Source organism: Pseudonaja textilis, chromosome Z (genome assembly GCF_049901715.1).
Source record: "Pseudonaja textilis isolate UNSWEBS1 chromosome Z, rPseTex1.2, whole genome shotgun sequence".
In the NCBI taxonomy this organism is placed as follows: Eukaryota; Metazoa; Chordata; class Lepidosauria; order Squamata; family Elapidae; genus Pseudonaja; species Pseudonaja textilis.
Genome location: NC_142008.1, coordinates 44,883,326 through 45,005,690, shown reverse-complemented (window position 1 = coordinate 45,005,690; position 122,365 = coordinate 44,883,326). Strand labels below are relative to the sequence as shown.

Here is a 122,365-nt window from a genome sequence, read left to right as displayed (position 1 = left end):
ATGGATATGGTCTGGATCCAAATAAGTTAGACCAGGGTAGAAAATGTTGGAAGAAATATCCTCTGGGTTCAGTTCCAAGTGGGAAGAAAGACACTGGAAACATGGTGATTGCTTGGAAAGATGGTTTCATGGGGGACAGGACCACATGGGCTGGAGATCCTGGGTGAAAAGGGAAGAGATGCTGAGACTGCCTGGGTTTTATGCCCTCTGTTGGGCTATGAATTTGAGCTTGTGTTCTGATTCGTGGCTATGCAGGGTTAACTTTGTAGGTTGTCTTTTGAGTCCCAGGCTTGGTTGACTCTTGCTGGGTGATAATGTAATGAAAGGACTTTGGGTAATTCCTATTATGGCTCTGCCTGAAAGAGGTAGATCTTTGTTATGTAGAAGACTGGCCCAGGTCTTAATGCCTCATTAACAAAGGAGTGAGACTGAGTTTCTACCTCTCTGAGTTTGTATTTCTCTTTTAGGGGAAATATTCTGCCTTTTTAGTATATCCTAAAATATTTCATTTTCCTAGGAGACGGATGGGTTTTAACTTCCAACAAAAGAAATATCATCTGCAGAAGTATTTAATGTCTCCGAAACTTTATATAGTTAAGTAACATTTAGATGAAAAAAGTTCCTTGTTATAAATAATAACATATAGCATTAAGCTTAAAACAAACCCTTATTTTATAGCAAATAGTCTGAAATATTTTGCAATTGTTTATTAATGCTACATTAGTTTTGAATTAAAATTTACTTTATGTTTGACACTGAATTTTAGGAATGATAGCTAATATTATACAAACTTTTTATCTTTCCAAGGTTTAAAGTTTAACCTGTGTTAATAATCTCTGGTATAAACAGCACTGTACCTAAATAATATAAAACCACTTTCATTTTATCATGCAATGATAAAACAATATAAGAAAGGAACATCATTTGGGGGCGGGGGGGCTACTTACTGATCACCACCATCTCTTATTAAACAATATACCAATATAATAAAATATTTCTTGATATTGCATAAGCATCCAAAATCATGTTAAATATAATAAAAGTATTAAACTTGCATTATGCCATTCCCATTTATATCTAACTCTATACTTTGTGTTGGTAATGTTGGAAATATTAGTAATGGACAGTTTTGCATATAAAAAAATGCTTTTGAACCAATACCTTTACTTGTTCATAAATGATCTTGGGTTAGGAAAATGCAGCGAGTGGACAGTGTAAGCAGGTAAGAATTTTTCAAGGTAGTAAAAAACCGAGAGATTTATTTCAATTGCATCAACAGTCAAACAAATGGCAAATATTGTTTAAATATATTGTACATTTCAGACTTAGAACAATCCCTGCCTAATTTTTTATGAATAGTGAGCTGTCTGAAATTAATGAAGAAAAAGTAAAGATGTTACCACAGTATGCACCAAGGCAAATCCAACATTAGAAATAATTAAGAAAGGGATTACAAATAAAACTGATAAGAGTGAAAAATGTCCTTTTACAAATCTAAAGATGTTGGCATCTGAAATTCTTGTAGTTATGCTTGCCATATTGGGTGTGAAAAAGGGTATAATACAATAGAACTGAAAAAGTGTAAGCAAGGCCAAGTGCACTTAAACTCCTTATACTACAAATACTAGTGTAGGCCAAAATAGGGAAAAGACAACTAAGCAAAACATAGTTGAGGTAAATAAAGTCACACTGGGAATGGAAAAAGTGGACTCATCTCAGAATACTGGTCATCAGGTCATCTAATGACTGCAGTGAAGAAAGAAAATACTTCTTGTGGTATATAAGTAATTCGTAAAATTTATTATTGCGAAATGTGATTGTAATCACTTCAAGGAAATTAAATATATCAAACTCTGTTCCTTTTTGAGGCTTACCTTAGGATTTAAGCTGGCTGACTTAAATACTAGCTGAAAAAAAGATGATTAGGGTATTTCTCCATTTTGTAAGCATTTTCATAGGCATTGCGTTGGCCATTATGTTTAATCAAATCAAATCAAACATTTACTGTCAATGCACAACATGTGTACAATTAAATTGAAATGGTGCAGCCCCTCCACTTTTTAGCTAAAGTGGGCATTATCTGATCCACGTGGGTTCTTAACGAACTTTTTGTGTGATTGCAAAATATTATTTTTAGAACATTAAATAGTGTCATTCTTTCAATTAAATTAAGTATGTTGTCATCTCTCTATCATAGTATCGTTGCAGGATGACTTACTTTACTGACATGAAATATTTGCAGTAGAAATACAATGATGCAATTTGTTATCTTCACTAATTATTCACATAACCATTTTATTTTTAACAATGTTCCTTTTCTGAACGTTCTTCATCACCTTACAGTTCCTCCTCAGATCAGGCTCAGTTAGAAAGCTAAATCCAGCATGTTTACCTTCTCGTCTTCCTCACTAGCCCTGGATGCTTGATGGATGTTTTTTTCACTAGAGGAAACCAACTAATCCCTGAATCTTCCTTTGTACCTGCAAATGTCAGAACAGCAAGACTGACTAACCTAACTAATGACGCGGAATTGTGATCGGCTATGGAGGCTGAGTAAATTTGTGTTGCCTCATAGACCGAAGGAATGAATATTAAGCTTTGTCTGCATATGCATTTGTTTCCAAGGTTTACTCTGTATTCAGCCAAGTAGAATGCAGATTGTTCTCACCAATTATTTTGCAATTTTTCTTGTTTGATTTGTTTGTGGAGGGATCTGAATGAAGTAAAACTAGTCTGAGCAAAGCTTTCATTCTTTCAGCTTATCAATTAGTGATTAATATTTGAAGAGTCCAACTGGAAAATAGCTAATATCTTAATTTTTCTGAGAAAAGTCCAGACTCCAGTCTTCCTATTAGCATAGCCTTCCTTTTAAATCTCAGAGTTATTTGTATGCCATTAATGCCAAAATATTTCTAAATTTACAATAAGATACCTTATTCTTAGAAGTTATTTTATTTGCATATATAAACTGGTACTTATTATTTGCTTCATAACAAGAAAATGGTAGTTATGTGGTTAACATAATTACATTTCTAGAGTCTGTCTATTACTATTTACCCGCTCTTTGCCTGGTAACAAGATAGGATGATGTTTCTTGTTATTTGCTACAATCCTAAGATTCTGCTGAACATAATTGTCAATTGCCAGATTTGGTCCCTTTTCTTAAACATAGTGGTGAGGCCTGATTAATATTAATCTGTGTGTGAGAGGGTGGTCTCTAAATTTGATAAATACATTAAAAACTGACAGTTTAAACTTTTTAGCAATTAATAATCAGAATGTGAATATCATTAATTTGGTTTGCAAAAATACATACAAAAATATATAAAAATGCATTCATAGAATATTCCACTTCTATATACAGTTTTGGAATAGTGAAGTCACAGACTAAATAGTAAAATGTAAACTTACAATATTAAGGAATATAAACGCAGGGCGAGTTTAAAGAATTTGGAAGTTCAGTACAACATCAGGTTAAGAACCTTCTTACCAGGGGTGAGCTTCAAATTTTTAGCCAGGGGCTCTTTGCCCTTATGACTGCCTAGGTGGGTGTGGCTGGGTGGTCATATGACTAGGTGGGTGTGGCTGGGTGGTCATATGACTAGGTGGGTGTGGCCAACTCAACACCACTCTCACCCAGTCACATGATCCCCCCAACCATGCCTACCCGGGTTGTTGCTCCTGGTGTTTTCTGTGGAAAATAGGTCTCTCTCTTTCTCCCCCCTCCCTCCCTCTCATTTCTGTTTTTCTCTTTTTCCACCCCCTCTCCGTCTTTCTTTTTCTTTCTTCCTTCTCTCTCATTTATTTCTCTCTCAATCTCTCCCTCCAACTCTCGAGGTGGAGCTCTCGCCTCACAATCAGGAGGCTGTGAGTTCGATCGCAGGTAGAGGCTAGTATTTGCTCCTGCTTGAGCAGGGGGTTGGACTAGACGACCTCCAAGGTCCCTTCCAACTCTGTTATTCTATGTTTCTGTGGCCCTCTCCCCCTTCTCTCTCTCTCTCATTTGTTTCTCTCTTCATCTCTCTTATTCCCTCCCTCCATTATTTTATAATTTCTCTCGCCTCAGCCGACATGAATGGGACCGTGGCTGGTGCTGAACTGCCCACAAAGCACGCGGAATCGTGGAAAGCAGCCGGTCGCGGGCAATACATTTGCGACTGGCTGCTTTTTGCGATTCCACGTCCTTCATGGGCAGCTCAGTGCCAGCCACGTCCCCTTTGTGTTAGCTCAGGAAGTAGGAGCAACTGCCGCCGTTACCAAATGCAATAAGGGAAGAGCTCTGGCTCTCCGCAGCTTGGCCGACTACTCACGTGAGCACGCAGTGGTGGCAGCAGGAGGAGTCGTCACCGTTGCTGCCGCTGTGATCCCGGCCCAGGAGGGTATCCTGCTTGTGTGTGCGCGCTCACACACACGAAAGAGAGAGAGAGAGAAGGGGAGAATTCTCTTTTCCCTCTCTTATTTCTCTCCTCCCCCCCTTGCGTAGTGGGAGGCAAGGGCTGCCTTGAGTGCAAATGTGGCGCTAAGGGCAAGTACAGGGTCGCTTCACTCCTGCGCTAAGGCTCCGGCGATCCTGGAGTGGAATCTTAGCTAGGAAATAGCCCGAGCCCCTGCGAGCCCCCACTAGCCCACCCCTGCTTCTTAGCTGTGTATTGTATTAACATTGCTGATTGATTCTGTAACAATAGATGTTAAAAGGTCATAAAGTGGGGTAAAATTGACAACAATTATCTTGCTCAGCAATATAAATTTTGGACTCATTTCGTAGTCATTAGTTGAGGATGACCTATATGTGAATTACACTGTATATACACAGTAGCTGAAAATAAATCTTCTTAATCCAAATAACTGAATAAAAGTCATCACGGATTGATGCATTATTAATTCAATACCAAACATATTTATGTTTAGCCAAAGTATTTTTGTCAAGTTTTTATTTATATATAAGTATTTTGAATACAGTATATTGTCCGGGCATTTCATTTTACAAAGGAAGAAAAAAAACAACAACCCAGATTTACTGATAGTTATAATACTTAATAATTACAACATATTTATAATTATATTAACTTATTTATGATCATATTAATTATACTGGCATACATATATATGAATGACATTCATATTTTACTTACAGATAACAATGATAATCTAATTTCTACCTCTTATCTCTTGATAAAGCCTATACCATGTTGAATAGTACTCTGTATCTCCTCTATCTTTTATTTTCAATATCAATCTATCTACCTTTGCTTCGTCCAATATTTTCCAAATTATATTTTCATCTAGTGGTGTCTTCTCATTTTTCCAATGTTGTGCAAATACAATTCTTGCTACTGTCAATATATGTAGCATTAAGTATATAGTCCCTTTATCATAGCTTTCTGATATTATAACTAACAAAAATATTTCTGGCTTTAAATCTATATGCTGCTTTATTATCTTTTCCAACCATGTATGTATTTTCATCCAACATTTTCTTGCTTTTATACATGTCTACCATATATGATAATACATATGATAATAGATCTCTGGAATCTGGTTACATTTCCAAAATTTGGTGGACCTGTTGTTAACATTTTTGCTAATCTTCTTGGTGGCAAGTGCCACCGGTGAAACATTTCATAAAGATTTTCCTTATTTGCAGTAGCCATTGTCAGTTTGTAATTTCTATCCCAAAGTTTTTGCCATTTATCTAGTTCTATAGTATAGTCAAAAAATTTTGCCCAAACTATCATTGTTTCTTTTACTTGTTCACCTTCCATTTTAAAGCTTAGTAGGAAATTATATAATTTTCTTATCAGTTTTTCATGTGTGACTAATAATATCAAGTGTTGGTTTAGCCAAAGTATTAATATGTCTAAAAAAATTATATTTCTCCAAACTGACCCAATAGAACAGAATTAGAATTGCAATTCACTAAACTCTTGCTAACATTGCTGAGTTCTATTTTTAAAAATTAACAAAGATTTCAAAGATTTAGACTCCTTAAAAAAAAAGGCATGCCAACTTCTAAACAAGTTAGCAGAAATCAGATTTGACAATAAGTTCTACAACATATCATTTATATTCATTTATAAACATAAGTAGCATCACAGCTCAAATAGAGTAGGATTAGTATTATTAAGTAATGTAAGATATTTTACTAAGGCAATCATTTCATTAATATATTTACAAATTATATTTGTATTTTTAGTTGTGTTCAAAATTCACTGATTTGACTGTTCTCCAGATGTGGATCTACACATTCCAGAAGAAAAATGGAAATTTCTCATATATTCTCATAAATTCTAGGAGACAGTAGTTCAGTTTTGTATGTCCCTATTTTTTTTCCTGAAAATCCAAATGAAGACATATTGCCAATTGAATTAAATAAAAGTCAAGCTGTGACAAGTTTAAAAGCTATTTGTCTTGTCAACTGATACTTGGTCTTCATTGTTGTGTAATGTAAAACAGTTCAGGAGAAAAATGCTTTACCAACAAGATCTGCACAACATAGTCAATTTCATTCCCTTTGATTTGGCAATCTGGAAATTTATCACTAACTTCAAATATAAGCATACTTATCAAAGGTGATTTAACACTTTACATTTCACTGCATGTTGTTACTATGCTTGGAAATGTAAATGAAACATATGAAACAGATGGACATGGTTACTATTACATTAGATCAAAATGTACTTTGTTTTTGAATTATAGCATGTGTGAACTCGGCCATTACATTTTGCAAGCCATGGCTTGCAGGCCTTGTAAAAGTACTGATCAACATAAGTACTAAGTTTGATGTTTGGAGAGGATTTTGTTTTTATGTACACAATAGATACTTTTCAAGACAAGAAAATTACAAGAAAACTCTACCTCATAAAAATAAAGATTGCTGTTTTCAGCAGTTTGAACTGGGAGAATATTCTGGGATTCATGATTATTGGGTACTTTTGTGGCTTGCTATATTGCCAGTATATCAAGAATAGTAACTTAAACAAATGAGGGATAAAAGTTTTATCTTAACATTAGCTAGTTATTTGAATTATTTTGGAAGTTGTTATACACTGAAAAAAACTGATCCATTGTATACTACCAAATTTTAAGTTATAATTTATTTTTATTATATAAAGTTGAACCTTAACTGATGAGAATAATCAGGTAGAAGGATCTCTGCATTGACTAAAAATTGGGCATGTCCGTCATGCTGTTCAGCTCTTCACTAAAATATTTTGATTGTATTAATTTTATCAGGCATTCAACAAGATTAAAATTTTTGATTCATTAGAAATACTTAATGAAAGCTTGGGCAGCTTATACATGTCAGCGTAGCAACACTGGCTAGTGTTTTCTGCATAAAAGAAAAAATGATTTTTTAATAATGAAGAATGTAGGAAAATATATTTTAAACAGAATGTCAGGCAGACTATACAGTTGGATATATCTTTTTCTCCCATTGTGCAGTTTTTAATAATTTTATTTGTCTTGGATGCGAAACATTTTTCCTCTAAATATAAACTTCCTTAGTTTTCAAGCAATGGAAATGTTTCCTAAATTGGTGCAACTGAATTGTTTTGCATTTTCATAAAATAAGAATACAGTCTGTTACCCAATCAATAAAGACCCAATCAATTTAGTATAAAAGGATAATTTCCCAGTATTATTTTACTTTAATACTAGTGGAATCCAGCATGGCAAATTAATAAATTCTAGAAGCTATAGATTCATGTTTATTATAACTGTCAGATCAAGATGTATTTTTGTATGTTATAAAAATATAAACTATATAAAACTTGTAATCCTGAAAATATAATTGAACCTAGAATACATAATTTTGTACAATGTGAAATCCTAATTTGCATTAAAGGCTTTTCTATCAAAACCTAAATTGTAGGTTTGCTGAAGAAAAAGAAAACCTTACAAGGAATAGATTGGTAGAAAAGTGTAATGTTTGATTAGAGTATTTGTGCAGTTGTATGCTTTAATTTATAAACTACCTATCTCAGCATGCATAAAGGCAGTAGAGCTTAGAAATAAGATATTTGCTCAACTCCTTTATAACAATGAGATTTGTTTTTCTATGTAACCAAGTAATTTGCTGCTTTTGTGTTATGTTGGGACAGCTAGAAAGTACAGGATGGTCTCTGTACAAGCTATGCTTTTTAGGTATTGTTTAATAACTGTTCATTTTGTTCTCCATTCAAATAAATGGAAAAGCTCAGCTCTTTCTCATTTCTCAGTAGAATATGGTTTTTAGATTTGTTTGGAATTAGGTGAACAATTTTATCTGGAAATAATGGCAGTTATGTGACTGAGCTCAGGGAAGGCCCCTACATATGAAGCTACTTAACAAAAAAACTTGCAATAAAAGTAGTCCTTGACTTAACAGTTCATTTAATGTCTGTTCAGTTACAACGGCCCTGAAAAAAGCTTACCATTTTTTCACTTACAACCATTAAAGCATCCCCATGATCACGTGATCAAATTCAGATGCTTACCAACTGACTCATATTTATAGTTGCTGTGTCCTGGGTCATCCTTCTGGCAAAGTCAATGGGGAAGCTAGATTCACTTAATGATATTACCGGCTGCAGTGGTTGACTTAAGTGTGGCAAGAAAGATCATAAAATGCGATGAATTTAACTTAACAAATGTCTTGCTCAATAACAGAAATGTTGGGCTCAATTATGGCCATAAGTTGAGGACTACCTGTATTTAAAGGGATTCACCGTTTTCTGATTGCAACGATGACTATGAAAGTCTAAACAGGAATTATTGGTTTAGGAACAAGTAATCATTCAGTCTTATTTTAAACATGGCTCATTATGAAACTTTTGACTAACCATTTTTTACATTGACTTACAACTAACAAAATAGTATGCCAACATAGCATATCCAATCATTTTATTTCCTGAAAATGTATCACAATTAATATAAATTATGATTACAAAATAGAGTCCAACCTCTAATAAATTTATATAAATCTTCATTAAATCACTTTTGGAATAATTTTAAACTAAATTCCAATTTGGTATTTGCTTAAATAGCATTTCTTTTCCAGTTCTGGTACAGATTTTATTTTTAACTTTTTTTTTTTTCAAAATTTAGAATCAAAATAATTTGGATTATTAAGATAAATACAAGTGAGTTTCTGCTGCATATTCTAGTCACATGTTTATAGATGAGAAGCTGCACTGAGAATCCTTTAATTCAACTTTTTATACCCATTTCTTCTCAATGACCACACAAAACAACGGAAATGTAAAACCACTGGATGGCTTTTTATTATGATAAATTTAAAATAAAAAGGATCAGCGATAACGATGAAGCTGCAAAGTGTTATGTCGTCTCCAGGCAGCACGGCGTGATCCACCAATAGTGTGATGGAACTTGTGGCCCTTGCCAAGGCCACGGCTCTTCCTGCCAGCAGAGGTCAGCCCACGCATCTCTCTGTGTTTGTGAACTGGTTTGGTGATCCATTGGGTATCTGGATTGCGCCTGATTGCTTTGTGGAATGGATCAATCAGAATGACCTCGAAGAATTTGTATGTGGAATCCTCACCCACCCAGTAAGAATTCAGCACTCTCAGAGCTCCACAGTGTCGGCCAGCACGCTCCTAGAAAATGAAATAGTTTAAATATGTATCTATACCTATATGTTATGCAAATGAAATCAGATTGAGAAACATGATGGAAAAGAAATAAGAGTATATAATCACTAAAGTATATACAAGTAATTTAATATTCCCTTTCTTTACATGTAAGTATTTCATTTTCGTCAGTGGCCATTCTCATATTTTCCCCAGCTCTGGATATTTGGCTCCACAAATATTGCTTTGAATAGTTGCTTTACTCAGATATTAGCTATTTGCACTAGTAAACTATTATTCCCAATCAATGCTGCTCAAATGTAAGCCTCCTGCAAACATTCATTTGGCTTGATGTATAATTTTCTGTTTTCTGTATAATTCAAAACACATTGGTTTCCCCATGAGCCAGTACTCTGCATTACCAGCACTCTTTTCTGTATGAAAATTTTCATGAATATACCATGAAAAGTAGTAACATTTGAGTGGCAAAAGTGGAGTTTCTATGTGAGCTATATAGCATTTGAATTTAACTATGTCTCCCAAAAAAATAAGATAATCCTTAAAATCTAATTCATTCCACCAAGAATTAAATCAGTTTGTAATCTTATTTCCAATTGTTTCTGTACTGCTCTATAGATCCAGTTATATTTACACAGAAATAATGTCCTCATGTAAGTGAAGATTATACAGTTACTTAACATAGCATTGTTTATAAATAAAATACACATTCCATCTAATAATAGAAACACTACAGGATCACTATTACTTGGTGAGGAATATTTTCATTAAACTTATTAGTTTAATACATGTTGGACAAAATTATATTGTAATATTACCATAGTGTAATTTATAATTTTATAATCTATTATGCTATAATAAAATGTCTGAAGGTTCTTCTCAAGATTTCCTTACTTCTGCTACGGATTGCAGACTCCGGGCAAATTTTAACTGGTTCACACCATGATGCACAGGCTTTCCATAAGTAGCACCCTTAGGAACTGGACGTTTACGACCACCACGACGAACTCGGATGCGATAGATGACATAACCTACAACAGAAACAAATAGCATTTAACTACTATCATGTCACTCCTAGTCTTTTTGTTTAATGAATATAAGGACTGGGGTGTGTGTGACATGATAGCAGTGTTCCGATATCTCAGGGGTTGCCATAGAGAGGCAGTAAAGCTATTCTCCAAAGCATCCAAGGGCAGGACAAGAAGCAATGGGTGGAAGCTAATCAAGTAAAGAAGCAACCTAGAACTAAGGACAGTTAAAACAATGTAGAACTTGCCTCCAGAAGCTCTGAATGCTTCAACACTGGAAATTCTTAAGAGATTGGACAACCATTTGTCTGAAATTGTATCAGGTTTCCTGCCTAAGCAAAGGGTTGGACCTGAAGACCTCCAAGGTCCCTTCCAACTATTCTATTCTATTCTATTCTATTCTATTCTATTCTATTCTATTCTATTCTATTCTATAACTTCTGTCCAAGCTACCTGGCTATTCTGTATTTTTGATCCACATACGCCCATTTTGTTAAACTGAGATGATTTACAGCAACAAAAAATGGCAATTAGATTCACATAATATGGACAAAGAGAATTGTTAAGATTTGCTACCTTATGTAAGAATTGTTTCTATCAAATTGACTTGTCAGATGTTTTCTGCAGTTTATCCTCTTTGGGCGTATAGCTACGTTCCAGTTAACTAATAATAATAATTCCTATAGTGAGCAGTATATCAGATCAGTTTTTTTCTCCATACATGTAATAAGCATGCAATCAAACATACAAAAAAACCTTTTAAAATATTCCTATTACCTTGCTTAGCTTTATATCCCAGCCTGCGGGCTTTGTCTGGTCTGGTTGGACGAGGAGCTCGATGAAGTGCCGATAACTGACGATATTGCCAGCAACGGACACGCAGAAGGAAACGCATCACATCAGATTGCTTCTTTCTCCATAGTTCTTGGATATACTTGTAGGCACCCATTATGACTTACCTAGTAAAGAAAATGCAGAATTATGTTACATCATTTTTCTTTTAATAACAGGTATATAAAAGGGATTCTTTTAAAAGGCTCTCCAGTATATGAAAATAAACTCCCTAAAACTGACAATAAGTAAATCCATTAAAATATGCCATTATTCAGGCTTCTTTTTTTCTGCTAATGTGCCAGTAAGAAGGCACATACTCATAAAAGCAATTTTAACTTCAGTCTCACACGTTTCACAAAGGGCATGTCATAACTTTTGCTTCCTTCAATCAGCTTCTGAAACCAGATGACCATGATACAATTATTGCTTACTATATATACACCATACACCCCAAAATATGCGTGAATATATGTGCTTCATATTCAGAAGTATGTTTTTATCAATTTTAGGTAGTATTTTTTCCTTAAATTTTACAGGTTTTAACTTTAGTCAAAAATATAGGTTGTTCCTTTGTACCAATCCAATGAAATTGGATAATCTATTCTGACAGCAACTACCTTGCAAACAGATATTTTACATCATTTACTATTTAAAAAAGCCTTAAAACAAGCTTGCCAATTTGGGAGTGATTCTTTATTTTCTATTTCAATTCTATTTTTTATTCTGACTGACTCTCACAGCAGTCCCCCTCCTTTTGATTATCAATTGGATCTGAATAGAAAATCGGACTGAAACTGAGGTTCCCGCAGGAGAGCCTAGTGGTTAAGGCACCAGGCTAGAAAGCATGAAACTTTCAGCTCAAATCCCACCTTTGCTATTAAAGTCAGTTGGGTGATTTTGGCCCAATCACTCTCTATTAATTAGCCCAAACCACTTCACAGGGTTGTTGTGGACACAATAAGAGGAAGACGTGTATTTGTGTGATAAATAAATAAATGAATCTGCTCTACTTCCTTAGAGCTCCTTCCCCCAAGAGGTTTGCACTGAGGAAAGACAGCATGAGTGCCATCGTTCGATTTTCACCATAATTCTGAGCCGTAAAAAAAGATCTGATGCCAAAAGGAACCCAGAATTTCAACGATTCTTTTCGTTTCCATTCTCATCCTTCCAGCTTTTTTTCACCCGGCCATTTCGCCCGGTAATATAAGGCCCAAGACGCCATTAGGCGAAACAAGATCCTAAACCCTTCTTTTTGTTCCACAGCTGCCAAAACATAATCATCCTCTCTCCCCGAGCCTCGATCCATAAGAATCTGCACCAAACGAGTGCAAAAAGCCTCCAGACTGCAGGATGACAATGGATACATCGTCCGCAGAAAGAACCCAAGAAACCTTACCATACGCACTCGAAGCCGGAAAGAAAGAGGCCTCTCTCCCAAAATGCTTTGCAACAGAGGAGGGCAGGAAAGACTCGGTGGTCAGGTGCTTGCTGGGAAATGTAGTTCATAGGGAACACATGTTATAAGAGCGTGGACTTTCATGTTACGAGATGGAATTTCTTCCTGTGACTTTTGGCTAGCGGCTCTGCAAGTTATGTTCATTTAAAACCGTCTAGGCAAGCAAATTATCCTAGAAAATATTCTCCTTAACCACATTTTGGGATTGTTTCATTATTACTAATGATAGAATGCTTTAGAGATACGCTTTACCTTGATTATTTATTTCGTACGATCTATGAAATGGGAAGGTCATGGCTGAGTTCTTATTTTAAATTAATTTTCAATTTTACTCCAGAATTCGAAGCTGGTTGTGTTAAAGAAATTCGAATATAGAATAATTCTTTCATATTTAAAATTGCTTTATTTGTTGTTCTTTTAGAAAAAAATATTTCAGTTTCATTAACTTGATGCAAATGAACTTACTTTTGAAAATAAAAATAAAAAAGTTCTAGAAGCCTTTTGCTCAACACTCCAGAAATATGAATACATCTTAAGTTCTTAGGAGTGTTGTCCTGTAATTTTAAAAGTGATTGCCACTCACTTCAGTTATATACTGTAGCAATAGCATACTTTTATCTTTAAACAATCTATGAAATGACAAAAACAATTACCATTCTGGGTGGCCTATAGGTTTTGGATTTCTACCGGTAGTAGTCTGAAAGAAAATGGGAAAAGGCTTCAAAGTGTTGGTTTGTGGAATGTGTTCAGTGGGAAAGACGGCCATCTTGGAACAAGTTCTGTACGGTAATCACACTATTGGTAAGAAAGATGCCTAATTGTTTTTTATAGTTGTGTAAGTAATGTTATAACTGCCACTTTAGTAGTTAATAAATTCTGCCAGATTGGAATAGATGTAAAATGATCCATATAACATATTTGCATTGGTCAATATAGGTTAATTACTTTTTTTCACAAAAGGCAAACTAAGTTCTCAAGAACAATTAGATATCCCTTATATGCATTTTCCTGAACCAAGCTGGCTTGTGGAAAACATAAATGAATTTTATGTTATGTCCCCCAAGAAATCGTTGCTCTTTATTTTAAATAAAAACAGGTGAAGAGTGCAGCAGAACTATGGAAGATGTATATGTCGCTATGGCTGAAACAGATCGAGGACTAAAAGAACAATTACGCCTGTATGACACCCAAGGACTGCAAGGAGACGAAGATTTCCCCAAACATTATTATTCTATGGCAGATGGCTTTGTTCTAGTGTATGCTGTAAATAGTCTGGAATCTTTTGAGAAAGTTAATTGGCTCAAAAAGGAGATTGACAAGTTCAGAGAAAAGAAAGAGGTAAATGACTATTTTTCAAGGCTGCTTATTAGTTATCATACAATTTTGAATGGGTCGGGGATTATGGGTTGAAGGTGAAAAAAAGGGAAGGAACTCCACTTCGATAACCTCACTATAAAGAATTGCTTGGCCCGGATAACATACAGTATTGTCAGTAGTTTCTTCCTTACTCAACAAGTTTTTTTCTTTTATCTTCTTTCTGACCCTTCTGCCTCTTAATCTCTTTAGAAGAGTCTCCCTTGGAAGAAAAGGATTGCATATTCATGGTACTATTATTGGAAATGGATATGAGATCAAGTCCTACCGCTTGTCATAAGAGGCAATTTGATTTAGACAAAATCCAGGTCATAATTTGGTGTATTTTTATATGAGACTTTAAGGTGAAAGTGCCCTAAATGTTAGATACTAGGATTCTCTATCTTGCCTCACTGGCCCGAAGGCCTTGAGTATGATACCCCTGTCATAGTGGGATTAAATGTTTTGGACAAAATACAGGCAGAAAAACTTAATATGGGGCAATCTAAAACAAGATTTCAGGTGGCATTAGTTTCAAACAAAATATTTGTGGAATACTTTGGTCTTGCTGATATGATGAACCGAATGTAGCATTACAATAGTAAAGGTAAAATTCCCCCACACGTGTGCTAGTCGTTTCCGGCTCTAGGGAGTGGTGCTCATCTCTGTTTCTAAGCTGAAGAGCCAGTGCTGTCCCAAGATGTCTCCATGGTCATGTGGCTGGCATGACTTAATGCTGAGGGCACACAGAGCACTGTTACCTTCCCACCAAAGTGCTCCCTATTTTTCTACTTGAATTTTTTATGTGCTTTTGAACTGTTAGGTTGGCAGAAGCTGGGACAAATAATGGAGCTCACTCCATTACACGTCACTAGGGATTCGAATCACTGAACTTCTGACCTTCTGATCAACAAGCTCAGGATCTTAATCACTGAGCCACTGTGTCCCCATTACAGTAGTAAGTTATTTTAAAAGTATACAGTAGTCCTCAACTTACAACCATTTGTTGTTTTTTGTAAATTTTATTTGAGTTTTCACAAAGAGAAAAAAAATACAAATAAAACATCTTTTTTGAAAGCAGCGTAATCCCGGGGTACATTTCTTCGTACAGACACAAATTCAGGTTCATGCTCATTTTTATATTCTATTCCATATCTTATTACTATTTTACATTTTTTGCATAGCTTCTCCCCTCTTTTAATTTTCTCAATTTTATTTTAATTATCTCATCTCAATTCAAATCATTGTATTTATATTTTTTGTCTGTCCTGTTTCAATTATCTATTATCTTTTCTCATTAAACAAAATTTCTCCTGTAGTTACTGATTGGAGTATGACGCCTTTATATTTTTTCCCTAAAGTTGTAACATTCAATATAATACATAACTTCCATTCGGATTCTGCTTGGTACATTCTTAAAATACTGTATTCTTAAAAAAAGAAAAAAATTATAAATGTATATAATTAAAACAACATTCCATTCCAAGTCAATTCTATCATTAATATTAATATCCATTAAAGTCTTAACATCTTTAACATTACTTTTCAATTAAATATCATACTTCTATGGGAACAATTATAAGCTTTCCATAGTTAATTCCCCCCCTCTTCTCTTATATTTTATAAAACATTAACTAATTAAAATGTTCCCGTTCCTTCCTAATTCAATTTTCTCATTTATTTTATTTAACTTATTTTATTCACAAACATTTCACTAAATTACACTAAGTATCCCTCATTTTAAGCATACGTTGTTTCCAATTTTTTAAAGTTATTTCTATTACTAATATAACAATACAATCTTATGTACCTTTACAGAATCCCTATATCAGTTAGATTTTCACCCATTATCTCTAAATAGCTCCTGTTTCTCTATATCTTGCTCCGGTCCTTTGTAACTTCCTTTCCTTCTTCCCTCTATTCTCTCTCCCCTTTTTACCCCCTTGTCTCTCTACCTCTATTTCTCTCTTCTGTATTCCCCTTTTCTGTTGCTTTCCAGTATTATACTTATTTTTCGAATTATTTTTCTTTTCTTTGGTTGTTTTTTTAAGTCTTAAATTCTCCATTCTCTTTCCCCCCTTTCCTTTTTCTTCCCCAAATAAAATTACTTGTTCATTGAAGATGGCTTCTTCTTTGTCCCAGTCTTCTTGCTTTGCAGTCTTTTCTTGTTGTTTCTCACAGTTCCAAATCTCCATTTCTAAGAATTGAAAAACGAAGCCAAAAGAACCCTTCCCTTCTTGTGCATCTTCTTTGTACTTTTTAAGTTCCATTTTCGATTCATCCAGAAGTGGTGCCATTGTATAAATTCTTAAACAACCACCCGATTGATTTTAGTCATTCAAATATAATAACCAAAAATCCAAAGATCACCGAATAATCCAAATACACGCAAGCTGTTTCTTTTTTGCTCTTTTTTTTCACTTTCTCTTCCTGGGGTTACTATTTAGTTGCAAAGTTTCAGTTAAAATGTATCTTTTAGAAGTCTTGTTGAAGTTTTACTTTAGATTCTTTTTAATTCCAGGCAGTCTCCTCCCTCTTCCAGATCCTGCCCTTATTCTTTTTCTCTCCCTTCCTGCTTATGAAAAAGAAAGTTTTTAATGTCCAGAAATCTTTATTATCCCTTTGGCATTTTGTTTTATTTTCAGCGTAATTGCCTATTGATGTCAAAGCGGATTTTTCCGATTTCTTATTTAAGTCTCTTAATTGTCAGTATAGGGAAGGAGAGAGAGAGAGAGAGAAAAAAAGCCAAACTTTTTCACTTTCCTTCGCTGCTTCCGACTCTTCTTTGTGAGCGATGTTATTTTTTGTAAATTTAAATTCCAGGGTACCTTGGTTGTTGCTTTTACAATTTAACCCGATCAGCCAAAACTTTCACTTCTTATCTTCCTCCTGCACATTCTTTTCCGGTTGAGTTCTTCTTTGTGGTGGCCATTTCAGACCACCGCTGCAACTGCCTTCGGGAAAGGGAGTAATGGCCAGCTGAGGAGGAGAGATGCGGCTCTCCTCGACCCAGCTGGCGGTCTTCCCCCTCTTCACCTCTACGGGATGGCTTAGTCCCGAAACCAGCCGGCTCGGGGCGCTCCAGCGGTGAGCACGGATCGAAGCCTTGCAGAGACGAGGTTTCGGTCTGTCGCCGAAGAAGCTCAAACCGGAAGTCCAACTTACAACCATTTTTTAGTGACTGTTCAAAGTTACAATTACACTGAAAAAAGTGCTTATGACAGTTTTTCACACTTATGACCATTGCAACATTCCCACGATGATGTGACCAAAATGTAGTTACTTGGCAACTGGATACTATTTTTAATGGTCTCAGTGTGTCAGGGTCACGTGACCTCACAAGCAAAGTTATTGGGAAAACCAAATTCAATTAGCTATGTGATTAAACAATTCACTTAACTGTGGCAAGAAAGGTAATAAAATGGGGCAAAATTCAGTCAACAAATGTCTTACTTAGCAACAGAAATTTTGGGCTCAATTTTGGTATTAGTCAAGGATTACCTATATGGTTTTAATTCTTTCTTGGGAACCTTCTGTTAAGAAGGCAGTAGATTTTCAATGTTCTGTAATTGGGATCTGCTAATTTATGTTTTTGTTTAACATCAGATCTATAGTTGTGGCTTGAAAGCTAGTTAGCATATTGTGTAACTTGTAGGATCCACTTCTGTCAGGAAAGGTAAAGACTATCTAGTCTTATTACCCTTTTATTCGCTAATCCTAAATAAGAAACAAGTAGCTGCTGCTGTTGTTTTTTCTTCTCATTCAATCTGTTCCAAGAGTCTGATACTCTCCAAGTATTTTAAATTATAATTTCCCTTGGCACTTGTTATCACCTAAGATGACTGAGACAAAAGATTGAGACAATCAATATCTGGTTGTTACTATGCTGCCTGTTACAGTTCCATGCCTGCTATGGTGGTAATTGAATAAGTCAATTTAAATGAACTGAATTATATCAGATTCAAACTGAGATAATGAACTACATCTTCTGTGTTAAAATTATGTAATTGGATCATTTCTTTATGCTGTGCTGGTTTCTTTGTTTAAGACAAGTTAAAGCAGGGAAAGCATTTAGTTTTGTAACTCCATGATCTAAAATAATACAGCACATGTGACATTTGGAGAATGTTTTCCTTGCTCTTTTATGTTGGCTATGCAGACCTCTACCACTGCGTACACAACCACCTTGAAATCTGTTTGGTGGGAATATATGGTCCTATTCAATTAAAAAACAATTCAATAAATAGGAATAGTATAATTTGTGAATTGGGGTGAAGATAAGAAAAGGAAAAAGAGATGGGGGGGCTCTTAATTTCTCTAGAGTTAATTGTTTCAGGTTAGCTGAAACATTGAATATACATTGTTTCCCCGAAAATAAGACCCAGTCCTTTTTTTTTTCACCAAGTTTTTTTAAAGTCTTCTACTTCCACTGACTCGCATCATGGCAGTGGCACTGACAGTTCCACCCAGTAGGAATCTGCTGCTGGCCCATTTCTTCTGTGGCCACTTATCGCCACTTGCCCGTGTCACCCCTCTGCCTCTGTTTACTATAGGTTAACTTATCCTGGCACCTATATGCAAGGGGAGCCTTTACCTTTTTATATATATATAAACTTTACAGAAGTCAGCCAAGGAGCTAAAGGATTATTTATTCGGCTCATGAATCTATTTGAATTTTGCATGATCTACTAGGAATGATAGCAGCTAAATTGCAGGGAAGAGTGCATTCCAGTCTCTTTTCCCTTTGCAATAATTCTATATTTGGAAATGTGTTTACATCACTGAGCTTATTTCCTGTTTTGATTGTTTTATTCCTTCTTTGCAGTGGCCAATTATTGTTTTAGGTAATAAAACTGACCTTTTGGAGGAAAGACAAGTACAGAGTGAAATTGCACAGCAGTGGGCTAGGATTGAGATGGTGAAGTTATGGGAAGTGACAGTAGCGGATCGAAGGACAATGATGGAACCTTTTGTGGTATTAGCAAGCAAACTTTACCAATCACAGAACAAGTTGACATTTTCTTTCTCCCGTCGGAGACCCAAATGCAATAAGGAAGACTACTGAATGCCCTTATGCTTCCCACTGGGCCAAGAATCTGCTGTGGCTTTTGCATTTCCAGAGTTGTTCATTTCTAGAACAACTAAAGCAGTTCTCACAGATCACAATGAGAATGGCATCTGAAATCATTTCATAAAAACACTGACATGATCATAGTTGTCTGTCTTCAATAATATGTTCATGGAATGCAAACTGGAGAATGTTTGAGTTCAGAAAAAAAGACTTTTTCTAAAGGGGGCATTTTAGAATCATTGGAAATACTGCCACCTCATTTAGCATTTCAGAAAAGAAATGAAAGAATAAGGTAAAAAGTTGTTTATTTTGATCATACATTGTATAGCTTTATTCATTGTGCTACAAAAAATTACTTATGAAAAAGAGAAGCCAACAGAATTGGGTGCAGTTGACCTTCACTACCTTTATTAAAAATTGTTCTAATACCATTAGCACTGATGCTTTTGGATGAACCACTGTTATTTCTATTGATTATCATCAAGCACCCTTCCCCAATTTCAAAAGTCCACTAATATCTGTCCCTGTGCAGAGACAGCAACCTCCTGAAATAGAGAGGACAGCATCAGAAAAAAAATAGTAACTTGGTTCATTTAAAAGGCTGTAGCAATGCTTCTCAATCTCAGCAACTATAAGAAGTGTGTGTTTGTAATTCCTAGAATTTCCCAGTATACGTAAGTCTTAAAAGTAACTATTAAAAAATACAGGACTATGTTAGAGTGTTTGATTCTGGCTTAGCACATTGTTTGACATTTATTCCATAAACTATGATTTATGGCTTAACATATTGACTGAAATCAGCCAGTCTGTACAGGAAAAAAATGAGTAATACTAGGGGAAAGGATTCTTCCATCTGTTTTAGGTCTAAGCAACCTATCTTTTACTTCAATTGTATTTATCGTTGCCATACAATTAAAGTGCCTTAAAATATGTTAACATAAAAATGAATACAGGATTTAAAACCTAGGAAAGTGGAAAAATCTTTTTACAAAAATAACATAGGTACAAGTTGAGCTTTCCTAGAAAAAGGAATGGTAGCATACCTACATATACTTTTCCTCATCTATGTTCTACATTACATAAAGATGATTTGAGGAATTAATGGGAAACCTAGATCAATTTTTTTCCAGAATTCCTAATTGATGTGGCTAATGCCCCCTGCTGGACATTTTAAGAACTGTAGTCCCCAACAAATCAAGATAGTGCTAGATTGGAGAATTCAAAAATGCTAGCTATCCTAGGGTTGTTACAGTGGCTTATACCATCACAACGTAACATAAGTTCTCACCTACTTCTAAATGGAATCTGTGGTTAGATTTGTATTTTCATAATTTTCATTACAATTCTGAATGATGCAAAAATCAGTTGGAAAGTAAGTAGGGTTAAAATTTCTCAAACAGTTGCAGTAGAGAAATTGATCCAAGTTTCTTTTCTTTCCATCCAGGAATAAAATACTTTAAGACCTAATGTGATATATTTTAAGCACATTTTTAAATTTAAATGCAGCTTCTGAGAATGTAACAAAAATAGAATGGGTGACATATCTAGGTGTTAAATTACAGATTGAAATACAGATTCTGAGTCCATTTTATTTATATTGCACATTTAAAGGGCTGTCATCTGTTTATATGTTGTATTCATAAGCTGTCCTTCATGCATTTTACAGAATGACAGTATTTTATAGCATAACAAGCACAGTTAACATGAATTTTATATAATTATTCATTCTGGGTCATTAGTGAATTGTTGTGTTTCAATTACTATTAATTGAAAGCCAAATTGAATTATGTTCATATTTTGAGCGCTATTAAAAGAGAAAAGGAACTTTTTAAATAGAGATATTAAATATGTTAGCATTTATTTAGTATAAATAGATGCCCCAAAAAAGGGAAAAACTATTCCTACCTTCCTTCCAAATATGTCAAGCAGCAATAGCCTGAAACCACAAATAAATTGCTCTAATGTTAAACTGCTAGGGAAATTCCAGGTTTAAGTACTAAGGAGATGATCCGAACTTTTGATAAAAGTCACCTGCCAAAAAAATCAATAGATTGTTGGATAGGTATGTAAATATGCCTTCTGGCTTAGGATTTAATTTCATAATGCATTAAAGTATAATGTAACTTTTTGTTCTGTGACCTGGAAAGTATTTTTTTTTATGATTCTTTTATCAGGAATAGATTATATTGCCTATTATACTAGAGGTCCCCAATCCCCAGATCCCCAGACCAGTACCAAACCATGGCCTGTTGGGAACCAAGCCACACAAGCAATGGGAGAGTGAGTGAAACTTCTTTTGTGCATACATGGGATCTAAGGTCCTACCCCTGCCATCCATGGAAGACAATTGTCTTCCAAAACCAGTGCTTAGAGCCAAAAAAGTTGGAGACCACTGTGTTACACACAGCTAACATAGATATATTCCAAAAAGAAGAAATATCTGTAGGGGGTTTGTACATATTTTTATTAGCACAGTAACAAATGCAGACTTAGATAGCCTACAACATACAACCAATCCACTGAGTGACTCCTATTCCACGCCTTACAATTAAACAGCTTAAGGTATTTCACTACAGGTTCTCCAAGTTCAGTTAAAATCTTCATTCTCACAAAGGTAATTTGGCATAGAAAAATGAATCCGTGAACCCCTATGCTAGGGAAGACAACAATCTAGCCTTACCTCTATATTTGAAGTTAATGAAAGGATAGTCTTGTAAAAAGATGTGTTAAATATGAAACTCTCCCACCTCCCCTAGGGAAAAATATTCCCAATATTTTTTTTTTACAAATAAAACCAAGTTAAAAGAAAATCAAGTTGCAAGCCTTCTTACAAGAAATTTTAGAGAAATGCCAAATATATGTACTTATAAATTAAGCTGTTTTATTTTTTTATCACAACCAAACATCCTTTCCAAACCTCATCCAATTATCAGCTTAGTTTACATTCTTCTTGGTGCTATAGCAGAGCTACTATTGCTTTAAGACTAATGACAGTCTTAAAATATACTATTCCCATTCTAACTGTCTACTGTAGCAAGATACCTTAAGTAACAACAACAAAATCTCAGGAAATAAAAGACTGAATAAATTCTGTTATAGAAATACCCTACTCTTTTTCAGTTTCTCCCCTTCCCTGTCCCACCCCTTCAAAATCATAAGCAGCTCTTTCCATCACAGATGATTTAACAGAAAGGTTTGATAAAAATCCAGTTTATGTCGCGTATCTCTTGGTCCACTGTCTGGCCATTCTGTCATGCTCTGCTCTGTTAGTCATATACTGAGTTGCAATACTTCCAACAAGGGGATCAGCTGCAAAACAAAACAAATTCCAGCTAGTTATTGATGCTAGAGGAAGAGAAAATATATGTAATAGATCAGATTTGATAAGGACTCTTGGAACATTGCTTTAATAAAAAATACTTGTGTAGCTTTACAGTTTTAGAATTTAAGTACATTTTCCATTCAGGCCAAGAATGGGAAGGAGAAGTTATGATCCTCCAGATGTTGGTAAAGTTGAAGTCCCAACCTTTATTCTTTTCCACTAGACTTCACAGTGCTTTTTCAACGATAGTCATGCCTGCTGAAACGGTTGACAATCATAGTTAACAGCACTGCATTTTGATTAGGGCTATGCACATCAAAAATCTATAATAATGGGTCTTGCTGGACAATTGGTGTTTCCATAGATACTGTACATTTCTATCAATCCTTTAAAATATGTTTCACAAAGCAAATCCACCTGGAGATAATGACGTTCACAGCAATCAAAGGCAATCAGTCACTAAACACCATCAATGGGGATATTCTATTTATTAATTTTGTGGAATGATAGATTCACTTTTCCATCACTGGATTTTGAAAAAAAAAAATCATTTTGTAGTTTTTTAAAATTAGTTTTTGCAAATTATGTCAATGCAATATACATGGCATTCTAACCAATAAAAATTATGTTGAGTTTTTTTTAATTTGCTGTTCTTTAAGAGTACATTTAGGGACCACTCAAGTTATGACATAGATGAATAAGGGGACTTATGATAGTTACAGCATTCTTGTCATGTGGTCATGGTTTAGGTGCTTGGTAGCCAACTTGCAATTGTGACAGTCACAGCATCCTAAGCCACATTATTGCCTTTGCGATGTTCATGGCTAGCTTCTGACAAGCAAAATCAATGGGGAAGTTGGCAGAAAGTTGCAAATGGCAATGATTGCATACTGCAATTGTGTGTGATTCCCCTAACAATGGCAACAGACTGCCGCAACTGCCATAAGTTGGCATGATCATACTTTGCCAGTTCAAATTACTCATTAAGTGAGAACTGCTTGCATAGCTTTTGGACACATTTGATTGGATTTTCCTTGTGTATTGTGTTTTGGAGATGGCTCTTAGCAAGAAGCAGTTAGAACAGTGCAGGAAATCTTGTGGGTTAACAGAATAGGGAACAGGGAAAAGGCTGGCCAGCCAGTGAATGAGTTTTGCAGTAATGATAGAGACCAATGGAGAGCAACTATAATGCAGAAATGTATGTGCTAATATTTCTGTTACATCGTTTCTAGTTAAGACAATATTTCCAGTTTTATGCAAAAAAAATATGAGTTGCATGGTGCTAGAAAAGGTCTGTTGCCCCCTACTGCTCAATGCATTCTTAAATACCCACAAAGAATGTAATGCTAGAGGGGAGCCACTCTTCTTGCAGAAGATGTTCCTGTATTATCAGAAATCAATATGGAAACTCCCCATGGCTTTACTGTAACTAACCCTCTTTGATATATGGATAAATAGGAAATGGAGCCAACATACAATCTCTGGGATAGATCCTATTCTTTGTCCCCCATCCCTCATTTTGACCCACCTTACCAGGATTGCAATCTGTGAGAAGTGAGCAAATTGAAAGAAGAACTTTAGAAATAGTTAATGCTGGACTCCAGTTGTCCTTTAATATGTCCAGACAGATCACTCCTTGACTATTAATGTTGCAGTGATAGATTCTTGTTCGAAAGGTAACCTACATGAGAAGAGTTCAAAAATAAAATAAAATAAAATAACGAAATTGTGTTTATCCTCATCTTTTCAGATAGGCCCCAAGCATTTCCTACAATGGATATTAAAATGCTGAATTTCCTACAATGCTTTTCCAACAATGGATATAAAATGCTGGATTTGTCCAAGCCCATATATAGACAATTTCCAATTTTGATAAATTACTAATCTAGCATCAGACAAATTTTTGTTATTTCTCATTCTGCGAAAGATTTTCACAAATAACTTTTCTCTTTTAATTCCAAAAGACAAGGCCCCACATATTAATTTCATCAATTGAAAGCTTTTCTATGGTTTACAATAAGTCAAAAAATCCTCAGATGTTAAATTAGTCAATATCATTAAAATTCAATTTTGCTGCATCTGATTTTCACTGGAAAGGGATTAACATTAACAACTATTTTTACTACATTAATTTAATAAATGTTTTTGGATTTCATACAAATTATGCAAAATCTCACTTTCTAGTGGTCAGGTTATCTTTGTATCTCCCAGGGCAGAGGTGGTATTCAGCAGGTTCTGACCAGTTCTGGAGAACCGGTAGTGGAAATTTTGAGTACTTCGGAGAACTAGTGGTAACCTTCCCCCTGGAGTGAAATGGAGATTTTATAGTATTCTTCCAGTCACGCCACCAAACCATGCCCACAGAACCGGTAGTAAATTTTTTTTTAATCCCACCACTGTCCCAGGGGTCAACTTCTGAATGAGGAAGCCAAACTTTTGCCCCACTTTTATACTTTTGGGGATTATCTAGATTAAAAGGTGAAATGCTAGTCTTAAATCTCTCAGTGGATTAAAACATCCACTTCAGTTCTTATAATAATTTAAAAAATGGATCCAGCATTGCCTACTTTTGCAGTGTAGTGCCCGATGTGTTGAACAATAGCTAATGTTGCCCTTGAGTTGACAGAAGATATGTGTATCTGCCAGAGATAATGAAGACATTCTCATGCATTTATCTTATATTTGATCATATTCCTCAATTGAGACTAATTTAACTTATACAAACTTTACTTTGGCTATTTCTTATTTTCCCAGTTCATGAATCTGAATGTTACAGCAAATATTGTAATTATGTTTTAGACTTTAATTTCATAATTTCTAAATTTTATTCTAAAAAACTAGTCATTATCCAAGGGGGGAAACCCCCCCACAAACTTGGGCATTTTAATTTATGGTGAACCACTGCCATCCTGTGTCTATTGTTTGCATTACATGAGAATTACACAGCCTTAAAGGGTGACAAAATTTATTGCAGCATTAAAGAATTGCTAATTTTTTTCACAACTTAAGCAGGATACTTAGGCAACAATAAAGATAGTACTCTATTAAGGCAGAAATTAGTAACTTTTTCTACAAGTACTGATTAAGAGAACACTTCTTGTTGACTTTCTGATGCACAGTGTTTAGATTTGCCATCAATTTAATGCATTCTTCCTCTAGGGACCAATTGTCAAACCACTTTAGCCCAAATATTCTACAGGATGCATAGATATCAGTTCTTATTGAAAATGTTGCACTGATTTTAATGTATTCAGCATATATATGTAATGGTAAGGGGTGGGAATGAAAAACGAGCAAAGAAGGTAGGAAAAGATATGCAGGATGAAAGAATATGCTTTTTAAATTGTATGCGTGCTTGTTTGTGATCAGTGGACAACTAAAGAAATTCAACAAACTCTTTACATTCATTAACACCACTGTGAAAAAATCTTAAGGATTTGGAATGCAATTAAAATATGCCACTATCAGCTTTCCTTGAAAAGAAAGGGCAGGTCAATTATTTGTTTCTTTGTTTTATTGTCACCAATTCACTTTTGATTTGTGACTCTGGGCAGGATACAACATTAAAAATCCAATTTAAAATTCACAATGAAACCCCCTCCTCTTCCCAATTCTGTGGTGATAACAACAGAATCAGACAATCCACTTGATTGGTGCCAAATGGAGTCCCCAAGCCCACAAACAAAACTGTCTTGCTAGGCCTTGCAGAAAATAAGGTGGGGGTCAATCACAGAGAAGGCCTCTTTCCAACGTCCGATCAGATGTACTTCCTTGATAGCTGGAACCCACAACATGCCCTGTTGCAGCCCATCAAATATCCTGGACACAAGCTTTAAAAGTGATAGCCAGCACCTTGAATTACATCCAGAAGCAGTTCCTGAAAATGTGACATGCAAATTTGGACTTGCAAAAAACCATGCAGGCTGCTGTATTTTTAGTTAACTATAGCTTCCAATGCTCCTTAAGGGCAGCCCCTTGTAGAATGTAATACAATAATTCAAATGGGAGATGAACAGGGCATGGAAGATTGTGGGAAAGGCCTATTGGTCCAGGAATGGCGCACAATACGTGCAAAAGCCCTTCTGGTCATGACTGCTACCTGCTTCTTGAGCAAGAGTTGTGTGTCCAGGAGAAACTCTGGATTACGCATCAGATCTGTCTGGGGGAGTGCAATCCCATCAACAACCAAAGATAGTAATTCTTCAAGAATAAAGAGGCTCCAAATCCAAAAGCACTCTGCCTTGTCAGGGTTCAGTTTTAATCTTGTTTCCCATCCAAACCTTCAGCCTTATTGCAGTGAGAAAGGGCAACTGCAGCATGACCATGGACAGAAATGTATAATTCAATATCATCAGTATATTAATGATTCAGATCCCACTGTGATGGATGTCTCATCCAACAGTTGCATGTTGTAGATGTTAAACAGGAGTAGAGAAAGCACCAACTCTTGAGGGACTCACAATGCGGGAGACTAGTGTTTGATCTCTCTTTCTCCTCATCAACATTGATTGGAGGCAAACCAGGACAACACTATGACTCTCCACTGCCAGTCTAAGCAGTTCCAGAAAGACACAATCCATGACTGATGTTATCAAAAGCTGCTGAGAAATCAAGTGGAGCAAGGATGGATTCACTACCCAGGTTTCCATGTTGTTGAAAAACATGCTATTGATGAACTCTAAATTATATTTTTGGGATGATATGATAAGGATTCTCTGCTGAGATTGCATTTTGGTAATTTGAAAATAGTTTGGAAGAAATTTATAAACAAGACAATTTTACTCTATATAAGTTGTAACTAAAACTGGCAATAAACTGTCAGTATCTAACACTAAATACTAGCAATTGTTGAACATGCAAAACAAACACATTTCTTTTACTGATGATTGTTCTAAACATGATTGTTATACTTTGAAGGGAACACAGGCAAACATTTAAGAAATAGAGGCAGAACACAAATGACAATTTAATTTGATAAGAGTAAAAAGGGTGATACATAGCATTCCAATACAATTCTCTAATTTGCATAATTGGAACTAGTAGAAAAACAGGATAGTATGCTATTGATTCAAATAATTTAAACAAAAATACAAAAGGAGAAAAAAAGTACTGATGCATTAAGAAAAAGGAAAACATTTTCTGTGATAACATTCTCCTTTTTTTCAGAATGCAATGTACTTATGTCTATGCTACTTAGTGATGAGTACAAAAATATTCGTGAATGACAGGAGGTAGACATTGGGCAAGAATGTTTATGACTTATTACACAATTCCTCAAACTTACCCATCCTCCTGTTTAAACACTTTATTAGCGTAACTTGTTATTCCCTACTGAGTTGAGGGTAGGGGTATGGTATCTATAGTTATCAGAGTCTACTAGAATATTTCTCTGAATTTCCAAATGTTGCATGTAGTTAGTACCATGTTTCCCTGAAAAAAAGACCCTGACTTATATTTTTTTGCCACTAAAAAAGGCACCAGGTGTTATTTGGGGGGGCATGTCATCCACTGACTAACCTCACTTTTGTGTGCATTGCCCCCTTTTCGCGGTCAGGGGCCTTCAGGAATTTCTTCTTCTGTGGCCGGCAAGACTTTCCTGAAGGCCTCTGCAGCCGATAACAGCTCCAGATCGATCCGGGGCTTGTTATCAGCTACGGAGGCCTTTAGGAAAGCCTTGTTGGCTGCAGAAGAAATGGGCTGGCAAGGCAGGTGTTGGGGTATGCAAGGCCTGGCTGCAACTGTCTGAAGGTAAGTAGTAGGGCTGCTCCACCACTTCCATCCCCACCATAGATTAATTTTTACCCCTGCATCCTGGAGTGGACAGGATCTTAAATAGGGCTTATTTGGGGGGTAAGGCTTATATTGGTAAAAATCAAGCTAGAACTTACTTTCAGGATAGGTCATATTTTCAGGGAAACAAGGTAGATTGTTATTCTCTTTGTGGTATTTGATAGTTTAGCTTGAAATAAAGGTATGTCCTCAATACTAAAAACAAATTTAGAAGAAATGTATATAATATTTTCCTCAGTTAATAATTTGTATAGCTCTTTGGTTTTTTAATGGTTAAAAATAGGTAAAGTCTAAAAAGATTTTCTTCATGAACTAGGAGAATTATGAGACAAAAGAATAACCTATATGGATCTCTTCTAAGCATTTTACAGCAATGTGGAGTATTATCGTGATTTCTAAACACTGTATTAGAAAGCTTTAATTTGCACAGTGCACAAATTTAAAATAATTAATCTGGTATCTTCTTAACATATCTATCTCCACACTTTCATGTTTATGACATTAACAGCTAAGCTGTTTGTTAGCATCTTATTTCAAGCAATTAGCCTCCTTGAATATTATGGAAAGATTAAAATATACTGAAAGCAATAACTTTAAGAATATTTTAAGTCTGATTTAGTAAAAACAATTATTCATTTTGAATAAATGATTGTATCCAGACTAATTCCTGAGAGTGAAGTCTGGGAAAAGAAAATGGGGAGATATAATTTGCTGGATTCTCTTCTTGAATTGTTTTCCACAGCTCTGTAATAAATGGCAATGGCCAGTGTAGTAGAAAACAGAATTGGAGAAAATTGATGTCCACTCCGCTTCTTTTGTGCAGGAAATAGTGCACATCTTGAGGCTCCAGGCTTCAAATACTGCAAAGATACTTAAGATCACATCACTAACATTAGAAAAAGCAACATAATTCTAAAAGAACATCCAAAAAGTCTTTCAATATTCAATAAAGCAAAAATAGACTGTATAGAACAAAACACATTCTGAACAGCATTTAAAAACAGATATTCACTCATCTGCTTATTGAAGAACTTAGGTAATAATGAATAATAGAACAGAAGATGGCACAAAATGGCACAACTAAATAGTTTACGGTTGGAATGGAGAGTACCATGGTTGTATACTGTCACTATATTTATTTAACTTATATGCAGAACATATTATGAACAATATTGGACTACAGGAAATTGGAATTAAAATAGCTGGAGAAGTATCAATAATCTCAGTTATGATGATAATATCAATCCAACAGCCAGAAATGAGGAATACTTAAAAGAATTTTGTTACAGTGAAGAGTACAAATGTCAATCTCATGCTTAATTTTAAAACAAAACAAAACCCAACTACTAATACTTGATTAAGTATTTCATTAACAGTAAACTGGCTCAATCTACAAAACTTCAGATACACATAGACAAACCAATTAAAAAATGAATATTTCTATATTTTTTCCTATGTTTTTAATTAGAAACAAAACTATGAAGTTGATATGCACCAAAATACTCTAATAACCAAAGGTGTGAAATAAAATCCTTTTGAGGGCCTTTCTGAAAAGTAAAAGCTTAGGGCCCAATGATAACAGACATTATCATCCCATACTTAAAAATGGTGACATTATAGGCATGATGACATTACAGGCATGATAAAATAAGGAAATGTATTTTTTTATAATTTTATTTTTAGAAGTGGAAAGAGATTCACATTCGAACTAGTTGGGCATTCCTATGTTATGAGTAATTAGTTTTTTTACTAATCATGCATGTCTTATAAATAAGAAATTGAGAAAGTATCTTTTAGGAACCTGGGAGGTGATTCTAAAAGTGGAATCAATTCATTGATATTATCCTGTTTTCTTAAAAAGATAAAAAGATAAGGTAAGAAGATTTAAGAAGAAACCTATTTTCTATGGAGATAGTGTGGTCAAGAATTTGATACTTGGAAGAAAACCCTTATAACATTATAGACAAAGTATCAAATTTCAGAATAATCATACTAACAACAGAAGTGTTTTAATTTTTTTATAGTTTTAGTAAAATACTAACAACTACAAGACCAGTATCATCAATAAAAAAATGAATACAATAAAAACCCTACATAAGTTACACAAACATAATGAAACGGAAGAAAAAAGAATTAATTAAAAATCCACATGTACTAGTATGAGATTGAGTTCTTAAGCTTCTCATTAAAACTAAATTGTATAGAAATATACTGCTTTATCTTTCAATTTTTAAAACCTAATGACTTGAAAAATAGATAACTAATACCTTTAATCCATTCCTTAATATCAGAATGATAATTTTCTTCCATTTACCTAAGAATGAAAGCTCTTAATAAAACTACAGATTCCATATTTTAGAAATATCATTTAATCTTACATTTATGTCTTTATTATATTTTCAAAATTGTGGTAACATTTGCTATGACTTTGAACCAAAACAGAATTGTGGATGAACAAAAACAAAGAGCCCTTCGATATTCTGCAGTACCAGCACAAGAAAATCTGATTTCTACTTTTTATAACATTCTTTCAGAGATCTAACAGTATCAAATAAGATTTTCTAATGTATCCAAATTAAATAGTTATTTTTTAAATCATAAGGAGTAAATTTTACATTTTTAAAAATACTTTTTTTTTAAATTGCCAAAATTGGATATTCTAGTTCTTCATTTTATGTAACTAATGCTAACTTTCTTAATATTCTTTATCTGAGTGGTTTCACTTAACTGCCACATCCCTTAGGGATACTAAAATTTCAGATACTGTACCATTGAGGTCTGTAAATTATCTTGGCCCTACAATTTTAGCCAAATTCCTAGTTTTTGTTTTCTGAAATTATTTCACTACATAAATGTATTTTCAATCACAATTAAGAAGGTACAACATTTACAAGTACATTGATTTTATAGTCCATAAAGCAACTTGTAAATCCACTGGGATTCTGATAAAGGACATGATTTAAATTATCAGAATAAATCTATAAATGAAATTAAATCTAATTGAATTAAAGAATATAAACATACTCCAGAATACTGCTTCTATTTTGGAAGAAAAATACCGAATAGTTCTTGTCTGCTTCAAATGGATCCTCATTTAACAAAACTTTAAATTTTAAAAATCTTCCAAGACTGGATAAATTAGTATACAAGATTGCATTGAATAAATATTAGGTCACAATGGCCAAAATAAAAATGATATTTCTATAAGAGGGGAATAGAAGAAAAACCAAGTATTTGGTACAAATTCAGTAGTCTTTCTAGCTCAGGAAAAGAATAACTTTTGTATTACCTGGTATTCTTAGATATCCACATTTTTCAAATATGTTAATGTTATGCTCTCCAAGAATTATCTTTTGCATGAACCTTTATTTTGTCTGATGTAATAGGTTTCAGTCTCAATCAGTGAACTACATCTACAGTGGAAATCTACTGACTGGAGCAAGGGAACATACTTGCAGAGAAGCAAGTTGGTTTTAGGGAAGGCCACTCTATGTTGGTCTACTCTGACAAATATAGATTTGATTAATCAAGTGATATAATAGATAAATGGTCATAATCAATGACAGATGTTCCATTTTCATACCTTCTAACATTTTCAACTTCCTGGGCATCTCGCACATCATTCTCCCACACAAAATAATCTGCCGCTTATTTAAATAAGATTCTAGTATCTCATTGTGAGACTCCTTTTTAGGAATATATGCTTAAATATCCTCCAAGATAGTGTCTAAAACATTTAGCAGCAGCATAATGACATAAATATAGTTGTGTCAAAACTGACTAGGCCCTAATACAGCAAGATGTCTATATCATTTTTCAAATCATTTTCTAAATAGAAGCTCATTAGACGATACATCAATTTCCGCAGGCCATTTTGGCTGGCAGAATGCTGCAGGAGACAGCGCCTTCTTCACCTTGTCTTTAGCAGCATCTGCCAACTAGAACTAGGTACCCGCCAAGATCTGGATCGCTGTTCAGAAGAGCCAAAAGCATCTGGCTCTTCACCTAAGTCTTTGATGAGAGAGAGTGAGCCCCCTCGTATCATTGAGTTTGTCATCTTTTATCTTAATTTTTTTACCTGTGATTGATTTAATTGTAAACCGTTTTATTGTTGTGAGCCACCCAGGGTCATTGAGAATTGGGTGGTATATCAATTTTGTAAATTACTACTAATATTAAGTTCTTCTCTAGGACTCTGTTAGAGGTAGTAACAATGTTTGATAGACTGTTGGATAGACAGTTTTTAGACACACCTGGATAAACTATCAATTTGTTTATGCTCTGCTTCTATACAAAAGAGTCAAGCCCCATAGCAGCTGGTGACTGTACATGCCTTTAATCACTACATTATGGAATTGAGACTATTTGTGCCAGAAAGTAAATCTCCCTTTGTCTGGAATAGTTTTGAATGCAAAGGGAAAAAATGCATCTTGAGCCTGTGTCAAATGGCCACCATGCTCATGCCAACCACACCCACCCCTGGCCAACACCCCACCACCACCTCCATTTCTCCGAGGTCAAATATAACCCTGATGCTGCCCTCAATGAAATTGACACCCCTGGTCTAGATTATTGGGTAGGATATTATTGTTGATTCTAGGTATTCTATTATGCTTTTATGTGATTTTTTAAAAATGCCTTGTAGATCCTAACAGATGAAAAGCCATATATAAAAGTTTTTTTTTAAATAAACCCATAGATGGTTGCAATCTGAAAGCCAACAAAATACATAATTTTGACAATATTTACAAAAATAATTTATGTGAAAACCACAAATATGCCTTTATTGGAAAAAAAACCCTACTGTAAATTGTTTTATATATCTATGATTTAAAGTATAGCAATGTTGAACTATCATAGGTACATTTATATTGATAACAACTGGCCACCCAATCTATTATATCCATTCAGAATGGATTTCCTGGCTATGATAGCTATTAAGCAAAGGGACAGTCTGTCTCCTGGATGCTCTACTGGAGGTTTTCAAGCAAAGATTGGACAGTCCTTTGCCCGGCATGTTATCAAGATTCCTGCTCTAGGCAGGAGATTGTACCAAAATATCTCCAAGATCCCCTCCAACTTATGATTCTATGATGATCTTAATGGCTATCCTTAATCTCTCTCTCTCTCTCTCTCTGTCTCTCTCTCCCTCCCTCCCTCCCTTCCCCTCTCCAGATAGACATTTCTGCAAATGCAACTCATTGCACAATCATTACAGTAAATGCTTCAATTATCCCTGTAGTATTTATCCAACAGTTAAAGAGCTATATTTGCAAAAAGGAAAAAATAAGGGGAATTAAATTATGCTGAATAGTATATAAAATGTTAATGCCTACAGTTATGCATTAAAAGCTAATGAGACCATGTGATGCATTTATTACCTTTGGAGGCTTGAAGGGATATTCTGGTGTAAATGTAATGTCAAGGAAGAAAACTCCACCCTCATATACTGAACCTGGAGGTCCTAAAATTGTTGATCTCCATTCATAGATATTATCACCTTTTGGGCCAGCACTATAAATTAAACAGGACAAAAATTGTCAGTGGTTAGCTTTAATAAGACTTAAATATTTATGAAAAATAATTCCTCTAAGCATATTAATTACAAAATTAACACTGTAAGACTAGCAACGTATATTGATTAGGTCTCCCAGAAAGCTGACATCTGTGGTGATGCTGAAGGGGAAAAAATAGTAATACTGGTCTTCTCAATGCAATTTAAAGCAAGGCAGAGAAAGAACAATTTAGGGTGAAGATTAAAATGGGTTTTTTTAAAAGTGCAGGGTAATAAGGAATCTTGCAACCATCTATTTTTGCTTGCTTTCTTGCTTATACAACTTGTCCAATAGTAAACCCCACAAAAATGTTATTCCAGAAATATTTTCTTGTCCTTTTATGCTATCTCCCTGTATATTTCTATCACATTTTTGGAATGTTTAGCTTTCACCTATAAAACATTTGTTTATAATGATCTTTCACTATATGACAGATTTCAATTAACAGAAACTTGCTCTGACCTCAAGAAGCAAATGAATGGTTACTGTGAATTTACTACAGTGTTGGATCTGCCTGGCACCTACTTCAGAAAAAAGGGGTGAGGGAAGATAAAAATGAAAAAAAAAAATTCTCCAGGCAGAGTTTATTTAACTAACAAACATATGCAGGAAACACACAACAGTAGTAATGGGAAACTTCAATTATCCTGGTATCAACTGGAAAACTAATTCTGCACCAAGTGAGAAATCAAATAAGTTCCTAACCAACCTAGCTGACAACTTTGTTGTCCAAAAGGTAGAGGGTAAAGCTAGAGGGACAGCCATACTGGATTTAATTCTTACAGAGAAGAAGTAATAGAGGGAGTTGAAACTGCAGGAACCAGAGTGACCATGTCATACTAGAATTCAACATAACACAAACACAAGCAACATAATGACACCAGAGTCTTGGATTTTAAAAGAGCTGATTTTAATAAACTCGGAGAGAACTTGGGAAAGATTCCATGGATGAAAATCCTAAAGGGGAAAACAACTCAAGAATCTTGGGAAACTCTGAAAAGTATGATCATAGAAGCCCAGACCAGCACAATACCACTGAGAAAGAAAAACAAGAAATCCAAGAAGAAACCAGCATGGCTGCACAAAGATCTCTTTGGCAAATTGAAATTAAAAAAGGACAAGTACAAAAAATGGAAAGAAGGACATACAAGTAAGGAAGAATATCAGCAGATAGCCAGAATCTGCAAAGATGAAGTCAGGATAGCAAAGGCTCAGAACAAACAAAGACTTGCAACAAAAGTTAAAGATAAAAAAAGTTTCTTCCAACATATAAATAACAAGAAAAAAATCAAGGAAACAGTTGGTCCACTATAGAGAGAAGACGGCAAGGAAGTAACAGGCAATAGAGAGAAAGCAGAACTGCTTAACTCATTCTTTGCATCAGTTTTCATGCAAAAAGAAACTATAGCTCAACCCACCAAAAACATAACTGTAAAAGACAGGCCAGAAATAAAAGTTAAAATAAGCAAAAAAAATAGTAAGAGAACATCTTTCTGATCTTGATGAACACAAATCACTGGGGCCTGATGAATTACATCCCAAAGTTTTAAAGGAGCTGGCAGAGGTCATCTCAGAACCACTGCACCATATCTTACAAAAATCCTGGATCACTGGGGAACCACCAGAAAAGAGCAAATGTGGTTCCCATCTTCAAAAAAGGGAAAAAAAACAGACCCAGGATACTATAGACCAATCAACATCAATACCTGGGAAGATACTGGAAAAGATAATAAAAAAACCAGATCTACCAACATCTAGAAACAAGTAAAGTAATAACTAGCAGTCAGCACAGGTTTGTTAAGAACAGATCATGCCAAACCAATCTTATTTCATTCAACAAAGTGACTAAATTAGTAGACCAGCAAAATACTGTGGACATAATATATTTAGATTTCAACAAGGCATTCAACAAAGTAGACCACAACCTACTTCTTAGTAAGTTAGAAAAAAGTGGAACTGATAGCACCACCATTAGATGAACTTGCAACTGGCTGATAAACCATACTCAACGAGTAGCCTTAATGGGTCTAAGTCTACATGGAGGGAAGTAAGCAGTGGGGTGCCACAAGGTTCTGTCTTAGGCCCAGTACTCTTCAATATCTTCATTAATGACTTAGATGAGGGAATAGAAGGGGAACTTACCAAATTTGCAGATGATACTAAGCTGGCAGGAATAGCTAATACCCAAGAAGATAGGCTCAAGATCCAGATGGATCTTGACAGACTAGAACACTGGGCCATATCTAACAAAATGTAATTCAATGTTGAGAAAAGTAAAGTCCTACACTTAGGCAAGAAAAACCAAAAATACACATATAGACTGGGTGAAACCAGGCTCAATAGCAGTACCTGTTAGAGGGATCTTGGAGTCTTAGTGGACAACCAGCTAAATATGAGCCAGCAGTGTGCAGCAGCAGCAAAAAACACTAATGCAATCCTAAATTGTATTAACAGAGGGATACAATCAAGATCAAGGGAAGTACTAATACCACTCTATAAAGCCTTAGTAAGACCACACCTAGAGTACTGCATCCAGTTTTGTTAAACACATTATAAAAAAGATGTTGAGACTCTAGAAAAAGTACAAAGAAGAGCAATCAGGATGATTAGGGGATTGGAGGCTAAAACATACAATGAACGGTTGCAGGACCTGGGCTTGGCTAGTCTGGTGAAGAGAAGGACCAGGGGAGACATGATAGCAGTCTTCCAATATTTGAGGGGCTGCCATAGAGAGGAAGGGGTCAAGCTGTTTTCTAAAGCACCTGTACGCCAGACAAGAAATAATGGATGGAAACTGAACAAGAAGAGATTTAACCTGGAAATGAGAAACTTTCTGACAATCAACCAATGGAACACCTTGTCCTCAGAAGTTGTGGGAGCGCCATCACTTGAGATTTTCAAGAAGAGATTGGACTGCCATTTGTCAGAAATGGTGTAAGGTCTCCCGCTTGGGCGGGGGGGTTGGACTAGATGACCTACAAGGTCCCTTCCAACTCTGGTTATCTGTTAAATATTTATAAAGTTTATATAGATGTCAGTGTAACTCTGGGCAGTGAACAAAATAAACATCACAAAATAAAGACTCATTCCATTAAAATAATAAAAAAGAAAAAACTGAGGACCATGTTCAGCATTAATCCCTTGCTCCTATATAAAGGTGGGTCCTATATATAAATTAGCATTTGGTAATGCATTTTCTGTTCTATTATATTCTAAACTTTATCAGTGAAAGTCAACAGTAATAGAACATGATATTTTCAAATGAATCATGAAACTGGAAATAATTACATTTATTTGTGAAACTACAAGAAAAAGACTCAATAGGGAAAAATACATCAATATTAATTATGGGGGAGAGGGGGAAGAAACATCTTCAAAATTGGAACATAGCATGGTACTGAGGACAATTTGCCTCAGTAACTTTGCTTGAACTATGTACACATCACATTGGAAACAGAAGCCTTCTTTACTAGTGTATTAAAATAAGATGCAAAATTACTACTTTAGATTTTAAGATACATAATTAGCAGAAATCTTTTCTCAGAACTAGGTTATAAAAGATGCAGTATGCATTTTCTCCCAGATGGGCACATAATTGCAACTAAAAGACAAAAGCCAATTAATATTAAAAATTATTTATAATTGCATTTCATGATGTAACAAGCTAACATAAAAAACTTCAACCAGACAGCAATTAAATCCAAAACTTATGTAGCAAAAAAGAAAAAGTAGTGGGAGTGGGAAAGAGAGAGGGTAACCATAGCAAATGTTATGAATAAAGTTGGGACAATATATTAGTTAATATACTTTTGCAGGAGAAAAATTTCCTGCAAAAGTATATTATCAAAATTTCAATGAAATTAACCTTGGAATACAGCAATTTAAGAAGTTTTTTACTCCTCATACTACTAATTATTCCAATCAGCAAATGGCTACATATTTACTTTTTAAATGCTTTACTCAGTGATGTTTTGGAAATATTATTGTAATATTATTTGATTGGGCGTTGGTCCTTACCTGATACGCCCTTTCTCGTCGAGCTGTGTAGAGCATCCAGAGTGGGAGGTGCTCCAGTCTTCGCTCTCACAGGCTGAGCTATAATTGAGGAACGCTCCTCCTCCTCCATGTGACTCCTCCATAGCGTTCCTCAGTTTTACGAAGACGAGAAGACAGAATTGCATCCCCTCATCTTAACGTTTGAACACTCTCAACTATAAACTGCTTGAATCATTGGCCGAAACAGGATTCCCCACCAGACGGACAATTTAGGTGGGACTGGATGCTCTACGCAGCTCGGCGAAAAGGGCGATGGTAAGGACCAACACCCATTCTCCATAGAGCTGCTGCGAGCATCCAGAGTGGGACATACCAAAGCATGGCCTGTCCTACGGGAGGGACTCCGTCTGGGCCGGAATCTCCTCTGGGTCTCTAACCACTTGTTGAAGGACTCGCCTGCCAAAGGACACTTCTGCTGAAGCAAAGACATCAATTTTATAATGGTGAATAAAGGGTAACGGAGACGCCCATGTTGCTGCTCGGCAGATATCAATTATCGGAGCCTGGGTAGCCCAGGCTGCTGAGGTAGCCGCACTCCTTGTAGAATGTGCAGTAATTCCACTAGGAACAGGAAGCGCCTGTGTTAAATAGGCCTTGGAGATTGTAGCTCTGATCCAACGGCCTACGGTAGACGGGGATACTCTGAAACCCAGCGTCTTTGGTTGAAATGACAGGAACAATGACTCTGACTTCCTGAAAGGAAGAGTACGATGAATATATATAAAAAGTGCCCATTGGACATCAAGAGTGTGCCACTGCCTTTCCCTTTCTCGAGAAGGTCTGGGGCAAAAATTAGGCAGGATAAGTTCCTGTGATCTGTGGAAAGCGGAGTTGACCTTGGGTAAGAAGGAAGGATCTGGTCGCAAGACCACCCGGTCAGCGTGGAAAATGCAGAGATCCTTTCTAATGGATAGAGCTGCTATTTCAGATATCCGTCTTGCCGATGTGACAGCTACAAGGAACACCACTTTAAACGTAAGGAATTACAGAGACGCTTCCCTCAGGGGCTCAAAGGGAGGTTTGGTCAGTGCCGTGAGCACCTTATTAAGGTCCCAAGCCGGGTATCTGTGGATTACAGGAGGGTGCAGATTGGTGGCACCTCTAAGAAATGCTCGGATACGCGGGTGGTGCGAGCCAGAAGAATTGCCAGAGACAACAGTTGATAACGCTGCCACCTGCCTTCTCAAGGTATTGGGGGAGAGGCCCCTGTCCAGCCCATCCTGCAGGAAGGCCAAAATTTGTGCGATTGATGGGGAAAGTGGATTGATGAGCGACTTGTGGCACCATTTACAAAAGCTGTTCCAGGTGGCATTGTATATGCGGGTGGTCGAAGGCCATCTTGCTGCCAGAATGGTACTGATGACCTGATTGGACAAGCCTTCCTTTTTTAGACGGTCCCGCTCAACCTCCAGACGGTTAGCTGAAGCCACTGTGGATTTGGATGCTGAAGAGGTCCCTGGGATAGGGAGATTCTGTCTGGCGGAATCCTCCAAGGAGGGGCCACTGACAGGCTGCGAAGGTACGCAAACCACAATCTCCTGGGCCAGTACGGGGTAACCAGGAGAACTTTCGCCCTCTCAAAGATCAATTTCTGGATCACTTTGGGGATTAGCGGAAGAGGGGGAAAGCGTATAAGAGCCCTGTGGGCCATGGGCAGCGTGGGGCATTGTGATTCTCCGCTCCCTGGGTGGGGTAGCGTGAGAAGAATCTGGGAGTCTGGGCATTGAGTGGTGACGCGAACAGATCCAGCAGTGGACGACTGAATATCGCTGAGGCCTCCTTGAACAGGGAGGGGTGCAGGCACCATTCTGACTGGTCTAAGGTGGCCCTGCTCAACCAGTCTGCCTGAACATTTGAGACCCCGAGATGTGGTCTGCCCTGATGGATAAGAGGTTGGACTCTGCCCAGCGACAGAGCCGCTCGGCCTCCTTCATGAGTCGGATGGAATGTGTTCCCCCTTGACGGTTGATGTGAGCCTTGGTCGTAATATTGTCCGTCAGGACCAGTACGTGACGCCCGCGCACCTGAGGGAGAAAGGTGCGTAGAGCTAGGTACACTGCATGGAGCTCCAGCCAGTTGATACTGCAACATTGCTCGGGTGCTGACCAAGTGCCCTGGGCTGAAAGCGAATGGACGTGAGCCCCCCATCCGGATAGGCTGGTGTCTGTCGTGAGAACGACTCTTTGGGGCTCCTTGAAGAGATGTCCCTTGTTGCTAGCAGGTCTGGTCCACCAGAGGAGCGAAGCAAGGACCTTTGGAGGAACCTTCACCACGGCTCTTGAGTTGCTTCTTCAGGAGCGTTGATAGGGTGGCAGGAACCACTGCAGAGATCTGGTATGTAGACGGGCCCAGGGAACAATGGATATGCATGAGACCAATTTGCCAAGCAACTTTGATAGACTCAGTAAGGATGCTTTCCTTGCGCGTCTAACCTCCCTGATGGACTTCCGGATGCTGAGAAGCCTCTCAGGGGAAAGAAAGACCTTACCTTTAACTGAGTCAATAACTGTCCCTAAGTGAGCTATCCGGGTGGAGGGGGAAAGTTGGCTCTTCTCCCAATTTACGAGAAGACCATGGGACTGAACAACCGAGAGAGTGGTTCTAGTGTCCCTCTCAGATTGGTCTTTGGTGGGGGAGAGGATGAGGATGTCATCCAGGTAGCAGTGAATGCGGATGGGGAAATTCCTGAGGTGAGCCGCAAGGGCTGCCAGAACCTTGGTAAAGGTCCTCGGAGCAGAGGCTAGACCAAAGGGGAGTGCCACGTATTGAAAATGCTGGCTGTTGTAGCAAAATCGCAGAAATTGAAAAAATGAGGGATGAATGGGGATGTGAAGGTAAGCTTCTGAAAGGTCAAAAGGCTGTTAGGCTCCCCCTTTCTCCCCCCTGAGGGCGAAAAATGACCCACTAGGTAGATATCAGGCACACCAACTGCGAGGGACCAAAGGAGAAAGAAAGGAAAAGCAAACCTGAATTATTTTTAGAAAGATCCTGGATCGGCCAAGGAAGAGCTGTAAAATGCTGCCTGTCTCTTACGAGGCTGAGGTAAAAACTGGGGAACGCTACGCAGGAGTCATGTGGAGGAGGAGGAGCATTCCTCAATTATAGCTCAGCCTGTGAGAGCGAAGACGGAGCACCTCCCACTCTGGATGCTCGCAGCAGCTCTATGGAGAATTACATGATCTGTTCAGACAGACAACACTGCAGCTAACCTGCAAATTGACAGAGAAATAGCTCTATTGAACATCCTCAGGTCTGAGTCTAGGAAATTATCTAAATGGGATTACTATACTGCTAAAATACTATTATTACTTCAAGTTGCATTAGAAAGCTCTCCTATAACGGAATTCTGAAAAAGCAATTTAGAATTAGAGTGTGCCAGCTAGAATTGTCAATTGGGATTCATAGTAAAAAAAATGAAGTAGTAGTAAAAAAAAACGTTAATTATTCTTAATCACAAATTTCTCTGCATCAATTTTTCATTTTTTTTTAAAAAAATATATTGCTATTACTGAAACATGCTGCCTCTTCTGTATCCAAAATAGTATTCGTAGTGTGTGCTAATTATATTACTCAAAACTAATATTGTTGTGGCCATTAAAAGGTAATATACAGGTTTACAACACAATGAAAAAAAGAAACACCAAACCAAAAGCAACCTAGTAACTGATACAACTGAACATATGATGGCACATAGAGCCATCATATGTTTACTGGTTTCTTAATTGCTTTAATGGATGCCTCAGATCATTCCTTATCATAAGGAGAAGTTTGCTATCGATATGAAACACATTAAAATACTTTGTTAAAACACCAATCTCTTTGGTAATGATTTTAGCTTTCCTATCAACTGTACACAATAGCACTGCAAAAAATTAAAAGCATGTACATAGAATAATAATGGAAAATAATGGAAAAGGAAATGTGTTGTTAACATCATTAGGTTTCAATTAAAAATAAATTAAGGATTCAATTAGTATCTGAAACACAGCAATGAATAACAAAGACCCAATTAGTAAAGCTTTACAATATACATATATTCTGCCTGCAATTTTCATGCAATTATCTACTATGTAGTAATTACTCAAAACCTTTCCTCTCTTCCAATAGTGCTGAATACAGAGGACAGGGTAGATGAAGTTTCTCAACTTCCCAACTTTAATATGTTGTTAGAGTATGCATTATTATTTCTTAGCTCCACCACTCTCATTTAAGCAACTTATTTTTAAGAAGTTTTTTTAAGAAGTCTGTATCAATTAACTAAATTCTAGACAAATGGCAAGGCTGGGAAATGACAAATTTAGAATGTCACTCTTAATAATTAATTTAAATATACTTCCATATTATTATTAAGCTGTTACATATATAGGTATGTTAGAGAAAATCTAAAGGTGTTAATTATACTAAAATAAAGTGTGTGTGTGTGTGTGTGTGTATATATATATATATGTATACATACATACATACATACATACATACATACATACATACATATGTATTCAGCTTTGTTCAGGTATTTTCCCACGTCATTATAGTTGTGCTTTTAAAGTTGTAGCGACATTTCGGCAGAATCTCATCTGCCATCATCAGGCTTGTGTATTGGGTTCATCTGTGTATCAGGCTTTTGCAGCCGTTTCTGTTTTAAATTTGAGCAGAGTTGAAAAGGGAGAGACAGGGCAGATGACTACAGACACTGCTGCTGAACTAGGATTTTAACATTGATTCATTCAAGAGGGGAGGACGGGCCCACCATGAGCAACGGGAAAAAGAGGGAGCGCCCTCTTTCAGCTACCCAGTCCGTATGCAACCCTACCAAACAACTTAAAATGGATGACTTTTTAAATGATATTCAGTCAACAGTCATAAGTAATAAATTATCATCCTCACTTATTAGCCTTTCTAACAGATACGATCCACTGGAATGGGACTTACAAGCTGAGGTAGAGAGCTCACAGCCTCCGGACATTTCTGCTTCTTTATCAGGGGAGTCTTCCCTCTTTCAAACATCAGCTGTCGGTGTTGCCACTGAGGGTTTGTTGCAACAAGAGTATGGGGAATTACAAAATAAAAACTTTTTTGATTTTATATCTAGGCAATGCATGCTGATGGCACAGACAGTGCTGACTACTTTTGAGCTTTTAACTGAGGTCAACAATAAAGTGGACTCATTAAAAGGGTCAACTGTTAAGTTTGCTGATCCAAAGATGGACGCTAACTTGGATTTCACTAAAAGTATAAAAAACTTGTAATGTGATCTACTCCCACACCTAAAGGTGCATGCTAAGCAAGGTTCTCTCTCCCAAGAAGTCTCAGATAAAAAGCACACAAGTTTTAACTGTTATCTGCAGCGGCATCAGATTACCTTACAAATTTTAAATAACCAAACGAATAAAGGGAAGTGGGGATTTAGAAATGCAGTTATTCTTTCCCTTAGCCAGCTTCTTCGCTGTGAAAGGCAGCTGGTGGATTTGCAGAGGGTGGAATGGCTTCCCTCCAGAGGGGCTTTTAAATGTATTTTGTTGACTTTTAAAACAACCCACTATAGCCAGTATGCTGTTTAAAATGAATTCCTGTCTTAGTGAATTTGGAATTTTTCCTACTCGCGTGTTTACTAAGAAAGGTATTAGTCCTTTAATAACTCATATTGGTAAGAAGAACACTGCTTTCTGCAAGCCTAATTGCAATTATTTTAAAGCTGTTAACTCTAAGGACATTATCTCTCCTGCCCCCTTGAGAAGTGGCAACTTGAAAAATCAACCTCCTATCCAGCAGCGTACTGAGATACTGGAGTCAAGCCTGATTAATTCTTTTTGTACTTTGCCAGAGCTAGAACAAGCCAGCATCATTAAAAGATTAGACGACCTGAAGGATCTTTTAAAAGTCACACGTAAAGCTGCAAAACCTTCCATAGAATTTGCTATTCTGGTTGCAGATGTTATTAATGCTCTTTCTGAGAATTCTGATGGAATTCCTCTTCATATAGATGCTGCAAATAATAACTCTGTAAAAGAGGTGTACAGGCGTGAAGAAAAGAGTAGTTGCTCAATTACTGTGGAACAACAAATAGAACAACAAATAGAAAATGACTGTGGAGTAGGTGTTGAACTGCATCATAAGGAGGTTCCCACCTGCTCGTTGCTACTCCCTTTGGTCTCGGACACTATCCCACCGGGCCAACCTACAATGATACCTTTGCAACAGGTTGTTGGTCCTCAGAAGCATTTGGAGTCTGTTTACCAATTTGGCAGTAGTGAAGGCAAACACCTAACAAACCAGTGCATCTTTTTTTGACTCTGAGGGAATCTTGGATAATATTACTCCTGTGGAATGACTGGAAAATGTTAGCATCCCTCCCAATGCTCACATTAATTCCCCCCCTATAATGACAAATGACAAGCAAGTAGATTATTTTCATCTATTGTCCTGGAATATTGCTGACTGGAAAGCCTGAGCCATGGATGGTGACTTGGAGGATTTCCTGATAAACTTTGATCTTATAGCCCTTCAGGAGACCTGGCTGACCACGGATGAAGAACAGATCCATCTGCCTGGCTTTGATTTGTGGTCTATTCCTGCAGTTAAATCTAAGACTAAAGGAAGGGCCTCTGGAGGCTTGTCAATTTTAGCCAAAGCAGAGTTGGGCTGGCAAGCCCAGAAGCTTGGTTTTGGTGAAGCTTCTGCTTCTCATTTAACTGTCAAGTTCTTCTATGGTACATTAGGATTGATATTGCTGAATATATATATATCCCTCCTCACTCCTCCCCTTATTATATACTTAATATCTGGGCAAATTTGGAAGAGACAGTTATAAAATTAAATGTCCAATATCCTAACGTTACTATAGTTTTGGCAGGAGATTTTAATGCCAGGGTAGGGGTATCTTTACATAACTTTGTTTATTCTGGTGTTATTCCTGAGGATTATTTACTATCTATTCCTCCCTGGCATTCTAGTGATTACAAAAGAAATATTGCAGGTACACAATTGGTTTCTATGATTTATAACTGTAATCTCTATATTATAGGAGGTAAGGATTATGGTTTTATATATCCTTTTACTTATCACTTAAGTAACTCCAGTGGCGTTCTAGATTATATATGTGTTTCAAGAGATAAGCTTGAGAGGTTCGCAGATATACAAGTCCACGTGAGGGAAGGTAGTGATCACCAACCAATTTCAGTTTTATTTCAAAGCAGTTCAGATATACGGAGAAACTCATCTTGTGGCAAAAAGTTTTTTTGCAAACCTGGAAGTGAGACAGGATAGAAAAGTCAAATGGGCCAAAGTTGATACTGCGGCATTATCTATTTTTTTGGATTCTGCACAACCTCAGATCTGGAGAAGCTTAATTTCTCATTCATCTTCCAGCTCAGATAATATTATGGCACATTATGATGATCTATGTCAATTCATTGAAGAAATTTACTGTCAAACTTCCGATAAGAAACCACCAACAAGTTGGAGTTAGCTGGTTTGATTCTGACTTTTTGCACAGTAGAAAATATTTGAGAGCTGCAATGCGTACGGTTCAGCGATGTCCCACCTCAAAAAACTATAGCAACATGTTGAAAATTAGGCATGATTATAAGAAATTGATAGCATCAAAGAAGGCTTCCTTTAGAACTAAATTATGGTCGGACTTGGAAATTTGGGCAAAAGGGTTAAATTCAGCTTTCTTTTGGAATGCTGTCTCAGGTATATTGAAGGGATGTAAATTTTATTTTGATATCCCCATTCCTGCTTCAACCTGGGAGAATTTTTATTCTAATCTTCTTTTTAAACCCAATCAGGACTCTATGCATACCCAAAGCAATGATTTATTAACTTTAGAAAATCTCCCTATCTGGCCCCCCGTTTCTGTTTCAGAAATTAAATCCATTATTCGATCATTAAAAGCTAATAAGGCACCTGGTGAAGATTTTTTGCCCCCGGAATTATTTAAGACTTATATGGACTGGTGGGTGCCTTTGTTAGCAGGGCTCTTTACCTTTATAAACAATACTGGCCGCATACCTGTGGGTTGGGAAGTGGCCATTATTGTTCCCTTACATAAAAAAGGAGACAGGCAATCCAAATAATTACAGACCAATAAGCCTAATTGGAATTGTTGCTAAAATGTATGCAAAGCATTTGTTGAGCAAAATTGAAATCTGGGTTATGGAGAATAATCTTTTGGTGGAGGAACAAGCAGGCTTTAGACCAGAGCGATCTACCATAGATAATAGTTTCACATTATATCATTTGGTAACAAGGTATTTAAAAATGGGTAAGAAATTATTCACTGCATTTATTGATCTAAGTGCGGCTTTTGATTCATTAAACAGAAATATCTTGTGGAGGAAACTGGCAGACCTGAACATGGAGCCCAGACTCCTTTTTCTGGTTAGGGCCCTTTAACTCAAACACCCATGTGAAAATCCGTACTGGCATAAATGGAGCCCTGTCTAAGAGCATACCTACCAATATTGGCGTAAGACAGGGCTGCATTTTAGCCCCAATGCTTTTCAATCTCTATGTCAATGATTTACCAGGATACCTGCATGCAGTAGATTCGCATATGCCAAAGATTCTTGATAAATTTATTAATACCCTTTTATATGCCAATGACATGGTATTAATGGCTCATTCACAAATAGGCCTGAGGAGACTGTTGCATAAGCTATTGTATATATATAACCTATTGTACTTTGTATTTCTTAAATATTAATAAAAGCAAATCCAAAGTGTTGGTTTTCAGCACAAAAAGTAGGAAATATAATTGGCAGATTAATGCGGAGTCAATCGAACAAGTAAATTCTTACACCTACTTAGGAGTGGTTTTTACTAATACAGGATCTTAGTTTAATCACTTTAAAAGTAGTGCATTAAGAGCTGAGATAAGCACCAAAAGATTATATAAATTATTTAACCATAATTACCCTTTCAACCCCTATGCTGAATGTATTTAGGGCAAAAATAGTTCCAATGCTGACATATGGTACAGAACTTAAATTTAGTGCTAGCCTTGTGCTTTGTGCTTTTTTTCTTCATCCCGATTGGTTGGGAGTCTTAGTCTGTGTTTATTGGTCTTGGAGTTTACTGGGTTCTGTTTGATTGATGTTTGTAATATCTTCTGTCTGTTTTGTAGTGTTTTTTTTGTCTTGATTGGCTGAAAATGCCTGAACAAAGCTGAATACCATACATATAAATACCCACAAAAACTTAAGAAAACGTGTGTGTGTGTATACACACACACACACACACACACACACATATCCACATATAAATATACATATTGAGTTAAATAGCATATACTTCTTGAAAGTTATCAGATAATGTATGTAGAGATTGTAACTTGGAAGATTTCAACAATGCAAGTTAACAATCTTTTGACAGACTGGAAATAGGAAAAGGATTCTTATTCATCAGTAGCATTTCTTATATTTGAACTGAAATATATTTGAGCTTTTTAGTATATTTTGTTTTAGTAGTCAAACAATTCAAACTTAATTATAAGAAAAGAAACTGGCAAATCAATGTAGAGTCATGTAGGACTCAAGACCACTTATATTACAACGGATTGCTAAAAAAAGTGATAAACAATGTTTTCTTCATGACTACTTTTGGGTTAAGTAAATTGTAGCAACATCTTAATTTCATCCTCTACAAAAACAAACACACATGCAGAATAGCCCTTAAACCTTCAGAAAATACAAAAAACAGCCCCAAACCTCTAAAAATGCTGTACTTTAGCAGCAGATAAGAAATAAACCAATCAATCAAGTGTAAAATGAAACATGGAATTGAACAACGTTTTGCTATTTTCAATTCGTATTGCTCTTGTTGTTCTTTATTGTCAAGATTAAGTTAAATTGATGAATTGGCCACAGGGAAAATACCTTAAAGCAACACAGAGGAGGTGACAGCAACTGAAATTTTAAAATGTAGCTGGTGTGGATTCTGTGATATGGTCACTCATCTGGATGATTTTATTGCATCAGAATCAAATTTTATATAGCAATTGCTTATTGAACTTTCTGCATACAGTTAATCATGTATTCCCCAAAGTCCCATCAGGAGAAAAAAAAATCTCTCACACCCATATATAATGCACTCACAAAAATAGTACAAAATATAATTATACTGAGATTGTACAGAAGTAATGAGTGCAGGTAATGGCATTTAAAATCTCTGATAAGAGAAGCAGAAGAAATAGAAACTTTGAGGTTAATAGAATATCAGTTGCTTGACTAAAATGCAGTACAATAGTTTCCTTTCAAAATCAAAATGACAGGAGTTGGAATCTACCATCAAATTAGACATGGCATGCATAATTACGTTTTGAAGCACTGAATCCAGGATTATATTTGGAGTAGAAATATTTTAAAAAATACTAATAAATGAAAAAATAAACATTTCAAAAAATGTTATATTAATAAAAAACCAAACAGCCAATAAATATAAAGTTTAAATGAAAAGGTAATAAAAACCTGTGTACGTAAATCAACTGCATAATAAATGGTATGAACATACAATCTATACTAGTATATGTACCTACTGTGCACAATAAATTACAGGTACTCCACATTTATTGATTGCATTGGTTTCAGTGAAATAGTCACCAAGTGAAGTGGTCACTAAGTAAACCACATCACCAAGAGACAGAGAGAGACTGTGAAGGTCACTGTTTGCTTCCATCTGGTTCAGATTACCGTATTTCCCCATGTATAAGCACCCCCTTTGTATAAGCCACCCCCGCAATTTTTGGACTGTGAAGTTTTGAAAAAAATATTTTATTAGAGAAACAAGTTATGAAGAAAGAAAATTTACAAAGAAACAAAATTCGACGTCTAGATCTACAACTTCGGTCATGACGCCGAAAGCGGTGCGGGCGACGCTAGCAATCTACGCATCGGAACGAGAGTAGGAACGAAGCATTCAGGCCGATGCCTAGCGTATGCATTTCTATTGCGTACTCGCACTCGTAATTGTATCATCACGTACAATTTTTACAAAAAAGTATAGCATACTGCTGGAAAACCAGTTTATTCCTACTTTATTATTTTATGCATTTTTCACGTATAAAAAGTGTACCTGCTTTGTATATGCCACCCCCTACTTTTGGGCTTGAAAATTTTGGAAAAAAGGGGTGGCTTATACATGGGGAAATACGGTAAGTTCCCTTGTACAGTTATCTTGTGACATTTTGATTGGGCCTCAAAGCAGTGATCCCTTCTGTCTAGCCTCCATCTCGGAAAACACCCTGTGGAGGAGCTGACAGCACCTTTGGTGTTCTTTCTAGAAAAATGGAGAATGACTGGATCCAGCCAGGACCATCCGGCATGCAGGTGACCCAGGGCCCCGAAGTGTCAAGAAACCCTCTCAAGAGAAGGCATGCAAGAGTCCTTTCAGCCAATAGGGTGGCAGCAGCAAAGATCAGGGCCAAGGCCCTTGCTCCCAAGAAAACTCCAAAGTCAGAACTTAGAGCAGAAAGGCGGAGGCACGCTGCACTAGAAAAACAGTTCGCCAAAAATTTCCAGCAATTAAAAGAACAGGGCCTCTCTCAGTCAGGAGACTCTCAGACCTATACTGATCAGGTTTCCGGAGCAGTGGAGTCAGAAGGTAGTTTAGCAAGCCACCTTCAGGCATGTCCCCTGAGAGGACTGATGAGGCCTCCCTTCCCCAAGACCTCAGAAGGTCTGGGCCTTGCTTCAGGCCTGCAAATTGGGATACTAGAATTCATAATCCTCAGGGATTCTTGCCCCAAGGGGGCTACAGGCCCAGGGTGGAGGCCTCTTTTACTCCAACTGCAGCTGTGCTCTACCCCATGGCCCCTCCCCCAGACAACAGGCCCCAAGATATACAATCTGTGGTCTCTGTGGCAGTCAGGCAGGGCATCGCTGAGGGGTTCCAACAGCTCCTCCGGCCAGCAGGGGGAGGTTCCTAGCATCCTCTCCACCTTCTATCAGGGAAACACTCTTCCTCACAGGGAGATTTCCAAACCCCTGGATTTCCTAACTGGGGAGGACAGGAAGACAGAGGTTCCTCATAGCCCTTAGAGCATAGCAGATCTTCTATGTTAGAGAAGCGGAACTCAGGGACCCCTATATCTTAGATGAAGAGGAGAGTAGGCCGGAGCAGCCCACAACAGCAGCTGTCTTCAAACCTTCCTTATTTAGGCCTCTATTCCACATGGCCTTAGTTACTGCACAACTAAACCCAGAGGAAGTGGCACAGGAACCACAGGTGGACCTCACAGCTCAGGGGGACTCATTATTTTCCAAGCCCGTAGTACTAAATGAGGTTCTCCCCTCACCATTCTTATTCTTGGACTTGGTGAGGGATCAATGCGCTACTCCCCACTTGGGGCCCCACCCCTCATCACAAGACGAAAGATTCTTCAATGTGGGACCCTCTCTGGCCAACGCCGTAGCAGTGCCAGCTGTAGATCCTCCAGTGGTAGCCACCTTTGGAACTCCCACGGAACCGGAAGATGTCTTGAGGCCTGAGGACAAAAAAATCAGAGCAAACTCTGAAACGCACGCACCAGGCCACACCCTGGGCAGTGAAGGCCTCCACCGCGGCCTCATTCTTTAAGAAGCCAGCAATACGTTGGTTATACCAACTTCAAGACCGGCTACCCAGCACCAACACCAGGGCCCAACAAGACCTAAACAAAATAATTTAATTCAGAGCCGACGCTACCCTATGCTCTGCCAGATTCGTGTCAAAGGCAATGGCCTCCTCTGTGTCTGCAAGACGGCTTCTCTGGATGCACAACTGGCAGACTGACTCTCAGTGCAAGTGGAAGTTGGCAGCTGCCCCATATTCTGGGGAGAACCTTTTTGGAACAGCCTTGGAAACGTACCTGGTTGAGACCAGGGATAAAAAGAAGATGCTGTCATCAACCAACAAAAGGTCGGAATTTCTACAGATGCCATACTCCAGGCCTCCTATCTTCTGTGTGGAAGCCAACCCTCAGTTCCCTTGCCTTGCCAGGAACAACACCAGGACCGTGCAGCCAGACAACATTTCTCTGGTAAGTGGCCCTTTCAAGGAGAAGGAGGTTATTCATTCAATGACCTCTAAGTAACTGCATCCCCTCCCCTCCCATCAGAGGTCGCTTGACCTTTTTTGCATCCAGATGGAAGAAATCAACAACAGACACCTGGGTTTTCAGGACTGTATCATCTGGCCTTCGCCTCGAGTTTCTCTCCTCTCCTCTGATGTATTTTGTCCGCTGTGTTGAGGTAATTCCCCATTAGGAGAATGAGTGCACACAGGGAGACGTAGTGAGAGTGATGTTGAATAATGCACGACCAGCACACGGATACACTGAATAGTAAAATATAGGTTTTACTTCCAGTAAACAGTTAAGCAAAGTCCAACAAACAGTCCAAGTCATACACGGTTAAAGCAGTCAGTATTCAATCCAGGGATAATCCAAATAACAAAGTCCAGTATCATAAACAGTTCAGTAACAGACTTACAGCAATCCAAGAAGTATGACGATCAGCAACAGCCAATAGGGAAAAATGCAGGAACCAAGAACATCAAACATCAGAACAACTAGCAACTAACAATAGTACTACCCAGGTTTCTGGCTCCATCTTATGGCTGTTTGAGGAACCACACTCAATTACAATTTTAGCATTTCCTTAAAGAGACAGTATTAAATGTCTATCCTGGTTTATATATTTCCAACCCAACTGTTAGGTGACTATCAATTCCTAACATTCTCTCTGTTGGGTAGGACAATATATAACACCTTACAGTTTAAGTCCATATCCTTCACAGCAAGCCTTATGCTTTACAGAGCCTTGGGCTTTTGTAAAATGATCTGCAATGTTATTCTCTGACATGCAGTACTCCAGTTTAATCATTTTACTTTGCACACATTGTCTCACATAATCTATGTGTTTTGATCTTGTCTTTACAGCAAGATTGGAACCCATCTGTATTGCTGACTGGTTGTCTTCATAAACAACAATAGAATCTGTTACATCAATTCCCATATCAATCAATAGTTTCTTATAACAAACTAAATCTGTACATAATAAAGACAAACATGAGAATTCAGCCTCCATTGTTGACAAACTTAGATATTTCTGTCGAACTGACCTCCATCCAATCAGCACCTTTCCTAATAATACTACAGTACCTGACGTAGATTTATATTTATGTCTGTAGCATATGCAGTTAAACTTAGTTCATCCTTAGGCTCCAAATACAATGCATAATACATTGTTCGTTTCAGATATCTCAACACACGCTTAGCAGCTTGCCAGTGCCTTTCAGTTGGCTCAGCATTAAAACCTAGCTAATTGGTTAACACTGTATGCTATATCTGGCCATGACCAATTACTGAGATAAGATAAGCTACCAATCAAGGATGAGTGTTTTAGTCGGCTTACAAAGTTCCATTTTAAAATTCTTTAGTAATTGGTTAATTTTACCTGCCTGTGAGATTTCACCTGTTTTATATTAAATTTAAATTAAATTTAACTTAAATTTCTTTTCTAACAGTGAAATTATTTCAGTAGCTTCTTGCTCAGTTTTGGTGATTAATGCTATGTCATCAGTAAATAGCAACAATGAAACTACACCATCACTTTCCTTTTTCAACAAACATGGATCAGCCATGCCAGCTACAAAACCTATCTTAATTAATTCCTTAACTATGCACTGGTTCCACTCATATCCTGATTGCTTCAAACCATAAAGACTCTTTTTCAATCTCCAGCAATCAGTTGTATTATCATTTTTGATACCTAAAGGTTTCTTTAAATATATAGTGTGTTGCAATGGAGCATTCAGATATGCCGTCTCTACATCTAAATGATTTATCATGTATTTCTCCTTAGCTGCCCACACTAATGCTGCTCTTAATATAGTAGCCTTCAGACTAGGTGCAAACACATCATCGTAGTTGTTTGCTGTCTGATTGAATCCTTGATAAACTTAAATTTGGTTTTCTGCCATGCCAACGAGTGAATGGCAATTCACCAGTTGTTGTGTTCACCACATTGTTTAACGCATGGTTGCTACACATTATAGCTTCACCCCACAGTGTTTCAGGCAAATCTGAATCAGATAACATAATGCGAGCCATGGCTTGTAAGGTTTGCCCTCTTCGTTCTTTAAACGAGTTATGTTGTGGCCTGTAAGGTGCAGAATGCTTATGCTCGATACCGGCCAATTTCAACATCGTTTGGTATCTATTATTAATATACTCAGTCCTGTTATCTGTAACTAAAGTAATTACCCTCCATTTCATTTTCCTTTCTGCAAATTTTAGCCAATTAAAGAACTGTTGGAACATTTCTGTTTTTTCATTAGATAGTATAAACCATACCATGAGTAATGGTTCATTATACTCAAAATATAGCAGGCACCTCCCAAACTGGGTTTCTTAGGACCAATTATGTCAGCAAACACAACCTCTAAAGGGTCTTTGGTCTTAAACCCATTCAGTCTGTTTGCTGGAGTAACCTTGCTTTTCTTCTGATTACAGGCATTACAGTTTAAGTACTTGTTACAGGGTTTTAATTTTACCCCTTCTGACAATTTAACAGTGTGTCTCAGCATTTTGAAATTAATGTGCCCCAGACATCTATGCAGTAAATGTATACATTCGTTATGTGGCTTAACATTGTTATAAACCGAGTTAGCCATCTGCACCTGGTCATCATGTATAACATATAAATCATTCTCTAAAGTAGCAGTAACACTTTTACCTTCTTTCTCTATTATACAGTTATCTCCCCTAAAGGTTACTATATAACCAAGATTAACTAAAGCGCTTACTGATAACAAATTAAATTGCAGTTTAGGTACATATAACATAGGTAAATGCTCATTTATACATGAACAATATACAGTATACAATATACAATATTCACCAGATGCTTTCATCTTCCATCCATTTGCCAATGATACATGTTGCTTACTCACGGACATCTTTACAAACCTCTATTTCTAGTAATGCACTGCGATGCTCCACTATCAACTACCCACAAATCATGATTTACAGTTGAATGGCTAGACATAGCTAAATTAACATTCTTCTTAGCCTTCTGGTGATTACCAGTATTCTATCGTTTTCTCTTCTTACAGAATCTAGCTGTATGTCCCCTAGCCCCACAAGAAAAACATTTCCTAACAGCATAGGCAGTTGAATACAAATCCTCTTCTTGTGGTTGTTTCTCTCTCTGTTGGTCTATATCCTGCCTTCTTCTTGCCTCTTCTAACAATCATCCGGTTATGTCAGTCAATGTCAGTTCATTTCTGGTCAGTACTTCCAGTGAAGATACCTAATCATCATAACTTTCATCCAATAAGGAAAGAATGATGTAAACCTGATGCATCTCTGAAAAAATCAGTTCCTTTTCATGTATCTCTTGAAAATTTATTTTCATGAAGTTCAAATGAGCTAACATATCTCCACCTTTCAGAAGACGTGCTCTAAACAGTTTACGTGTAAGATGTATGTGTGCACCTACACTGTCAAAAACATAAATCCTCTTCAAATTCTCCCAACACCTAGCAGCAGACTCTTCTCCATGAATATGGACTAGCTGCTGGTCACTTAGCGTTAGTCCAATTATACAAAGAGCTCATTCATTGTTCCGTTTAAAGCCAGCTAACTTTTTGGCATCATCCTCATTATTTGGATCCCAAGCATTTATATCTGGTGGGTCCAGAACGGCAGCCCATAACCCTTCCCTACTTAGAAGTAGACTGCACTTCATAGACCAGGAAACATAGTTTGTTCCATCCAACTGGGTTATCAGTGATAGACTTGTTGACAGGTCTTGTGCCATCTTTACCAAGACAGTAACCCACAATTAAACAGTAAACAGCTGTCTGTATACGGTACTGCGTATTCACATTAACTCTCAGTTATTTGAGTCTGGTATGAACTGGGCCCATAACCAGTGTTAAAGTATTCCCCGTTAGGAAAATGAGTGCACTCAGGGAAACGTAGTGAGACTGGTGAGGAATAACGCACAACCAGCATACAGATACACTGAATAGTAAAATGTGAGTTTTACTTCCAGTAAATGGGTAAACAAAGTCCAACAAACAGTCCAAATCATACATGGTTAAAGCAGTTAGTACTCAAAACAATCAGTCCAGGGATAATCCAAAAACGAAGTCCAGTATCATAAATAAAGTTCAGTAAATGGAGTTTGCTAACAGTTTGCAAGACTCACAGCAATTCCAGCAGAACGACAATCAGGCAAAAGGCAATAGGGAAATGTAAGAGAGAGAGAACAAACCAGGTTTCTGGCTCCATCTTATGGCCATTGGAGGAACCTCAGCCAATCACAATTACAGCATTCTCTTAAAGATACAACAGTATTAAATAACTATCCTGATTTATATATTGCCACCCCAACTGTTAGGTGACTATCATTCCTAACAATGCCTATATACAATGGGTGGTCGCAAATTCAAGGTTCCCTTCAGGAATCTAGGGACCGAGGGGTGGTAGGCGAGGGATGTATACTTGTCCCATGAAACAACTGAAGCTAAGGCTGCCACCTGCCTACAGCGAGTGTTTGGCGCTAAGTCCTTGTCCAGCCCATCCTGGAGAAACTAGTACCTCCAGAACAGATGCTGAAGTGGGGTCCTGGGCACTCTCAGAGCACCACTCACAGAATTTCTTCCAAGTGGCATCATCAAGTCGGATTGTTGACTGCTTAAGAGAAGCCTGTATTGTGTTACACTATCTGAAAAGTTGGCCTCCCTCAATATTTTCTACTCAACTGCCATGTGGTCAGTTGGTACTATTGGGGTTCTGGATGCAGAAAGATTCCTTGACTGAGAGACATCCTCAACGCAGGGATTTTCCAAGGCCTCTGAACTGACAGGTTCACCAGGTCTGCAAACCAGTGTCTCCTGGGCCAATGTGGGGCCAGCAGAATTAGCTCCACCTTTTCCTCCAACATCTTCCGAATGACTGCCGGAATAATTGGAAGGGGGAGAAAGGTGTAGAGGAGACCTGGAGGCCATTTGGTCCAAAGGGCATTGGTCCCCTCCGCTCCCTGGGTGGAAACCAGGAGACATACCTATTTACCTGTGTGTTCTGGGGAGTAGCGAAGAGGTCCACCACTGGAGTTCCGAAAATGCGGGACAACTCTAGAAACAGGGGAGGATGAAGTCGCCACTCCGAGTGTCGATTTGAGTTCAACTCAACCAGTCTGCTTGGGAGTTGTCAACCCCTGAAATGTGGTCTGCCCTGAGTGACGGAAAGTTCCTCTCTACCCATCTGCCCAGGCGTTCCGCTTCCCACATCAGAACCCTGGACCTGGTCCCCTCTTGCCTGTTGCCGTGAGCCTTCGTGGCTATATTGTCTGTCATGACTAGCACATGGGACCCTGACACTAGGTCCCAGAAGCTTCTCAGGGTGAGATCACCCTGAGCTCCAGAAGGTTGATGGTAAGAGACCTGTCTAAAGTAGGCCAGTGCCCTTGGGCCATCCGGCCCTGGACATGTATCCCCAGCTGTGAAGGCTGACATCAGTAGTCACCACAATTCTGTCCATCACCATAAAGGGGTGACCCTTCCTCATGGACTGGGATTGCCACTATTGAAAGGATCGAAGCACCTGTGGGGAAAGCTGTACCCTGAGGGCGGAATGGCTGGTCCCCACCCTTTGGAAGGGGAGGATGAACCATTGCAGAGTGTGTGCATGTAGACATGCCCACGGCACAACTTCGATGCATGAGATCACCTTCCCCAGCAACTGAGACAGGAGAGAGAGTGGAACAGAGTGACGCAGTCAAATTCTGTTGATCAGCTCTCTGATGCTGTCCTGTTGGTCCTGGGAAAGGAAGACCTCATAGCAAATTGTGTCAATGATGACCCCAAGGTGTGACAGTTGGGTTATCGGATGAAGATGGCTCTTGGTCAGGTTGATGGAGAAACCATGTTCCTGCAAAACCTGCATCATGATCCAAAGATCTTGTTCAGCCACCTGGATGGAGGTAGATTGAATCAGAATGTCATCTAAGTAGCATTGACCCTCACAGGTAAGGCTTGGAGGAGGGCTGCCAATGCTGCCAAGACCTTAGTAAAGACTCTTGGTGCCGATGAAAGGCCAAACAGTAGGGCCCAGTATTGGTAATGTTCACCGTGATAACAAAAGCGGAGGAATTGGCGATGGGGAGACCAAATTGGGATATGGAGATAAGCCTCTGTGAGCTCTATGAAAGAGAGGAGATCACCCTCTCGGATGCTCTGAAGAATAGAATGTAGCGTCTGCATCTTAAAATGCCTGTATGGGATGAATTTATTCAGGAGCTTGAGATCAAGGATCACTCTCCACCACCCCCTGGGGCCTTCGAGATAACAAAGATGTGGGAGTAAAAGCCTGACCCTCGCTGATCCAAGGGAACCCTCTCTATGGCCCTGATGTCCATCAGGTGATGGATAGCCAAGTCCATCAGAGCCTGTTTAGATGTGTCGAGCATTGGATAGCTGACAAAGAAAGGGGGAGGGGGGAAAGAGAAATTCGAGGTGAAGGCCCAATGATGACCCAGGCATCTGTTGATTCCTCCCATCTGGGTTTAAAAAAGGTCAAGAGACCTCCGATGAGAGGGGAGTGGATGCAGTTACTTAGAGCGCCTGAATGAACGGCCTCCTCCCCCTTGAAAGGGCTGCTTACCCGAAAACTGCTGTTGATCCTGACAAGGAAGATACGCTGATTGCAATTGAACCGAGGGGTGTTGTCAGGTCAGAAGCTTTGAGGCCTGGGGTAAGGTGTGTGTCAAAAGTCTGCCGCCTTGGTGGAAGTTGGCAGCACCTTTCTTTTGTCATGGGTTTCAATCAGGTATGAGTCTAGTGCTGTTCCAAAGAGGTTTTCTTTGGAGCAAGGGGCCGCCACCAACTTCCACTTATGTTTAGAGTCAGTCTGACAGTTGCACATCCAGAAAAGGCACCTGGCAGACACTGAAGAAGCCATTGCCTTTGAAGCGAACTTGGCAGAACTAAGAGTGGTATCAGCGGTAAATTCAGCTGCAGCTATTATTTTGTTGAGGTCTTGGTGGGACTTGACATCGGAGCTGGGAACTCTGTCCTGAAGCTGGCGTAACCAGTGTATGGCTGACCTGATAAAAAACGAGGCCACAGTGGAAGCTTTCACCTCCCAAGCTGCGGTCTGGTGTGTGCGCTTCAGAGTTTGTTCCAATTTTTTTGTCCTCCGGTCTCAAGACATCCTCAGGTTCAATAGGGGTGCCTGAGGAAGCAAAGGTGATTACCACCGGGGAATCTACAGCTGGAAGAGTTAATGTGTTGGCCAGGGAGAGTCCCACATTAAAGAATCTCTTGTCCTGGGATGAGGGGCGAGGCCCTGACAGGGGGGTATCACAATGATCCCTCACTAAATCCAAGAACAACAATGGTAATGGGAGAACCTCATTTCAGACCATCGGTTTGGAGAATAATGTGTCTCCTTGGGCCGAGGGACCCGCCTGTAGTTCTGGCACCACCTCTTCTGGGCTTAACTGGGCCGTAACTAGAGCCTTTTGTAGTAAAGTTTGAAACAAGGACGGCTTGAAGACAGCCATGGTGGATGGCTGCTCTGGTCTAGCCTCTTCTTCGTCGGAGAGGAAGGTATCTTTAATTTCCCCCTCTTCCTCCTCTGAGGAGCTATCCTGTTCTGATTGGTACGAGGATCTTCTATCGTCCTGTCCCTCCCAGTTAGCATGATGGGAGGAATACCTGGGTTCTGAAATGGGAACCTCCTTCCCTAGAGGAGGGTTACCCTGACAGAAGGAAGATAGGATACCCGGGGCACCCCCTGGAGGGTAGAGGTGCTGGAGACCCTCAGCGATGCCCTGTCTGACTGCCACAGCTCTTATGTCCAAGAGCTGAGTCAAAAAGCTGGGGCTCTCAGCAAAGGCTGGCTTTTTATAGTAGCCGACTCAGCTCTACGTCATAAGAGGGTGGAGTCATACCCAATGCTGGACTCTCGAAGCAGCATGATGGAGAACTTGTGAGTTTACCACAAGTTCTTTGAGCTCTAAACATATAGTGCTTATAAGCAGTATTGTGAATAATAGGAAGTGAGCTTCCTATAATTTTCTCGGGTGTCCTTACCACTCTCTGAATGGACTTTCTGAGGCACTGCAGCTACCAAACCAAACAGTTTGATTTGCAACAAACAAATTGTTTGTTCCAAAAATTCCATTTCTAGATCAAGTCCTTATTTCAGGAGAGGCACAAGGATAGCTAAACTAGTCCCAAAGTAATGTTGAAGTTCTATGTAGTCCAGGATGGGGAATGATGGCCCTTTTATGACTTGTAGACTTGCAGTCCCAGAATTCCTGAAAGTTTATGAGAAAATTCTGGGAGTTGAAGCAGGGGTGGGATTCAAAACTCCGAGCAACTGCCTGGATGCTGGGTGGGCATGGCCATGATGGGAGTGGCCTACCAGAACTTCCGGTAGGCCTCTAGAGCCCAGAGGAGATTGTTTTCACTCTCCCAGGGGCCCATAGGTTTCCCCCAGGGCTCTGGGTGAAAACAGCCTCCCCGGGCTCTGGGGGCCCTCCGGAAGCTGGAAAGGGGCGTTGGTGCTTACCTGATACACTCGTTCTCCTTGAGCTGCGAAGAGCATCCAGTAGCGGGAGGTGCTCCAGTCTCTGCTTATCTAGGCTGGGCTTAATTTGTGGAACGCTCCTCCTCCTCCTCCAAGGGACTCCGCCCCAGCGTTCCCCAGTTTTGGTGAAGATGAGAGAAACACCCTTGCCCTTAATACTGTAAAAATTCATTGGCCAAAACAGGATCCCACCAGATGGAAGAGGGTGGGGCTGGATGCTCTTCGCAGCTCAAGGAGAACGGGCCTGTCAGGTAAGCACCAACGCCCTTTCTCCCACGAGCTGTTCAGAGCATCCAGTAGTGGGACATACCAAAGCTTGACCTGTCCTACGGGAGAGACTCCGTCTGTCTTGGGATCCCCTCCTGGTCCCTGTGGACCCATTGCAGAACCCTTCTGCCAAAGGAGGCCTCGGCTGATGCAAACACATCTATTTTATAATGCCTAATGAAAGGCGATGGAGAGGCCCAGGTTGTGGCTCGACAAATTTCAGTTATTGGTGCCTGTGTGGCCCACGCTGACGATGTCGCGGCGCTCCTTGTTGAATGAGTTGTTATGCCCCAGGCCACCTGAAGTGCTTGAGTCTGATACATTTTTGCTATTGCGGCCTGTAGCCAACAGCCTATTGTGTAGGGTGAGACCTTGCATCCCTGATTGTTGGGCTGAAGAGACACAAATAAAGCCTCCGTGTTCCTAAAAGAGGATGTGCGGGGAATATATATTTGTAACGCTTGCCTCACGTCCAGCCGATGACATTGTCGTTCCAGCCCTTGGGATGGCCTGGGACAACAATTAGGGAGTTATCAATTCTTGTGCCCTGTGAAAAGCTGAATTAACTTTGGGTATGAACGTAGGATCGGGACAAAGGACGACCCTGTCAGAATGGAAGACGCAAAGATCTTGTCTGATCGACAAGGCTGCCAGTTCTGAAATACGAGCGGAAGTGATCGCTACAAGAAAAACTGCTTTATACGTCAGAAATTGGAGACTTGACAATTGCAAAGGCTTGAAAGGGCACTTAGTGAGTGCAAGAAGGACCTTGTTAAGGTCCCAAGTGGTATAATGGTGAACCATTGGTAGGCGTGAGTTTGTAGCTCCTCGAAGGAAACACTGTATGCGTGGATGATGAGAAAGAGACAGGAGACCTTCATAAGTGCCGCCACTTGTCTTTTCAACGTATTAGGTGATAATCCTGTCAAGCCCCTCTTGTAAGAACTCTAGGATCTGAGCCACAGATGGAGAAATGGGATCAATTTGAGACTTGGTACACCATTTGCAGAAACTGGACCACGTGGCATTGTAGATGCGAGTTGCTGAGGGGCATCTGGCAGCTTGGATGGTGGAGATAACTGTTGGAAAACTTTTTGCTCTTCAGACAACTCCACTCAACCTCCAGACGGTCAGGTGCAACCATTGAGGGTCTGGATGTTGAAGGGATCCTTGGGTTAACAAGACCCTGTCTTGGCAGAATTCTCCATGGTAGTGATGCAGATAGACTGCGGAAGTCTGCAAACCACGACCGTCTGGGCCAGTAGGGAGCTACCAGAAGCAGTTCCGCCCTCTCATCGAGCAGCTTCTCGATGACCTTGTGGATCAGTGGAAGTGGTAGAAATGTGTACAGAAGCCCCAGGGGCCAATGGCAACGGAGCACATTTAAATTGTCCGCTCCTTGTGAGGGGTATCTGGAAAGAAATCTTGGGAACTGAGTGTTGAGGGGGGAAGCGAACAGGTCTACTACTGGCTGCCCAAATGTCCTGACTGCCTCTTGAAAGAGGGTCGGATTGAGGTACCACTCCGATGGATCTATCGTGGCCCTGCTTAGCCAATCTGCCTGTGTATTTGACAGTCCTGAAATGTGTTCTGCTCTGATGGAAATCAGGTTACTCTCTGCCCAATGACACAAACGCTCCACTTCTTGCATGAGGTGTTTCAACTGAGTTCCCCCATTTGTTTATGCGAGCTTTGGTGGTTACATTGTCGGTCAATATTAATATGTGTTGGTTGCGTACCTGTGGAAGAAAGCTGCGGAGAGCCAGGTGTACTGCTCGAAGCTCCAGCCAGTTTATGCTGCATGATCGATCTATGGAGGACCAGTGGCCTTGGGCTGTGAGCGATTGAAAGTGAGCTCCCCATCCAATCAGGCTGGCATCGGTGGTGATGGTCAGTCTGTGGGGCTCTTTGAATAGGCAACCTTTGTTTATGGCTGGTCTGGTCCACCAGAGGAAAGATATGAGGACCTGTGATGGAACTTTGACCTTGTATTTGAAGTTGCTTCGGTCGGATCACTGGTACGGAAGCAGGAACCACTGGAGGGATCTAGAGTGGAGCCGGGCCCAAGGAATAATAGATATACATGAGATCATTTTGCCTAACAATTTTGATAAATCAGCTAGGGACACCCTCCTATGAACCCTGACCTCCTTAACTAATTGATGAATGCTGTTTTGTCTATCTGGTGACAGGAAAACTTTGCCTTCCACTGTATCTATGACTGCCCCCAGATGGATTAATCGAGTTGAAGGTGTTAAATGACTCTTTTCCCAATTGATTGAGAACCTGTGTAGTTGTAGGGAGTGTAATGTGGTCTGAGTATCTATGACTGATTGATGAACAGAAGATGACAAAATTAAGATATCATCGAGGTAACACTGCAGGCGCATGGGGACACCCCGGAGATGAGCAGCGAGGGCTGCGAGAACCTTTGTGAAGGTCCTGGGGGCAGAGGCTGGTCCGAAGGGAAGAGCCATATATTCAAAATGGAGATTATTATAACAGAATCTTAAAAATTTATAGTGGGAAGGCCGAACTGGAATATGCAAGTATTCCTCTGTCAGATCTATAGATGTAAGGATACTGATACCAAGTAAGATAGATTGTAGGGTGTGCATTTTAAATTTGCGATATACTAAAAATTGATTAAGGCGTTTCAAATCCAAGATTGCTCTCCGCCCCCCTGAACTTTTGGGAACAACAAAAAGATGTGAATAGAAAATCTCGCCCTCATTGGTCGGTAGCTACTGGTTGGATGGCTACTCGTATGTCCAGTAGGTGCTGAATAGCTGTTTCCATAAGATTTCGTTTGACCAGATCTCTGGAAAGAGGGAACGACATAAAGAAGTCTGGGGAAGCGGATTGAAACTCCAGCGCGATTCCCGACCCAGGAATCAGATGTTGAGGAGTCCCATTGGTCCACGAATAATTTAAGGCGGCCGCCAACTGGAGCTGGGTCCATGGGGTTATCTTGGACGCCGGAAAAATCTATTTCCTGCTCCTCGGGAGATTTCTTGGGTTGGCCACCCCTTCTGTTTCTATCCCAAAAGTCTGATCTCTCTGGCTGTTGCCCTGGTCGGAAAGGTGGGGGTCTCTGGTATCTGGTTGAGAACAGTCCCTGATAAAAGGGCCGAAAGGATCCTCTCTGAAAGGACTGAGGGTTTCTAGGGTCTGACTTCCAAAAAAGGGAGGGTAAAATTTTCTTTTTGTTTCGAGTCTCAATGAGTAGCGGATCAGGGAAGGGCCAGTCTGTCTCCTGCTAGAGGAGATGAAGCGAGCTTGCATTTATGTTTAATATCTGCTTGTCAATTATTTAACCATAGCAAGCGTCGCGCTGTGACATGTTTTCTGGCTGAAAACTTAACTGCATGAAAGGTTGCATCAGCTGAGAATTCGGTGGCTGCTATAAGTTTTGCAATGTCTTGGTGTGCTCTAGTGTTGGAATTGGGGACATGCTCCCGTAATAGGCGGAGCCATCTAAGGGAAGAATGGGTAAAGAAGGAAGCGGCCATGGCCACTCTGATGGCCCATGAATCAGACTGATGGGCCCTGCATAGAGCTAGCACAGCCCATTTGTCCTCTGGCTTTAATGCCTCCAGCGCCTCACTGGGAATTGAGGACGAGGATGCTAATCCCACAATGGGTTCATCTACCTCAGGAGTATTCAACAATGTTAAGAAATCTGGGGCCAAATTAAAGAATTTCCTGTCATAATCAGTGGGAGCCGGGTACACTGCTTCAGAAGCCCACTGTTTCTGTACCAGGTCTGCAAACATGAGGGACTGGAATCACGTCTGCCTCAACTACAGGTTGAGTGAAAATGAGATCCTCTGGTCCCTCGTCTGATGGAGATGGAGTGGTAGAAGGGGTCGGCCTGTCCAGTCACGCAGTATTTTTGGCCTTGTACAATAGCGATTTGAAAAGTTGTGGCCGGAACAAGCCTGTAAATACAGGTTGGTCGGGAATGAGGCCCTCATCATCAGACATCCCCCTTTCTAAGAGGTCTGCTTCCGACATGGCCGGGTCAGTATCATGCATTGATTCTGATTCACTCTGGTCCATGTGCTCAATGTGTTCCACCTCTTCCGCCTCCTCCTCCTGTGGCTCCTCTAGGAGCATACCCCCTTGACACTGTACCTGGGTATAGTGTAGCTCCGACCTGGCCAATGACCGAACTGATTGTGAATCATACTCAGCGGGTGCGGATGATCCCTGGTCAGAACTGCATGTTGCAGGCCTGCTGCAATTCCCTGACGTATAGCCATCTCCATCCAGGTCTTCATTTGCTCTGGCACATCGTCTGGAAGAGATTGTTCCTGTCGAAGACCGGCAGCCGTTGGTGTGAATGTTGCTTCGGGTATTCTTCGCATGGTTGGTGATTGAGCTGACTGGGCCTGTTGACTCAGGGGAGCCACACTGTGCCTGGATGAGAGGGAGAGATCTAGGTGGGGTAGCGGGGATGAAAGAGGAGGACAGCTCTGGATTGTGGGGTGAGAAGGCTTGAGAGGTCCTGTGTGCCTCCCGTGTGCACTTATCTATTTGTTTTTCCAGTGCCTTGTGGCACTTGTTGGCATCCTTTTCTGATGCCTTAGAAGTCCCTTTTTTTTTGCTTAGGATTTTGAGATTTGGACTTGTCCCTTGAAGTTGAGGAGTGTGAACCACTACCCCCTGCCATTGTAATTATGGAAGGCCCAGGACGCTCATTTAATGCTATATTGTGTAGGCGGTTGGCGTGCCCAGGGACCTGGCCAAGAATGGACAGGGTGCTGAAATCAAATTCCCCGTTTTGTTTTTTGTTTTAAATATGGATATCTGCTTCAAAATTGAGTTGTACCTCAACAAATAATTTATTATTGTTATGAAATTGCCACTATTATTATATTGGCATGATTAATATTATCAGAGCACATGGGTATGCAAATATATATCAAATTTGGATGTCCCAATCAGCCAAATTGAGAACGCCTAGCAGGCCAAATAATCACTCACACGCCTTCAACAGCTTCCCTGCACAGGCGGACGCTGGCCTAGGTGCTCGCTGTTGTGCCGCTGGATAGGGAGAACCGTGAGGGTTGAGCCAACAACACAAATTAACAAAAACCTCGAATATATTGGAAAAAAGGTTGTAATGATTCCTCAGGGTATTTTGTGTAAAAAAACCCTTCAATCCGGAATAACGATTACCTCGCACAGTCTATTGAATTAGCACTCAACCCAGCTACGCGGTCCCTTGAGAGTAAAAAAAAAATGGCGACCAGACGTTATTTGTGGCCCGCGCGCCAGCAACAATCTCCCGAGCAAAAGAGATAAGCTCCAACAGCCTTCCCTTAGGGCTAAACCGGCGGGGAGGTTGAAATAACGAGGTGATTACACCTCCACCCCTAAACGGCGTTCTTGGGGGAAAAGAGAAACTGCGATACGGCTCAGGGAGAGCGAGAGAAATAAAGCCTTGCCGTTTAAATGATAAAGCGGCTTGGCGATCATAATGGCAAGGGTAGGACTAACAGTTGGAGGGGTGAAATGAAATTGAAGCCTCCCTGTGCTTAGGAGCGCAAGGAGCGCTTCCTGATAATGCGATCCCTGATGGTTAGATGGCAAGGACAGCGTCGGTAAGAAAAGAACAATTGACTATCTGCAAACCTTAAAGAGAATTCTCCTGTTTCGACCAAGGATTAACGAGAAGCACTCCCTATCTCTCACGAGGCTGAAAAAAACTGGGGAACGCTGCGGAGGAATCCCGTGGTGGAGGATGAGCATTCCACAAATTAAACCCAGCCTACATAAGCAGAGACTGAAGCACCTCCCACTACTGGATGCTCTGAGCAGCTCATGGGAGAACAGTCCCGTTTCCAGACTTCTGGAAGGCCCATTTCCCCCCCCTCCCAGAGCCTCCGTGAGGATCCTGCACTTACCTCCATTGATAATGGGTCATGTGGAGACTCCTGGGAGGGGAGGTACCAGCCAATCAGTTGAAATACCGGTTCGGCGAACCAAATGCAACTTTAACATCCAGTCTGCACGAACTGGTCCAAACTGGTAGAATCCCACCACTGAGTTGAAGTCCACGAGTCAAAAAGTGGTCATTGTTCCCTATCTCTGATGTAGTCTACATAGTCTGCCAATTATTATTTTATTTAAAAATAAGTCTCAGGTAAAATGGTCAGAAAACAAATAATCCATTTAGTATCAGATTTGGAGTACAAAATAAGTTTTATTTAACAAGAGTTTTCTAATTTTCTGAAATCTCTTGTCCTTTTCTATTTGAAACTTACTTTTTAATATTACTTTTTGTTTGTGTTGCAAGTATATTGATTTTAGAGACTATGAATGTAATTCCTTCTCTTGGATATGCATAAATACAAAAGTCTATCTTTAAAAAACTATAAAATAATTTTCCAGAAATGAACAATTATTCCAGTTTTCCTATATATTGATATATTTTACATGTGACTTTATGCTTTGCTTGTTTATGAATAATTTCATGATGTAGAACAAAATACGTTATTATTGAAATTGATGCTATGAAGAAAACATCCCTCAGCATATTTACTTATATTGCAAAAAAGCTTTCCTAGAGTAGTCCCAAGCTGACATAATGGCAAATAAATTTAACAAATAAATAAAATAATTATAATGCCAAAAAAAACCTATTAAAAAAATGAAAATCCACCCAGTAGAAGAATAATAGTTTGTTAGTTATATAAAATGGTACCTACCGTGTTTCTCCAACAATACGGCCTCCACCAATAGGAAGGCCCAGCATGATTTCTAGGCATGAGGTGAAATTAAGCCCCACCCCCAAAATTTAGGCCTATTTAAACCATGCATTTCCCCGGCATTTCTCACATTGTTTGTTAGAACTACATGAGGTGAAGAGAAATGGGGGGGGGGGGGGGGAGAGAAAACTTTCCTTTAGGAGTGTCCTGCAGGTAGCCTAGGCTAGAATACCCTGATCTACTGATAGAACATCAGCCGATAGAAACTCCCTGAAGGCAGAGTCCCCAGCTGCTTCAGGGTGTGGCGTGGCTGCCCGTGTCCCCTCGCCATTAGGCAGTGTTTTTCGAGCAATGGAAGCTCCCCAAGTGCAGTCACCAGCCACTTCGATCAGCCAGTAGAAGCAGCCTCGGGGCGAGCGCACACACACACTCCCCTCGCCGCAAGGCCACTTCTACTGGCTGATGAAGTGGCTGGTGACTGCCCTTGGGGAGCTTCCATCGCCTGAAAGACACTGCCTAATGGCGAGGGGACACAGGCAGCCACATCTCACCCTGAAGCAGCTGGGGACTCTGTCTTCGGGGAGCTTTCATCGGCTGATAGAAGTGGCCTCGCGGTGAGGGGAGTGTGTGTGTGTGTGTGTGTGCGCTTGCCCCGAGGCCGCTTCTACTGGCTGATTGAAGTGGCTGGTGACTGCACTTGGGGAGCTTCTATAGCCCAAAAGACACTGCCTAAAGGCGAGGGGACACGAGCAGCCACGCCACACCCTGAAGCGGCTGGGGACTCTGCCTTGGGGAGTTTTCGTCGGCTGATAGAAGCGGCCTCACGGCGAGGTATGTGCGTATGGGCTGCTCTAGGTGGGCGAGGAAACTAAGTCCCCCCCAAAAGGATGGCCTAGCTGTTTTGTCGGGGGTAAAAAAAAATAAGGCCCGGCCTTATTTTGTGAGAAACACGGTATTTTAATCCTTTTAAGTCTTTATATAACTCATTTATTCAAAAAAAAAAAAATCCCAGTGTGAAAAAGAAAGTGAGAGAAGCAGGCAAAAGCTAGCAAATAAAATAGCAATCCACAAAATAGAGAAACGTTTCCATTAATTTGGAAACGTTTTCATTAATTTGGACATGAAATATTGTTACAATTTAGAAAAGAGTCCAACTGTTCTTGAGCAATTAATAAGCAAATACATATATTATTAAGTATCCTCATTATTTATCAAGATTACTAGAAAAAGTAATTTGTTAGGCAAATATGCAAAAGGTTACATTTTCTTCAAACATGGGTTCTCTCAAGTAGTTATGTTTTCTGTAGGTCCTAAATTCTCTTCCAACAATCAGTGTGCTGTAAAACTTAATCCACTCTAAATTACAAATTCCTCAGCTACTTTTAACTAAAATGTTAAAATATTAAAATAGATAATCCAAATATGTCTATCTAGTTTGGCTTTTAATTCCAATTATATAAGGTCAGCTGGATACAATGTTTTTACAGACATTGGATTTCACAGTAATGCTCAGTGATTTATTACTATATTAATCAATTAGCATTCATGTAAAACTGATGCATGATTCCATTATGTGACATATAAACTTGGTAATATTTAAAAATAATCAGCCTTTGGGGAAAAAAGTAATCTCTTCATTTGCTGAATAAGATAAGTATATCAGAAACATTTTAATTTCTAGCAGCAAAAAAGATGAAAGTACACTGCTATACATCTTTTGGTCAAAAGAAGTGATATGATAAACTTGCCCAACCATTTGTGTAACTGCATTTTAATCAGTTAGTGATGACGACCAATACAGATTACACTGACAAAAAAACCTGAAGAGGCGTTTTCTTTTCTAATTTATCCTATTGATTTCAGCGTTAGTTAAATTTAGTCCAAATCTAATGCACTACTCCCAATCCAGTAAGTATAGGTCTATATTTAAACCTCTTCCTCTTTCATATTTAAAATATGAAAAATGTGTGACAAAAATGTTTCATATAGCTCGACACAATATATTTATGAAATATACCACTAATAAATACCACTAATAAATTAATACAGTTAACTAATGTTAGCAGAAGGCCAGCATATGGAGAGGCATAGAATTTTCAGGCTACTCAGAAAAGGTGCCACAATAAGCTATATACAATGCTACTAAATAAAATGCATGCACATGTTTATTTTGCATTAACTTGATCTGATATTCTTCAGTTTGAATTCAATATTTGAGTATTAAAAATAGAATAGTGATGATGGCAGTAAGCAATGATCCACTAAATTCAATTAAGAGCTTTCAAATAATTATACATGGAATTTAATTGCCTTATAGCAATAGCAATTAGACTTATATACCACTTTATAGTGCTTTACAGCCCTCTCTAAGCGGTTTACAGAATCAGCATATTGCCCCCAACAATCTGGATCCTCATTTTACCCACCTTGGAAGGATGGAAGGCTGAGTCAACCTTGAGTCTGGTGGGATTTGAACTGCCAAATTGCAGGCAGCTGATAGTTGGCAGAAGTAGCCTGCAGTTCTGCACTCTAACCATTGTGCCACAGAGGCTCTTTATGCGAGAACTGACTAAGAAGATTGGCAAGAAACCATTCTGTAGCATGGGTAATGTTAGTGTTTTGGGGACAAACCCCCAAGCAGAGTGCACAGCAGCAGTCAAGCCAGGCAGCCAAAAATGAGAGAGAGGCTGGGCCCAAGAGTATACACACACTGGAGACAAAAACACTGTTTGTAGTTTTAAATAGTTATTTTATTCATTTAGAGTTTAAGCATTGTCATTCAGTCCATATGTCATTATCCAATATATCCATCCAGTAACTTAGTTCATTAAACTAGTCAGTACAATGTCTTTATCTGCTTGTAAATCTTCTCCTTCCGCTACCTTTCTCTCGAAGACAACGCTGAGTATGCACAGGATATCAGCTCACCAAGTAAACAGTCCTTTTGTTCAGTAGAAACGGTATCCAGCACAGTAGCCAACAAGCAGACGTCTCATACAGGAGTAAACAGCAGGCAGCAGAGAGACGGACCAGACCAGACCAGCAGCAGTAACCAGGAGGTTACGTTTCTCTCTACTGCCTTTTATTGCAGCTTGCAACCGCACCCTTAATTATCTAATTACATTGCAGTTTGGTGCTTAAAGCTACAAACACTTAAACCTAGGTTTATGTATTTATTCACCCAAACCTAGTTGGTGTATCCATATACCCAACATTCTCCCCTTTTGGGTGATATAAATATATAATACCTTTACAATCTAAACCCATACTTTTCACAACTCTCTTGGTGCTTAATGGCACCTTGGGCTTTAGTAAAATTATCAGCTATATTGTCCTCCGACATGCAGTACTCCAGCTGTATCATTTTACTATTTATAGATTGTCTAACGTTTAGGTACCTTAAATCCGTATGCTTGCTCCTAGTTTTTACTGCAATATTAGTGGCCATTTGAATTGCTGCCTGATTATCTTCATGTACAATTATAGGATAATTTACAGTTATACCCATATCATTCATCATTTGTTTATACATAATTAACTCAGTACATAATAGTGATAAACAGGAGAATTCTGCCTCCATAGTAGACAAACTTATATGCTGTTGTCTAATTGACTTCCAACCTATTAATGTCTTACCCAGCATTATGGCTGTTCCTGAAGTCGACTTTCTTGTATCTCTTTCTGATGCAAAACTAGCATCTGCATAAGCACTCAATATGAGATCACCTTTTGGTTCTAGATACAGTGCATGGTGTAATGTTCCTTTAAGACATCTTAAAATTCTCTTCAATGCTATCCAATGACATTGAAGCGGATCATTATTATGTCGTGCCAGCTGATTAATACTATAAGCTATATCTGGCCTTGACCAATTGCTAATGTATGATAAGCTACCAATCAAAGATTGATATATTGCCTTATCAAACTTGGGACTTTGAGCATCCATTTTGCAAATATCCTGACTCATTGGAGTCTTTGCAGGCTTACAAAGTTCCATCTTATAATCTATTAGCAATTTAGATATCTTATCTTCCTGTGATATCCTAAAACCTTTCTGTGTTTTCAATATATTCAAACCTAGATATTTCTTTATCTCCCCTAATTGCTTGATTTTTATTTTCTTTCCTAATGATGCTATTATGTTATTTGCTTCATCATTAGTCTCAGTAATCAATGCAATATCATCAGTAAATAATAATAATAATGATATTTTACCATTTGTCTCCCTTTTAAACAGACATGGATCGGCTAAACCAGCTTTAAACCCTGTATTGTTTAGTTCCTTCACAATATACTGGTTCCATTCATAGCCAGATTGTTTAAGACCATAGAGGCTTTTCTTTAACAACCAACAATCATTATTATTTTCACCTTTCAATCCACTAGGCTTTTTCATATATACAGTACGTCTTAGTGGAGCATGCAAGTAAGCAGTTTCCACATCTAAATGGTTAACTATGTATTTCTTGCTTGCTGCCCACACTAAAGCTGCCCTTAATGTTGCTGCTTTAAGACTAGGTGCAAATACCTCATCATAGTCATTGGCACTTTGTCTAAAACCTTGGGCTACTAATCTTGCCTTATGGATTATGTTTCCATCCTTATCAGTCTTTATCTTAAAAATCCATTTGCAGCCAATGGGTTTTATATCTACAGGTAATCTCGCATTTTCATATACTTTCATATCCTTCAAGGATTTCAATTCCTTATTCATTGCTGCATACCAACTTTCCTTATCTTTAGAAGGATACTTTTTTATTTCATCCACAGTATATGGAACCTTATTAACCTGGCACACTGTGTTAGCCTGGTATCTATCAGGCGGTCTAGATATACGTGTAGTTCTTCTGGGAATTACAGGGCTTGTATGAGGACCTTTTTGAGTTACTACCTGTTCCTGTTCCTCAGCTTGCTCAGCTATTGGTTCTATTTCTTCTTCTATGGGCACAATTTCTTCCTGTACTTCCCTCTTTCCTTTATTTTTAAAGTTACAGGGATACTTAATGGGATTTCTGTAGGATTCAATAATTACTTCTTTATTGTTATCCTGTTCTAACTTATCCCATCCTACGTGCTCTAGAAATTGGGCATTAGCACTACATAACACCTTAGATGTGCCTTTCTCCCAAAATCTATATGCCCTATGGTTAGCTTGGTAACCAACGAAGAAAAATTGTTTAGCTCTGTGTTGCCCTTTACGCCTGAGTTGTGTAGGGATATGCACCCATGCTGGTGCACCAAATGTGTGCAGGTAACTCAGATCAGGCTTCCTGCCATGCCACATGGTGAATGGTATTTCACCAGTAGTTGAGTTAACAACGTTGTTCAATATGTTATTTGCACACATTGTGGCCTCCCCCCCCACAGAATCAGGTAATTCAGAATCAGTTAACATTGTTCTAACCATTGCCTGTAGTGTTTGGCCTCTTCTCTCTATAAATGCGTTGTGTTGTGGTCTGTATGGTGCAGATTTCTTGTGCTCTATTCCAGTTAGCTTTAATCTATTCTGGAATTTGCTGTTAACAAATTCCGTACCATTATCTGTCACCAAGGTTATCAGTTGCCGTTTAGACTTTCTTTCTGCAAACTTTAACCAGTTGAAGAAATGTTGATATGTTTCAGTTTTGCTTTTCATTAGGTAGCAAAACCCATATCTAGAGTAATGGTCCATAATGCTCAGTATATATCGAGCACCCCCCATACTGGGTTTCTTTGGACCTATAATGTCTGCAAATACTACTTCTAAAGGTTCTTTAGTTTTGAAACCATTTAGCCTATTTGCAGGCAATATTTTACTCTTATCTTCACAGCAGACATTACAACGCAAATATTTATCACAGGGTTTTAACCTTATTCCATCAGATAACTCTACTGTACGTTTTAGCATTTTAAAATTTACATGCCCCAAACGCCTATGCAATAAATGGATACATTCATTATGAGGCTTTATATTTTTAAATACAGTCTGTGCCTCCCCTTTCTTACTATCATGTAAGACATACAATGCTCCATTTAAAGCTGCAGTTACCTTTTTGTTATCTTTATCAAGTATGCACTTATTATCCTTAAATGTAACTACATAACCTAGTTTATCTAATACTCTTACAGAAAGTAAGTTCATCTTTAACTGTGGTACATACAACATTTTTATATTCTGGTTTAAGCATGGACAATATGCAATACCTTCACCCTTGGCCTTGAGGTGCCAGCCATTCGCGAGTGATATATGTTGAGAGCTTGTAGACATTTTTATAAACTTTGTCTTATCTCTCGTGATGCAGTGGGATGCACCACTGTCCACCACCCATATATCATTCTTCACATCACAGTTGCTAAACGTGGCTAGTTCAAAGGATTTCTTTGGCTTCTTTACATTCTGGCTTTTTCCTTTTCTGCAGAATCTTGCCAAATGTCCTCTGCCTCCACAATTAAAACACTTTTTAATTGTGTATGCCGTCAAAGATAAATTCTCTTCCTCCGGGTGCTTTACTTTACTAAGCTGGTTTCTTTCAAGCTTTGAAGATAATTTCTCTTCTTTATTAGGCTTATTTTCTCTCAGCTGGTCACGTTCAAACCTTCTTCTGGCTTCTTCTAATAGCCTGCCGGTAATCTCAGTTACTGATAAACTGTCTTTTGGCAATACCTCTAAAGCAGTCACAAAATCATCATAGCTTCGATCCAAAGAAGACAGTATAATGTATACTTGTTGCAACTCATTAAAGATAAGCTCTTTTTCTTGTAATTCCTGAAAAATGCTTTTCATACAGTTTAAATGAGTTAACATGTCTCCATTCTTCTCAAGATGTGTTCTAAACAGCTTCCGTGTAAGATTGATATGAGCTCCTACACTGTCTCGAACATAAATCTTCTTGAGACTCTCCCAACAGTTTGCAGCATTTTCCTCTCCACGGATATGAATGAGTTGCTGGTCAGAGAGAGTCAATCCTATGATGCATAAAGCCTGGTCATTCTTTCATTCATAATCTTGTATCTTTTTGGCATCCTCTTCAACATTAGGATCTAAGTTAGATACATCTGGTGGGTTTGTTATTATGTCCCACAAACCTTCTCTTCGTAGCAGTAAAGTACATTTCATTGACCATGAAACATAGTTTGTTCCATCTAGTCTGGATATCATGGACAGACTTGGCAAATTTACTTGTGCCATTGCTCTTCAGATAAATAACTATTCAACAAACAGTTTGTTTTCACAGTAATGTGCAACTCACACCAAAACTCTCACTGCTATAACCTGGTTAGTTAGACTGTGCTCACTGGGCCCATAACCAATGTTAGTGTTTTGGGGACAAACCCCCAAGCAGAGTGCACAGCAGCAGTCAAGCCAGGCAGCCAAAAATGAGAGAGAGGCTGGGCCCAAGAGTATACACACACTGGAGACAAAAACACTGTTTGTAGTTTTAAATAGTTATTTTATTCATTTAGAGTTTAAGCATTGTCATTCAGTCCATATGTCATTATCCAATATATCCATCCAGTAACTTAGTTCATTAAACTAGTCAGTACAATGTCTTTATCTGCTTGTAAATCTTCTCCTTCCGCTACCTTTCTCTCGAAGACAACGCTGAGTATGCACAGGATATCAGCTCACCAAGTAAACAGTCCTTTTGTTCAGTAGAAACGGTATCCAGCACAGTAGCCAACAAGCAGACGTCTCATACAGGAGTAAACAGCAGGCAGCAGAGAGACGGACCAGACCAGACCAGCAGCAGTAACCAGGAGGTTACGTTTCTCTCTACTGCCTTTTATTGCAGCTTGCAACCGCACCCTTAATTATCTAATTACATTGCAGTTTGGTGCTTAAAGCTACAAACACTTAAACCTAGGTTTATATATTTATTCACCCAAACCTAGTTGGTGTATCCATATACCCAACAGGTAATATTTTAAAATAACTCTTTCAGGGCAGTAGAAACTGCTGTTAAATATTAAAATAATGTTAATTTGTTAAGGAACATTATAAATTCCTTTCAGCATTTATAAAAGAAACTATTTTAAAACAATATATATGTGATTAGGAACACCTGACTGAGGATTAGCCAATGTCTGAGTACAGAGTCAATATTCGTCTTGCAATTAATTGTGAAAGCATTTTCTCTTTCTTCTTTTTTTCCACTCTAGTCAAATATATTGGAAAAGATGGAGCTATTTTCTTTTTCTGTCTGAGGAGGGAAAACAGATGTTATTTTATAGCATATTTACTATCAGATAGCTTCAAACTCTTGGCCTCTTATAGAAATCAAATGCTTTGGTCACTGTTTTAATTGTTCCATTTTTTACATCTAGTTACACAATGAAGTATGACCCTGATACTATAAAGAACTAAAGAGAACTGGAAAGATGGTGCACAATCTTTGCTGTTTCTATCTTTGCTCTTTTAAAGTTTCTCTCTGATGTTCTTAACATTTCCCACAATTGAAATAGATATACTCTCTCAGAATTGGTTTTTGTACATTTTAAAACTGTGAAAATACTGTAACATTAAGTAAACTGCAACAATAGTATTTCTTAAAAATAATTATTACTTCAGCCTGTATATTTGTGTGCTCTGGGCAATTAATTTCATACTGTTATTTGCAATGCAATAATTTGCAATGTAATATAACCTCAAGATGTAGCTGCTGCTCACACTAAAAAGTACCTGTTTTCATCATATTCCTTTCTGGAGAACATAGTGGCTCCCCACATACGTAGTGTATTTTAGTGAATTGACATGCTTCCTGTTTCCCTAAACTCCACTAATTTGTTCTTAATTTTTAGGATCTTGCTCACCATTTCTGATACACAAATTGGCATATTTAAAAATATTAGATTCCAATTCTTGCACACAGTTTGCATGAACACTTCCTGGCTATGAACAATATAGAAAGGAACATGTGGAATTTTATAAATTAGCCTCCCTAACCTGATGCCCTTTCCATATGACGTCTTGAAGATGATAATTATAGTCTATCTGCCTGATATCTGTTGGTATCTGTTGTTGTTATTATTATTATTATTGTTGTTGTTGTTGTTGTTGTTATCAAATGTTATTACATTTGAGAAAGCTGCAAAAATAATATATTTCCAAGGAAAGTTTGGAATGACTTTAAGAAAGCACTGAAAACGCATAATAACCTGAAACACAAGAGAACACACATAAAATGCAAAAAAAGTATTTAACTCTGAAGACTAGCTTTCATTAACAAATTAGAAAAATTGACTAAAAGTTAGAAGTCTGATATACAAATGAACACAATATCTTGAATTTGATAAATCAGCACATTCATAATATAGTATTTCAAATGAAATAGATTATTTAAATTTCCTGAAGCACTGATATACAAATTGGCATATTTAAAAAATATTAGATTGCAAATGTTATTAGTCCCATCCAATTTGGCCAATATGCTGTCCTTTTAATTGTATACATTCTTACTGAATCCTCACAAGAACAGTGTTCAGAACAGCAATGTAACCTGGATGTGCTGAAAACTATAAGGGAAAGGGTTAGGGAGAAAGATCTGACACTATTTCTACTTGCATTCTGTGGAATAAGCTATAGAAATTAAATAGCTATTCTTCTCTTTCTTGCCCTTCAGTACTAAAAAAACCTAAAATTGTGTTGGTTCTCAGTTATTCTATCAATAACTGTAATAATATTGTGCAATAATATTGGCACATAATACTTTCCCTGAGTATTCCTAGCACTATGAATAAAAGAAATCATTGTATAGCTACTTTTCCTTTCCTACTTAATAGATTTTTTTTACAGCAGACCTATTATAAAAGATAAGAAAATTGAGAAATAGAAGAGAAGAGTTCTATTGGAGACACATAAGTATATACGTGATCATTGGGACCTAGACACTCTGTTTTTGGGGAGGATATGCCTAGAAAAGGAGTAGAAGTAACAAACCAAAGAAATAAATGTTTTTTAAAAAGGAAACACAGCTAAAATAGTTGACTCCAACACCATTTACTATACTGTATTCCCATATTATACTTGCAAATCATCCCTGCTGTCATCATTCATGCATTGTTTCATACACTGCTTTTTATTTTTTAAATGTCTCCACTTCTTTTTGAGGATCATTTCAACTCTATTTAAACATAGCTTTCATTGCCTTTCTCTTATTCTGCATTCATTCACTTTTACTTCATGTATTTGTTTGGAATTTGATAGTTACTAAAATTAGAGAGGATTATTAAATTTATTAAATAGTTAAAGTTTGACTAGGTTTCCAGACTTAGTTGTGCTTGTGCTGCATGCATCATTCCCCCTGGAGCTTTTGCAAAAATTTTGGGTCAGGAATTGCTAAAAACTGCCTTATAGTTGCATCACAGAAATGGTCAAGGACAATAATTACACAGCATACTAGGAATCTTCAATTTACAATAGTTCATTTAGTGACTGTTTGAAATTGTAATAGCACTGACAAAAGTGACGTGTGACCATTTTTCACACTTACGACCATTGCAGCATCCCCATAGTCACGAAATCAGAATTCAGACACTTGGCAATTGACTTATATTTATGATATGTGCCATGTCCTTCAGTTATGTGATTGCCTTTTTGTGATTTTCTGACAAATAAAATCAATGGGAAAGCCAGGTTCACTTAACAACTATGTTACTAACTTAACAATTGCAGTGATTCATTTAACAATTGTCGCAAGAAAGATCGTAAATGGGGCAAAATGTATTTAGAGATATTTCTTTTTCTATATGACCAAAGGAGAATACTGAAACTTAAAAAAAAAGTGTCCAAGAAAGTACAATTGATTCCCAGAGTGGTGAAACTAATGGCACATAACTTCAGAATATTACAGAGAGAGAGAGAAAAAAAAATGCATGGAAATGAAAGTGCATAAAAAAAACAATAAACATAATCTTTTTAATCACTGGAGAAATAATTTCTCCATCTTTGCCACAGTTAAAAACTTATCCTGTCTAAATGGGAATTTAAAATTGTTCATGTTTCATGATAGTGCTCTAGTCATTTCTGCATCACCTTACTAATAAATAGAGACGCCAGCTAATAGGTAGCAGAGTCAGCAAACAGAAATAGATGGAGATGCCTTTTTTCCATGCCAATGCCATGGCAAATGTTTGCTTACCTTGAGCATTGATAGTGCTCTAATCATAAACATAACATGTAAACCAAATCAATCTGAAAATAAATACATCATAGCCATATTATCAACAAAGTATGTGAATTAAGAGATGGCCAAAAAAAGGTTAGTCTAATGATAATTTTAAAGTGAAGTCTTGCAGATATCCAGTAATAAAATCTGAGTGGATTTGATTTAAATCAAGTCAATTTAAATCATGATTAAATCACTAGTAAAAAGAGTTGATTGAAATCACCTCGATTTCAATCATAATTTTTAAAGAACAGCTGTCATGTTTCCCGCAGCAACTCCTCCTCTGACCTGTTGACTTACCAATAATCCCAATATTGCAGAATATATATCATCCTCATGCTACATAATTAAGCTCCATTTCATACTGAATAAACTAAATTATTAATGTATCTTAAATAGAAAACTATCTTTAGATAGATTTTTACTCCAAATGCATTTTATTAAAATAAATTTGATAAAAATAAAAAAATCTGATTTAAATAAAAAAAACTGATTTTTAAAATGTTTTTTTTTAAATCATCTGTTTTTATCCACCTTGAATCAGGTATGTCTCTTAGACATACATATAGCACAGAAACACATATATAACCAGGCCTAGAAGTTATAAAAAGGTTAGGTCCTGTTAAGATTTATTTTGGCAACTACAAAGGAATTTCCTGTGCTACTTAAATGTGGATAGCAGGCTATTCTCCCCTTGCATTTATTTTTTTTTAAATACAGATAAGAAACATTAATTTTGTCATAGTAAGTCTTCCAATTAGAGAATTTTTTTGACTTATTAAACCTAGTTACTGAAAGACTCACTTTCATATAAACGGGATAGGGAGAGGGAAAAAATTCCAGAAACATAGTACAAGATGGTGGCTGATTGCTTTACATAAAAAAACAAATCTCAAATTGCAAACTTACTCTGATGCAAACTTACAGCTTCCATATAAGCTGGCAGTAATAGAGAACGTGAACAATTTTTCTGAACACTAAAAATGCATTAAGACACCAGACTGAGTAAAGCTAAAGGGAAACAAATGTTTAGTTTAGCCCTGAATTCTCCAGGGAGTGAGACTTTGAGATCACACATTTCCTGATTCATTCTTACTTTAAAAACATGAGAAAACACACTACCTCTTCATTAGTTTTACAAACATGAGTACCAAAAAATAAAAATAAAAACCATGAACCAACTCAGCATACTTAGCATTTGTGTCAATTTGAAGTAATGTGAATAAATCTTATCAAGGAAAGGAATGAAGTGAATCTGAGCATATCACCATTTGTTATACACATTCACTGAAACTCAAGTCATTACATTCCTCATGCTAGTATCCATAAAAGAGCTTTAGCAAGCTCAAGATCAAGGATTTCAAACTCTTTGACATTACAGATACTTTCTTGGACACTACAAAACTAATTTGTCATGCTTATTTAATAGAACAAGATGACACATGTATTATCCTAAAAGAAAATCAAATTGAATATGTTTTCAAATTATTAATTCCACATGTCTAGAGATCAAGTTCTCCATAAAGATTGAGAGAGCAAAGTCTCCAATTTCTTGGTATCCTATCACCAAACAAAGTTACAGTAGTCTCCAAACTTAGGTTTACCATTACAATAACATATAAAAAGCACCTAATCACATGCCAGCAGACATTTCAAAACTAGGCATCACAATGACCCCTAAACCTATAAAACACTATAAAGAATTCTGTGCAAACCAAAAGATGGCACACTTCCCAAAAGGGGCGTTGGTAGACTTACCAGTGAATGCCCTTTCTAGACACGCTGCAATAGAGTCCAGCATTGGGTATGACTCCTCCCTCTTATGACATGAGCTGAATCTGCCACTATAAAAAGTTCGCCTCCACTGAGAGCCCCAGGTTTTCTGGTGAAGTGTCTTGACGGACTAGGATTGTCTCTGGAATATAAACCAACAGTATGAGCATACAACCGCCCCCCTACCCGAGAGTACTAGACCAGACGGCCACAGGGTGGGACGGGACTCTCTCGCAGTGTGTCTAGAAAGGGCATTCACTGGTAAGTCTACCAACGCCCCTTCTCCGTCACGCTGCTCTAGAGTCCAGCATTGGGACATACCAAAGCCTGCATGTCCAAGGGAGGGAATCCTCTTAATCCTACCCAGAAACAACCCGTTGGAGTACCCTTTGACCAAATGCTGCCTGTGCAGATGCAAAGGAGTCCAACCGGTAATTTCAGATGAATGGGGACGGTGAGGTCCATGTAGTGACTCTACAAATTTCCTCAATTGGAGCCTGTGTGGCCCAAGCTGCTGAAGTTGCCGCGCTTCGGGTAGAGTGTGCAGTCAGTTTCTTGAGAGCTGACAAGCCAAGAGTTTCATATGAAGTAGAAATGCATGCTCTGATCCACCTACTTAACATGGGAGATGAGGCCTTAGACCCCAAGGAGGCAGGTTGAAAAGACACAAACATTGACTCAGTTTTGCAAAAAGGTGCAGTCTGTTTGATATAAATCCTGAGTACCCTTTTCATGTCCAACGTGTGCCACTGATGTTACAATACATGTTGGGGTTTGGGACAAAAGTCAGGGAGTACAATGTCTTGAGCCATGTGAAACCAAGAGTTAATTTTCGGTACAAATGAAGAGTCCAGACGCAAAACCACCCGGTTGGTCATGAAACATACACAAATCTGGTCTTACCGAAAGGGCAGCTAATTCAGATACCCTCCTGGCTGACGTAATAGCCACCAAGAAGGATACCTTCAGAGTTAAAATACGGAGACCCACCATTCGTAAGGGCTCAAAAGGAGGGCCCAAAAGAGCTTGGAGAACCTTAGGCAACCTATGCACAATAGGTGGTCGCAGAGTTGAGGGTCCCCTCAGAAATCTGCGATTGAAGGGTGGTGGGAGAGGGATGTGTATCTGTCCCATGAAATTACCGAAGCTAAGGCCGCCACCTGCCTACGGAGGATGTTAGGAGTGAGGCCCTTGTCCAGCCCGTCCTGGAGAAATTGAAGGACCTCCAGAACAGATGCTGAAGAGGGGTTCTGGGCTCTCTCCGAGCACCAGTCACTGAATTTCCTCCAGGTGGCATTGTAAAGTCGGGTTGTAGACTTTTTACGAGAAGCCTGTATTGTGTTAATTACATTATCTGAAAGGTTGGCCTCCCTCAACCGCCAAGCAGTCAGCTGGAACCATTGGAGTTCCAAATACAGAAGGGACCCCTGACTGAGAGATCCATGAGGCCGGGATTTTTCAAGGCCTCTGAACAGAAAGGTTCACCAGGTCCGCAAACCAGGATCTCCTGGGCCAATGTGGGGCCAGCAGAATCAGCTCCACCTTTTCCTCCAACATCTTCCATTGACTGCTGGGATGATTAGAAGAGGGGAAAGGCGTAGAGGAGACTGGGGGCCATTGGCTCCGAAGTGCATTGGTCCCCTCTGCTCCCTGGGTTGGGAACCTGGAGAAAGACCTGTTTACCTGTGCGTTCTGGGAAGTGGCGAAGACCACCTCTGGAGTTCCAAAAATGTGGGACAATTCTATGAACGGGAAGGATGGAGTCTCCATTCTGAGTGGTCAACTTGAGTCCAACTCAACCAGTCTGCCTGGGAGTTGTCAACCCCCGAAATATGGTCCACCCTGAGAGACAGGACCTCTCTGCCCATCTCCCCAGACGTTCTGCCTCCTGCATCAAAGCCCTGGATCTGCTCTCCCCTTGCCTGTTGACATGAGCCTTGGCTGCTATATTGTCTGCCATGACTAGCACATAGGACCTTGACACTAGTTTCCAAAAACTTCCCAAGGTGAAAAAAAGTAGCCCTGAGCTCCAGGAGGTTGATGGGAAAAGACCTGTCTGAAGATGGCCAGTGTGCTTGGGCCATCCAGCCCTGGGCATGCACTCCCCAGCCATGAAGGCTGGCGTCTGTGGTCACTACAATTCTGTCTCTCACCATAAAGAGATGAACCTTTGTAATGGCCTGGGACTGCCATCATGGAACGGTGTGACTTAGTTGAATTCTGTTGATCAACTCGTTGATGCTGTCCTGATGGTCTTGTGAGATGAAGACTTTGCAGCTGACTGTGTCGATGATGACCCTGAGGTGCAATAGTCGGGTCATTGGAGAAAGATGGCTCTTGATCAGGTTGATGGAGAAACCATGTTCCTGCAACACCTGCATCATGATTTGAAAATCCAAGTTCAAACCTGGCAGACATCGAAGAGGCCACTGACTTTGAGGTGAATTTGGCTGAGTTTAAAATGGCGTCGGCGGTGAACTTGGCTGCCGCTATTATTTTGTTGAGGTCCTAGTGGGACCAAACATCGGCACTGGGAACTCTGTCCTGAAGTTGACGCAACCAGCGAATGGCCGACCTGGTAAAAAACAAGGCCGCAGTGGAAGCTTTCACGGCCCAAGCTGTGGCCTGGTGTGTGTGCTTCAGAGTTTGTTCCGACTTTTTGTCCTCCGGTCGTAAGACATCCTCCGGTTCTGTAGGGGTGCCTGAGGAAGCGAAGGTGGCTACCACCAGGGAATCTACTGCTGGGAGAGCTAATGTGTTGGCCAGGGAGGGGTCTACATTAAAGAACCTCTTGTCCTGGGAAGAAGGGCAAGGCCCTGACAGGGGGTTCTCACACTGATCCTTTACTACATCCAAGAACAACAAAGGAGATGGGAGAACCCCGGTTTGGAGAATAGTGCATCTCCCGGGTTCTGGGGCCACCTCTTCTGGGCTTAACTGGGCTGTAACCAGAGCCTTCTGTAGTAAGGGCAGAAACAAGGAGGGTTTAAAGACAGCGGTTATAGACAGTTGTTCTGGTTTGGTTTTCTCTTCATTGGAGAGGAAGGGGTCTTTAATTTGCCCCTCTTCCTCCTCTGAGGAACTACCCTGTTCAGAGTGGTATGAAGGTCCCCTGTCGTCCTGTCCCTCCCAGTTATAATGATGAGGAGTGGCAAACGTGGGTTCTAAAGTGGGAACCTCCCTCCATGGAGGAGAGTTACCCTGACAGAAAGGATACCTGAGACTCCGCCCGGGTGGTGGTGGAAGTGTTTGAGACCTTCAGAGATGCCCTATCTGACTGCCACAGAAACTACTTTCTGGATGTCCTGGGGCCTGTTCTCCCAGGAAGGACCTATCATCTGGGACCCAGTCACAGAAGGAATAAGCTTAGCTTCCTCCCTAAACCTGTAAACCCCTAGGTGTAAAGCCTGCTGAGGGTTAGGTGTAGCTGTATTCCAAGTAGTCTGTAAGAAGGGGCTGACAAACTCAGGTCCTGGGGAAGGGCCTCATCCTGCCTTTCAGATGACCAGTTCCATAGATGGCTAGCTGGACTCCCATCTGCTCTGTGCCAAAAAGCTTGTTCTTGTAATTGCTGAGGATTTTTTTGCGAACTGTTTCTCTAAAGCCTCATATCTTCTTTTTTCTGCCTTAAGTTCAGACTTGGAGGCCTTCTTGGGGGCTAGGGCTTGGCCCTGATCTTTGCTGCGGCCTCCCTATTGGCTGAACGGACTCATGGTCATTTTCTTTTCAGAGTCCTTTTGGGGGCTTGAGAGGTCTGAATGCTCTGCATGCCTGATGGTCCTGGCTGGGCCCAATCTGTTTCCATTGCTCAAGGAAGAAACACCAGAGTCACCGCTGTCAGCTCCTCCTGATGGTGTTTTCCAAGTTGGATGACCAGGACAGAGAGGATCACTGCCTTGGGGCCCACTAAAAATGGCACCTGAAGGAACTCAATCTTAAAATGGCCACCATCCACGAGGTGAGGGGCCTTTGAGGCCTTCAAGGATCCTTGTTGCATGTTTGAATCCCTGGGGCTTTGTGCTGTGGCCTTTGTTTAGAAATTTATAATGGCCGGATTAATGTCTTCACAGTAGGAAGATTGCCCCTCCAATCGATGCAGCAGCAGAAGGGAGGTTGTTTAGGATCGGGCCTAATCAATGCGAGACCATGAGGGCAGCTATTGTAAAACTTTGGCAGTTTAGGGCTTAATTAATCTCTAGGAGACTTGCACAGCCGAAAACAAGAGCAGGAGGTTTTTACAAAGCTGCGTAGGAGGCTGTGTGATGTTAACTCTAGCAAGTCTGAGGGAGGTTCCACAGCGTTTTGACCAATCTCACTTACTGTCTGCGTGTCAGCGCCTTGCTGAGGCAGCTGGCAACTAGAAGCTCTACTAGAGTGTCGTGAGCTGCTCTCGATGTTGTTGAGTCTTTTTTCCTTTTTTTCCTGATGCTTTTGTTTTGAGGAATGCTAATACTGCTACCCTTCAAAAAGACCTTGACTATGTATCAGAATGGTCAAACAAATGGCCATTTCAAATTTCAACAAATAAATGCTCTGTCTTACATATTGGCAAAAAAAATCAGAAAATAAAATACAAGCTGAACAGTCAAGACCTTTTTGATGATCCAAACTCCATCAAGGACCTTGGAATTCTCATCTCTAATGATCTAAGTGCTAGAGCCCACTGTAACTACATAGCCAAAAAGGCATTAAGAGTTGTTAACCTAATCCTACATAGCTTTTTCTCTGGTAATATCACTAGAGCATACAAAACATTCACTAGACCAATACTCAAATACAGCTCATCAGTCTGGAACCCACATTACGTATCTGATATTAACACAGTTGAGAAAGTCCAGAAATATTTCACAAGAAGAGTTCTCCACTCCTCTACTCATTGCAGAATACCTTATGCCACCAGACTCGAAATGTTAGACCTAAAAAAACTAAAACTATGCCGTCTTCGGTCCTATCTAAGTATAGTATATAAAATCATACATTGAAATGTCCTACCTGTCAAGGAATACTTCTGCTTCAACCATAACAATACAAGAGCACACAATAGATACAAACTCAAGGTTAACTGCACCAAACTTGATTGCAGGGAGTACGACTTCAGCAATAGAGTGGTCAATGTCTGGAACACTCTACCTGACTCTGTGGTTTCTTCCCCAAACCTCACAAACTTTAACCTTAGACTGTCTACTATTGACCTCACCCCTTTCCTAAGAGGTCTGTAGGGGGTGTGCATAAGCACAACAACGTGCCTATCGTCCCTGTCCTATTGTTTCTTTTATTTTTCTTATATGTATCCATTTCATGTATTCATAACTATGTTTATTCTTATACCTGTTATTTTGTAAGTGATTGACAAATCAAATTAAATAAAAATAAGTCCAGAGACAATAGCTCATACGTCCAAGAGCTGAGTCGAAAAGCTGGAGCTCTCAGTGGAGGTGAACTTTTTATAATGGCAGACTCAGCTCACATCATAAGAGGGTGGAGTTATACCCAATGCTGGACTCTAGAGCAGTGTGACTAAGAACAGAACTAACATTGTCTACAAAATTAACAGAATTATATACATATGGCAAATACCAGTTTTATTTTTTTTTTATTTCCTGCCTTTACTATGGTTAGAAATAACTCAAAATGGTGAACTTAGCCAACACACCTCCTTCCTATTTTCCTCACAACCACCAACCTGTGAGGTGAATTCACCTAAAAGAGAATGACTGGCCCAAGGTTATCCAGCTGGCTTTCATGACTAAAGTGGGATTAGAATTCACAGTATCCTGGTTTCTAACTAAGTGTATTAATCACTAGACTAAACTGGCTCTTAGTTGTATCAAAGAATTAAAGAACATACCTGTAAAGGAAGAATCCAGATTTCAAATAATCTGTATCCATCTATCCTGTTAATATAAATTACATATTTGACTAGGAGTTAGAAAATTGCAGACCATACCAATAGCAGGAGAGCCAGAGACTCCCTAGAAGTCACAAATTCAAATTAATGGACCATCAATGGAGCAATGGAGGTGGATATGATATGCCACTCAGTCAGGTACCTGATCCAGCCACACCCACTAAGCAGACAAAGCAGACCAATTAAAATAGAAAAAACATCATTTGCAGCAAGCAATTAACTGACACCTCTCAGGAAAGCACAAATCACCAACTTATCTTGAGTTCAAACCTTATATAAAGTATATATTCCACAAGGCAAAATGTTACACTGAAGAAGGCAGACTGAATTTTATTAGTCAATCTGATAAAAAGTATTGACAAATTGACTATTAAGTACAAAGAATAAGGTGTGTTCTTAAATGGCACAAAAAAAGCATAAGTACAGAGCTGCCAGCTCAGGTATTAAAAATCCTAATTGATAAAAGTAATTATAAAACAATTATCACATTGGAATTTCTTTAATACATCATATTTCATTTTCTGTTTAATCACACTGGATGAACAAATCTACAAACAGTTTACCATATCTAATTAGTAACATATCTATAGATAATCAAGCCTAACAGTTTCACAGCCTTGAACACTCACTTTTCATTTGAAGAACCCAGATCAGATTAATTTTGTCAACATCAACAACTAATAAAGTGGAATAAGCTAAGCCACAATTGATAATTTTCTTAGTTTAGGAACTTCTAGCCATATACTAGTGATTTTTAAATAACAGAACTATTTAGTAAGATCAACAGCAGCATGTATCATAAGATTTAAGTGATGCTGCCCAAAGGATAGCATAAGACCATGCAGGTTAAGTGATTAAAAAGAAAAACAATGCTGACAAGCAGAGGATTTTTTTCCCTCCATATTGCATGCAGTGTTAATGATAAATTTCCAAAAGAGAAAAAAATGTGGATATCTAAGTTCAGAAATAAACAATAAATTTAAAAAAAATCTGTTTTTTGGAAGTCCTTCCAGCCACTCCAAGAAGAGAATAGAGAACAGTATGGGAAAACAAGCTGCTAGAAGGACTATGAAAGCTAACTAAAGTAGATCAGGGTAGAAAGTGGGCTAAATGGATAATGATAATCTGGATTTAAAACAGCAGCAGTTCACATAACATTCAAACAAGTAAAACAAAGTTCCAAGTTTAATTTCATAGCATTTTTAAAAGTAAGTGCATTGAGCAATAGGCAAAATTTTCCAGTAGTCAGATGATGATTCTATTGATAGGATTTTATTTCTGTCAACTGGAAAATACTTGTCTTTATTATGAACGAAAGGTGAATCTCTTATAGTTTATTATTTGGCACCAACATAATTTTTTTAGCCACGAAGCTTATTAATTAGTTTCATCAAGCAGTTCTCATTTCAGTTTATTAAGAATAGAAAAACCGCTCTAAATCCTTGGATTTCTGAAAGATAAATGAGGAAATGTCCATGCAAAGCAGAACACAATTAAAATATTCCTGGGTTGTAGTTAGGATTTTTTACAGTCTTCAAGGTACAACATTAATTATAAGGTGAGTTTTTGCATAGTTTTTACACTCGGAATGCCCTTAGTATATGAATTGTCATTTCAAACTATATATATATATATATATATATAAAAATAACCTGGTATTAGTAGCCAATCTATTTTAGCATTATTTATATTTACCGATAATGTTTCAAAGTACATACGTTTGTTGAAAAGTGCAATAGAATAGTTGTAACAGTTATAATTAGTTTACTTCAATAGGACTTGTTCAGACTTTTGAACAATATATTCAATCAGAGGTTAAATAGAAAAGCTGTAATATCTCTCTGGAGATAAATTATAAGAATATAAAAAAAGAACAAATTGCAAAAAAAAAAAATCAGTTCACATAGACCTGGGGTGTCAAACTCGATTTTATTGAGGGCTGCATCAGGGTTGTGTTTGACCTCGGAGGGCCAGGGGAGCGGCGTGGCCAGGCTGGCACAGCCAGGGTGCGCGTGACAGCACTCTGCCTCCTGCAGCATTCTGCCAGCCAAAACAGGACACAGTGGTTAATTACAAAATGTGGGTTTTGCTTTGTGACATCAATCTAGCAAGGGGTATTAGCTGCAGAGAAAATACACTTTTTATGGTTATGAAGAAATATCTGCAAAGTCAGATGTAGACTAAATGTAAACTGACTTTTAATTACACACCTTGCCAGCAAAGAGTAAATTTTGAAGCTCCAGGAAAAGAGGATTTATTTTAGGATGAGTAACCACGGTTTGCATATTGGAGGTTCCTAAAGGAATGCTGGGAAATTTTGTGTTTTAACGAACATTTGAGGGGGGATTGCAGAATAGCCCTTCTCTGCCTGAGGCTGTAGAGACCCAGCACCAATCAAAACACTTTTTGTGAAGCAACTGACAGGGTAAGCCACTAGTATATGAAAATAAGAGTAAACTCCACTCCCTTCTAGTACTGATGTTACCTAGTTTGGTAATGAAAGATTTGCGGGGGAAAAACCCCCATCAAGCTCAGAGAGCACCAAGGACCTCACAGTTCAACCCTGAGCTACAAATATTCTCTTCTATTGATAAATACTTTTTGGTTAGAGGGACTTAGAGCCTGCCTTTTATGAGATGGCTCCCAGTGGATTTCATTCTAAATTTTGATGTGCTTTCTGTAAATAAGGAATGTAGAATTATAATGGCTGAGTCTTTGATCCTTCATACATAAAAAAATACAAAGCTAAGGGTAAACAAATAAAAAACAGATTTGAAAAAAAGAAAAGGCTCAGGAAAAGAAAAGAGTGAAAGTTTAAGAAAGGAAAATAAGGAAAACCAAAAATGTGTAACTTTCAACTTTCTTTGGTACAGATATAAGTAAAAATATATATCAAACTTTTACTCTAAGATTAACATTAGTCTACATTATTTTCATCATCCCATATCTAATTATCAAAGCCCCAGATCAAATTTTAATTTCAGTTTCTTACAAAAAGTCCAGTAATGGTTCATGTCACTTTAGTCACTATTTGTTAAGGAAACAAAAACTGATTTATTTAATTGCACCAAACTCTAAATAAAACAAGAAAGGAAAATCCTAAGATCTAGCCTAGACTCATGCTTCTCAACTTTGGCAACTTTAAGGTGCGTGGACTTTAATTCCCAGAATTCCCAGGCAGCATGAAGCCATCTTAAACTTCTAAAGACTAAGAAACGCTGATCTACAGATAGGGATTTTTTCATTCATCTTTTACTGGTTCTTACTTAAAGTTTGTGATTCTCTCCCTTCTGCTGGCCAAAACGCTTGGCCCCTCCCATGGCCTGTTTTTGGCCTGGACGGCCTCCTGTAAAATCCTTACCCCTACCCTACCCCAGAGCAATCATAATGAAAAATCCCCACTCCCACTCTACCCCAGAGCAATCGTAATGCAAAAACCGCACCTCCACTCCATCTCAAGGCAACAAAAGAAGACCATGGGGCTACCAATTAAAAAAAATGCAATCAGACTTTCCAACTTCTTGGGAAAAAAGATCTTGAGAAGTTAGAAGGTCTGATTTATTTATTTTTTTTACTGTTAGTCCCAGTCTTCTTTTGTTGCCCTGCATGTCGGAAAACAGATCTGGAAAGCAGATTAGTGAGAGAATTGTGGTTGCTTTGGGAGGAAGAAGGTGTTAGGATTTTGCATTATGATTGCTCTGGGGTGGGGTGGAGGTGAGGATTTTGCAGGAGGCCATTCAGGCCAAAAATGGGCCATGGGGGGGCATAAGCTCCTCCCGTTTAGCCGGCAAAGTGCTGCAGGAGGCTGTCCAAGCCAAAAATGGGATGGGGGTGCATGAAGCCTCCCCACTACTCATTTTCACTAGCAGAGACACTGCAAGCCGGTCCTTTGCTATTTCCAGGATGGTCACATGGGCAGATCTAAGCACCCCTGAGCCGGATCCGGACCGCACACCTTGAGTTTGACACTCCTGACATAGACCAACACACGAGAGCCAAAAATCCTGTAAAAAAGGCACCTTTTAATTTAACTGTTGTTGTGATTTCTGACCAGTGAAACTAAACTTTATGAAAGTGTGCCAAATCAGGAGAGAATACCTTGAACTGCAAAAGTGCAAGTAGATTCAGTGATGGGAGACACTACCCTGAAGAAGCAGAAGTTTGCCTTTGATGAAGTAAAGGGGAAGGAATAGAATTTAATATATTTGCTAGATTGGTAAGGACTTTAACTCTGTTGCATGGAACAACAAAATATTTTTTCCAATGACTGTCAGTGTCCTCAGTCATGTGATCAAAATTCAAGTACTTGGTAACCAGGGTTTGCAACATCCCAAGATTACATGACTGTCTTTTTGGTCTTCTCACCTGGCTTTTGACAAGCAAAGTCAATGGGAAAATCTGAATTCATTTAATGACCACATTCACTTAACAACCACAATGATTTGCATGATTGTGGCAAAAAAGGTAGTAAAATAATGCACAACTCAGTTAATGACCACTTAGTGACAAAATTTCTGGTCACAATTATGGTTGTAAACATAAACCTATACGTTTCTTTCTGTTACTCCAGGCAAGCATACATTATGTATGATCAATGTATGATCAATTATAAAATATATCATCCACATTCAGTGTGTTCAAGACTGTCCAGGAAATTGCCCCAAACTGTCTTTATCCCTTTACCTTAAGAAGTAAAAACAAAAACAAAAAAACAAAATCAGTTTGGTCCAATGGTTAAGGCACTGGGCTAGAAAGCCAAAGAATTCTAGCCATGCCTTAGCCATGAAAGTTAAGCTGGGTGACCTTGGGCCAGTTACTTTCTCTCAGTTCAATCTATCTCACAAAGTTATTATGGGGACCAAAGGAAGAAGATTGTTATTTTGTGTGTGTGTGTGTGTGTGTGTGTGTGTTTGTGTTGGATATGTTCACCATCTTGAAGTATTAGTAAAAATAAAGGCTGGCAGGAAGGAAGGCAGGAATACCCCACTCTAAACAGTAGTAGTAGCATACTTGGTAAGGAAGATAGTTTTCATATACAATTTCACAGACATTAGAAATCATATGCACACTCTACTGAAAATAAATGTGAAGTCTCTCCTCTTGCCATAAAATAAAAATGTGTTCAGTGGTTTTCTTTCTGTTTATTTTTGTTTTTAGACAGATGAGAACACTTCAAAGCAAAACAGTGGACAAGTTACCATTTCTATTTTCCAAAATTGTCTGGGTCCACAAGTGGTACATAGCCCTCCAGGAAATAAAGATAGTAAGTCGATGAGGACCAGCATTTTTCAGTAAAACACTTCTGCTATATTCCTGCTATACTTTTAATTTTAAAATAATTTAAAATAAAAGATTAATAGTGAAAGAAATACAGATACATTAGAAAATATAAAGTGGAAAGATTTTTTCCCCCAAAAGGACTCCTGAAACTTAGTAAAACCCTTTTGAGGTACTTGCCCAATACAATTTTTCATATGACTGTCAGGAAAAATGGAGTCTTATCTGTAATAAAGATGAATATATTATATTTAGGGTACCCTTGCAGGGAATATTGTAGTGGGTAGTAGAATTAGCCTTGGCTGATCTCAAAAAATGAATCACAGTTGGTCCAAACTAGCAATAGCAATAGCAGATTTATATACCACTTTATAGTGCTTTACAGCCCTCTCTAAGCGGTTTACAGACTTAGCATATTGCCCCCAACAATTTGGGTCCTCATTTTACCCACCTCGGAAGGATGGAAGGCTGACTCAACCTTGAGCATGGTAGGATCTGAACTGCCAAATTGTCGACAGCTGGCTGCAGAAGTAGCTTGCAGTACTGCACTCTAACCATTGCGCCGCAGAGTACTTTAACTAGTTGGTTCTAGTAAGGAAGCCAAAAGTTTCCAAGAACAGTAGCAAATTATTTCTATTTGCTGCCATTATATCCATTTAGAAACCAGAAATCTTTACAACTTGGAGCTAGGAGCAAGAAGTTATGCATACAAACTGAATGATCAGAATTGAACATATGTTACTCAGGTTAGCCATGAGAAAATGGCACAAGTTGGGGTCTTGCCTCTTAAAACATCACATATGCAGACCAAACCAAACCAAACCAATTATAATAATATTATAATTTCCTGCCAGCATCATATTTAGTGGGCTAGCTTAATAACAGCCAATGGCAAAACAATTTTTATAAAATAGAAAACTCTATGACAATTCTTAGCTTCTAACTTCTAAATCTTTCTTCTACGAATTACTGGGAAGACAACTGAAAAAGCAAATAGTTGTTCAATGAACTGGATTATTTTATCAACTGTAATATGTAGAGGTGGGAAGATGGAAAACACACTCAACAGAGCTAATGTAATAGAAATATAGAGCCAGAAAATGATAAAAATTAAATGCAAATCTCTGACACAACTCTGTTTGCCACTAGGTTCTTAGGTCCATCACCCCCTGTCCTGACTACATTGTCACTTTTTTTCCCCTTTACAGCAATATCACATATGTAAAGCAATGAATAGTGGCAAAAATAATAAATTGCCCAAATTAAAAATATATGATTCACTCAGATGCAGAATTTGATGTAAATACACAAATCTTTATATAGCACCAATTCATAGGTAAGCAATTTAATAATAGTAAAACTAGAAAACAATTAAAATGTTATCTCAAAGCAGAAGCAGTAACCACAAACTGAAAGTGCTAAAGAGAGACATAAATATCAAAACAGAAGTGAGTATGCATAAAGTGTTTCATAAGAGGTATTTTCAGATCTAAAATAAAACTGTTTTACTTTTCTAGATCAATGTTATGTTAGATGATCTCTAAACAATAGATTGGAGTATTTGTGACCCAGAAACAAAAGAGCTTTCGGATCAGTGGAAAGCTCAAATAAGAAACTGAGCAGATTTCAAGCAAATAGTGGTCATATACTAAACCACTTAGCAAGAAACAGAAGACTGAATATAAATATAATCTACTCCATAAAATTTTTTTTACGCAAAACACTTTAGGGTAATTAAGACAGTTTTCTGAACAATCTAGGAAATTTCTGTTTTAAATTTGATTTTCTACTTCACTGTGAAAGTAAAAACCTATTTCCATCTCTAAAGTTTATCATTTATAAAGATTTTTTGGAATATTATTACCTGTAAAAGTCTATGATTTGAATAGCATGAAAAAAGAAATAAATTATGGGAGTTCTAAATATTTATTATGTTTATGTAATAAATTAATATTTGTTTTACACATGGATTTTAGAAAAGATAATAAGTAGTCCTAATACATCTTGTTAATTAAACAGATCACAAACAACTCAATAAATGACTAATTGTATAAATTTTAGGATTATACTTAGGACTATATCAATTTTAGTGTCCTTTTGGGTTGATCTATTTCTAATCACTGTTACAATTAAAACAAATTGCCCTTCTTCTCTATATTGAAAAGCATTAATTTAGTTGGAATATGATATATCCTCTGTATAGTTTTCTGATCAGAAAATAGCTTTTTAGTCATACTTAGAATATAGATAAGCATCATGTGCAGATTTCTAAAAAACAAGCTACCCACTTAACTTCAAAACAATTAGATTTCAAAAGATCTCAAAATATCCTTTTGTTCAACAAGAATTAGGCTAATATCCATGTGAGATTTTTTTTTACTTCTAGAATCTCTTTGTAAAATGCCTTTTCACTTTTACTGTAACAGAATCTTTCCTATCATGAGAATTGCAGAGAAAGAAAAAAAAATATTAGTCTTAAAAAAATTATTTACTTTCCTCCAATCAAAAGTCCCACATTTTCTGTGAAACTTTATAAACAACACTATTTACACTTCACATTTTTAAAAATCAATGCAAAATTATATATACATAGTTTATATTCTTCTGTAATAGAAATGAGAACTTAAGTAAGATACCATTCATGTCTTTTAAACCAGAGTTAAATCCTGGTAGTTTTTAACCATAATAAAGGTGGGATACAAACAATCAAACAAATAGGTATTTGCTTGAGATATTCCTCAGTTCCTGCCACCAACTGTTAATATTTCTGTGTTCTTTTCCTGATCAATCTAATGCATTTATAGTTACGAATTTCCAATTTAGAAAAGCTACAGCTTTGACCTTCAATACTAAGAAGTGTAGCACTATATGTGACTTGCATAAAACTGCAGGGAGGGACTCTCTAAGACTTTCTCTCCTAGCTTCAGAAAGGCAACTATGATTGCTCTCAATCCATGACTTCCTAATCTCAAGGTAAGCAATTCCGAAATAAAAAGGTCAAGGGAATGGCAACGGTAGATGGGAAAATCACAGCACAATACTAAAAACTATTCCTCCTTTTTGTCAAAATCCAAAATTCCTGCTTTTATACAATAGTGGCCCAATGAACGCTAGCCACGTTCAGCTCCTAGTGACTATATAGGAGTTTTGTTTTGATTTTCTCTTCTTTCTTTCTTTCTTTCTTTTTTTTGGCAACAGTGTGAGTTGCTTTCCCAGTGCTTTTCCCCAGGCCATTTTGTTTTTCACTTTCCAGTCAACCTATACTTCTGACATTTGTGACTGGTTTCCATTCAAATACCATCTACGCTTGATCCGGCTCAACCTCACTGTCCATTTGCTGAACAGCCATTGATCCTGCTGAGACAAAACAATAAAGTTTTTTAGTTCTGTAAAATATTTTAGATATGATTTATAACAATAAAATTATTAATAGCTCCCAGGAATTTCTCAAACATTTAGATAAATTAGCAGTTAGACATGAGTACACTGGCATAAAGCTAAGCAGTTCGGAGAACTGGTTGTTAGAAGAAATTACTGGCCTAATCCTGTAAGGAAGGCAGGAAGGAAACATTCTGGTGTTGCTTACAGAAACTGCCTCTCTGTTAACCCTTATTACATTCTTGGCAGGACTAGACTTCCTGTCTCTGGAACTTCTCTGGAGTTTTTTTCCCCCTCCTTTGCTGGTACTTTGCTTGTGTGGAGTGACCATTGAAAAAAGTGACTTATGACCATTTTTCACTCTTACGACTGTTGCAGCATCCCCACAGTCATGAGAGGCCAGGCGAGGACATACATACCTCGATATGAGTGATATTGAGTTGGCCACGCCCAGCCAGTAACATGACCACCAAGCCATGTCTACCCAGTCACATGACCACCAAGTCGCGCCCACCAACTAAGCCATGGCCACAGAACTGGTTGTTAAAAAATCTGAATCCCACCCCTGAACATAATATTAAACAATATTTATACAGTTATACAGTTCAAACACTACTTCTTCATCAAAACATTTGGATTAGATCAAATTATTGGCCTTTTTAGTCCTGTGTATTACTTATTCTGCAGCACCTCTTTAGCAGTATATAGTACAGTATTATAGTGTATAGCACTAAATGGTGCTATATGCCATTTAATGTATAGAAAAATGTATAGAAAAATTCACAATTATCAGTTATTACATAATAGGAAATTTTCAATTTCGTAAACAAGGAAGAAATCACTATGGAATGTATATATCATAATCTTACACGTACTCCAAAATCCCTAAAACATAAGCCACTGAAATATATATATATAGCACCAATGAACTTAACAAGGTTCTTGTCATTTTTTCATCTGAAGATACATGCAGCAATATGAAACTGCTAAGATGTGAAATGACTAAACAGATTTTTGAACAGAATATAACAGAATAACAGAGAAGAAAAGAATCTTGGACGTCTTCTAGTCCATCCCTGTGCTCAAGCAGGAGAACCTATACTATTTTAGACCAGTGGTTGATCAATCTCTTCTTAAAAACCTCCAGTGTTAGAGCATCCACAACTTCTAAAGGCAAGTCATTCCACTGATCAATTGTTCTGTCATATAATCTGATTATATGCTGCACTGTGAAGATTTTAAACATAACTATGCTTTGAAATATTCAATACTAATGGCACAATGTAGACAATGATTTTATGTGCATGTGTATGTATTTAGAGAGTTCTTGAAAAACTGCTTCTCTAATTGTATTAGCCAAATGTGTGTTTATAATAAATGATTTGACTGATAAATAGTAAAATCAAAGTAGTTTAGGCTTCCATATCCATATGAATCTGGAATGTATATTAATTTGTTTGTTCTAAAGGTTATGTAAATATTTTCAGTTGGTGTGCATTGATAAAGTGATGTATGTATCACACCATCCCTGATAAAACCCTCCAAAACATTGCAAGCATGAAATGAACTTGACTACTGTAAATCTCACTTTCTAACTAACAAACAAAGGAATATAACCAAAACTCTCATCCTGATTTAAGAATTAGAATATTACTGCATTATGTATGCAGAATTAGAAAATAGCTTGATAACTACCAATGGAAACATATTCATATATGATTTCCAGAAAAAAGACACTATATTCTCAACTCTTAAAATATAGATTTGCACACACTTCTACTTCCAGTGGACTATCTATAAGTGTTTTAAAAAATTAGGCTTTGTGATTGAATTAATTCTAATGTGAAATACAATTCAATATTGATTTTCTGAAGTGTCCATGAAAGGAGCTTATTCAGAGGTGTCTTATAGGTTATGGGGACAAATGAGGAAAATATGATCACACCAATATAACACAAACCTCAGTTCCTCTGTATGTCCCTTATCATAGCACACACACAAAAAAAGGGATGAAGTGTGTAAAAACAATAGGCTTTAGTTATTTTAATGAAATTCCATCTTCATTTCCATCTTCAGATTTACAAGTCAGAAGATTCCATGCATTCCATTGTGTTTAATTCCTGACAGAACATTAAATCCTAAGAAAATATGTAATTATTTTTAAGTTAAAATATTTATAGATTTTTTTATATAAAAATAAAAATACATATAATTAATATTTATAACAGAATCTTCTGAAACTGAAAAAAATCATGAAAGGGAATATATTCCCAGGTCATAGGGAATTTCCTGGTCATAGCATTTCCTGGTGAATTGCAAACAATGTTGGTACTATTCATAAAAATCTGGAAAACAGCTAGAAAAGATTTGGTTTTTATTCAGATAGATACTTTCCAATGTAAAAGTCTTCTTGATTGGACTACAGAGCCATTTGCACTGATTTTTTTATCAAAGTTATGAAATCCAGACCTTAAGAAAAACTTGCTTTGTTCATTACTTTTCTGGAACAAACATTCAGGTAGTCCTTGACTTACAACAGTTCACTTAATGACCATTTGAAGTTACAACAGCACTGAAAAAAGTGACTTATAATCATTTTTCAGACTTATGACCATTGCAACATCTCCCATAGACACATGGTTTACATTTGGATGCTTGATTTAATTTATGACTGTGCAATGTCCTTATTAATGAAAGTTTGTATTTAAATAAAACAAATATTATTTTTAAAAAGATACTGCTTTTGTCAATACAAGATTATATACAAACCTTTTTTACAGAAACCTATTTTTTCTTCCACTGTTTTTTGAAGGTTAATGAGCCTAGTGGGTGCCTGGATTTGCTATTCAAACATCAGTTTTTTGATACATAACATACATTGTTCTATATGTTGCACAGAAATAGTTATGTACCCATGTGAGTATAGTATGGAGTGTCTAGTTTTTACATCCATTGTCAAGAAAGAAAAGCTCTTGGTCAACATTTGGAACATTTCAAACCAAGATTCAAACACAGTCCACAAATGAGGTGAAACTTGAAAAGTATTGTTATATGAAAGGAAAGAGATGTTATCTAGATTACTATCAGGTATAGAGCAAAGGACAATGAAGATGGTCACATGTAATAAAGGAGGAAATGGAAGAGAAAGCTGTTATTAAAAAAACAGTTATACAACACCATTTTACCACAAAACTTTAATTTTAGTTATAATTTTGTAAGCATCACATTTGGACACAAAATTCTTACAAATCAAGGACATTCTATTGAAAGCAGCTTAATTATCATTTTTATGAGACTTAATCTTTTTCAATTTACCCCAAAGACCTAGTACATTACTAATCAGACAACGGGTAGCTTAAGTGGGAATTAGCCTTGAGACCTAGTGTTAATCCCCCTCCCCCATAACTTTTTATGGGTCCATATCTGTTCCCAAGAAAAGGCAAGTAATCTGGGGACATTCCTGTATAATATGTGGGATATAATAAAGTAGTCTGTTTGAATTTTACATGTGTGAACTTGATTGCTTGTGCCTGATAATTAATTAACTTACACTATACATATTTACATAAAGCTGGCAAATCTTAGTTTTTCAAGCACAATCTACACAAAACATAAGCAGATTGTCATTGTCAGTGACCAACCTTGGCCTGAAAGCAAATGATTGAATAAAAAAAGAAAGTTAGAACAATTGTCTGTGGCAGTCTTCTTTAAAAAAAAAAGGGATATCTGAAAAATAAAATAGTTGCCCCTGTTACTATTAACATTAGGAATACCAAGATATCTCTGCTTATCATCTGGAACTGAGTGAAATAATTTTCACTTGAAACAATACTTACAAATTTGCCCCCTTTTGTGTTTTCTTACCAATGCTAGTCCCAAGTCTTTAAAACCCCTGGACAAGGACCATGAACTACCTTGAAGTCTAGGATTTACACTATTTAAATTGTATTTATTTATTTAATATATCAACTTATATAGTCATCCATATTACAACGATACTTCTACTACTCATATGTTAAGTAGAAACTGATGCTTTTCCAACTCATAATGAAAGCAACTTGAGAATTGATAAGTGATGATGGAGGATGCAGACAATAGAAATAGCCTTGATAGCTTGATGCCTATGTTACATGAGTACAATGATTTTAACAATATTGGCATATACATTAGGTATCAGTATCCACTTTACTTTTACAAATGGTACTTAAATGATACTTGTTGTATTTCTTGTGCCAATCCTTTTAACATGACATTTGTGCTGGCTAGAACGTTTATTGTGATGAAAATTGTTCTATATATTTATACAAAAATAATTTTAATGTTTAATGCAAAAAAGGTAACACTCTCTGTATTAAACTACACTTTATCAAAACTCCAAAACTTTATCAGAAACAGCATTACGGCTAGATGTAATGTTTTTCTTATTCTTTTGAACAATTATGAGTCTAAATCACAACTAATCTTCGTTGATGTGAACAATAAGCGTAGAAAAAAACAAAACAAAAACCACAATCTACATTTTTATCTACTTATATAATCTTAAATACAAGACTCATATGATCCCTAGATTGCTTGTGGCATAATCCAATCTCTGTCCCACAAAACTGTTAAGCAAAACAAATATACTTCATATGTCTTAAAATGTATGATACCTAGAAAAAGGATCCACATTTACTATCATTATATTTTTTCAAAATAGAGATGTGAAAGAAACTGGATTCAAACACAAGCTGTTTAAACAGAGTTAACTATTGAAAGTGTCCCATGATGATCTGGGTACAACTTTGATTCTGAAAGTGTGGGCTGGGAAGAGAAAGAAAATGGTTCAATATTGGATGCGGAACATAGACAATGTTTAAATCACCATAAATTAAAATGATGTGTAGTTTCCATAGCATGACAGCCCTCATTGATCAGAGGAATATTTTCTGTTCTTCTGCCAACGTGAAATAGTCATTAAATCTACTTACCCTCCTATTTTTTTAAAAAAAGACTTTACTACTTTCTAACTAAATGCAAAGGGCTAGAAAAATTAAGGGATAGCAGTCACTTTCCAAAAATGTATAGATCTTTTAAAAGACAGTTCAGATCTGGTTTATAAAAGACAACATACCACCTTATAATTACATTTCTGAAACACACATTACTATTGTGCACAGAAATAGAAGGGGTATTTCCGCTTTATTTCCAAATCTTAATAAGAAAACAACAATATTAAAAATATTTATGAAATTAAAATACAGACAGTGACAAAAAAGAAATGTGCTTAAATTCAAATGTGCTTTATATGGAATTTTTCATAACAAAATTCACATTTGAAACTCACATTCTGAATTTCAAAGTCCATAAAGAATAATTTTACACAGTACAACTATTCAAAAAAGATTTCAGAACCAAAAATGGTCTTTTAAAAAATCCTCTATGTAGCACTGTGATTGACCACTGTGACCCTCAAATTCTTTTAATGATAAGTTATATGAGACATGATGCCTTTGTACTGTCTTTCCCTGTACAAATTGGATGAAAGTCAAAAATACAGTATAATATAACGCCATCAGATGATATTTCTTACTTAAAATTAGGAACAGTACATGGGAAAAAATATAGGATGGCATTGTAATTTCCACACTTATAATGTTTAGTTCAGATTAAAAGTAGAAGTATCAATAGATACCTGCAGTTGGGAGGTGGATCTAAGGTGATGTCAGCCAATTCCTTTTGAATTCTATGACAATAAAGAATGAAGGTTCATTATTTTATGGAGTTAGTTTGATCTGCTTTTTAGTTTCCCTACTAACAGAAGTGAAAGAAAACTGCATACATTTATAAAACAGAAGCCAGTCAACATTTTTTGATATTTCCCAATCAATATTTTTATCACTTAAATTAAATGGAAGGCAGTAGACAGAGGCATGAAATATTCCTTCTTTTTCACTCCCCAAACAAGACACAGATCTATTCTTCTCTATAAAAATTTCTAATGAAAATTTGCTTCTTTTATTTTTATTGTTTCTGTTGTCATAATAATAATAGAAACAAGATACAGGAAACTAGATCTATTAGGCAACTTGGTGAAAATACTGCTTAAAATTCTAGTCACAAAGCAAACATATATAAGAAGGATCATAACCATGGAGGTGTACAATACAAATATTTGCAGTTGTAATTCACATTGACAAGTCTTGCTATTGAAACAGGACATATTTTACATGAAAGTCTTAAAGTTTGTTCAAATCAATTCAAATTGATTTGAAAAATAGAATTTGTTAATTGAAATGCATATTATAATAAAAAAACTGAATCCCCCTTTCATAAAAAACAAATATTTTATCATATTAGCTTAAAGCAGCAATAAAACATAAAACAATCTTTACATTCCTTACGTAAATATTCAATAGGTGAAGAAATTAAATGTCTTCCTCAGAGTCATGCAGAGCAAGGCAGGAATTTACAGTCTTGGTTTCAAGTCACATGCGTTTAACTTTTCTCACTGTCAATATCAGTAATATAGACAAATGCTAAGAGGAAAATTATCAGGAAAATGATGTACCTTAAAGAAATGGCAATTTTGATTTGGAAAAAGTTATCTTTCACAGAAGAGTGAAACAGGGATATTGAAAAGAGTAAAGTCACATTTTAAAAAGCAGTAAATAAAAGTTATAGATAAAAGACAATCTTACCTTTTTGCGCTGGTGGAAAGGAGCTTGGAATTTTTACTCATGCTGACTTTACTTTCTTTCTTCTTAGGTGTGTTTGTCTCTTTCTCAGTCTGTTGGTTGGAGGATGAAGATGAAGAAGAGCTGGTGCTAGCCCTTGAATCGTCATCCGACATAGCTCCCCCCCACTATAGCTCCACCCAAACCTGGAGAAGAAATACCACAAGGAACAGGGAGGGAAACTGAGAATTATTAATTACTGCGTGTGTGTGTGTGTTGTGTGTGTGTGTGCGCGCGCATATGTGTCAGTCTGTGTGTACAAGTCTCAAGATTCTAACTTGGGAAACATTTTCTTCTCCCATTGCAGGGAAATATAGAGATTGGATTAAAGGAGGAAAAAGAAGGAATCCTCCTTTCCCCCCCTTCTGCTTCAATAGCATTTAGTGCTAGTTCCATCTCTAGAAAGGAGGGAGGGGAGAAGGAAAATGAGGATGACATAGGTCAGAGGGAGGGAGGAAAGGGGAAACAGGATTACTGAGTCTAAATGGTTTCCTTAAAAGTCTCCTGAAATTTTTGAGTGAGATTTTCAAGATCCCTCTCCCAAATATTCACTCCCAAGACACAGGCACATAGAGAAGACATTACTAACAGTAATTCACTGCCTATTATGCATAAGAAAATGTTGCTGAGAAAGCAGGGGAATCCTTGTAGCTTAAGGAGAAAGAAAAAAATCCCATTTGGGAAGAGGGCTGTATTAGGAAAGGCTGATCAAAAGTAAAGGTAATAGGGTGATAATTTAAGAGATCAGAAAGGAAACTTAGAACCCCAAGATGAGCAGTGGGAACGTAATACTTCTCGGGAAGTGTATTATCCATGCCTACTAATTTAGAGTGGAGAGAGGATTGATCAGAAAAGAGATGAGGTATGTGTGGGGAAAGGAGATTTGTAGCTTTCGGCCACCATTTGTGTGTTAAGGGCGACAGGAATTTCTAAAAGGCGTGTGTGGGGGTATTTGGGTATCTCTACAATTGAAAAAGCTTCTCCAATGGGACTCCCTGCCCCCAGATCATTTCGCTGTCTGCTGAAACCCCCTCCCATTTCCTGCTGCCCACATCTCAATCCGCCTTCTTTCACACTTCAGCCCTGTCCCCCTCCAATTTTTCCCCGCTCCAACCCATCTTTCGCCTCCATTCACAAGCAGGACATGGTGGTGGGGGGTGGGGTGGCACCCCTCCTGCCACTACAGGCCTCTTGCGGCTCAGTCGAAGGGACAGCTGTGCTGGGGTCGATATCTGACAGCCCCAGAAAGGATCACCCCAAATCCTTTCCCTCCTCCATTCCTCCGATCTCCTTTGCCAACCCACGTCGTTCTCCCATCTCTCGCTTTCCCCAGGCAACCACAAAGCCCCACCGGATCGTTTTCCCTCGTTTTCCCCTCAGAGCTTGTTCGGGCCAAGCCGTGACCCAGGAAAGGGGAACTGTATCTGGTCGTGGCGATGGGGTGCCCCTTCCCCATACCTCTCCCTTTGTGTCTGGCTGCTCCTCCTCGGTGCGGCTGGGCCTGGCCACTCGTGTGTCTCTCGCAGGGAGAGAAGCGGAAGTGCTGCAACAGCAACTATTAAACAGGCAATGGCTTCCCTGCCTGGCTCAGCCCCCCCTCCCCCCCGCCAAGCAGGGAGGGCATCCAGCCAACCGGTATCTACACACACACACACACACACACACACACGCACACGCACACAAACACGCGTACTACTTATCAATGGGCAGGCGTCAGTATCTAAAGAGGCACCCACTGCCCCATCCCAAGAGTTTTCCCTGGGATGGCTCCTTCGCAAACTGCACCCTGAAGATTTTTAGATGAGCAAGGAGAAAAAGGGAATACGTACCACCATCCCCATGCTTGTGAGGCGAATCTCCCCTTGCCTGGAGCAGACGGGTAACACTTCACACCTTGACAGGGCACTTCAGAGGACTGGAAAAATAATAGCGATAATGACAACAGCGGCATGAATGACACGATGAGAGATGTGCTCTTCAAAAGGAGACGCGTCTGACAAGGAGAGGCCCCCACCCCACACTCACATTCCTAACAGCTGGGTTTTTTTTTTCTTTTACCTGTAAGGACTTGAGAGGATTAAAACTTGAGAGGAGAAGGAAGTATCCAAATAACACACAATATTGGAAAATGAGTCAGATTTAAAAAGTACCTTTTCCTTTACTTATTTTCACAGGCAGTTTCTCCCTGCTCCCTGCTTCAGTCTGTTCTCCAACTATCTTCTCAAGGAATTTAACTTACAAATTTCTGCTTTTCCATACCTGTATAATTTGAACTCATATTCTTTTCCTCTCAATCTGTAACTTTAGCTTCATCTTTGTAGTGATAGTGGTGAGGTGCTTGTTTATACTTTTTTCCTTATTTTAAATAAAGTAATTGATAACCATTTAAATTCCTGGTTTTTCAAACAATGCAGAACTATCATTAACCAATTGTAGTCACAATCAGCCAGACTTCTTGATGGCAAGCTGTAGATTCTGGCACCATTGCATTGTAAAAAAAAAAAAGACAGTGCTTGATTGTTTAAACTGTTAAAAACATGTCATCTTAGTAAAATGTTTATTAACATCACATTTTTCACATTATTAATACATCTCATTTTTCTCAATTGGCACTTACCTACTTAGATATATTCATATTGTTGAATCCCATTGAGTAACACCATTACCTTATGATGGGAAACTGTAATGTTATATCCTATTCTGGCATTATTATGAACATGTCTGAAATTGGCAACAAACAAAATCAGTCTTATTTTCAGATGTGTTACTGAGAAGACTGAGCAAAAACTTTTCTTCATTTGTTTTTTCTCCCTTTAAATTGTTAACACTGATGTGCTATTTGTAAGAGACAAATGATGTGATGGTATATTAATGGTTGAAGTTTCTCACATATCGGCAGGTTCTGTGTTGTTATTAGTGAAGAAAGAAAGCTCTGGCTTTGCCCTTCTACTTATTTCTGAGTCAACATAAATAGGAGTGATAGTATTAATTCAGCCTAGAACAGGAAAAGCCATTCAAAAGGCATGCTAGCAAGAACCAATAGAGTGGATGCATTCAGCTGGACAGTCTTTTTCTTTCCTTAAGGGTTTTTGTTTGTGTAAAATAAAAATGACATAATCTGATTTAACTGCAGAAAATGTAGTGTGCTTATACCAAGTCACCAATATTTTTCAATTTCACTTCTTTAGCACCCTAAAATCCTAGAATTGGAAAGAATCATTTAGGTCATCAAGTTCAACCCCTTGCTTAATGTAAGAATCAGATTTTAAGCCTCTCAACCAGATAGCTGTCTTGTTTCCTGTGAACATACTCAATTATGGGAAGTCTCTTTAGTAATTGATTCTACTGTGAAACTGCTCACAGTTAAAAGTTTTTTTTTTCTAATAGTCATTTAGAATTTGCCTTAAATCTGAAGAGGCACTACATAGTTAAGAAAAGCAATATTGCCCAATCTTGTGTAGATGCAGTAAAGGGAGAGAAGTTAGTACTCTAAAATTTAGTCTAAATCACTTTTAAACATTTGTGTAATTTGATTCGCTGCAACATTTCTTTCATATGGAGTCCAGCTGTTTCCCTCAAGAACCAATAGAGTGGATGCATTCAGCTGGACAGTCTTTTTCTTTCCTTAAGGGTTTTTGTTTGTGTAAAATAAAAATGACATAATCTATTAAACCAGAAGGCGGATCTGACTCTGAAAAAGGCCAAAAATTTAAATAAGGAATATCTCATATATTGTAATATATATTTTGGATTTCAGATTTAAATATTACAATGAGGAGGGAAAGCCCAAATCATGTGAACCATTATTTCAATTCAAATTCAATCTGCACCAGCAAGAAATTGTAGCCAATCCATCTTGCACACTTTTTTTTCTATTATATTGCTCACTTTTTAAGATCAAAAGAAAATGGTTTCAGAACAACCGCTGTTCATTTTCAAGACAGGATTTTCAAGTTCATTATTCCAAAATTTGGTTGGTTAGTTAAATAAGTACTTTCTTTATTTTTAAGGTTTGCCATTGACTTGTGTATAAATATTGAGCTTAGTGAAACTTATCTCTGACTGAATATGTATAAAATTGTGCTATTACAAATGCATTTTAACTTTGCTTCATTTATATTTTATTTATTTATTGATTTTTCAATTTAACAGGGTGGAAATGATTCAAAAAGAGATCTGGATTTGCCTCAGTGATCTAGGAATCAGTGATCCAAGCATGTCTTTCTATATCTAGATTAGGCATACATAACTGTCAAGAGGAAGGAGCCATGTTGATAAAGTAAAAATCCTTGTAGGCTGCAAAGAAAAACATGGTTTGGTTGTTTTTCAGCTAATGAAAGGGCAGAAGCCCTGGAACAGATTGTGGTGGCTATAAATCTATTACTTAAAAAAACAAAACCAACGGGTATTACAAGCTCATTGCACAGGCCTGATCTAGATGATAAAAAGTCTGTAAAAGTTACACGATGTGTATGTTTTTGAAATACTTCATTTCTGTCAATAGTAGTTCCTTAAGTAGGGTATTCCCTTCATCACTGGGTCTTTTAAACTAAAGGTTTGCCAATTTAATTAGAGTTACAAAATAGATTTAAGAATTTATTCCTTCAAAGATCCGTAGATCAGAATTATATTATTATAAGTATATACAGCATTTTGAATGTGCATCTGTGACACATTATTATGATATACATGTGAGACTGCTTGTTGTATATTGTCAGCCTTATGAACAAGCTGAAGTAACCCTGTTCAGGCTGTATAGGGGAGAAGGTAGGTTCAAAAAAAAGAAAACAAACATGTTTTAATTGCCACGAATTTCTGTTGGATAGCATTAAAGGGTTCCAATCTGGAAGTACAACATTTTATTGATGTGTATGAAGTGGTATGGGAGTAGGTAAAGGATTGTGGAATTGAGGTGGGAAATATAGGGGAGAAAAACATGGTAGGAAAAGCATGCCAAGAATGGTTTCTGGAATTTTTTCCAACTCTTTAAGATCAGCCCCACTCTAGATTCCTGATAAGTGGGGGCGGGGGTAAATAATGGAGCAATTGGCAACATTCTGAAGTTCTGCTGAACTACTTCTTCTTTTGAGCTGCAGTGGGTTTTAAAATATTTTTCCCGGACTTCCAGTTGCAGCGCCATGACAGTGTGGGGAGAGAAGAACAAGCTCTGTCTTTTCATTCCCAATCTGCATGCTTGGAGGCCCTTTTGAGGGGCACACAAGTCTTGGAGAGATCTGTGAAGATGTGGAAAGCCCAAGGAGTAGCAAGGTGGTGGGCATCTGCTTGCTACACTGAAAGGAAACCCCATTTGCTCCAGTGTGTGAGTGATCCATCATATTAATGGTGGACCGAAGTTGCAGCAATCTCACTGAATGAGGAAGATATAATAGTAACAGTGGCATCGGCATCAAATCACTTATAGGGAAATATTGCAAGAAGGCGGAGATTGATTACAGAAGAGAAGAGATCCTAGACATTGAATGGTAGAACTGTGAGTCTCAGAACAGAGGGTGGATATCTGAGAGCGGAGTGGTGACCCATCGGTGAGAGGAGTGGGACTTGGAAGCAAGAAGACATAACCAATTTGCTTATTTGCCTAATAGCGATTGATAGAGTATTGGAAGATCGGAGGACTGGACATATGAGAAGATTAGAATAACAATATTTGTGATTTGTGATTTGAGACCAAAATGAGAGGGGTTCGATGGAAGACAGACATAGTGTGAGAGTGAGACTAAAAATTGAAACAATTATTCTTACCCCAGCGGACAGCAGAAGCAAAAGGGAAGCTGATGCAATAGAACATGACTAAACAGAGTGTGTACAAACTGCAATTGATATAAATTTGTGTAATAATTGGATAAAGTATTTAAGTATTTAATTATTATTTAATTAGTGATTGATATTATTGGATGGTAAATGAATTAATTATTTGATTATTAAATTGATTAATGAATTTACTGAATTAATGAATTTAGCAATTGATTGACAGTAACATTTTAAGATCTTGTATTTGGGGTTTTAAAACTACATGAATATTGATAAGTATTGATAAATATTGATAAATGCTGTATAGGATTGATACTGTTGGATGATTAATAGTGGAATTGATTAATGAATTAAGTAACAGATTGATGGTAATATAGTAGGATTTTAAGGTTTTATAGTCTTTGTTCAAAATAAATAAGGTATTTACATATAAATATTGATAAAGGTGGATAAAAGTATATTATAAAGGATACTAGCTTCAGATATTAGTAAAGTAAGAATTAGAGATTAGAAACTCATTAGAGAGATAAATATTAATAAAAAAGTACAAGAGAGTAGATTTGTTACAAGGCATAATATAGTATTATATATAGGATACAAAAAATAATAATTTTAAAGAATCCAATAAATTAAGGTAAAATTTTGATTTAAGGATATACATAATATAAGTATTGTAGTACACTGTATATAATTGAAAAGGCATATAGTGAAAGGTGGTGCTGAACAGTGTGGATAGAGTGGATAGAAAATGAAGTGTGGAAATAACTATGGATGATAAAGTGGGAAGAATCATATAGTGAGAAAAAGAACATGACAAGCACCACAATGACAACACTGAAAGGGAAAGAACTGATATCAGGTTCATCACTGTCCATTGCATCGCCAGCTGGTCAAAAATCGATTGAAGGGATGCTTATTACAGAAAAGACGAGTAATATCACCAACATGCAAGCAATGCAAACAACGTTGTTAGTCAACTAAGAAACAATGTTAAAGATGCAAGAGACGATGTTGAAAAAACATACAGAATTGAAGACAGAGATGCAAGAGATGAAAGGTGATTTCCACAAACTGGATGATAAAATATGTATGTTCCAGCAAACAATAGAGAGAAATGAGCAAAAAATAAAAAATGTAGAAGTTAAAGCGGAACAAACAGAAAAGAAGTTGGAAGTCATGGATAGGAAAGTAACAGCAATGAATAAAGACCTGGAAGATTCGATAGAGCACCTAGAAATGGAACACACTGAGTTATATTTGACATTTCAGAATGTACCAGAAGCTAAAGATGAAGATCTAATAGCTATAATGTCACAACGGATATTGGAAGCATTACAGAGGGATCGGCAAGAAATTGTGAATGAACTTGATGAGATCTACAGAATACATACTAATTACGCGAGGAGATACAAGCTGCCCAGAGAGGTGCACATACAATTTGCGAGGAAGAAGGTGAGGGATTTTATATACAAGATTACAAAACATGAGCCAATCATGTATAAAGATAAAGAAATTGTGACCTTGAAACAGATTTAGAGGTGAGGGAGGGAGCAAAGGAAAGACTATAGATTTTTAGCAGCACTTCTGAATAAACAAAATATATGGTTCAGATGATTAGTCCCTGAAGGAATACTGGTTACTTGGCAAGAAAGAAGAATTAGAATTGATAGTATTGACAAGGCACAAGAATTGTATGAGCAGTTGGTGGGATCAGAAGAAAAAAAAAGAGGGGTAGTAATGTATATTAGGAAAGGAATAATAGTCAAACAAATTTATGTGGAAGAGCATAAATTTGGGCAGGGGGTTGGACTAGATGACCTATAAAGTCCCTTCCAACTCTGATTATGTGTTGTGTGTTATCTATGTTAATGGTCAAATTTTAATGGTAGAACTAAAAATTCAACAAAAACAAATATTATTGGTGGGGATATATGCCTCAATGACAACCAAAAAAAGTTTTAGAATTATCTGTATGAGAAAATAATAGAAACAAAACAAGAGAATATCTGCTTAGTAGGGGATTTTAATGCCATTGTGGATATTGAAAAAGATTATACCAGTAAAGAACAAATTAAAAAGAAAAAAAAAGAAAATCCTACCAAAATCATTTTTTGACTTGATAAAAGAAACTAATTTGGAAGATATATGGCAAAAAAGAAACCCAGATTATAACAATTATACATTCTATTTCAACCCGCACAAGTCCTGGTTGAGAATTGACATGGTGAGGGCAAAAGGTGTAATTGAAAAGGATATTGTCACAGTGGAAATAATGCCCAATGTATAGGCTGACCATAACCCCCTGAAAATTGTTTGGAAAGGACAAAGGAGAAAGAAGATGGGATGGACACTAAATTCACAAATTTTGAAAGAAAAAGAATATAATCAAAAGATGAAAAATGAACTGGAAATATTTTAAAGATAAACCTGAAACAACATACTACCCTGCAGAATCTATGGGATACTACTAAGGCGTACGTGAGAGGAACTACAATAGCGTATACAACTAAGAAAAATAAGGAGAAATGGAAACAACAGAATGAAAAGCATGGGAAGATAAAAAAATATGAATGTGAACTCCAAAAAGACCCCAAAATATGGAAGTGAAGAGGGAAATAACTATGGCTAGACATAAATTAAATCTGATTGTCAAAGAAGAAAGAGCACGAAATTTAAAATTTATAAGGCAGAATTTTTTTGAATCCGCAAATAAGTCTGGGAGATGGTTGTCGTATAAGCTGAAAATAGAGAAAGAAAAAATATTAATTCAACAACTTAGGATGAGGAAGGAAATATATGTCACCAGATGGAAGAGGAAAAAAAATTGTGCAAAGTTATTTTGGGGAGCTGTATAAACAGGAAGAAATTATGCGAGAGAGTATAGCGCAATACTTAGAGGAAAATGGTTTAAGTTCAATCTCAGAAGAAAAGAGAGAGATATTAAACAAAGAAATAACTTCAGCAGAGCTGAAGAAAACAATACAAAAACAGAAAAATAATAAAACTCCAGGGTTGGATGGTTTTCCTAATGAGTTATATTAAAATATGTATGAAATATTTGAACCAATGATGTTGGAAATATACAATGAGGCATTACTACAAGCCAGATTGCTGGAATCCTGGTCCGAGGCATACATTACCTTAATTCTGAAAGAAGGTACTGATCAATAATTAATTCAGAATTATAGACCAATCTTGTTGTGAACTCGGACTATAAAATATTTATGACAATATTAGCAGAAAGAATGAAACCAATACTGAGTGAAATTATAAACCCTGACCAGAACGTCTTCTTACCAAATAGGCAAATAAGGAATAATATTAGAACAGTGTTAAATGCTATTAAATATTATGCAGCTCACCCTGAAAAGCAAGCAGTATTAATATTTATAGATGCACAAAAAGCCTTTGATAACCTCAATTGGCAGTTTATGTTACAACAAATAACAAAAATGAATTTTGGTGCAAATACAGAAAAAATATTACAAGCATTTTATTCTAGTCAAAAGATAAGTGTATTGTTAAACGGAAACCGTACGGATGACTTTAAGATAGTTAAAGGAAAGAGACAAGGGTGTCCACTATCACCTCTGCTATTTATTTTGTCTTTAGAAGTGCTACTAGCCAAAACAGATGAAATTCAGAAATGAAGGGGATTAAAATTAAGGAAGAAGAGGACCCATTGAATACTGGATGTGTATTGTTACAAGAAATAGAAAAATTTGTGAAAGTGGCTGGACTCAAAATAAAAGTAAAACTAAAATGATAGTCAAAAATTGCACTATAAAGCAAAAAACAGAATTAGAAACTAAAATGGGATTACAGATTGCAAAAAAGATGAAGTATTTAGGAATATGCTCTTCAATTAAGGAAGATAATTAAATTAGTAAAACAAATTAGAAAAAAATAGAATTATGGGGAAACTTACCATTGTCGCTATTAGGAAGAATTGCAGTAATAAAAATGAATATTCTGCCCAAACTTATGTAGTCTTTCAAATGATCCCGATAAAACTAGATAAAAAGTTCTTTACTGAAGTAAACAAAATGACACTTAAATTTGTCTGGTTGGGCAAGAAACCACGTATTAAACTAACATTATTACTGGATAGTAGGAGCAGAGGTGGTTTTGGACTACCAGAATGGGAACTCTATTATCAGGCAGTGGTATTAAATTGGATAAAAGATTGGGTTAAGTTAAAAGATAAGAGAACTTTAATGCCAGAAGGTCATGACCTCCAGATACGTTGGCATGCTTTTTTGTAGGAAAAAAGGGGCAAGGCACATTCCTACTTTAATCAACACCAAATAAGAGTCTTGCTTATATAGACCTGGAGGAAGATCAAAAAGAAACATTATATGAATATACCCCGCTGGCTGTCAACTTTGGAGGTCATGAAACATCCAAATAGATTAGACGTAAGAAAAATGGTAAATTATAATGAATTATTAAACAATCAAGGGAAACTTAAATCGAATCAAGAACTAAGAGAACAAGGAATCATAATTGATTGGTGGCCATATTTACAAATTCAAAATAGATATAAAAAGGATTTAGAAGAATTTGGATTTGACAATGGGCAAAATCAATTAGACAAAATCCTAGTTGGAACAGAGGAAAATTTATATCTAAAACATAATTATCTTCTGGGATTTAAAATGGAAGAAGAAGTTGTGAAAAATACCATGATGGCACGGGCCCAAAATTTTGGATATAATATTGATTTAGATGAATAGGAGAAACTATGGACTACAAATTATAAATTAACGACATCTACGGCATACAAGGCAAATTTATATAAAATGTTTTACCAGTGGCACCTGGCCCCAATGAGATTGGCTAAGATATACCCCAACACAAGCCCAAAATGTTGGAAGTGTGAACAAAATGACAGTACCTTCTATCATATGTGGTGGCTATGCCCTGAGACCAGGAAATACTGGATTGAAATAAAAAACTGGTTGCAAAAAATTACCAAATATCAAATTGAATTTAAACTGGAACTTTTTCTGTTAGGAATAATTACAGATCCATACCCCAAAATGATAAAATACATATTCTGAAGGGTGCAAAAATAGCTTTTTCACAAATGTGGAAAGGATCTAAAATCCACCTAGAGGATTTAGTTATACACAAAATACTGGAATGTGCGGAAATGGACATGCTTATGTTAGAAATGAAAGAGAAGGAGAACTTCGAATATTATGCAATATGGCACAAATGGTATGAATAGTTAGAGAATAGATACAAAAAGTAAGAAGAATAGATTAATGTAATTAATACAAGAGGCCTTAAGAGAATAATATGGTAGACACATAGATTACAAAGTATGTAAGGTAGATGTAACCACAGATACAATAGATATTTCTTGACTTATATAAAGAAAAGATGTATATAACAAGATTTATAAGATATATATATTTGTCGATGCCAAAGCGCTGTCAAAAATGTGAATGAAAATTGTATTTGTGGAAAATATAATAAAAATCTATTAAAAAATAAAAAATATTTTTCCCTCAACCCCAGCTGGATCTGTCTAATGTTTTAAATTCAACCTTTCTATTGCTTATTTATTCCAGCATATCAGACATGCTCCGCTTCTACTGTATTTGCAGTTGTCATGCTAATGGACAGCCAGCAAGAGTCCTCAGCCGAATTATATAATTTATTGTAAGATTTAACTGGAATTAATACAAGGAGCTGTCAAGTTAGAACCATATTGTATGGCACCTCATTGTAAGTTATTGGTAATAAAAGAAGTCCTTTTAAATTATATTTAAAGAGAGTGATTTAATTATCATACCTTTTCTCCAAATTTAAAGCTTTATATTGATTATGGTTTGCCTCCCTTCACGAAGTGTATGGCACCTCATTGTAAGTTATTGGTAATATTAAATGCATAACATTTCTGAATACTTATTATAAGAGTATATAGATGGGAGATGCTATTGGCCTGTGTCCTGCTCAAGCTTTCATAGACTTCTGGTTGGAATAGAAATGGTGGGAACAAGCTCATTTTCCAGAGATGACCTAGAGTCTATCTCTGAGATTCCTCCCCCAAGAGTTCATAGGTCTTCTTATTAGGCTAGGAATTACCTTAACAGAAAAACATTCTTTTGAATCCCTGGATATGTTTTATAGTCTTGTAGAACAGCAGGGAAAATTGGCAAATGCTGTCCCTTTTGCCTTGTTCTTTATTTCTGCTTCCTCTGAATTTAGAGCTTTATACTTTTTTGAGGAAGGTAATTATGATGTAATTTTGATCCTTGATTATGAGAAGAAAATGTTTCATACTTCTGAAGTTTGGCATCTTTTCTAAGAAGATATCTAAATGAAGGGGTAGCTTCAAAGAATGCCCACATTCCTTTTCCTTTAGATGTGTAATTGTTAGTGCCAAGTACCAAAGAGAACTATAAGGAATAATGAATCGAGGTGGAAACTATGAACAACTTCTAGCTAGTCTAGCTTTATCATGTAAACAAGGAAATTAATTTGTCATGTTTTATCTACAAAATGAAAAAAAACGAAAAGTGATGTAATTGTTAAGTTTTGATTAGGCATGGGGAGACACAGGTTCTGCTTTACTTTCAGTCCTGGAAACTCATTATATGACCGTGGATCTTTCTGTCCTAGCTCATTCCATTCCATCCACAGTATACCCAAATTAGAATGAGCAAACAGTATATATGCTGCCTTAAGTGGTTGAATGAAAGGAAGGATGCAATACATAAAATAAATCTATAGGTCTGAAGTTGTGTTGATATTATCTGGCAGGCATTTGGAATCCACTGTACAAAACACTTCTAAATTTTATTACCTTTATGCTCAGTGAAAATGCATTGTCCCATTTCTTTTCTTCCTTATATATTAACCCTTTCCTTTGTTTTGATTTACGTGTTGGAAGCTTGTAAACAGGTGATAGGTTTGCAAAGGACTGATCACAACTTTCCACACTAAGAACTATCCAAGTCAGCTGTACATTATTTGTTTTTGTTTGTTGGTTGGTTGTTTCATTTTTGTTATAGTAACTTAAGAAAGCAATTCATTTAAATGCATGAACCAGAAATTTAGTTTCTGTTGATTCAAGGCATAGAAATTGTACATATTCAGAATCTAATATAAGATGTAGATTCAAAGTGCAGTATAACTATTCTTTGATAAATGGATTACTAGAATTGGTAATTCATATTTCCTTATTATCCCTGCAAATGCCATTGTGAATCAATTTTCAATTTCTGCATGCTTTGTTCTATCTATAGCTAATACTGTAACAAGTGACCAATGGTATTTAATTTTTGCAGCATATTTGTTTATCAATGCAAATTAATATGTATGTATGTGTACACACACACACACACACACACACACACACTGTATATTAATACAAACATGCCCTCTTAAACAGAATAGCTTTTTAAAGTGCAATAATATACAAGTCTACCTAGATTTGTAAGATATACTTAGAAGTATAGTTCAGTGCATTTAATGGATTCATGTAACATAAATATTTGCACATAAATATTTGTTTTATGGTTGATTATGATCATAAATCATAATTATAATCATGAAAACCAAGAACTGGGCTAATTTAATAAAGCCTATTTAGTTAACCATTGATAAGCATATTGTAGAAATGTAACTCCCACCTGTCCCCTTTTTTTCATGGTGTATTAAATCATGGTACTGTTGTTGAAATCAACAGTAAACAAAAGAAGAAATCCTAAAGCACTGAAATGACTTCAACTGCATTCAGTTGATCCGTTCTACTGCTTTGGATGAAAATATTGATCCATTTGATTTTTTTCAACAATTGAACCTGTATGTATATATGTACAGGGGTGGACTGCTGGGGGTTCGCAAGGGTTTGGGAGAGCCCCTAGCTAAGATTCTGTGCAGTTCGGAGAACCCCCAAATCCCATTCCTGGCTGGCCCCACCCCACTCCTCCCAGGAGTCCCCACATGGCTTGTTTTGGATGCAGGTAAGTGCAGGTTGCGCATAGAGGCTTGGGGAGGGTGAAAAATGGGCCTCCCAAAGGCTCAAGGAAAGCCTCCGGAGCACAGGGGAGCAAAAACGCCCCCCCCCATCATGGTGCAGGAGGCTGACTAGGCCATGCCCACCATTGCCACACCCACCTAGCAACTGGGCAGAGAATCCTTTGCTAAAATGTATGTATGTATGTATGTATGTATGTTTGTTCACCAAATTTATATGCTTATCTTCTGAACTGTATATCACTAATGGAAACTTCTATTTCCTACAGATTGGTGAAGTTGGATGTGACAAAAATGTAATTTTATTTTTGTACACTGTACTGTGACTCTGCACACATCATTTTTATCTGTGTTTTACTGTTAACATTAGCTGTTAATTTAAGGTGGATTTTGGCATTGGCATTGAGGACATGTGGTTAAAATGGTTCCTTGTTCTTTGGTCAATTTCAAAAGGTGATTATTGCCAGAAGGATCTTCAAGGATTGAAGAACTCTGCACCCAGGTATTTGCTAGGTATAAGTGGGTAGATGAAAGGAACATTTTTTACTGGATAGTGCAATAAGGTTAGGGTTGAGGGCAGAGGTGGTATTCAGCAGGTTCTGACCAGTTCTGGAGAACCGGTAGCGGAAATTGTGAGTAGTTCGGAGAACTGGCAAATACCACCTCTGACTGGCGATTTTACAGTATCCTTCCACTGCCATGCCCACCAAGCCACGCCCACAGAACTGGTAGTAAAAATTTTTTAATCCCACCACTGGTTCAGGGCTCTAACCTTCAAATATTGAAGTAAATGTGTCTACATTAATCTAATACTATCGAAGGAGATATTTATTTGTAATTCCATTAACTTCAATCAAAAAGTTGATATATAAGATGGAAAATGCCACTATATTTGCAGATAGATTCTGGATGATTGGATATTGCTGCTGTCAATTTTTCAAAATGCCTTAAAATAAGATTAGTATGGAAAACCTTTGCTTTGTGAGACAAGTACCAGCTCTTCAGCAACTTGCCTTTAGCTGTGGCAGTCCCAGTCCTCCAAAGTAAATATGAAAATGCTTTTCCCACTTTAAACATCATATTGAGCTAAAGCTTTTCATCTCATTTTGGATCATTAGCATTGACCTTTGGACCACAGCTTACAAGTGTCAGAAGGTACGGTAATAGCTACACATATATCATAGTCTTTCTGAATTCACAGATGGGTCATGAATAAAAAAATTCTTGAATTTAGAAGTATACCATTTAAGCTAATGATGTACCCTTGTATATTTGAGTAAAAAGGGCAGAATACAAATAGATAGATAAATAAATCAATAAAAATACAGGTCAAAGTTACATATGATTTTTAAGCTTTGGAGTGGTTCTCAAAGTTAATACATGATTGAAAGAAAATGTTAATATTATATCAGATATATTTGATTTAATTGTAATTAACTTATCCTTGATTCTTTTGTTCTTCTCAACTTATTGACATCTCACTGGTTTACTTTTTGAATGTGACTATTAGTATGTTAAGGAACATGGTGGCTCAGTGGCTAAGACACTGAACTTGTTGATCAGAAATGTCAGCAATTCGATGGTTTGAATCCCTAGCACCACGTAATGGAGTGAGCTCCCAATACTTGTCCCAGCTTCTGCCAATTTAGCAGTTCAAAAGCATGTAAAAATGCAAGTAGAAAAATAGGGACTACTTTGGTGGGAAGGTAACAGCATTCTGTGCGCCTTTGGCGTTTAGTCATGCTGGCTACATGACCACGGATATGACTTCAGACAGCATTTTATAATGGAGATGAGCACCGTTCCCTAGAGCCAGAAATGACTACCACGTATGCGTGAGGGGAATCTTTATTAGCATGTTGCTCAAAAGCAAAGAGTGGCTCTCAGCTCTCCCCCCAAATTGTGCACACCTTTGATTTAACCCATGAAAGGAAGTTCTATTCATAAACATTTTCCAAGCTGATTTAAGTTTTACATTTGATATAAAGTGAGAAAAAGTAAAGGACTTAAGAAATATTTTAATATATTGAAAAGAGATTTATTGGAATAATTTTCTTTTTTCTTTTTTAATAATCTTTTTATTTTTATATTAAAAAAAACATCTCTTTTGGTGAACAATGTGTTTCCAGGTTTTTACATTTTAATACAAACATGACCTTAATTACATATTCATCTTTCATATTCAATTTCATATCATATTATTACTTTTCTCATTTTCCTTTAAATATTCGCAAATATTCTTATATTCATTTTATAACCATATTGAGGATGCATAGTTATTGCATAGGTAAACCCCAAAGAAGAATACATGGTATTTTTGCATTAATTTCTTTGATAAATATCCTGAGTTATCCTTTATCTCAAATAGTCTACAATTTATTCTTTACTGTACTCATCTCATTAAAATGACTAGCAAAGCTCTTCACCGTTGCCCCCCTTAAACTTCTTAAACTTCTCACAATAAGAATCATTTTACGTATATTCAAGCAGTTGACCATATTTAGCTCTTGTTTCATTAATGGTTGAGCAGAAGATTACATCATAGTCAGTGGTACTTTTCATTTAACAGGAGAAGTAGTGGATGCAATTATGCAATTAAAATAAATTACCATATATACAATATTCAGTTAAGGTGAGGAAAGATCTTATGTAAGATAAATCCATCTATACCCACCAAAATAGTCTGTACATTTAGGTAAATAAATTGAGCATTGTGACATTGTGGTTATAACTTCCTGAAAAATACAGCAAGCTTAAACCTGAAAGACTTGCTGTGAATTAGTGTCATAATGTGCTTGAATGCATGGTATAACTTATTCCAGCTCTGAAGAAGCTTTAGCCCTTGAGCCCAATTCAACCACAATTTGTCTCAAGTTTCTTAGTAGGTGTCCACCTTCTTTCTTTCTCACACTGTTCCATTCTTCCAAGACCTTTTCTATAGGTATATAATTTTATTAATGTAAGAAATGCCCCTGTTGCTTCACTTAATATTGGCAGATTTGCAATAATATTGTCTCTATTTCTGTCTTCATTTGTATATCTTTATCTTATTTATAGATAATACAATATATTTGCTACAATACTGTAGCAGATTTTATCTTTATCTATATAGATATATTTATACATAGTTACATTTATCTTATTTATAGATAATAAGATATCTTTATTTATACAGATATTATTCTGTGATGTACAACCATTGAAGATATGCAACAATACTGCAGCAGTTTCTGTCTTATGACAACCACCATCCCACAGTCACAGCTGATCTTTTTGCAGATCTGACTTCTCTCTTGAAAAGACCAGATTTTCAATCGCAAAATAGGAATAAAGCTTGGTAGGTCATGAATATTTCCAACTAGCTTAACTAACAGATGTGAATCTGAGAGTTCCTTGTGTGATATTAGTGATTATTAATGTTCATTTAATACATCTTCAAATTTGATTTTGGAACTGAGAATAGCTGTATTTGCATCACAGATATTAAATAAATCTATTCGTGATTTATTCAATTAACTCCATTGCCTAATTTATACTATGCTTTCAATTATCAACTAAACACATGGAGTGCTAAACTGCAATTGGCTAGTTTGTGGTTTAATGTGCTAGGAGAAAACAACCAATGCAATCTTGCTAATCTTATATTCCTCAGCTGGATTTTATATGGTTAATGGAATTCTTTTGGAAGGGTGCCAGGAATTTGGGTGCAAAAATTTGCTGAAACATTGTTTTAATAGTAATTAATTGAATGAGAAAAAAATTGTCCCCCAAATGACAGACATACTCTTAAAAGATGTTTCATATGCCTAGGACCTAGTGATGGTAAACCACCTAAAGCTCTGGAAAGGACATTGCAACTTATTCTCTGAGATATTATGGGAAAAGTAGCCACATTTCAGACCTTTATTTCTAGGGTTGAAAGGGTTGAACTTTATATCGTGTTGTGGCCATAAAGAAAAGACAATTTATAAAATGGTACATATCTTTGCTATTTTTCAACTTTTTTTCTTGCACCTTTTTCCTTTTGTTTGCTCTCTTTCCTTTCCTTTTTTCTTCCTTACTTCATATTTTGTATTAGTATTAGTATTAGTATTTATTTTATTTTATTTTACAGGTTTTAATAAAAATCGTATGTATATATGTATGTATGTATGTACGTACGTATGTACGTATGCAGGGGTGGGATTCAAATTTTTTAACAACCGGTTCTCTGGGCATGGCTTAGTTGGTGGGCGTAGCTTGGTGGTCATGTGGCTGGGTGGACATGACTTGGTGGTCATGTTATTGACTGGGCGTGGCCAACTCAATACCACTCACATCGAGGCATGCATCTCCTCGCCTGGCCTCTCATGACTGTGAGGATGCTGCAACAGTCGTAAGTGTGAAAAATGGTCATAAGTCACTTTTTTCAGCCATTGTAACTTTGAATGGTCACTCCACACAAGCAAAGTACCAGCAAAGGAGGGCGAAAAACTCTAGAGAAGTTCCTAAGACAGGAAGTCTAGTCCTGCCAAGAATGTTATAAGGGTTAACGGAGAGGCAGTTTCTATAAGCAACACCAGAATGTTTCCTTCCTGCCTTCCTTACAGGATTAGGCTAGTAATTTCTTCTAACAACTGGTTCTCCGAACTGCTTAGAATGTTAACAACTGGTTCTGGTGAATAGGTGCGAACTGGTAGAATCCCACCCCTGTATGTATGTATGTATGTATGTTGGGTTTTTCCTCTACCTTGACTTGGCTGATGGCTCTCAAATAAAGCTACCCAAGCCAGGAATATTATCTGCACATGACAAATCAGAAACACATGTAATGTGTGCATGGTACCCAAATCTCAAATCTCTTCTAGGGGAACAGGTTTATTTTACTTCAGATGGAACCTCTATCAGCTAATTGCTTCAAGAGTAACACCGCTATATAGTAAAGCTCATTACATAGAGAAACCAGAGAATAGCAAGAGCTCAGCCTGAGTTTGAACATTATTCCATGGCGAAGTTTCGAAAGGACATCTAAGGATCACAGCATACAAGATTTCCAAGAATTCAAGGTATTGAAATTTTTTACATTTTAGTATACAAATCTTGCCCATTAGCTATATCTATTCTACTGGTAGCTATTCTTGAACAGTTTATTGAGGAGCTATATTTCTAGTCTCCAGAAAGAGTAATTTTTCTGGATACTGAAGTTTGTATACTCCAACACTCAAAATGCATAAGAATCTTAGCTTCCTTCTTACAAATAGATGGTGGTTCTCAGCATCCTGAAAAGATATATTTGAGAATATTTTCCTATTACAAATCAGGATTATTATTATTTTTGAGCACCTGTCATCCCATGATCTTTCAGACCTTCTTTCAAGTATAAAGGATGAAATTTCTGCTATAGAATAAAATATGCAGAGCTTCTAACTTATTCACCTATTTTATGTGAGGTCCAAGTGATCTCAACTGCCAAGAGCATCTTGTTTTGTACTGATAACATTTGTGTGGTAAACCAAACCCTCTTGGACAGGAAGAAAGCATCTTGGGATGAGGCTCTTGCTTCATTTGGGTTTATTATTGCATGTTTCATTTTCCAGTTGGTCTCTATTTCTTTTGGTCATGCATAATTTTTTTAAATCTGTAAATCACCCACAGTTAGTAAGAAAAAAATTAATATCTAATACATAGCTGCCTGCTAGATTTAATTTAAAATGTGCTGCAATAAACTTTCCCTATTTAAATATAAACGCAGTAGCTTCTGCAATCAATATTACTGCTAGGTAAAAGTGACAAGAAAAGTAACTAACAAGCCAAGGAAGATCTGTACATGGTGACAAAAGGCCATCGCAAGGTTGCAAGTTAGATTTCCTAGAGAGGAAATGGCAAAATCTTTTTAAAGCAGAGAGAATGAGGGGGGAAGAAGCGGGGAGAAAGGAAAGAGAGAAATAGAGAGAGACAGAAAGGAAAGGAAGGAGGGAGGGAAAGGTAGAGAAAAGAAACAAAAACGCTCTACCATCCTTCAAGCAGCTGGTTAGGAGAGGGAAAAACGGGAAGGTCTGGAATCAGGTATCCAAACATTGAAATGTGGTTTTTCAAATTGGGTCATTGAATACAGCCTCAGCTGTCCAGTGCCTGCTGCTCTGCAGGCAAACCTGCCTTAACCTTTAAGACAGAAGTGCTTATAATAAATAAACTTGCCTATCCATTTAGTTCTTAGCATATGAGTTTTATGGAATGTACTTATTTGTTTAAAGATTGTTCAGTGTTGAAAATCTTTTTCATTTTTTTCTGATGCTACTACAGACCAACGTGGTTGTTTTGCCATGTAGTAGCAGCAGCAGAAAATTTCAGAAGGGTGTTGTATTAAACTTATGCAACAAAACAAAAATAGTCTTGTGGTAGTTAATTGTTTGACAGCTTTATTACTAACTGAATGTATCAAAGTTTACCAGGCCACTGGAAAATGCAGTGTAATAGAGATGACTTGGGAAATTGCTGCCTAGAGAAACATCAAATAAGAGGTGGTATAGTCCACAAGGGCATAGTGGGTGGTTCAAGAGGTCAGGAGGAACCTTTCCAAAATTAGCAACTTATAAAGCTGATGAAGGCAGAATTGTACATTCAGACTTGCAAAAGTGTGTTAATGTAGTTTTACAATAAAGTACAATTAGCTTATCTGGTCATGTTTCCTATCCAGTTTGCCTGTTAAGGCTGACATTGATCTTGCAAGTTTGAACATATAGTTCTCCAACCATTATTTTAACAACCCAATTCCTTAGGGAAGGTTCCACCAGAGCCCTTTTGCTCCAGCTTAGGCTATGGTCCTTATTTGACTATACCCTGGCAGCATCTCTTAACCTAGTCTCCCAAGATCCTTATCACAGACCATTACTTGAGGTTTAAAGGCATAAAACTGGACAAGTTGGGGCAAACATCCCAAATAGTCTTTGTCACTGCTGTGCTTCTAATTTTCCAAAAATGGTACATGGATTTTCTTGTTGTGGTACAGAGAGAAAAGAGAAGCAGCAGTCTTAAAAACTGAGCTGAATCATTTTTTTTGTCTGCAGAACACTTCTCAAAAGATACCCATGAATCCGGGACAATGCCTCACTTCAGCACCAGACCATAATTTACTCATTTATTATCTATTGTCATCATCTGGGTGGTATTTTCAAGACAGACGATGGAGAGAAGACCATCAGTTGTGTCCACAGGAGGATTAGTAAAAGCAAGATGGTAACTGTGACAAACTCTATACTCTCTTTTTTATATGTGTTAGGCATGAGAGACATGTAAAAATGGGATAGAGATTTATTTGAATATTCATAGCTATATTGACTTTTTCCATACCTGCCCCCTTGTTATTATACATGGACACCATAAAAGAACAAGTTGGGAAACTAATTTCTCCCTGCTAAGTTGCATGCACTTACATCTGTAAAGAAGAATCTAACTGAAAACTCCCTTGGCCCAGCTTTGATTTACCTTGTAAAAAGAACATGTGAAAGTGTTAACAGGCTAGCATTTAACAAATCATTTAATTGTTTCAGAGGCATCTATTGCAAATATTTCCTAACATGTAATCCTTATCTGTAAGTGCATTGCCCTTTTCTGAATAAGCAGATAACAGAAAAACAGAGTTGTAAGGGACATTGGAGGTTTCCTAGTCCAATCCCCTGATCAAGCAGGAAACCCCATAACATTTCAGACAATGATTGTCCAATCTCTTCTTAAATGAGGGACAACCCAGAACTTTTGGGGGCAACTATGCCACTGGCAAATTGTCCTCACTGTGATGAAATTTCTCTTTAATT

General features: G+C 37.6%; 3 protein-coding genes across 7 annotated transcripts; 1 reads left to right on the top strand and 2 right to left on the bottom strand.

Annotated features, from left to right (window-relative positions):
- Positions 1-9,239: 9,239 nt before the first annotated feature.
- On the bottom strand, positions 9,240-12,874 carry RPL15 (ribosomal protein L15). The gene is made up of 4 exons (XM_026708198.2): positions 12,846-12,874; positions 11,393-11,574; positions 10,482-10,618; positions 9,240-9,596 (listed from the first exon to the last, which is right to left on the bottom strand). The coding sequence occupies exons 2-4, from the start codon at positions 11,562-11,564 to the stop codon at positions 9,291-9,293; spliced, it is 615 nt and encodes a 204-aa protein (XP_026563983.1). The 5' UTR covers positions 11,565-11,574; positions 12,846-12,874; the 3' UTR covers positions 9,240-9,290.
- Positions 12,875-12,953: 79 nt separating this feature from the next.
- Positions 12,954-23,288, top strand: NKIRAS1 (NFKB inhibitor interacting Ras like 1). 3 transcript variants are annotated; one of them, XM_087915613.1, is made up of 4 exons: positions 12,954-13,063; positions 13,578-13,706; positions 14,002-14,243; positions 19,084-23,288. In XM_087915613.1, the coding sequence occupies exons 2-4, from the start codon at positions 13,613-13,615 to the stop codon at positions 19,321-19,323; spliced, it is 576 nt and encodes a 191-aa protein (XP_087771739.1). In that variant the 5' UTR covers positions 12,954-13,063; positions 13,578-13,612; the 3' UTR covers positions 19,324-23,288. The 3 variants fall into 3 exon arrangements, with proteins under 3 accessions (XP_087771739.1, XP_087771740.1, XP_026564000.1); XM_087915614.1 differs by lacking the exon at positions 13,578-13,706 and having other exon boundaries at positions 12,957-13,063; XM_026708215.2 differs by lacking the exon at positions 12,954-13,063 and having other exon boundaries at positions 13,080-13,706.
- On the bottom strand, positions 21,773-102,529 carry UBE2E1 (ubiquitin conjugating enzyme E2 E1). Of its 3 annotated transcripts, none has more exons than XM_026708159.2 (6): positions 102,270-102,529; positions 100,776-100,864; positions 99,770-99,820; positions 33,823-33,955; positions 24,185-24,332; positions 21,773-22,638 (listed from the first exon to the last, which is right to left on the bottom strand). In XM_026708159.2, the coding sequence occupies exons 2-6, from the start codon at positions 100,814-100,816 to the stop codon at positions 22,541-22,543; spliced, it is 471 nt and encodes a 156-aa protein (XP_026563944.1). In that variant the 5' UTR covers positions 100,817-100,864; positions 102,270-102,529; the 3' UTR covers positions 21,773-22,540. The 3 variants fall into 3 exon arrangements, with proteins under 3 accessions (XP_026563944.1, XP_026563943.1, XP_087771738.1); XM_026708158.2 differs by having other exon boundaries at positions 100,776-100,957; positions 102,270-102,428; XM_087915612.1 differs by lacking the exons at positions 21,773-22,638; positions 24,185-24,332 and adding an exon at positions 27,585-29,301 and having other exon boundaries at positions 100,776-100,957; positions 102,270-102,428.
- Between the last annotated feature and the right edge of the window lie 19,836 nt (positions 102,530-122,365).

Bases quoted from the DNA above. Each gene is read 5' to 3' on its own strand.
- RPL15 (XM_026708198.2), bottom strand. From the start codon at position 11,564: ATGGGTGCCTACAAGTATATCCAAGAACTATGGAGAAAGAAGCAATCT. The intron at 10,619-11,392 runs GTAATAGGAATA...TTTCTGTTGTAG, and splicing joins GGGATATAAAGCTAAGCAAG to GTTATGTCATCTATCGCATC. The intron at 9,597-10,481 runs GTAAGGAAATCT...TTCATTTTCTAG, and splicing joins GTCTGCAATCCGTAGCAGAA to GAGCGTGCTGGCCGACACTG.
- UBE2E1 (XM_026708158.2), bottom strand. From the start codon at position 100,927: ATGTCGGATGACGATTCAAGGGCTAGCACCAGCTCTTCTTCATCTTCA. The intron at 24,333-33,822 runs GTAATAAATGCA...CTTCTCATGTAG, and splicing joins ATCCCTTCAAGCCTCCAAAG to GTTACCTTTCGAACAAGAAT. The intron at 22,639-24,184 runs GTAAGGTGGGTC...TTTGTTTTGCAG, and splicing joins TCTCACAGATTGCAATCCTG to CTGATCCCCTTGTTGGAAGT.
- NKIRAS1 (XM_087915613.1), top strand. From the start codon at position 13,613: ATGGGAAAAGGCTTCAAAGTGTTGGTTTGTGGAATGTGTTCAGTGGGA. The intron at 13,707-14,001 runs GTAAGAAAGATG...AAATAAAAACAG, and splicing joins GTACGGTAATCACACTATTG to GTGAAGAGTGCAGCAGAACT. The intron at 14,244-19,083 runs GTAAATGACTAT...CCTTCTTTGCAG, and splicing joins AGTTCAGAGAAAAGAAAGAG to TGGCCAATTATTGTTTTAGG.